Below are 144,179 nucleotides of genomic sequence, written 5' to 3'. Positions count from 1 at the left end.
AAACGATAAAGGGGATATCAAAACTGATTCCATAGAAATACAAACTACCATCAGAGATTACTACAAATGACTCTATGCACACAAACCAGTAAATCTGGAAGAAATGGATAAATTCCTGGACACTTGCACTCTATTATGACTAACCCAGGAAGAAGTTGAAACCCTGAATAGACCAATAACAAGGGCTGAAGCTGAGGCAGCAATTAATATCCTACCAACCAAAAAAAGCCCAAGTCCAGATGGCTTCACAGCTGAATTCTACCAGATCTACAAAGAGGAGCTGGTACCACTCCTTCTGAAACTATACCAAACAATACAAAAAGAGGGAATCCTCTCTAACTCATTTTATGAGAACAACATCATTCTGATACCAAAACCAGGCAGAGACTCAACTAAAAAAGAAAACTTCAGGCCAATATCCATGATGAATACAGATGCAAAAATCTTCAATAAAATACTGGCAAACTGAATGTAACAGCACATCAAAAAGATTATTAATCACAATCAAGTAGGCTTCATCCCAGGAATGCAAGGCTGGTTCAACATACACAATTCCATAAACATAATCCATCATATAAACAGAACCAAAGACAAAAACCACATGATGATCTCAATTGATGCAGAGAAGGCCTTCAACAAAGTTCAACAGCCCTCCGTGCTAAAAACTCTTAATAAACTAGGTATTGATGGAAGGTATCATAAAATAATAAAAGATATTTATGATAAACCCACAGCCAATATCATACTGAATGGGAAAAGCTGGAAGTATTCCCTTTGAAATCAGGCACTAGATAAGAATGCCTTCCGTCACCACTCCTATTCAATATAGTATTGGAAGTTCTAGCCAAAGCAATCAGGTAAGAAAAAGAAATAAAGCATATTAAATTAGTAAAGGATGAAGTCAAACTGTCTCTATTTGCAGGCAACATGATTGTATATTTAGAAGACCCCATTGTCTCAGCCCAAAATCTTGTTAAACTGATAAGCAACTTCAGCAAAATCAGGATACAAAATCAATGTGCAGAAATCACAAGCATTCCTATATACCAATAAGAAACAAATAGAGAACCAAATCAAGACCGAACTCCCATTCACAATTGCTACAAGAAGAATAAAATACCTAATGCCAGTTAAAAAGGATGTGAAGGACCTCTTCAAGGAGAACTACAAACCACTGCTCAACGAAATAAGAGAGGACACAAACAGATGGAAAAACATTCCACGCTCATGGTTAGGAAGAAACAATTTCATGAAAATAACCATACTGCCAAAAGTAATTTATAGATTCAACGCTATCCCCATCAAGCTACCAATGACCTTCTTCACAGAACTGGAAAAAACCACTTTAAACTTCATATGGAACCACAAGAGAGCCTGCATAGCCAAGACAATCCTAAGCAAAAATAACAGAGCTGGAGGCATCACACTGTGAGACTTCAAACTATACTACAAGGCTACAGTAATCAAAACAGTATGGCACTGGAACCAAAACAGAAATGTAGACCAATGGAACAGGACAGAGGCCTCAGAGGAAATGCCACACATCTACAACCATCTGATCTTTGACAAACCAGACAGAAACAAGCAATGGGGAAAGGACTCCATGTTTAATAAATGATGTCAGGAAAACTGGCTAGCAACGTGCAGAAAGCAGGAACTGGATCCCCCCTTCCTGTCACCTTACACTAAAATTAACTCCAGATAAATTAAAGATTTAAACATAAAACCTAACACCATAAAAACTCTAGAAGAAAACGTAGGCAAAACCATCCAGGACATAGGCATAGGCAAGGACTTCATGACTAAAACACCAAAAGCAATGGCAACATAGGCCAAGATAGACAAATGGGATCTAATTAAATTTCAGAGCTTCTGTACAGCAAAAGAAACAATCATTAGAGTGAACCGGCAACCAACGGAATGGGAAAAATTTTTTGCAATCTACCCATCTAACAAAGGGCTAATATCCAGAATCTACAAAGAACTAAAAAAGATTTACAAGAGGAAAAAAAAACCAATTCAAAAGTGGGTGAAGGATATGAACAGACACTTCTCAAAAGAAGACCTATATAAGGCCAACATACACATAAAAAAATGGTCATCATCACTGGTCATTAGAGAAATGCAAATCAAAACTACATTGAGATACCACCTCACCCCAGTTAGAATGGCTATCATTAAAAAAATCTGGAGGTAACTTTTGCTGGAGAGAATGTGGAGAAATAGGAACACTCTTACACAGTTGGTGGAAGTATAAATTAGTTCAACCATTGTGGAAGATAGTGTGGCGATTTCTCAAGGATCTAGAAGTAGAAATTCCATTTGAACCAGCAATCCCATTACTGGGTATATACCCAAAGGACTATAAATCGTTCTATTATAAAGACACATGCACACGTATGTTCATTGCAGCCCTGTGTACAATAGCAAAGACGTGGAACCAACCCAAATGCCCATCAATGATAGACTGGATGAAGAGAATGTGGCACACATACACCATGGAATACTACACAGCCATAAAAAATGATGAGTTTGTGTCCTTTGTAGGGACTTGGATGAATCTGGAAACTATCATTCTCAGCAAACTGAAACAAGAACATAAAACCAAACACCGCAGGTTCTCACTCATAGGCAGGTGTTGAACAGTGAGAATACGTGGACTCAGGGAAAGGAGCATCACATACTGGAGGAAGTTGGGGGGTGCTGGGGAGAGACAGCAGGGGGTGGGGAGTTGGGGAGGCACAACATGGGGAGAAATGCCAGATATAGCGAAGGGGGAATAGAGGCAGCAAACCACCTGGTTATGTATGTACCTATGTAGCAACCCTACATGACCTGCACATGTACCCCAAAACCTAAAGTTAAAAAAAGGAAAAAATTTTTAAAAGATTTTTAAAAAGAAAGGGTTATCTTTTCCTTTTGGTATTTCAAACGTGTTGCTCCATTGCCTTCTGTGTTGCAATGTTTCCAACACGAAATTAGCAATAATTCTTTGTTCTATACAGTGATGTATCTTTTTTTCCTAGTTGCTTTTAAGATTTTCTCTTTATGTGTTTTAATTAATTTCACTAGGATGAGACTTGTGCTGTAGTGTAGTTTTCTTCATGTTTCTTAGGTTTGGGATTTGAACTTGTTGGATCTGTAGACTTAAATTTTTCATTATATTTAGAAATTTTTCACCCATTATCTTTCTTTTCTTTCCTTTTTTTTCATTGAGACAAAGTCTTACTCTGTCACACAGGCTGGAGTGCAGTGGCTCAATCTAGGCTAACTGCAACCTGCAACCTCTGCCTCCCTAATTCAAGCAGTCCTTGTGCCTCAGCCCCCTAAGTAGCTGGGACTGCAGGTGCACATCACCACACCCATGTAATTTTAATATTTTTAATAGAGATGGGGTTTTGCCATTTGGCCAGGCTGGTCTTGAACTCCTGCCTCAGCCTCCCAAAGTGCTGGGATTACAGGCGTGAGCCACCATGCATGGCCATTATTTCTTAAATATTTTTTTCTGCTGCCCACCCACTCCTTCTTTCAGGAGTTCTGATTACATATGTATTTTACTGCTTGAAGTTTTTCCATAGCTCATGGATGCTCTGGGGTTTTTGTTTGTTTGTTTGTTTGTTTTTTAGTCTTTTGTTATGTTTATTCTTGGATAGTTTCTATTGCCATGTCTAAATATTTTCTTCTGCAATGTTTAATTTGGTGTTAATCGGATTTAGTGAATTTCTCATCTCAGACGTTGTCACTGTTATAATAATTGTTTTAATAACCTGGTCTGCTAATTCCATCATTTCTGTCATTTCTGAGTTTATTTCATTTAATTAATTTTTTTCTATTACAAGTCATGTTTTCCTGCTCCTGTGTATGTTGGGTAAGTTTTGACTGTATGTTAGATGTTGTATATTTTACTTTATTTGGTTCTGAACATTTTTATATTCCAATAAATATTCTGGGCTTTGTTCTAGAATTCAGCTAAATTGCTTATGAACATTCTGGTCCGTTCAAGTCTTGCTTTTACATTTAATTTGATGACATCAATTTTCTCCAGTATTGAAAGCAAACTCCTGAACATTCTGTCCGATGTTTCATGAATGATGAAATTTTACACTCTGGAAGATGAGAATAGGAGCTATTGTCAGCCTTGTGTGAGCTCCAGACATTGTTCCTTCTAATTCTTTAATGTGATTCATTTCCTCTCCTTGGGTAACTTCCTCACATGCATTTGCTAATCTTTTCCCTGGTGAGGACTTAAGAGTGATCCTTTGTAGATCTTCAGATCTCTTTCACTCCATTCAGCTCGCTCTTCTTGGTCCTTTGCTGTACAAACTTGAATTTATCATCTTCTCCCTACACCTCTATCTTTGACTCCTCAACTTAGGGATGTCACCAAATACTGACTGGCTTTCCCCTCCCTTAACCCAGTGAGAGTTCCCTGGAATCTCTCTTTAGACCATAAGTTGGTGCAATCATAGGGGCCCCTCATTTGTTTCTCATCTCTCAGGGAATACCTCTCATCTCTCATCTCTTTACCAGATTTTCATTGTTTTAAACCATTGTTTCTTATGTCCTGTTTTATTTTTTAGATATTTTAAGTGAGAGGGTAAATCTGCTGCTATTCCATCTTGACCATGCATCAATGTCCTTGTTATCTGACTTTGATCCTTGATTGATACATATGTCAACCTTGCTTCTGTTGGATAAATTCTGCTACTTGACCTTTGCTACCATAATCATCTCTCAATCAGAGAGATGATTTCAATGATAACATCTTCCACATGCATCCCCAGTCTATAGAAAACATCCATTATAATACCACACTAATCCATTGGTGCTCCCTTCACTAATGTTACATCTTAGGGCTTTAAAAATGGAGTATATTTTGGGCTGCCTCAAGGACACATTTATTGTTTGTGTGAATGGATCACATATTAAATTTACTCCAACATTCCTTTTCTTTCTAAAGTTTTGGGATTTCTTCATCTCTACATTTTCTCTAACACTGTCTAGCATCTTAATTTCCATTTGGTATAGATCTCTGCTGAGACTAAGTTTTAGCCAACCAAGTAAGGAATCATCAGAATTGCCCCCAACTTTTTGAGCTAGCACACTGAATTCAAAATCTCCACAAAGTGAACTCATAATAATGAATTTGATCCAATCTAAAATTATTTCTATCCTATACCCTCATGTAACCTATCATTTATTAAAATACATGTTTCCAAGTTTTTGCCTATAGAAATTAGCAAAATCTTGTTATTTTTCTTCACTTCCCCAGAATGACATTGTAATTGCTTCTTTGGTGCAGTCTGAATTTCGTTGCAGGTGTGACGCAATGAAAAGTGGCTAACAGTATATGAAGAAAATAGGGCTGGGCACGGTGGCTCACACCTGTAATCCCAGCACTTTGGGAGCCTGAGGTGGGTGGATTAGGAGGTCAGGAGTTCAAGACCAGCCTTGCCAAGATGGTGAAATCCTGTCTCTAGTAAAAATACAAAAATCAGCCAGGCGTGGTGGCGCATGCCTGTAATCCCAGCTACCCGGGAGGCTGAGGCAGAGAATTGCTTGAACCTGAGAGGTGGAGGTTGCAGTGAACTGAGATCATGCCACTGCACTCCAGCTTGGGAGACAGAGCAAGACTCCATCTCAATTAAAAAAAGAAAAGAAGAACTTGGTTTCTGCTCCTAAGATAACATTCTTTAGCAAGGTCATTTCAGATATTAATGAGGGAAGGAACAGCCTCAATAAAGAAGGAAGAGGCCGGGCGCAGTGGCTCACGCCTGTAATCCCAGCACTTTGGGAGGCCAAGGCAGGTGGATCACGAGGTCAAGAGATTGAGACCATCCTGGTCAACATGGTGAAACCCCATCTCTGCTAAAAATACAAAAAATTAGCTGGGCATGGTGGCACGTGCCTGTAATCCCAGCTACTCAGGAGGCTGAGGCAGGAGAATTGCCTGAACCCAGGAGGCAGAGGTTGCGGTGAGCCTAGGTCACACCATTGCACTCCAGCCTGGGTAACAAGAGCAAAACTCCATCTCAATGAAAAAAAAAAGAAAAGAAAGAAAAAGAAGAAGACAGGGTTTCTCCTGCTGAAACTTTGGAAACTGACATGCTCTTGAATGTCCCCATACTGATTCTCCATATGTCACTTTCTCAGTCAGTACCTAAACTTCCACATAAGAATCCTCTTAAGGCTATGAATTCAAGCTATTTCATAATTCAGCAACTAACTGTGAGTTTGATTTTCAGCTACATCAGCCCTATGGCTCTAAGAGATAGCATAGAAACTACCTAATTATAGGATGGTATAATAAACTTAAATTTTTAACGTCTGATTTATCTTTTTCTTTTCTTTAGAATCCTCAACTGAGTTAGAAGCAGCAAGTTCAGTCCATAATACTTGGATTCCTCAGCCCCTCCTGTGTCATGGAGGCCACCAAAGACTTGAGTTGGTAGATCAGGTTATAACGTAAGTAATTATTTCATCACTCTCTGTCGTGGCCTGCCAGAATCCCATTCTTTAATACCAAGTAACTAAACTTTGCCTTGCCTTCAAATCCAACCATGTTGGATAACCAACCAAGTCTCCATTTTCTTGAGGATCTGTTACTAGTAGCCATTCTAAGTACCAATTAGTAGATCTGTCAGGGTCTTTAGAGACAATCAGCAGAACCTATTCTGACAATTTAAGCTAAAAAAGAAAATGATTTAAGAATATTAGGTAACTCTTAGCATCTCCTGGAGGCCAGACAAGCCAAACCCTGAAGGTAAGCAGCCAGAAACAGTGTCCAACTATGTGGTCTCATAACAGTTTTTTGGATGCCAGAAACTCTACCTCTACCACTCCCCAAAATCTGGAGACTTCTGCCACCACACCTGCTTGAAGACTTGAGATCACTCACAAGAAGTTGTTTCTTCATATTGCTTGTTTTCAAATTCAGGTCTCACAAGGGTGTGTCTGATTGCCAAAATTTCGATCACTTGACTGTGCCCAGCTACATGAGGCCTGCAGTTGTGCATTTTCTGGCTTCTACCTTGGGAAGAAGATTTCATAATATGGGAAATTATCAAAATGTAAGGAGAAGTTTAAAGTTGTGGAATTTTTAGCCACTGTTACCCATAGTGCACATTTATAACTTAATACAGTGTGTGTACACACAGAGATGCACAATTTTAGTTGCCCCAAATCTCTGAACTTTGAAAATCAGTAAAAGCCTCCATTTAGATTTACTTTTCTCTGCTTAAATGGAAATGCAAGGGATATGAAAAGAAGTCAAAGTAGCCCACAAATCAGTCTTGCTTGAGACAGGAAGACTAGATGTGGTGCCAGGAATGCCCCTCCCTCCTGGAAATTCCATCACTCCGTCACCATGCAATATACCTGAGTGACCTTTGCTACAATATTGCATACTCATTCCTCTATTTATAAAGCAGAATTTCTGGGTGGGAGAGTCCTGGCGAATGTCAGGCTGCCTCTATGCCAAGATAGGATTAGGGTTCTCTGCATCTTGGTCACACCAATTCCTCCCAGAAAAGACAGAGGCCGGCTGTGGCTAGAATTACAGTAACCAGCCCCACCTGACCCCCAGTAGCCAGCCCATCATGCCCACTTTTGGAATAGCTAATGTTCCCTGCTCCTTCTGGGGATCAGGTGGCTGAGGACTGCAGCCAGGGCTCATCTGTGTGGTGATGTGGACTCCAGGGTTTGTAGCAGAAGCAATATTGCCTGGGATTAAAGGGTTGTTGCCTCTTTAAATATGATCTCTCTCAGAGTTATTAGTAGGCTGTTCTTTGGCCCATTTTTCTGCCATCACTCATTCAGGATTATTATTTTGTCCAGAGAAATATCTCTGGATTCAGAAGTCTTCTCAAGGCAGTAGAGGTATATGAAAAGATCATTATTTTCAAGACACATCCATCAAATCCTTTCTTACCACTTGCTTGATTAGGACTCTGGAAAAAAGAAGCAGGAGGCACAGTCCCTGCATCTGGGGCATATAACTCAACCCAGACATAGGGGCTTGGACAGGTCTGCAAAGGGAAGACATGTGACAAAGGACAGAAGGGAGTAGCTGACTCATAGGCAGACCACAGAATATTATGCTGACACCAAACCCATTGCTGTTCACCTCCACCCAGGTCCTCATTACCTCATTCTGGAGCTATTTGAACAGTCTCATCTCTGGTGTCTCCACCTTCCACAGCACCCTTCCCCAGTCCATCCCAAGGACCCATTCTTCTCCCGCTCAGAAACCTCCAAGGATGTCCTTTGCTTCCAAGAGTGTTTCTCAACCTTTCGGTTAAAAAAATTCAGAGCCTCCCACATAATAGAAATTGTACTTTTATGATCTGCTGAAAATAATCAAAAGCTACTTATAACTCAAGAAATCTTTTATACTAAGTCATATCTTATTAATCCAAGCAGCATCTACATCATTCTAAATAATACATATTTAAGTGGGACATTATTTGTTCTGCCCAAAGACAATGACTGTTGTGTATTAGGATTTCAACAATTCTATTTTTATCTGATCTTCCCCTGGAGGGTCTACTATTCTCAGTACAAGGTTAAAATTTGTCTCAATTTAGCCACCATCTACCTTCCTGACTAGAACCCCCTTGACTCCCTTTTATGAGTTGTTTATCCCAATAAGTTCACCCACCATTCCTAAAGCTTGTTTCTCCATTTCCATTTCTCCATTTTACTCACAATGTTCATGCTCACAGAGCTCATTTTTGCCACTACCTACCCACCATTGTTATCTATCCCAAATCCCCCTGATTGTTTGAAGCATAATTTAAATGCAGCCCACCATCAGAATAATCTGCAGGTGTTTGTTAAAAACAGATTCCCTGGGCTCTAGGGATCTCTCAGTTCCTTAGTTCCAGGATAAGGCCCATCAATCTGTATTTTGATAGCCCTGAATAGTTCTTATGTCCTACAGATCTGGGAGCCACCTTCTAGACTTTTGTATTTTGCAATCAATAAGATTTACATGTGCATGTGCACACACACACACACACACACACACATACACAATTGAGCTCATTGTAGGCTGCCACTTTATTTTTGTTGTTGTTGTTCAATACGGATACTATAAAACATCAGAGGAAAAGAAAATTGCTCTTTTTGTCTCCTGGATAAAGCTGTCACCCTTTAAGTATCACTTTGAGTACTGTGTGGGGGCTCAGATCTGGACCAGGTACTGGAGAGTAGGGAACCCAATAAGGTAGTCCCTGCCTGAGAGTCCAACAGCCTGGGAGGGGTGGGGGAACAGGGTAAGAGTTATCTCTTGAAGAACAATTCAATTCCATTTCTAGGTGTGCTAAGAAGGTGGGAGCAAGAGTTGGCTTTCAGGAACAGGTATCTGTGAGAGAACTTCGCCAGGAAGATGGAACACCAGTTGGGTCTCTGGAATAAAATCCCCAATGAAGGGGAGGAGAAGGAGTCAATTGTGATGGTAGGGGTTGGCTTAGGTGAGTATTAGCAGCCAAACAAGAGTCTGTCTTCTCAAAAGAGAGAAAGAACTTAACCTGATGATGAGGGGGAACTAAAAGTAGAGATCAGCTTTATCAATCAAACTCCAAAAGTGGGCTCTGTAACTCTGCTGTGTAACTATAATTGATCAACCTGTGTGTGGTTTATATATGGTATAAGTGTAGTAGAGCAGAAAGACAGAGGTGGCATCTGGGGAATTGGGAGATGTTCCATGTCTAACTCTGCAAGGATGAGTCACTTGGATTTACTGAGCCTCAGTTTCTTTACATGAATAATGAGAATAACATCTGCCTCCCAGAGATATTGTTGCAATTAGACAAGTGACTGCTCAACCACTACCCTTTCTATAAACCTATTCTGCCCCAGCCTCTGGATCCCCTAGTTAGACATCAGCACTTTGCTCTTCATGCCCTGTTCTACTGTGTAGTCATGTTTAACAATTTTTTTACATGCTTCTATCCTTCTGCCAGACCGAGAGCTCCTTGAGAAAAGAATTATATCTTACTCATGTTAAGTTGCAGTGTCTAATGTATTGTATGGCTGGCACAACTAGAAGTTTAATAAATATCTGCTGAATGACTGAAAGAATTACTGTGCTTCATAATTTAGATGAATTATATATAATGTAGATATGTTATATATTATGATTTATATAAAATATATAATATATCTTAATATGTGTTAATTACATAAACATGTTGTATAATAATACTTCATATTTAAAAATATGCATAGTGAGAACTGAGGGAAGATAGCACTATAGGAGCAACTCAGGATTGCAGCTCCCAGTGAAAGTGCAGAGGGTGAGTGGACACTGCATTTCCAGATGGATCTTTATTGCCCACAGAGCAGGAGATTCCCAGGGGTAGAAGCCCCATGGGCCACCAGCATGGCTGTTTGAGCTGGTGTGGCCATTTCAGCCAGCACCACAGCACAGTGGCACTGCATACAAAATACACTGGTTTCGTTGCCCTGTTAAACCAGCATTTGAGATTTTGGAAGGCAGATTAGCATATTCGTCCGATTAAATGGGACTTAAACAGTAAGCCAGGCCAGGAGATTCCTGGGCAGTGACATTGTTTCAGCTGGCGCAGTGGGTCACTGCACGGGAAATCACACAGTTCCTGGTGCCATTTCAGCAGGCAACTGAAACACCTGGGAGAGAGTCAACCATTCAACTTAAAAAGAAAAAAGAGCTCTGAGGCAGGGAGCCAGGTGATAAGGCTTAGCAGGTCCCACCCCCACAAAAACAAACAAAACAGCAGGGTTGAGAGTTTCATGGCAAGCACAGCTGAACCCAGGATGGTGCAGCTTGGTGGGGGAGGGGCGTCCACCATTACCGAGGCACTCCACCCCTATGGAGGTACTCTGCCACTGCTGACGCAGCCTGCCATTGCCAAGGCAACCTGCCATAGCAGAGAGAGTCTGCCATTACAGAGGCGGGCCACCATCACCACGGCAGTTCTAACCATAAACATATAAACAGGATTATAGGGAATTACAGCAGCAGGGCAGAGCCTACGGCAACAGGGTGGAGCCCACGGCAGCGGGGTGGAGCCTACGGCAACAGGGTGGAGTCTACAGCAGCAGAGCAAAGCCCAGAGAAGCTCAGTATAGCCTCGGCAGGCAGGCAGTGACTAGACTGCCTCCTTGCTGGGCAAGACAGTGCAATGGATACTCATAAATAAAGCCCTAACTCCCCAGGACAGAGCACCTGAGGACAAAAAGGGGCTTTATGAGTTCTGCCTAGTAGCCCTGAATGAACAACGGAGCTCACAGCTCAGCACTTGAGCTTCTATAAAGTACAGACTGTCTCCTCAAGCAGCTCCCTGATGCCCGTATATCCAAAGAGTCATCTCACAAAGGACTGATTAGACTGACATTTGGTGGGCATCATTCTGGGACAAAGATAGCAGAAGAAGAATCTGGTAGCAAACCTCACTGTTCTGCAGCTGCTACAGGTGTTTCCCAGGCAAGCAGGGCCTGGAGTGGACCTCAGCAGTCTTACAGCAGAGGGGCTAGACTGTTAGAAGGAAAACTAAAAAACAGAAATACTTCATCATCAACAATCTGGACGTCCACTCAGAGACAAAATCAAAAAGTCAGCAACTACCCAGATGACAGGTGGACAAATCCACAAAGATGGGAAGAAACCAGCACAAAAAGGAGGAAAACACCCGAAACTGAAACACCTCACCTCCTATAAGAAACCACAATCCCTCACCAGCAAGGGAACAAAGCTGGATGGAAAATGAGTGTGATGAAATGACAGAATCAGACATCAGAAGGTGGGTAATGAGGAACTTCTGTGAGCTAAAAGAACATGCTCTAACACAATGCAAAGAAACTAAGAACCTTGAAAAAAGATTTGAGGAACTGATAAGAATGGACAATTTAGAGAGGAATATGAGTGAATTGATGGAGCTGAAAACCACAACACAAGAACTTCATGAAGCATGCACAAGTCTCAACAGCCGAACTGACCAAGCAAAAGAAACAATATCAGAGGTCGAAGATCAACTCAATGAAATAAAATGAGAAGGCAAGATTAGAGAAAAAAGTGCAAAAAAGAATGAACGAAGTCTACAAGAAGTGTGGGACTATGTGAATAGACCTAATCTACGTTTGATAGGTGTACCTGAATGTGATGAAGAGAATGAATCCAAGCTGGAAAATACTCTTCAAAATATTATCCAGGAAAATTTTCCCAACCTAGCAAGGCAGGCCAATATTCAAGTCCAGGAAATACAGAGAACACCACAAAGATATTCCGCAAGAAGAGCAACCCCAAGGCACATAATCATCAGATTCACCAGGGTTGAAATGAAGGAGAAAATGCTAAGGGCAGCCAGAGAGAAAGGTCGGGCCACCCACAAAGGGAAGCCCATCAGACTCACAGCAGATCTCTTGGCAGAAACCCTACAAGCCAGAAGAGAGTGGGGGCCTATATTCAACATCCTTAAAGAAAAAACTTTCTACTCTAGAGAAGATGGCACGATAGGCATGACTCAGGATTGCAGCTCTCAGTGAAGATGCAGAGGATGAGTGCAGGCCACATTTCCAGACAGATCTTTGTTGCCCACAGAATGGGGAAATTCCCAGGTGTAGGAGAGACACAGGACACCAGCACAGCTGTTTCAGCTAGCGCGGCCGTTTCAGCCGGTGCCACAGTGCAGCGGCACTCCACACAAAGCACAAAACTCACTGGTCTGGTTGCCCTTTTAAACCGGCAATCTGAAATTTGGGAGGGCAGATTAGCATATCCATCTGATTAAACAGGACTTGGACAGTGAGCCAGACCAGGAGATTCCCAGAAGCAACCTTTGAGCCAGCGCAGTGGGTCACTGCCTGGGAAATCACACAGATCCCGGTGCCTTATCAGCAGGCGACTGAAACACCTGAGAGTGAGTCAAACGTTCAACTTGAAAAGAAAAAAAAGGGCTCTGAGGCAGGGAGCCAGGTGATCAGGCTTGGTGGGTCCCACCCCCACAGGGACAAAGAAAATGGTGATTCAAAATGTTCAGGGTTGAGAGTTTCACTGCGGGCATGGCTGAACCCAGGATGACGCAGCTTGGTGGGGGAGGGGATGTCCATCATTACCAAGGCATTCCTGCCCCTACTGAGGTACACTCCCATTGCTGATGCAGCCTGCTGTTGCCAAGGCAACCCGCCATAACAGAGAGACTCTGCCAACAGGGCAGAGCCCATGACACCAGGGTGGAGCCCATGACAGTAGGGTGGAGCCCACAGCAGCAGGGCGGAGCACATGGCAGCAGGGCGGAGCCCACAGCAACAGGGCAGACCCCATGGCAGCAGGGCAGAGCCTCAGCAGGCAAATAGTGACTAGATTGCCTCCTAGCTGGGCAGGACAGTGCAACGGATACTAATAAAGAAAGCCCTAACTCCCCGTGACAGAGCATCTGAGGAAAAAAGGGGTTTTATGAGTTCTACTGCAGCAGACTTAAACGCACCTGCCTAACAGCCCTGAATGATCAACGGAGCTCACAGCTCAGCACTTGAGCTCCTATTAAGTACAGACCACCTCCTCAAGAAGCTCCCTGACCCCTGTATATCCAAAGAGGCACCTCAAATGGACTGATCAGACTGACATTTGTCAAGCATCATTCTGGGACAAAGATAGCAGAAAAAGAAACTGGTAGCATCCCTCACTGTTCCGCAGCTGCTACAGGTGTACTCCAGACAAGCAGGGCCTGGAGAGGACCTCAGCAGCCATACATCAGAGGGGCTAGACTGTTAGAAGGAAAACTAAGTAACAGAAATACTTCATCATCAACATCTGGGTGTCTACTCAGAGACCCAATCAAAAAGTCAGCAACTACTCAGATGACAGGTGGATAAACCCACAAATATGGGAAGAAACCAGAGCAAAAAAAAGGAAAACACACGAAACCAAAGCACCCCACCTCCTACAAAGGACCAAAACTCCTCACCAGCAAGGGAACAAAGTTGGATGGAGAATGAGTGTGATGAAATGACGAATTCAGACTTCAGAAGGTGGGTAATGAGAAACTTCCATGAGCTAAAAGAACATGTTCTAAATAAATACAAAGAATCGAAGGACCTCGAAAAAAGATTCGAGGAAATGATAACAAGAATGAACAACTTAGAGAGGAATATGAATGAACTGAAAAAGCTGAAAAACACCACACGAGAACTTTGCAAAGCATGCACAAGTTTCAACAGCCGAATTGACCAAGAAGAAGAAAGAATATCAGAAGTCGAAGATCAACTCAATGAAATAAAACGAGAAACCAAAATTAGAGAAAAAAGCGCAAAAAGGAATGAACAAAGTCTAGAAGAAATGTGGGACTATGTGAAGAGACCTAATCTACGTTTGATAGGTGTACCAGAATGTGACAAAGAGAATGAATCCAAGCTGGAAAATACTCTTCAGGATATTATCCAGGAAAATTCCCCCAACTAAGCAAGGCAGGCCAATATTCAAGTCCAGGAAACACAGAGAACACCACAAAGATATTCTGCAAGAAGGGCAACCCCAAGAAACATAATGGGTTGTAATGAAGAAAAAAATACTAAGGGCAGCCAGAGAGAAAGGTCAGGTCACCCACATAGAGAAGCCCATCAGACCCACAGCAGGTCTCTCGGCAGAAACTACAAGCAAAAAGAGAGTGGAAGCCAATATTCAACATCCTTAAAGAAAAGAACTTTCAACCCAGAATTTCATATCCAGCCGAACTGAGCTTCATAAGTGAAGGCAAAATAAAATCCTTTGCAAACAAGCAAGTACTCAAAGATTTTGTCACCACCAGGCCTGCTTTCCAAGAGCTCCTGAAAGAGGCACTACACATAGAAAGGAACAACCAGGAAAGAGGACTCAAGATGGCGCTGTGAGAACAACCAAGGATTGAAGCTTGCAGCCAATGCATGAAGGGGGTGAGTCAGGGCCGCATTTCCAGATGGATCTTTGTTGCCCACAGAACGGGGAAATTCCTAGGTATAGAGGAGACACAGGATGCCAGGCAGAGGTTTTGGCTGGTGCAGCTGGCGGCCGGTGCAGTGGCGGCCCACGCTGTGGCAGCACTACACAGTGCTCTGCACAAAGCGTGCTCATCCGGGTGCCCTGTTGGGCCGGCAACCTGAGACTTGACAGGGCTGAACTTGAGACTGAACAAGACTTGGACAGTGAGCCAGCCCAGAAGATTCCAGGGTCACAGCGTTTGGGGTAGTGTAGTGGGACAAACAAAACAGCAATTCCAAACACTCCCCATGGAGGGGTTCCCTGAGGCAGCAGCTCCATGGGGGAGGGGCATCTGCCATTACCGTGGCAAACCGCCCCTACTGAGGTACATGCCCATTGCTGATGCAGCCTGCCGTTGCCGAGGCAACCCGCTACAACAGAGAGACTCTGCCCAGGGCGTAGCCCGTGGCAGCAGGGTGGAGACCACAGCAGAAGGGCAGAGCCTGCAGCAACAGGGCGAACCTCACACCAGCAAGGCGGAGCCTCGGCAGGCAAATAGTGACTAGACTGCCTCCTAGCTGGGCAGGAAAGCACAGCGAACACTCACAAGGAAAGCCCCAACCCGCCCAGACAGAGCATCTGAGAAATAAAGGGTTTTTTTTATGAGTTATGTTGCAGCAGAATTAAACATAGCAGCCTAACAGCCCTGAATGAACCACAGAGCTCACAGCTTAGCACTTGAGTGCCAATAAAGTACAGACTGTCTCCTCAAGCAGCTCCCTGACCCCTCTATATCCAAAAGACTGACATTTGGCAGGCATCATTCTGGGACAAAGATAGCAGAAAAAGAAACTGGTAGCAACCCTCACTGTTCCGCAGCTGCTATAGGTGCACCCCAGACGAGCAGGGCCTGGAGTGGACCTCAGCAGTCGTACAGTGAAGGGGCTAGACTGGTAGAAGAAAAACTAAGTAACAGAAATATTTTATCATCAACAATCTGGGTGTCCACTCAGAGACCCAATCGAAAAGTCAGCAACAACACAGACGACAGGTGGATAAATCCACAAAGATGGGAAGAAACCAGCGCAAAAAGGAGGAAAACACCCGAAACCAGAACAGCTTACCTCCTAGGAACAACCAAAACTCCTCACCAGCAAGGGAACAAAGCTGGATGGAGAATGACTGTGAAGAAATGACGGAATTAGACTTCAGAAGGTGGATAATGAGAGACTTATGTGACCTAAAAGAACATGTTTTAAATCAATGCAAAGAAACTAAGAACCTTGAAAAAAGATATGAAAAAAGATTCGAGGAAGTGATAACAAAAATGGATAACTTAGAGAGGAATATGAATGAATTAAAGGAGCTGAAAAACACAATACGAGAACTTCACGAAGCATGCACAAGTTTCATTAGCCGAACTGACCAAGCAGAAGAAAGAATATCTGAAGTCGAAGATCAACTCAATGAAATAAAACGAGAAGCCAAGATCAGAGAAAAAAGCGCAAAAAGGAATGAACAAAGTCTTCAAGAAACGTGGGACTATGTGAAGAGACCTAACCTACGTTTGTTAGGTGTACCAAAATGTGACGAAGAGAATGAATCCAAGCTGGAAAATACTCTTCAGGACATCATCCAGGAAAATTTCCCCCACCTAGCAAGACAGGCCAACACTCAATTGCAGGAAATACAGAGAACGCCACAAAAATATTCCGCAAGAAGAGCAACCCCAAGGCACATAATCGTCAGATTCAACACGGTTGAAATAAAGGAGAAACTACTAAGGGCAGCCAGAGAGAAAGGTCGGGTCACCCACAAAGGGAAGCCCATCAGACTCACAGCAGATCTCTCGGCAGAAACTCTACAAGTCAGAAGAGAGTGGGGGCCAATATTCAACATCCTTAAAGAAAAGAAATTTCAACCCAAAATTTCATATCCAGCCAAACTGAGCTTCAGAAGTGAAGGAAAAATAAAATCCTTTGCGAACAAGCAAGTACTCAGAGATTTTGTCACCACCAGGCCTGCTTTACAAGACTCCTGAAAGAGGCACTACACATAGAAAGGAACAACCAGTACCAGCCATTCCAAAATCACACTAATTGCTAAAGAGCATCAACATAATGAAGAATCTACAACAACTAATGGGCAAAACAGCCAGCTAGCATCAAAATGGCAGTATCAAATTCACACATAACAATATTAACCCTAAATGTAAATAAACTAAATGCACCAATCAAAAGGCACAGACTGGCAATTTGGATAAAAATCCAAAACCCATCAGTGTGCTATATCCAGGAAACCCATCTCACATGCAAGGATACACAAAGGATCAAAATAAATGGATGGAGGAAGATTTACCAAGCAAATGGAGAGCAAAAAAAAAGCAGGAGTTGCAATTCTCATCTCTGATAAAATAGACTTTAAAGCAACAAAGATCAAAAGAGACAAAGAAGGCCATTACATAATGGTAAAAGGATCGATACAACAAGAAGAGCTAATGATCCTAAACATATATGGACCCAATGCAGGAGCACCCAGATACGTAAGGCAAGTTCTTAACGACTTACAAAGAGACTTAGACTCCCACACAATAATAGTGGGAGACTTTAACACCCCACTGTCAATATTAGACAGATCAACCAGACAGAAAATCAACAAGGATATCCAGGGCTTGAACTCAGACCTGGAGCAAGCAAACCTCATAGACATTTACAGAACTCTCCACCCCAAATACACAGAATATACATTTTTCTCAGCACCACATCACACCTACTCTAATATTGACCACATAATTGGAAGTAAAGCACTGCTCAGCAAATGCAAAACAACTGAAATCATAACAAACAGCCTCTCAGACCATAGTGCAATCAACTTAGAACTCAGAATTCAGAAACCGACCCAGAACTGCACAGCTTCATGGAAACTGAACAACTGGCTCTTGAATGTTGACTGGATAGACAATGAAATGAAGGCAGAAATAAAGAAGTTCTTCGAAACCAATGAGAACGAAGACACAACATGCCAGAATATCTGGGACACATTTAAAGCAGTCTCTAGAGGAAAGTATATAGCAATAAGTGCCCGTATGAGGAGAATGGAGAGATCCAAAATTGACACCGTATCATCAAAACTGAAAGAGCTAGAGGAGCAAGATCAAAAAAACTCAAAACCCAGCAGAAGACAAAAAATAACTAAGATCAGAGCTGAACTGAAGGAGATTGAGACACGAAAAACCCTCCAAAAAAATCAATAAATCCAAGAGCTGGTTTTTTAAAAGATCAACAAAATAGACCACTAGCCAGACTGATTAAAAAGAAAAGAGAGAACAACCAAATAGATGCAACAAAAAATGATAAAGGGGAAATCACCACAGATTCCACAGAAATTCAAACCATCATCAGAGAATATTACAACCAACTCTATGCACATAATCTAATAAACCTGGAAGAAATGGATATATTCCTGGACTCCTGTGTTCTCCCAAGCCTAAACCAGGGGGAAACTGAAACTATGAATAGACCAATAATAAGGGCAGAAATCGAGGCAGCAATTAAGAGCCTACCACACAAAAAAAGCACAGGTCCAGAAGGGTTCACAACTGAATTCTACCAGACACACAAAGAGGAGCTGGTACCATTCCTTCTGAAACTATTCCAAATAATTCAAAAAGAAGGAATCCTTCCCATATCATTCTATGAGACCAATATCATCCTGATACCAAAACGCTGCAGAGACCCAACAAGAAAAGAAAACTTCAGGCCAATATCCATGATGAACATAGATGCAAAAATCTTCAATAAAATATTGGCAAGCCGATTGCAACAGCAAGTCAAAGAACTTATTCATCATGATCAAGTAAAATTCATCCCAGGGATGCAAGGCTGGTTCAACATACACAAGTCTATAAACGTAATTCACCACATAAACAGAACCAAAAACGAAAACCACATGATTATCTCAATTAATGCAGAGAAGGCATTTGACAAAATTCAACAGCCCTTTATGCTAAAAACCCTCAATAAACTTGGTATCGATGGAACGTATCTCAAAGTAATAAAAGCTACTTATGACAAACCAACAGCCAATATCATACTTAATGGGCAAAAAGTGGAAGCATTCCCTTTGAAATCTGGCACTAGACAAGGATGCCCTCTTTCACCACTCCTATTCAATATAGCACTGGAAGTTCTAGCCACAGCAATCAGGCAAGAAAAAGAAATAAAGGGTATTCAAATAGGAAAGGTGGAAGCCAAATTGTCTCTATTTACCGACGACATGATAGTATACCTAGAAGACCCCATCGCCTCAGCCCAGAAAATCTTGAAACTGATAAGCAATTTCAGCAAAGTCTCAGGATATAAAATCAATGTGCAAAAATCACAAGCCTTCCTCTACACCAATAACAGACTTAAAGAGAGCCAAATCAAGAACGAACGGCCATTCACAATTGCTACAAAAAGAATAAAATACCTTGGAACACAACTCACAAGGAACGTAAGGGACCTCTTCAAGGAAAACTACAAACCACTGCTCAACGAAATCAGAGAGGACACAAACAGATGGAGAAACATTCCATGTTCATGGTAAGGAAGAATTACTATCATAAAAATGGCTATACTGCCCAAAGTAATTTACAGAATCAATGCTATCCCCATCAAGCTACCATTGACTTTCTTCACAGAACTGGTAAAAACCACCATGAACTTCACATGGAACCAAAAGAGAGCCCGCATAGCCAAGTCAATTCTAGGCAAAAAGAACACAGCGGGGGCATCACACTACCGAATTTCAAACTATACTACAAGGCTACAGTAATCAAAACAGCATGGTACTGGTACCAAAACAGAGATATAGACCAATGGAACAGAACAGAGGCCTCAAAGGCAACACAACATATCTACAACCATAAAATCTTTGATAAACGTGACAAAAACAAGCAATGAAAAAAGGATTCCCTGTTCAACAAATGGTGTTGGGAAGACTGGCTAGCCAAGTGCAGAAAGCAGAAACTGGACCCCTTCCTGACACCTTAAACCAAAACTAACTCCAGATGAATTAAAGACTTAAACATAAAACCTGGCACCATTAAAACCCTAGAGGAAAACGTAGGCAAAACCATCCAAGACATAGAAGTAGGCAAGGACTTCATGAACAAAACACCAAAAGCATTGGCAACAAAGGCCAAAATAGACAAATGGGACCTAATCAAACTCCACAGCTTCTGCACGGCAAAAGAAACAGTCACTAGAGTGAATCGGCAACCAACAGAATGGGAAAAAATTTTTGCAGTTTACCCATCTGACAAAGGGCTGATATCCAGAATTCACAGAGAACTCAAACAGATTTACAAGAAAAAAACAAACAAGCCCGTTCAAAATTAGGCATAGGATGTGAACAGACACTTTACAAAAGAAGACATATATGAGGCCAACAATCATATAAAAAAAATGCTCATCATCACTGGTCATCAGAAAGATGCAAATCAAAACCACATTGAGATATCATCTCACGCCAGTTAGAATGGCGATCATTAAAAAATCTGGAGACATCAGATGCTGGAGAGGATGTGGAGAAAAAGGAACACTTTTACACTGTTGGTGGGAGTGTAAATTAGTTCAACCATTGTGGAAGACAGTGTGGCGATTCCTCAAGGCCTTAGAAATAGAAATTCCACTTGACCCAGCAATCCCATTACTGGGTATATAGCCAAAGGACTATAAATCGTACTACTATAAGGACACATGCACACAAATGTTCATTGCAGCCCTGTTTACAACAGCACAGACCTGGAACCAACCCAGATGCCCATTGATGATAGACTGGACTGGGAAAATGTGGCACATATACACTATGGAATATTATGCAGCATTCAGAAATGATGAGTTTGTGTCATTTGTAGGGACATGGATGAATCTGGAGAACATCATTCTCAGCAAACTGACACAAGAACAGAAAATAAAACACCGCATATTCTCACTCATAGATGGGTGATGAAAAATGAGAACACATGGACACAGGGAGGGGAGTACTAAACACTGGGGTCTATTGGAAGGAAAAGGTGAGGGCCAGTGGGAGGGAGAGGTGGGGAGGGATAGCCTGGGGAGAAATGCCAAATGTGGGTGAAGGGGAGAAAGGAAGCAAAACACACTGCCATGTGTGTAGCTATGCAACTGTCTTGCATGTTCTGCACATGTACCCCCAAACCTAAAATGCAATAAAAGATTTAAAAAAAATAAAAGAAAGGAACAACCAGTACCAGCCATTCCAAAAACATACCAAATGCTAAAGAGCATTAACAAAATCAAGAATCTACATCAACTGATGGGAAAAAAAGCTAGCTAGCATCAAAATGGCAGTAGCAAATTTACACATAACAATATTACCCCTAAATGTAAATGGGCTAAATGCACCAATCAAAAGACACAGAGTGGCAAATTGTATAAAAAGCCATAACCCATCAGTGTGTTGTATCCAGGAAACCCATCTCACATGCAAGGATACACAAAGGCTCAAAATAAACGGATGGAGGAAGTTTTATCAAGCAAATGGAGAGAAAAAAAAAAAACAAAAACAGGAGTTGTAATTCTCCTCTCTGATAAAATAGACTTTAAAGCAACAAAGTTCAAAAGAGACAAAGAAGGTCATTACATAATGGTAAAAGTATCGATACAACAAGAGCTAACAATCCTAAATATATATGGACCCAATACAGGAGCACCCAGATATATAAGGCATGTTCTTAATGACTTACAAAAAGTCTTAGACTCCCACAAAATAATAGTGGGAGACTTTAACACTCCACTGTCAACATTCGACAGATCAATCAGACAGAAAATTAACAAAAATATCCAGGGCTTGAACTCAGACCGGGAACAAGCAAACCTGATAGACATTGACAGAACTCTCCACCCCAAATACACAGAATACACATTCTTCTCAGCACCACATCACACCTACTCTAAAATTGACCACATAATTGGAAGTAAAGCACTCCTCAGCAAATGCAAAGCAACTGAAATCATAACAAACAGTCTCTCAGATCATAGTGCAATCAAGTTAGAACTCAGAATTCAGAAACTAACTCAGAACTGCACAGCTTCATGGAAACTGAACAACTGGCTCTTGAATGTTGACTGGATAAAGAATGAAATGAAGGAAGAAATAAAGAAGTTCTTCAAAACCAATAAGGACAAAGACAAAACATACCAGAATCTCTGGGACACATTTAAAGCAGTCTCTGGAGAAAAATATATAGCAATAAGTGCCCACAGGAGAAGAATGGAGAGATCCAAAATTGACACCCTACCATCAAAATTGAAAGAGCTAGAGGAGCAAGATCAAAAAAACTCAAAACCTAGCAGAAGACAAGAAATAACTGAGATCAGAGCAGAACTGAAGGAGATAGAGACACAAAAAACAAATCAAAAAATCAATAAATCCAAGATCTGGTCTTTTGAAAAGATCAACAAAATAGACCACTAGCCAGACTGATAAAAAAGAAAAGAGAGAACAACCAAATAGATGCAATAAAAAATGATAAAGCGAAAATCACCACAGATTTCACAGAAATTCAAACCATCATCAGAGAATATTACAAACAACTCTATGCACATAAACTAGTAAACCTGGAAGAAATGGATAAATTCCTGGACTCCTGTGTCCTCCCAAGCCTAAACCAGGAGGAAGCTGAAACTATGAATAGACCAATAACAAGGACTGAAGTCGAGGCAGCAATTAAGAGCCTACCACACAAAAAAAGCCCAGGTCCAGATGGGTTCTCAGCCAAATTCTACCAGACACACAAAGCAGAGCTGGTACCATTCCTTCTGAAACTATTCCAAATAATCCAAAAAGAGGGAATCCTTCCCAAATCATTTTATGAGACCAACATCATCCTGATACCAAAACCCGGCAGAGACTCAACAAGAAAAGAAAACTTCAGGCCAATATCCATGATGAACATGGATGCAAAAATCTTCAATAAAATACTGGCAAGCCAATTACAACAGCACACCAAAAAGCTTATCCACCATGATCAGGTAGGATTCATCCCGGGGATGCAAGGCTGGTTCAACATATGCAAGTCTATCAACGTAATTCACCACATAAACAGAACCAAAAACAAAAACCACATGATTATCTCATTTGACGCAGAGAAGGCCTTCCACAAAATTCAACAGGCCTTTATGCTGAAAACCCTCCATAAATTCGGTATTGATGGAACGTATCTCAAAATAATAAATGCTCTTTATGACAAACCAACAGCCAATATCATACTGAATGGGCAAAAACTGGAAGCATTCCCTCTGAAATCTGGCACAAGAGTAGGATGCCCTCTTTGACCACTCCTATTACATACAGTGCTGGAAGTTCTAGCCAGAGCAATCAGGCGAGAAAAAGAAATAAAGGGTATTCAAATAGGAAAGGAGGAAATCAAATTGTCTCTATTTGCAGATGACATGATAGTATATCTAGAAGACCCCATCGCCTCAGCCCAAAAACTCCTGAAACTGATAAGCAACTTCAGCAAAGTCTCAGGATACAAAATCAATGTGCAAAAATAACAAGCATTCCTATACACCAATAACAGACTTAAAGAGAGCAAAATCAAGAATGAACTGCCATTTGTCTGCATTCAAACAGCTCACCAAATGTTTGTTATTGCCTCTGATCACAGTAAGAACCTAATTAATTAACTAATTGACCTCATGAATAGAAGGTCTTAAGAATAAAACTAATAGATTCAACAAAGTTGCAGGATACAAAATTAATGCAAAAAAGCAAGTAGAGTTTCCGTATGCTAACAATAAACTATCTGAAAAAGAAATCAAGAAATTAATCCCATTTACAATAGCATCCAAAGACACACCAAAATACTTGTGAATAAGTTCATGGAAGTGAAAGACCTGTACACTGAAAATATAAAACATTGATTTAGAAAATGGAAGATGACAAAAATACATGGAAAGATATCCCATGTTCATGGATTAGAAGAATATTGTAAGAATATCCATACCACCCAAAGCTATCTGCAGATTCATGCAATCTCTATCAAAATTCCCATGACATTTTACACAGAAATTTAAAAATCCTAAATCCATATGGAATCACAAAATACCCCAAATAGCCAAAGTAATCTTGAGCGAAAAGAACAAAGCTGGAAGCACCACACTATGTGATTTCACCACATACTACAGAAATACTTTATCAAAACAGTATGGAACTGATGTAAAAACAGGCATCTACACCAATGGAATAGATCAGAGGGCCTATAAGTAAATCCACATGTTTATGGTCAAATGATCTTTGACAAAGGCATCAAGAACACACAATGGGAAAAAGACAATTTCTTCAATAAGTGGTGTAGGAAAACTGCACATCCACATGCAGAAATATGAAAGTGAAGCTTTTCTCACACCACATAAACAATACAATGGATTAAAGCCTTAAATATAAGACCTGTGAAACTGCAAAACTACTAGAAGAGAACATAAGGGAAAAGCTTCTTGACATTGGTTTGGGCTATGATTTTTTTTTTAATATGGACCCAAAAGCACAGACAACAAAAGCAAAAATAGATAAATGGGATTGTATGAAACTTAAAACTTGTACACAGCAAAAGAAACAATAAATAGAGTGAGCAGACAACCTATAGAATGGTAAAAATATTGGCAAACCATACATCTGGCAAGAGGTTAATACCCAAACTACATAAGAAACTCAACTCAATAGCAATAAAACAAATAATACTATTAAATAGTAGGCAAATGAACTGAATAGACATTTTTCTAAAGAAGACATACAAATGGCTAACAGGCATATGAAAAAAAATGTGAACATCATGAATCAGGGAAAGGCCAATTAAACCACAGTGAGATACCTGTTAAGATGTCTATTACCAGAAGGAGGAAAGAAAGTATTGTTGAGGATGGGGGAAAAAGGGGAACACTTGCACACTGTTAGTGGGAATGCAAACTAATACAGTGATTATGGAAAATAGCATGGAGGTTCCTCAAAAACTTAAAAATAGAATTACCATATGACCCAGCAATCCCACTTTTGGGTATCGATATCCAAAGGAAATGTAATCAGTATGTCAAAGAGATATCTGAACTCCCATGTTCATTGCAGCATTGCTCATAAGAGCCACGATATGAAATCAACCTAAGTGTCTATCAAATGATAAATGGCTAAACAAAATGTGGTAAATATGCATACACTGGAATGCAATTCAGCTTTTAAAATAAAAGAAATTCTGTAATTTACAACATGAGTGAATTTGAAGGCTATTATGCTACATGAAATAAGCCAGGCACAGAGACACATGTGATGCATATTCTCATTTATATATGGAATCTAAAAAGTTGAACTCACAGAAGCAGAGGGTAGAACAGTAGTTGCCAAGGGCTGGGAGGTGTGAGCAGGGAGATTAAGAGATGTTGGTCAAAGGTACAAAGTGTCAGTTAAGATGAATAAGTTCTGGATATGTATTGTACAATATGTTGACTATGGTTAATAATTAAAATACTTGAAAACTGCTAACATAAGGGAACACAAGGGAATGACAGTTGTAGATCTTTAATGTTCTCACTACAAAAAAATGCTAAAGTATGTGAGGTATGTGAGGTGGTGGATATGTTAATTAGCTTGATTTAATTATTTCACTATATATATAATATATATCTTAAAACATCAAGTTGTACACTGTAAATAAATACAATTTTTATTTATCAATTATACCTTAATAAAGCTAAGGGAAAATAAAGTTAATGCAGTAAAAACTCTATTAAAAAAAGAATATGCTGGGTGCAGCGGCTCACACCTGTAATCCACGCACTCCAGGAGGCTGAGGTGGGAGGGTTGCTTAAGCCCAGGGGTTCAACATGGTGAGATCTTCAGCAACATGGCAAGACCCTGGTTTCTACAAAAAATAAATGAAATGAGTCAGGCAGGCATGGAGGTACACTCCTTGTAGTCCCAGCTTCTCAGGAGACTGAGGTGGGAGGCTTGCTTGAGCTGTGGAGGTCAACACTGCAATGAGTACTGTACGCCAGAGGGGGCAGCAGACCAACACCTGTATTTTTTTTAATAAAGGGTAAACAGGATCAATATCTATGAACATGTTAATTATCTTTTCTCCATGTGGGTATTAGTTGACTTTTAGTCTTCCCTGATAATGAAGCTGGAAGGGAACCCAAAGATAATTTAGCCTTTCTACCCAGTGCAGGATGGATACCAAATGGGCAGTTGTTAGGCCCTGAGACATTTCAGTGACAGCATGCTCTCATTTTCAGATAGCTACAATTGTTAAGAAAGCATCCTTGGTTTGGCAGAGAGTGGCTAACTGCTCAGCAAAGCTATTTCCTCATTGTGCACACAGCTAGACGACATTTCCTGTGTTTCCATCAGTTAGATGTGGCACGTGACTAAGTTCTAGAATGTATCCCATTTGTAGGCCTGGACACTAAACTCCCCTCAACATATCCTCCATTGCGTCCTCTGCCTTCACCTGCCAGCTGTACGCCAAGCATTTAGAGATGATTGGGATGGCAGAGCTTGGGGAAAAAACACATGGAAAGCTGCCTGACTATGAATATACCGAATGGTCTATTACACGAGCAAGATACAGATTCACTGTGTTAAGTGACAGGAATTTGAAGGTTGTATCTTGGAGCAGTTAGCATGCTTTGACATGCACAAAACTTGGTGCCTTGAAATAGAGTACCACCATCTCAAAAAAAAAGAAAAAAGACTAAAGTATGTGACATTGGCTTAGCAATAAGATGATGGGCAGCAAAAATACTACTGGAAAAGGCATTTGCAATGGCAAAATATTTGGTAAAAATATTGCCTATGATAATGCAGAAGGCAGGCCCCATGGACACTGAGTGTGTAACTTTAGGGCAAGAGTTGGAAATAATTCAAGTTTCAGTGTGTATTGGCTACTATTGGCTGCACTGGGTATGTATGCAAGAAGGAGATGAGCTCAGGAAAAAAAACCAAAAAGCCCTCTCAGTAAAGATGGGATTAGGAGTGTGGCCTTCCCACCCAACCTATAAGCTTGGCTAGCCAAAGGAACAATAAGCTTAGGGAGGAAGCAAAGAAACATTTCAAATTTGAGAATTATGCTTGGGAAAGAAATTTAGGTATAGTTACTTGTACATGGAACTAACTGGAAGCAAACAGATTAGAATCCCAGTACAATTTTAAGACTGTTGTATTACCAAAAAAAACCCACAACTCCATGCTAAAACATTTTTAACTGTTCAAGCATAAAAGTAATCCTTGGACCCCAAAACTTACATAAGCACAAATTCCCTGCTAAGGTTATTTGGCCCCCAAAGAGGCATACTCAGAAATACTCACTTCGGATATAGTCAAGTAGAGATGGAAGAACCTTTCAGTGAGTGAATTCAAGGAATATAGAGAATAGAATCAAAGTAGAATCAAAGTAGAATCAAAGTCTAATTGAAGAACTATTCTCCCACCTTCTTCCCCTGCCCTGCCTTACTACGGGGATTTTGTAATGTCTGCCCAACATGCTTTTACAAATATAGATGAATGATGGCTATGTGTCCGCTGTTCTTCTGTTTGTAAATAGGATGACTTACTGAGGTTATCCAGGCACCACTCCATCACAGACTGTTAGGCGTGTGTGTGTGTGTGTGTGTGTGTGTGTGTGTGTGTGTGTGTGAATGTTGGGGTATTGGGAGTGGGCAGACAACTTGTCTTTTTATTTCATCAGTTTTCACACCCCAAGAAGCATCAACTGAGTCTGACAGAGAGGTCTATGCAATATTCAGAAACACTGGATTTGAGCTAGACACAATCTAGTAAGTCTGGGTCAAACTTGTGACTATTTTCCTCAGAAACCAGGAAGTATATTCTATGTGTGGGAAGAAGAACAAAACAGTATTTGGTACCTGTAAGGGCAGTTCATGGCAGAGATTGGGTAAAAACAGAATGAATAGATTTCCTCCCATTCCTTGGCACACAGCTAAACTATCTTTTTTACAATTGGGCGTGGCCTCACAATTGTGTTCTAGCTCATAGAATGTGGTTAGAACCGATACACATCACTTCCAAACCTGGTCCATTAAACCTGTTATCCTCCACATCTACAGTTCTTCCTAGAGGACTCAAGCCCCTCAGGGATACAGCCTACTAGAGGGAAGGAGCCTAGATCCCTACAACTTCATGGGAGGACAGCTGCAGCAGCAGCAGCCTGGCCAGGAACACCCCACTGAACTATTGCCATAACAAGAAATAAAACATATATTTATCATAAGGATACTGAAATTAAAAGGTTTGTTATGCAAGTAGACCTACCCTAATTCACTTCCTCACAAAATGAATTCACTAATTCACAAGCATCCATTTCCCTTCCACGTATCAAGCCTAGATTTGCTCTCTAGAAATACACAGACAACGTTCAGTTTTTTTTTAACCGGACAGCTGTTCAGACATTGGAAGACAACTGTCATGCTCCCACTCACTTTTTTTTTCAAGCTAAATATCCTAAATTTCCTCATCATATTTTTCATTCCTTATATTTTAAAACTGCCATCTTTCTATGAATATGGATGGGGAGGGGACAGGTTCCTTGGGACTGGTTAGAATTTTTTAAAATGAATATTGTGGTTAGGTAAAATGTCTTGAAAAATCACTTTCTGATTTGATGCCCTCCATTTTCATTTGGAAAAAGACGCATGGGTTGACTGACACCCTCACAGCAAAATCAAAGCAAAAATAGATTCACTGGGCAAAACAGTATACAAGCTTTTGGCAAACAGAATTACGTTAATTCTCTAAGATGTTCTGCAGAAGCTTGAACAACTATGTCAGGTCAACCAACCAACCAATACACACAGTTCCTAGGTTATTCAATGCTCCATATAGTCAAGAAACTGTAATATGTAAATGTGAAGAGCAAAGTCTTTGGTGTCAGGAAGATAAGAGTGATAGTTTTCTTTCAAAATTCCTTCTACAGCCTACCTTACAGCTAGTTATGGCCACGTGGCTAAGTTCGCACCAGTCAAATGTAAGTGGAAGTAACGTGTACAACTTCTTTGACATTTGGATAGAAGAAATTTGCCTTCCATTGGCTTTCTTTCCTTTCCCCAGTCTCAGGCCTTCATAAAATTTGAGTACTGGATTTCTGGATTGTGATGGTCCAGAGCAGAGGCCCTAGGAATGAGAGGCAGAACAGACAAGACTGAAAACAGCCCAGATACCCGCTATCGAAAGAATGGATAGAAGATAATAGTATATTCACATGTAGCAGTGAAAAAACTGAATTACAGTTAAGCACTACAAAATATTTAGATCTTAGAAAAAATACGTTGAATGAAAAGGCAAGTCCCTTTTCATTTGACCTATAGAGAATATGATATAATTTTAATAAAGCTCAAAAAGGCAAAATGTAATTATATGCTTAGGCATATATGTTTATGCATTTTTTGAGGAAAAGGAATGATAAACATAAGATTCAGGAAGAGGATAGGGAGGAGGAAGAGAAATTGGAATGGGGAGGAACACAAAATGGACGCAATCTACTTAGGCTATGTGGTGAATTCATGGGTATTTATTTTATAGTTTACACATTACATTTTATATTACTTTATGCACATAGCTTGCTTAGTAATATTTGGTTAAGGACACACTATCATCATTGGCCCACACAATTCATTATTTAAGAAGGAAAAGGAGGTCTTGTGTCAAGGTACATACTGCAGTGAAAGACAGACTCTAGAATACTCACTCTGGTATTTTCCCCCATGCATATTAATGAATTTGTGTAGCTTTTCTCCTATTAAGGAAAAATATACTGGAAGCAAAGCAACCACTAAGGAGGCCAAGTGAGTGAGGAGAGGGCCAGAAGCAGAGCAGAGGCTCTGGGAATGAGAACATTGGAGAGCTTGAGAGACATTGAGTCAGGGTTCAGAAGACTTGTACACAATGTTTACACTTGGTAATCAGCTCACACTAGCAAATTCTGAGGCCTATGTTGTGGCTATAGAATGGTTAAAGAAATCCAAATCAGAGTTGATTCTATACCTCTACAAACCTAGAACACTGTTCTTGAACATGAATTGCTCAATTAATTTAGCTAATATTAACGACAGACCAAAACACTACAATTACTTCCTTATAAACCTCAAAAAACTTCTGTAGTACATGGAACAGCTATTTCTACTTCAGATGCAATAACATAAGGCCATTTCAAAAGTAAATATTATAATAAATCAATAATATTTAAAATACAATTATAGACACTCTCATCTTGAAAATATTTATGCTCAAAATTTAAAACTGATTTGAAGCACAACCATAGACCACATCTCTACAATTCCAGGCCCAAGGAAATAGCAGCTTTGTTCTACAGTCTGTAAAAGTCCAATATTTTCTCACTTTACTATAATTGTGTTTTATTGAATGGTTTCAACTTAAAATTCTCTCCTTGAATAAAAAATAAAGCCTGTTTCTCCTTGGAAAACTTCCTAAGTTAGTTTCAGGACCTAAGAAATATTGAGGTTAAAAGAAAAGCCACTGAATAATGGATATTGTTAAAACCATGTTATTTTTTTTAAATGTGCTTGCTGAAATTGTTCTATAGAATTGAAGGAGTTTGGTAATCACTAAAAGAGTAAAAAGAATTCATTCAGAACATCCACGCCAGTAATGGGAGGACACCAAAATTAAATAAAATTGGATCAATTTAACAGAGCTCAGAAAAAGGGAAGAGGGAAAGAAGCAAATGCATAGAAAATACGACAAAAATGTGAGAAACACCTTAAAATATATTTGTAATCACAATAAATGTAAAAGGGTTAAATTTGTATTAATGGACAAATTTTCTATTATATATATATATATATATATATATATATATATATATGCATATAAAGCCTATAGGCATATATGCTTATACATACATATATGTTATGAAGAATATATATATATACCCTTTTACATTTATTGTAATTACAAATATATCTATAAGAACATATATATATTCTTGATAATGAACTCACCTGAACTATAAAGCCAGAAGACTAACTTTAAAGTTGACTGAAAAATATATGCTCATTTAAATGTAGATTTTTGTCAGTTTGAATTTTTACAATTAAACATATAAATATATGAGAACAGATAATTTCAAAAATCCAAATATATATTTGTATATACTTATATATTATATGTATTTATATACTTGTATATATATTATATATATGAACACATCAGAATCATAAGGATACAAACATTAACATTTGGCTGATAAATATTAGGTAAATACTAAAATGATAGGCTTGTATAAATATACTACTATTTATTTTACAAATATATAGTAATATATGTAGGCATATAAAGCCCATAGGCTTTATACATTTATAAACCTATTTAAAAATTTGTTGTTTTTAAGTTTCCACAGGCCCTGGTGTGTGATGTTCTCTTCCCTGTGTCCATGTGTTCTCATTCTTCAGCTCCCACTTATGAGTCAGAACATGTAGTGTTTGGTTTTCTGTTTCTGTGTTAGTTTGTTGAGAATGATGGTTTCATGTATATATTGAAGTGACAGATACTCTAGACACTAGTAAGTTAAATAGACAAAAAGTTAGAAATGATGCAATGGACAGTGCACACACAGGAATATACAAGAGAGAAAAAAAGAAATTATAGTAAAGGTCAGAGCAGAAATTGATGCTATAAAAATTTAAATATATAAGCAATATCAGGATTTAAATGTTAAAAAATAAAATAAACATTTAAAAACTTTTAGATATAGGGTGTGGAAACTTTAAACCTATAAATTTTAAAAAGTTTATAAATTTATAAAAAGCCTATAGGCTTTACATGTCTATATATTACTATATATTTGTAAATATATATATATATAAAACTTTATATAGTAATATATTTTTACAAATATATATTACAAATAAATGGACTTTCTGTAAAAAAAAAAATAGTAAGGGATGAAGAGGTAAGGCCTTAAGAACATAAAGGCAGTCAGACATGGTGGCTCACACCTGTAATCTCAGCACTTTTGGAGGATGAGGCAGGCAGATCATGAGGTTGAGAGATCGAGACCATCCTGGCCAATATGGTGAAACCCGCATCTCCACTAAAAATACAAAAATATCCAGTTGTGGTGGCACGCACCTGTAGTCCCAGCTACTTGGGAGGTTGAGGCAGGAGAACTGCTTGAACCCAGGATGCAGAGGTTGCAGTGAGCCAAGATCATGTCTCTGCACTCCAGCCTGGTGACAGAGAGAGAGACTCTTTCTCAAAACAAACAAACAAAAAAACAAAAAAAGCTGTTCAGAAATAAACTCTAACAATTCTGAGCTTCTATGGGTCTGACAATATGTGTATATTAGTTTTCTAGGGCTTCCATAACAAAGTATTGCAGACTGGGAGGTTTAAACAACAAGAATTTCTTTTCTCACAGTTCTTGAAGTTAGAAGTCTGAGATCAAGGTACAGCAGGTTTGGTTTCATTCAGACCTCTTTCCTTGGCTTGTAGATGGCTATGTTTTCCCTGTGTATTCACATGGTCTTTCCTCTATGTTTATGTCTGCATACCAATTTCCTCCTGTGAAAACAACAGTCATATTAAATTAAGGCTCACCCTAATGACCTTATTTTATTTACCTAATATCTGTTTTCATCCAAATGTAATTAACCTTATTTTAAGTTAATTACCTCTTTAAAGGTTATTTTCCCCAATACAGTCACATTCTGAGGTACTGGGGATTAGGATTTCAAATTTTCAATTTGAATTTGGGGAGAATACAACTTGGCTCATCACAATGTGGTTCCAATGCATTTGAAAATTGACAGAATTATAAGGGGTAATAGAGATATTCCCAGACACAGTGAGATTTTAACATAGCTGTACTCAGATAAAGTAGAAAAAAATTTATACAACTTGAGAAGTTTAGGATAACAAAATTAGCAGGTTGGACACGTAAGAAATAGGCCATAGCAATTAGACAAATACCTTCTTATTAATTACACATAAAATATTTCTAAAAATTGATCAATCCTGTAGTATAGAGCAAATGTCAACAAGTATCCAAATAACTGATGTCATGAAAATCTTATCTGATCAGTGTGTCATTGAAACTGATAACATAACTAGAAGTATTTGTTTAACATTTAAAACACAGTACTGAATAATTAATGTCAAAGGTGAAATAAAAATTGAAATTATAAAATATTTAAAACTAAATAATAAAAACTAGCCTATTTTAAAACTTCTAGGCTGCTGATAGAAGGAAATTCATAGCCCAACATGTGTATGTATATATACATATACATATACATATATATATATATATTTCTTAGTACTTTTTTTCAAATTATACCTTAAGTTCTGGAATACATATGCAGAACGTGCAGGTTTGTTACATAGGTATACATGTGCCATGGTGGTTTGCTGCACCCATCAACCTGTCATCTACATTAGGTATTTCTCCTAATGCTATCCCTCCCCTAGTCCCCCAGCCCCTGACAGGCCCCAGTGTGTGATGTTCTTCTCCCTGTGTCCATGTGTTCTCATTCTTCAACTCCCACTTATGAGTGAGAACATGCGATGTTTGTTTTTCTGTTCCTGTGTTAGTTTGTTGAGAATGATAATTTCATGTATATATTTAAGTGAAAGATATTCTAGACACTAATAAGCTAAAGAGACAAAAAGTTAGAAATAATGCAAAGCGTGGTGCACACACAGGGACATACAGGAGAGAAAAAAATTATAGTAAAAGAGCAGAAATTGATGCTATAAAAATTTATATATGAACAATATCAGGATTTAAATCTAAAAAAAACCAAACATTTAAAAAATTTTTAGGAATATGCTGTGGAAACTTTAAACCAACAAACTAAAAAAACAATATTAGCCAAATTAGAAAATTTTCTAGGGAATTAGGATGATAAAAACATCTCAAGAAAATCCAGAGAATATGAATCAACCTATAGTTGTCAAAATGGTTTCAGTAATTGGATTTTATGGACAAAAGTTTTCCAAATATTCTAGAAATAATCTCTATCTTACATAAAAATTTCTGGAGAGGAGGAAAAGTGGGAAGGAGATATAACTGTTTTTTGAGGCTAATACAACCTTGATTCCAAAAAATAGTAATAATTTTATAAGATGTGTAAGCTCAGCTGGGTGCTGTGGCTCACACCTGAAATCCCAGCACTGTGGGAGCCTGAGGCAGGTGGATCACTTGAGGCCAGGAGTTTGAGACCAGCATGGCCAACATGATAAAACCCTATCCATACTAAAAATACAAAAGATTAGCTGAGTGTAGTACACACCTGTAATCTCAGCTACTCAGGAAGCTGAGGCAAGGGAATCACTTGAACTGAGTCAGACAAAGGTTACAGTGAGCTGAGACTGAACCATTGCACTCCAGCCTGGGAGACAGAGCAAGACTGTCTCAAAATGACAACAGCAACAACAACAACAACAACAACGATATGTAAGCTCATGTTACTCATAAACATAAATGCAAAATTCCAAATAAAACATTATCAAATCCATCAATGTATGTAAAAATAAATCATATCAAGTAGGTTAATTTCTGGAATACAAGAATCGTTTAATATTAGAAAATCTATTAATCTAATTTACCACTTTAACAGATGAAAGGGGAAAAGTCATAAAGTTGTATGATCACACTCAGAAGTATTTGATAAAATACAGAATCCATGCCTGGTTACAAAAACTATAAATTCTTAGCAAGTAAGAATAGAATACAACCTTTCAATCTGCTAAAGCACACATGCCAAAAACCTACAAACACCAGCATACTTAATGCTTAAAAGTTGAAAATATTCTCTTTAAAGTCAGGAATAAAGCAAAAATTCCTGGTGTCACTACTTTAATACCATATTGCACTGAGATCTTACTCTTTTCACTAATACAAAAGAAAGAAGAAAGGGGCTGGGGGCAATGGCGCATGCTTGTAATCCCAGCACTTTGGGAGCCTGAGGCGGATGGATCATGACATCAGGAGTTCGAGACCCACCTGGCCAATATGGTGAAACCCCGTCTCTACTAAAAACACAAAAATTAGGCAGCCATGGTGGTGCATGCCTGTAATCCCAGCTACTCAGGAGGCTGAGGCAGGATAATTGCTTGAACCCAGGAGGCAAAGGTTGCAGTGAGCTGAGATCATGCCACTGCACTCCAGACTGGGCAACAGAGCAAGACTCTGTCTCAAAAAAAAGGGAAGGAAAGAAGAAAAGAGGAAATTAGAGCATAAAACAAAATTGTCATTATTAACAGAGGACATAATTGTAATTGCCCACCCAAAATGCCTGAGATTATCTACAATTCCAACGAGACAACTTAACAAAATTGTATATAAAATCAATATACAAAACTCATCAATGTTCTTTTAGGCCAAAAATTTTAGAAAGGAAAATATAATTTTAAAAAAGTTTTTGCCCTTTTGGATCTCTGAGTAGCACCACGGCAGTTGGCAAGAACAAGCACCTTATGAAAGGCGGCAAAAAGGGAGCCAAGAAGAAAGTGGTTGATCCATTTTCTAAGAAAGATTGGTATGGGCACCATAAAAACCCTAGAAGGAAATCTAGGCAAAACCATCCAGGACATAGGAGTAGGCAAGGACTTCATGAACAAAACACCAAAAGCATTGGCAACAAAAGCCAAAATAGACAAATGGGACCTAATCAAACTCCACAGCTTCTGCACGGCAAAAGAAACAGTCACTAGAGTGAATCAGCAACCAACAGAATGGGAAAAAATTTTTGCAGTCTACCCATCTGACAAAGGGCTGATATCCAGAATTTACAAAGAACTCAAACAGATTTACAGGAAAAAAACAAACAAGCCCATTCAAAAATTGGCAAAGGATATGAACAGACACTTTACGAAAGAAGACATATATGAGGCCAACAATCATATGAAAAAATGCTCATCATCACTGGTCATCAGAGAGATGCAAATCAAAACCACATTGAGATACCATCTCACGCCAGTTAGAATGGCGATCATTAAAAAATCTGGAGACAACAGATGCTGGAGAGGATGTGGAGAAAAAGGAACACTTTTACACTGTTGGTGGGAGTCTTAATTAGTTCAACCATTGTGGAAGACAGAGTGGCGATTCCTCAGGGCCTTAGAAATAGAAATTCCATTTGACCCAGCAATCCCATTACTGGCTATATATCCAAAGGACTATAAATCGTTCTACTATAAGGACACATGCACACCAATGTTCATTGCAGCACTGTTTACAATAGCAAAGACCTGGAATCAACCCAAATGCCCATTGATGATAGACTGGATTGGGAAAATGTGGCACATATACACCATGGAATATTATGCAGCAATCAGAAATGATGAGTTCGTGTCGTTTGTAGGGACATGGATGAATCTGGAGAACATCATTCTCAGCAAACTGACACAAGAACAGAAAATGAAATACCGCATACTCTCACTCATAGGCAGGTGATGAAAAACGAGAACACATGGACCCAGGGAGGGGAGTACTAAACACTGGGGTCTATTGGGGGGAAAAGGGGAGGGCCAGCGGGGGTAGGGGGAGCTGGGGAGGGATAGCCTGGGGAGAAATGCCAAATGGGTGAAGGGGAGAAAGGAAGCAAAACACACTGCCATGTGTGTACCTATGCAACCGTCTTGCATGTTCTGCTCATGTACCCCAAAACCTAAAATGCAATAAAAAATTTAAAAAAAAAAGAAAGATTGGTATGATGTGAAAGCACCCGCTATGTTCAATATAAGAAATATTGGAAAGACGCTAGTCACCAGGACCCAAGGAACCAAAATTGCATCTGATGGCCTCGAGTGTTTGAAGTTAGTCTTGCTGATTTGCAGAATGATGAAGTTGCATTTACAAAATTCAAGCTGATTACTGAAGATATTCAGGGCAAAATCTGCCTGACTAACTTCCATGGCATGGATCTCACCCATGACAAAATGTGTTCCATGGTCAAAAAATGGCAGACAATGATTGAAGCTCATGTTGATGTCAAGACTACCGATGGTTACTTGCTTCATCTGTTCTGTGTCGGTTTTACTAAAAACGCAACAATCAGATACGGAAGACCTCTGATGCTCAGCACCAACAGGTCCGCCAAATCCTGAAGAAGATGATGGAAATCATGACCCGTGAGGTGCAGACAAATAACTTGAAAGAAGTGGTCAATAAATTGATTCCAGACAGCATTGGGAAAGACATAGAAAAGGCTTGCCAATCTATTTATCCTCTCCATGATGTCTTCCTTAGAAAAGTAAAAATGCTGAAGAAGCCCAAGTTTAAATTGGGAAAACTCATGGAGCTTCATGGTGAAGGCAGTAGTTCTGGAAAAGCCACTGGGGATGAGACAGGTGCCAAAGTTGAACGAGCTGATGGATATGAACCACCAGTCCAAGGATCTGTTTAAAGTTCAGACTTATAATAGTGGCAAATAAAATGTGTGGCAAAAAAAAAGTTTTTAAAAACAATATCAACAATAACTATAAGGTTCTTGGGAACAATTCTAACACTGATATACAAGGCATTTGGGGAGAAAATATTTTTAAGTTATTAAAAGGAACTTAAAGAATTTAAAAAGAAGCCTATATTCCCCCAAATTAATGTACAAATTTAATGCAATTTCAATCAAATTACCAACAGGGATTTTTCTCACATAACTTGTTCAGCTAATCTAAATTTCATATTTAAAAATATCCAAAACACTTAGGTAGATGAAGAGACCTAAAGAAAAATTAATCTCACCAGATAGACTCACTAGAGAAGCAGATAATTAAATAAGCATGGTATTTATTCACCAGGATAGACAAAAGACAAATGAAGGGAACAGAGAGCCTACCCACAGCCCCAAATACATACAGAAGCTTGGTATGTGATAGAAGTATCATTACAAATCTGTGAAAAATGGATTTGCTATTTAAGGAATGAAGGATGGCAAAGAAAATGTATCCCTACCTCACATGATACACACAAAAAAGTAGAATTCAGAGATATTAATTTTTCAAAGAAAACATATACAATTTATAGAAGAAGACATAAGGAAGTTTAAAAACACAAAGTGAAAAAGAAACAACACACACTGGAGAAAAGATTTTTGCAACATATTATAACTAAAATAAAATATTAGTATCCATAGTAACTATTCAAATCAGTAAGAAAAATGGACAAAGGGTATTTTCAGACAATTCACAGAGAAATATCTAAACAATGAGTATATAAAAATATGTCTCATCTCACTAATAAATACAGATATGCAAATTAAATAACAAATACTATTTCATATCAATTACATTCCAAAAATTGTTTGACAATGCTCTTATTCACTGCTATCAATTAGGATACTTCAAGAGCAATTTGACAATACCTATTAAGTTGAGGATGTGAATACTAGCAGACACTAGCAGTTCTTCCTTGAGGTGTCTGTTCTAGGGATACTTGTAAACATGCTCAAGATGTGCACAAGCGTCTTCTCTAGATTCTCAGTGTTCTATCTCAACTTCCATGACAATAACCTCAATGTGGGTCTTTTTCCATTCAGGAGCTAGCCATACAATAGACCTTCTTAATCTAGAAATTAATGTCCTTAATTTTTTGGAAATGTTCTTTTATTTCTCTGATCAATTCCTTCACTCCAAACAACTTGCAGATGTGGTTTTTCAATAAAAAGTCCAGATCCATCCTGAAAACCCTACAGTAAAGCCCACCAGTTGGTGGTTCTACCTAGTTTCCAACTTCTCAGGGCATCATTTACATAGGTAATCAAGGGTAGAGTCACAGCAAACAAAAAGAAGAAAAGCAATAAGCTGGGAGATGCAGTGTGGGACTTGGTGTCTATGTTAGAATTCTCCAGAGAAAGAGAACCTTAGGAGATTATAAGTATATTCTTTCTCTGAGAGAGAGAGATTTATTTTTAAAAATTGGCTCACATCAATTAGCTAGCCAGTCCTAAAATAACAACAATTCAAAAAGACATAGGCTCATATCACTCATAAAAATAAATTCAAAATCTCAAATAAAAAGTTATCAAATTAGACCCATCAAGGTATATAAAAATATATAAGTAGGTTAATCTCTCGAATGCAAGTAGGCTTAATATTAGAAAAATCTATTAATCCTCTCCTTCTTCTTCTCCTTTGCTTTTTCTTCCTCTTTTTCTTCTTTTTACTTTCCCTTAAAAACTTTAAACCATTCCTAGCTTGTGGTATGTATAAAATACAAACATCCAAGCCTCCCGCTCCAGTGATTTTAATCTGGACAGTGGAGGTAACTGGTTGTTACACGTGCTTTTACCACAATCCTCAGTGGTAAAAGGAAGTCATTCCTTCCTGCCTTCAATCATTCGACATGCACTATTGAGCTTCTGTTTAAGCACACAAGAGTGAATGAGGCAGACATGGTAGACTAACCAGTGCTTGAAGTTCATAGGGAACTGAAACGCCTCCCCAACTTGGAGCTTCAGAAGATCCCTTTAGAATAATCAGGACAGAGGGAGGCTTAGGCCAAGCCAGTTGCAATCCTAAGGTGTGAGGATGATCTCTAGGCCAATGGGATCTCAATTTTCCATTGACCTTCCAGCTCTCTACTGGCCTCCTGTTGGTTTTGGGTTGTGATTTGAATTTATTATTTTAATACATAGGGCTCTGATTTTTCCTTTCTCCTTTGCTGTTTCATTTGATATCCATTTCAAATCTGCCTTAAGCCTGCAAGTATCATGGTATGATTTGAAAGGAATTCCACAGCGGGGTGGGAGGAAGGAGATAGTGAAATGGCTCTCAGTAAATTCCTAAGAAGCATAAAATTGAAAAGGCCTCATTTCTCGTCCTACAACTGTGTTCACTTCTATGGCTCTTTGATAGTCCGTATAATCTTATCCCTTTTCTTTCAGTTCTGAACAAACCAGGTAGAAAGACATACCATGAAACTTCATGAGGGCCTCATAAAGGTGGTCTCTAAGCCAACGACAGTACCTGGTTAAGTTTCCAAAGTCCTTTCTGTACCCAGTCTACCCTGAGGGTTGGGTCTCCAGAGGCCAGCTTTGAAAGTGACCGACTGCCCCTTTTAAATGTGTCTGTTAGTTATAGTGACCTCTAGTTCGCACCCAACATTAGGACAGAAAGAAACTGCAGAAGATTATTTCATTTGACTTCTTCATTTTAACAGATGTGGAAAGTGAGGTCAGAGAGATAAAGAGTGACCTTACTTTACTAGATATATTTCCTCAAGAGCTGTGTGCAATCAGCTTTTCTCAACTAAGTATTATTTTTCTCTCGACTTTAGAGTGTTAGGGTTATCTTATTCTTTTATATTAGTGTACAACCCATAAGCAGTAACCACACTTATTATGGTGACCCAAGGGTCATGGAAAGTGGCTGTACCTAGTTGCCTTCGTAACATCTGTAGTGCTCTTCTGGCTGTTGATTGGAAAGGACCACCCCGAGAAAAGTAGCCAGTGCGAGTTCAGGACACACATTTGCTGCTTACTGTTCACTTATGGTACATACAGTCAATCAGGGAATGAAGGGAGGAACCTTTTTTTATTCCTCTTTTCAAGTTTGCTATTTCCACAACAAACTGTGGAATTCACAAATCAGGAAATTCTGTGTTTGCTGCTACCTCACTCACTCTCTCTCACCAAGTAGCCTTCCAAAAACAACCGGCTTTTCTTCCATACAGCCTCCTCATTTTAATCCTTTCTCCATCTTCCACATGACTGCCATCACCTCCTTCTCACAAAATCTCAAATTCCTTTATAGGTCTACTTTTAAAGCCATCCTCCCTCACTTCATAACACTTCATAACATGTCTTTCTCTTGTCCCAGCATTCCCTTGCTTTCTGTAGGAACCAAATCAAACATGTATCAATATATGTACATGTTATGCCTCTTCTTCCTCTCCCTTCTAATTTCTTCGCCTTTCCAGAAAGTTCATATCTGAGCCTCATTTATTCCATCCATGTCATTCTGATTCCTAGTTACAGAAAAACAAACTCTTACAGCTGGAAGGGAGCTAAGAGATTAGCTGGCCCAATCCCCTTAGTTGACAAATGAGGGATCTGAGGCCCCAAACTAGTTCGTAACATATCAGGCACAATTATAAGCAGGTGATTGGCGGAAGCAGGACCAACATTCTGGTGTGTGTCTTGACTGTCACTCTGCCCAGGCTTCTTTCTGCCCTACCAGTTAGAATGAATGTCCCATTTATTTATTCACTGTTCATTCAACAAACATTTCCAGGCCCCAAGATAGGCTATTGGAAAACAAATATAATGTTAAAAAATCACTCCTACTCATTCAATACCAGCCTGGCAGCATGGTGAAACCTGTCTCTACTAAAAATACAAAAATTAGCTGGTCATGGTGGTGGACGCCTATAGTCCCAGCTACTCGGGAAGCTGAGGCAGGAGAATTGCTTGAACCTGGCAGGCAGAGGTTGCAGCGAGATGAGATCACACCACTGCACTCCAGCCTGGGCAACAGAGCGAGTCACCACCTCAAAAAAAAAAAAAAAAATCACTCCTACTCTAAAAGAATTCCCAGTCTCAGTGAGCAGTGGGCAGAGGACATAGACATGTAAACAAATAATCAGAAGACATAGTTGAGCCTGGCAGGTATGCAAGGCAGGCCAGGTATCTTAAGGAGAGGAAGCTGGGAAGTAACTTGAGCATAAAACTATGTGGGGTGTTCAGGGAGCTGCAAATGGTTTAGTGTGGCTGGAGCATGGTGGGTTTTTGAGGAGTGGGATGGGCAGGAGGAGTGAGTAATACTGGAAGCAGGAAAGAGACAAACTGTAAGGGCTCTGTGGACCATGCATAGGATTCTAGACCTTATCGACATCTGGCATCATATCAGGAGTCTTCAAAATATTTAAACTCTGGAGTTGCTTGATTATATAGATATTTTAGAAAGATTATTTTTGAGGCAGAGTAAGAATAAGTTGCAAGAAAGTGAGACCAGAGACCAGGAGACAGACTGGCAGGCTATTGTACTCATGAAAGATGATGACAGCCTGGATCAGGTTGGAGGTGACAACCAGCAAATGAAGATATATTTAAAAACAGTGACAGCACTTGGTAGCAATTTGGATGTGGAAGCATAATGAGGAGAGAGGACTTGAGGATAACTCCCAAGATTTTGATATGGATCATTGAATAGATTGTGGTCCTACTCACTGAAAGCACAGAAGGAGGACAGGTTAATCTCAATCTTAAAATACAGGTGGAGATGGTCTCTCAAGATCTCATTGGCAGGTGGAGATGGTCTCTCAAGAGAGTGATCTGAATTGAAAATGCTAATTTGAGAGTCCTTGTAAGAGAGATCATAATTTAAGCTTGGAGAGGCTTAAATCCTCTCCTTCTATAGATGTATGATGTTGGGCATCTTCTCATATACCACTCCTTCTATTGGCACGTGAAGTATTGGCATTCGTTAGGATTCAGCCTCAGTTCCCTGAATCCTAACGAATGCCAGTACTTCACAGGCCAATAGAACGAGAGGATTTAAGGAGGAGACTAAAAAGCTATTGTTAGAGAGTGAAGAGGGGAACTAAGAATGCGTGGGTTGTGGAGGCCATGAGGGGAGAGTTTCAGGAAGGAGGGTGTGGCCAGTGCTGCTGTGAACTGCAGAGAAGCCAAAGCAGAAGAAGAGATTTGAGCAACGGAAAGTCACTCCTAACCTCGGCAAGAATGCCAACTACTGAGGAGTTGGGAACAGAAGAGCAAATGTAGTGAACTTCAGAGTGGAAGGGAAATGTAGACATGGAGTTAATGAGTCTAGATAACACAAGAAACTCAGTCATGGAGGGAATAAATAAGAACAAAAGCTGAAGGAGTGCACAGGCTGGGTCAACAATTACTTCTCATGCTGACTGTGCTGGAGCAATTACCCTGAGACTGGCATTCCCCTAAATCACAGACACTTAACTGTGGCCTCCCAGCACCAATGTAATAGAACAGCATGGTGTCTCTGGAAGGCCACTGGTACTGTCCAATAAACTTCCTGACAGAAAAATACTTTAGATTCATCTTTAAATTTGATCTTTGACTTTTTTTTTTCTACAAAAGCAATTACTCCAATTTGATCTATGGGTTCGATATAATCTTAGTAAAAAGCCCAGCAAGTTATTTTATGGATATTGACAAACTGATTCCAAAATTTATTTGGAAAGGCAAAATACTCAGAATAGCCAATGCAATATTGAAGGGCAAGGACAAAGTTTGAGGGCTAACACTGCCCTATTTTGAGACTTACTAGAAAGCTACTGTAATCAAGACAGTGTGGTGCTGGGGAAAAAATAACAGATCAGTGGAACACAATAGAGAGCCAAGAAATGGAACCACACAAATATTATCAATTGATCTTTAACAAAAAAGCAAAGGCAAAACAATGGAGAAAAGGTAAACTTTTCAGCAAATTGTACTACAACAACTGGGCATCCACATGCAAAAGAAGTGAATCTAGACATAGACCTTTCACCCTTCACGAAAATTAACTCAAAGTGGATCACAGACCTAAATATAAAATGAAAACTATAAAACACCTGGAAGATAACATAGGAGAACACCTAGATGACCTTGGGTTTGCTGATGACATTTTACATACAACACCAAAGGCATGGTCCATTGTATTAGTTCATTTTCATAATACCATGAAGAAATAGATAAGAGTAGGTAATTTACAAAGAAAGAGAGATTTAATGGACTCACACTTCCACATGGCTGGAGAGGCCTCACAATCATGGCAGAAGGCAAAGGAAGATCAAAGTCTTATGTGGCGGCAGACAAGAGAGCATGTGCAGGGGAACTACCCTATATAAAACCATCAGATCTCATGTGGCTTATTCACTATCACAAGAACAGCATGAGAAAACCCACCCCCATAATTCAATTACCTCCCACCAAGTTCCTCCCATGACATGTGGGGATTATGGGAGCTATAATTCAAGATGAGATTTGGGTGGGGACACAGCCAAACCATATCATTCATGAAAGAAATAATAAACTGGATTTTATTAAAATTTAAAACTTCTGCTCTGTAAAAGACACTGTCAAAAGAATAACAAGATAAGCCACAGACTGGGAGAGAATATTTGCAAAAGACATGTCTGATAGTACACTGCTATCTGAAATATACTATAATGAACTCTTACAAATCAACAATAAGAAAACGGACAACCTTACTAAAAAATGGGCAAAAGAACTGAACAGACATATCACCAAAGAAGATCTACAGATTACCAACAGGCATATAAGAAGATGCCCAACATCATACAACTTTAGGGTACTACAATTTAAAATGACAATGAGATTTCACTACACACCTGCTAGAGTGATAAAAACCAAAGACACTGACCAACCATTGCTGATGAGGATGGGGGACAACAGGAATTCTCAGTTGTTCCTGGTGGGAATACAAAATGGTACAGCCACTAAGGAAGACAGTTTGGCAGTCTCTTAAAAAAACTGCAAGAGACTCTACTACTCTTAAAGTCTCATATTCTTAGCATATCATCTAGCAATCATACTCCTTGGTATTTACCCAAAGGAGCTGAACATTTATAGTCACACAAAAGTCTGCATGTGCATGTTTATAGCAGTTTTATTCATAATTGCCAAAAGTTGAAAGCAAGCAAGTTGTCCTTCAATGGGTGAATGGATAAATAAACTCCAATACATCCAACCAGCAAATATTATTTAGCACTAAAAAGAAATATCAAGCTATGATAAGGTGTGGAGAAATCTTGAATGCATATTACTAAGTGAAACAAGTTAATCTTAAAAGGCTTCCTGTTGTATGATTTCAACTACATGACATTTTGAAGAAGGCAAAACTATGGAGACAACAAAAATACCAGTGATTAGGGGAAAGGGGGGATAATTTTAGGACCATGATGCCATTCTGTTTGGTACTACAGTGGTAGACACATGTTATTAAACATTTGTCAAAACTGATAGAATGTACAACACCAACAGTGAAACCTAATGTAGACAATGGAGTATGGATGGTGATGATGTGTCAATGTAAGTTCATCCTTTGTAACAAACGTGCTGCTCTGGTGTGGGATGTTGATAGTGTGGGACACTAGGAGTGGAGAAGGGGAGGGGGTGCATGAGAATTGTCTGAGAATTTTCACACATTATTGCCATGAAACTAAAATGTCTCTTAAAAATAAAGTCTATTTTTTTAAGGTAAACAACTTATAAATAAGTAAATAAGGCAACTACCAAGGGAGTAGATAAAATAGTAGTGATATTTTGTCCTAAATGGTCAGGTCAAATGTTGATTTAACTTCTCTACTTTCCTAAATGTTATTTTATTTTTAAACTACGTGAAAGCAAACAGCCTCTGTGAAAGATAGTAAAATAAGCCTTGTTCATGTAAATTAGCTCCTCTGAGCATTCTCGGGAAATCAGATTTGGTTTGGGATCGATACGTAGTATAGTGACCTGGCAGAGATTGAATTTTTTCTTTTGTTTCCCCTTCTTGGTCCAGAAAAGCTCACATAAAACATCCAGGACCCCCTGATGTTAGATTTCACTGGAGAGGGTGGAGTACCAGGAAATAATTAACATTTGCTACACATAGAAAATTGGCTCCAGAATGAGTGGTCCATTTTTCCTGGGGAAAGGTGTGATAGGACTTCTCTGTCCCCCTTAAAAAGGTAAAACCATCATAGAGTTGCTGAAAGGGTCTCATTTACATGGGTGGGTGAAGGAAAACTGGTTTCATTATCTGAGAAAAGAAGGAGAACCCTTTTATTTCAAACATTTAAAGGGAAAAAAAAGACATATTTGCCCAGAGGACAAACCAAGGAAGGGAAAGAAAAAAGTCTGAGTTTTTGAAGTAAGTACCTGAATGAATTTGGCCTGAGGCTCCAGGACAGCATTTTGAGACCCCAAAGCCCTAGAGTGTGGACCTGAGACTCTTTGCTCTATTCTGGTTCTGACTCTCAGAGCCATCAACCAGTGAACTCCCCACCAGGCTACCTCTGGGACAAAACATCCTAACCCTCTCCTCTCCGTGTAGGTCTGATGAATGCCCTACTTTAGTGCAGCAGATGTGACTGGTCCTACTTAGCTTCTGCAGTTAATGGGGCACAATCTTCTCTAAATAACCACACTCTCCGGTAAGCCCTACATCAGTCTTTCTGATATATTTCTGGAGAAGCTGCCTCTCTAGAATAATTTTTTAAGCCAACTTACTCAGAGAGAATTTAGATACCACTTAAAATCTTCTATGTTGAGATGTAATACATGCACAATTACAATAAAACATGTTTAATTTTGCGTTTTTCATTCTGTGTTCACTTTGATGATCCTGGGTGTCACTTGTAGTGAGTAGTGCTACGTGATGTCGGTAGTCACATTTGTGTTTGTATTTACTTTTGGGAAGCTCCATGGTGCCTAATTAATTGCCTTTCATCCCCCTGTTGGTTATAACCAATTTTGGAAATAAGCTACAAGGAGTAGATTGGAATTTAAAAATGGCACCAGCTTTAAACAGCATTGAATAGAGTACTCAAGTTTCAGACACCCTGCCCATAATGGGTACCACAGTGGGAGCTGGGTACCTTCGTTCCATAGTGGGAGGTGAGTGGTTCTGCACTTCCTGGTATGACTGATACTTGGCCAGGTGGGCGGCCTGAGCATCCACATTCTGGGAACAGATGGAGGTCCTTAGTTCCATGCTGCACTGTGGTCACATTTGGGGAGACTTTCTGGGGTCTTTACAACTTGGGAAATTGTGCAATCTAGTTGGTCATAATAACATTAATTTTCAGACTGGAACTAGAGCCGTAGTTACCATTGGCTCTCATTATTACAGATAGATAAGCTCACATTACGAACTTCTTATTCATTTATGGCTTTACCTAACAGAACATTAAGAGCCCACTATATGTCAGGGACTGTTCTAAGTGTTGAGGCTACAATGTCAAGCAAAAACAGGTATGATTTACATCATCAGTCACATACAGTCTAATGGGAGACAGATTAAGCAGATACATAAATTAATATATAGTTGCAAATTATAGTAAGCATTTTGAAGGCAAGATAATCAGAAGACAAAAGAATAAATTGACCTGGTTTAGAGAGCCTCTGCTGGTTTCCCACAGCAAAAGTTTGAGCTAAGATGTGAAACACAAGTAGAGCTTAACAGGGAAGGGGAAAGAGAGAAAGTATTTCAAGCAGAAGGCACAGTATCAATAAGGGCCCAGTGAAAGAAGGGGAAACAATCCTTTCAAGAAACTGAGGCCAGTGTGTTTAGGGTGCAGAGCAGAAAGAGGGAAAGTGATGGTAGTGGGAGCTGGAAGGGAGGGCCAAGCCAGACAATGCCAGACTCTGTAGGCCATGGTAAGTTCTCCTAAGAACAACTGGAAGCCACTGAAGGGTTTTAAACTAGATAGTAGCATAATTACTTGGGCTACAGTTTGGATAGTAGATTGCAAAATTAAAAAAAAAAAAGGACATGTAGGGTGCCCAGTTATACAGCTACACAGAAATGTAGGTGAGAGAAAATGGTGGTTTGAAATAAAGTGCTGGCATAATGTTAATATACTAGATAAGGAGCATGATGGGGTAGAAAGGGACATGAATGCTTTTTGGGATTCTGGCCTGTATAACTGGAGGAATGATAATGCCATTCACAGAGACACAGCATGATTTACCTTTATGACCTTTTTTTTCAAGAAGGCAAAAAGATCACGTTTGAGAAAATACTGTGTTTAATTTTTAATATGTCGTGTTATGATGCATTTTTCAGCAACTAAGTACTGTTGAGTAAACAGCTGGATTGTATTGGAAGCTGTGGATGTGTATGAGCTAGGCCACAGAGTAGATATAGAGCTCATGGAGAACCTAAAGAAATGTTAGAATGCAATGGCCTGATAGGTGAGGATGAGTCTGCAAAAAAAAAAAAAAGTCAAAGAGGGAGGGAGGAAGCATATGATGTCATCACAGAGACAGGACTCAAGAATGAAAGAGTGGTCAAATGTGAAGAACAGTCAAGATGAGAACTAAAAATTGCCCTCTGGCTGAAGAGATATAAAAGGACAGTGTTACCCTCAATACAAACTGCTTCAGTAAAGTGATGAGATAGGAGCCAGGTGAGAGTCAACTGGGGAGTGAGTGGGAAGTAAGGAAATGGAAACTATAATAGACAGCTGTCCCTAGGAAATGTGGCTGAGAAAGGGAGATGCTCAATAGGTAGAGGAAAAGGTATATTCAAGAAGGATATTTTTTTCTTAAAATGGGGGTGTTGATATTTAAATATTTATGAGATAGATTTCTTCTTCTGCCTAAGATAGAGTAACATGAATGAAATTTGCCCTCCTGCCTGAAACTACAGCAACAATCAGACAAAGTATAGGGAGTGGTAATCTTCTAGACACTGGCCATCAGGAAACAAAGGACGGAGAGCCCTGAGAGATGGAAATAAATGAGGTGAGCCATTGATTGCCCCAGACTTGCTGTGAGAGAGTTGCCAGGCTGTGGAGCACTGGGGGAGAAGCCAAGCAACACCTGGTAGGCCCCCTGAGTTGAAGAGACAGAGCCAAGAGTCTGGGGAAACCAAGGCAGCTGAATATACAGAATAGAGCATCAATAAGGACAAAAGGTGCCCAGAGGGTGAGCCCCCAAAAGTTGCAAATGCCCTCATGAGTATTCAGCAGAATACTGATTAGTTACAAAAGTAAAATAGTTAAATACTTAGGAATAAATCTGACAAGAGATATGGAAACCCTGGGCACTAAAAACTACAGAACATTCCTGAGGAATTAAAGAAGACCTCAACAAATGGAAACTATATCTTGGTCATGGGTGGGAAGACTCAATATTAAGATGTCAGTTCTACCCAAATTGGTCTATAAATTAGATGCAATTCCAATTTGAATCTTAGCAGGCTTTTCCATGAAAATTAACAAGGTTGATTGATATGGTTTGGCTGTGTCCCCACCCAAATCTCACCTTGAATTATAATGATATCCATGTGTCAAGGGCAGGGCCAGGTGGAGTTAATTGAATCATTCGGGAAGTTTCCCCCATACTGTTCTCATGGTGGTGAATAAGTCTCATGAGATTTGACGGTTTTATAAACGGGAGTTCCTCTGCACAAGCTCTCTTGCATGCTGCCATGTAAAATGTAACTTTGCTTCTCTTTTGCCTTCCACCACGATTGTGAGGCCTCCTATGTGGAACTGTGAGTCAATTAAACCTCTTTTCTTTACACATTACCAAGTCGTGGGTATGCATTCATTAGCAGTGTGAGAACAGACTAATACAGTGACTCTAAAATTTATATGGAAATGCAAAGGACTTCACATTTTACAATAAATTTTGCTAAAGAAGAACAAAACTGGAGGACAAATGCTGTCTGATTTCAAGACTTGCTATAAAGCTATAGCAATTAAAACTGTAGTATTGGTGTATAATAGAAAATAAATTAATGAAACAGAATAGTGAGTCCAAAAATAGAAAGTCTTGACCTATATGAACCACTGATTTTTCACAAAATTGTATAGTCTCTTCAGTGGATTAAGAATGATCTGTTCATCAAATGGTTATGGAACAATTAAATATTCATATACAAAAAAAGAGAGAAAGAGCTAAAGACAAAGTACAAAGTACTTTGATCCATTTCTTATACTTTATATAGAAATTAACTCAAAAACTGATCAGAGACCTAAAGGTAAAATCTAAACTATGAAACTTCTAGAAGAAAACAGAAAATTTTGTGATTCTGAGTGAGGCAAAAAATTTTTTGGATATGACATGAAAAGTATGATCCATAAAAGAATAAAACTTCCACTTAGCAAAAGACACTCTTAAGAGAAAGAAAAGACAAGTCACAGACTGGGAAAAAAAATTGCAAAGTATATATCTGATAACGGATTTGTACAAGAATATAAAAAGAACTCAAGAAACTCAATAATAAGAAAAAAATTCAATTAAGCGAGCAAAAAGTTTGAATAGACATTTCACAAAAGAAGATATATAAATAGCAAATAAATGCATGAAAACCTGCTAAACATAATTAATCATTAATGAAATGCATACTAATACCACAGTGAAAAGTCACTACACACCTACTGGAATAATTGTAAGTAAAAAGAGTAACTATCTTAAGTGTTGGTGAGGATGTGGAGGACCTAGAACTCTCACACACTGCTGGTAGGAATGTGAAATGATGCAATCACTTTGGAAAACAGTTTTGCAGTTTCTTAAAAGATTGAATATGAACCTATTCTATCAGTAAGCTATTCTTGAGTATTTATCCATCAGAAAAGAAAGCAGACATCCACACAAAAACTTGTACATTAATATTCTTTGTTTAATCTGCAACAGCATAAAACTGTAAACAATATCAATGTTCACCAACTGGCAAATGGATAAACCAATCTTGGTTTTTACACACATTAGAATACTATTCGGCAATTTGAAAAATAGTTATTTATATACACAATATAGATGAATCTCAAATAATCATACTGAGTGAAAGAAGCCAGACAAAAACAGAGTATCTACTGTATGATTCATTCATGAAAAACTTAACAAAACACAAACTAATCTATAGTGAGAGAAGGCAGGTCAGTGGTTGCCTGGGGTGGAGGGGCAGAAAGAGAAGCATTAGAAAGGGCATAAGAAGACTTTTTGGGTTGGAGGATATGTTTACTCCCTTGATTGTGGTAAGTTTTACATGTATATAGTTATGTCAAAACTTGCCCAATTACAGTCATGTGTTGCTTAATGATGAGGATATGTTCTAAGAAATACATCATCAGGCGATTTCATCATGTGAACATCCTAGAATGTACTTACACAAATCTAGGTGGGATAGCCTACTACACATCTAGGCTACAGGTATAGCCTATTACTCCTCAGGTACAAACCTACACAGCGTGTTTCTATACTGGATGTTGTGGGCAACTGTAACACAATGGTATGCATTTGTGTATCTAAATATATCTAAACATAGAAAAGGTACAGTAAAATTATGGAATTATAATTTTAAGGGACCACTGTGATATATGTGGCCTGTCATTGAAAGAAATATTATGTGGCACACATATATGGGGTTTGAAATATATGGGGTTTGTTGTATATGTCAGTTATATCTCAATAAAGCTATATAAAAATAATACTTATGAGATAGATGCAGAGATTGAAAAGAAAGGAGTGAGGAGGTATAATCCATATGGTAAATTTCCAAAAGTTGGCAGTGGAACATGCAAAACACATATCAAAGAAGTAGTTCTGGCCATGTGCAGTGGCTCACATCTGTAATCCCAACACTTTGGGAGGCTGAGGCAGATAGATCACCTGAGGTCAGGAGTTCAAGACCATCCTGACCAACATGGTGAAACCCTGTCTCTACTAAAATACAAAATTGGCTGGTTGCAGTGGTATGTGCCTATAATTCCAGTTACTCAGCAGGAGAATCTCTTGAACCCGGGAGGCAGAGGTTGCAGTAAGCCAAGATTGCTCCATTGCAATCCAGCCTAAGCAACAGAGCGAGACTCTGTCTTAAAAAAAAAAAAAAACGGTAGGGTAAGGGTACCTCTTCAGCAATAGGAGGGAAAAAAGAAGATGGAAACAGATGGGCAGGGTTTGTAGATTTGGTAGCAGGGAGTTGAAAGGGTTCCCATCTAATGGTTTCTTTTTTAAATGGAAAGTTGAAGGCAAACTCCTCTGCTGAGAATGAGGTGGAGGAGGTTTAAAATAGTCATTGCAGATGGAATGCAGGGTGTCTAGAAAGAGGAAGAATAGCTTCCAGGAAGTGCTGAGGGCACAGCTGAGGTTGCTCAGCATGAGTGGTTAATGGTGCCCCTCTGCCCTCTCATGCTACTTCCTGCGGCAGAAATCAGATGCCCTCATGCAGACACCAAAGAAGTAGACAGTTCAGTTCACACAGGATTGGAGATTTTGCTTGACAGTGATGGCAAAAAAAGGAAGTTTGAGGTATCAATGGAACATGAAATCTAAAGTGAATAAGGAGTGACATGAAGAAAGGAGAAAGCTAATATTTTGTGAGAAAATAAACTTATTTGGAATAAAGGTTTTGATGACCTTTCAGAATAGTTATAGGGGGAAATCATTGAATTATGAATAGAAAGAATTCAAAGTTATGATCAGGGAGTAAAATGTGTAAAATAGTCCTTTTCAAGCTAGATGAGTTTTAGATGCTGACAAGAATCACAGTGTGACTATTGAACCAGAACACTGGGAGAGACTTACCCTGTGGGGACAAAGTTAATAAAGTCCGTATAGACGTGTTATCAGAAAGACTGTGCTGTAGTTGATTGCATCCCTGAGAATTGTTTAGCATGTTCTCTGTCCTTTCATGCTCTATAATTTATATCTAATAGTATATTCAGGTTCAGATTTGATTTTTATTTGATTTTATTTATTTTTTATTATACTTTAAGTTCGGGGATACATGTGCAGAACATGCAAGTTCATTACGTAGATATACATGTGCCGTAGTGGTTTGCTACACCCATCAACCAGTCATCTACATTAGGTATTTCTCCTAATGCTTTCCCTTCCCTTGCCCCCCACCCTCCAACAGGCCCTGAGGTGTGATGTTCCCCTCCCTGTGTCCATGTGTTCTCATTTTTCAGCTCCCACTTATGAGGGAAAAAATGTGGTGTTTAGTTTTCTGTTCCTGTGTTAGTTTGCTGAGGATGGTTTCCAGTTTCATTCATGTCCCTGCAAAGGACATGAACTCACTCATTTTTATGGCTGCATAGTATTGCATGGTGTATATGTGCCACATTTTATTTATCCAGTCCAACATTGATGGGCATTTGGACTGGTTCTAAGTCTTTGACAATGTGAATAGTGCTTCAACAAATATATGTGTGCATCTGTCTTTACAGTAGAAGGATTTATAATCCTTTGGGTATATACCCAGTAATGAGGTTGCTGGGTCAAATGGTACTTCTGGTTCTAGATCCTTGAGGAATCACCATATTTCCACAATGGTTAAACTAATTTACACTTTCACCAACAGTATAAAAGTGTTCCTGTTTCTCCACATCCTCTCCAGCATCTGTTGTCTCCTGACTTTTTAATGATCATCATTCTAACTGGCATGAGTGGTATCTCATTGTGGTTTTAATGTGCATTTCTCTAATGATCAGTGATGATTAGTTCTTTTCTTTTCATGTGTTTGTTGGCTGCATAAGTATCTTCTTTTGAGAAGTGTTTTTTTCATATCCTTTGCCAACTTTTTGATGGGGTTGTTTATTTCTTGTAAATTTGTTTAAGTTCCTTGCAGATTCTGGATATTAGCCTTTTGTCAGATTGATAGATTGCAAAAGTTTTCTCCCATTTTGTAGGTTGCCTGTTCATTCTGATGATAGTTGCTTTTGCTGTGCAGAAGCCCTTTAGTTTAATTAGATCCCATTTGTCAATTTTGGCTTTTGTTGCAATTCCTTTTGGTGTTTTAGTCATAAGGTCTTTGCCTATGCCTATGTCCTGAATGGTATTGCCTAGGTTTTCTTCTAGGGTTTTTATGGTTTTAGGTCTTACATTTAAGTCTTTAATCCACCTAGAGTTAATTTTTGTTTAAGGTGTAAGGAAGGGGTCCAGTTTCTGTTTTCTGCATATGGCTAGCCAGTTTTCCCAACACCATTTATTCAAAAGGAAATCCTTTCCCCATTGCTTGTTTTTGTCAGGTTTGTCAAAGATAATATGGTTGTAGATGTGTAGTATTATTTCTGAGGCTTCTGTTCTGTTCCATTGGTCTATATATCTGTTTTGGTACCAGTACCATGCTGTTTTGGTTACTGCAGCCTTGTAGTATAGTTTGAAGTCAGGTAGTGTGATGCCTCCAGCTTTGTTCTTTTTGCTCAGAATTGTCTTCATTATATGGACTCTTTTTAGGTTCCATATGAAATTTAATGTAGTTTCTTCTAATTCTGTGAAGAAAGTCGATGGTAGCTTGATGGGAGTAGCACTAACTCTATAAGTTACTTTGGGCAATACATTTTCACCATATTGATTCTTTCTATCCATGAGCATGGATTTTTTTTTCAATTCGTTTGTGTCCTCTCGTTTCCTTGAACCATGGTTTGTAGTTCTCCTTGAAGAGGTCCTTCACATCGCTTGTAAGTTGTATTGCTAGGTATTTTAGTCTCTTTGTAGCAATTGTGAATGGGACTTTGCTCATGATTTGGCTTTCTATTACTGGTGTATAAGAATGCTTGTGATATTTGCACATTGATTTTGTATCCTGAGACTTTGCTGAAGCTGTTTATCAGCTTAAGGGGTTTGGGGGCTGAGACAATGGGGTTTTCTAAATATACAATCATGCCATCTGCACAGATAATTTGACATCGTCTCTTCCTATTTGAATCCTCTTTATTTTTTTATCTTACCCGATTGCCCCTGGCCAGAACTTCCAGTACTATGTTGAATAGAAGTGGTGAGAGAGGGCATCCTTGCCTTGTGCCAGTTTTCAAAGGGAATGCTTGCAGCTTTTGCCCATTCAGTATGATATTGGCTGTGGGTTTGTCATAAATAACCCATTATTTTGAGATATAGCTCATCAATACATAGTTTACTAAGTGTTTTTAGCATGAAGGGGTGTTGAACTTTATCAAAGGCCTTTTCTGCATCTATTGAGATAATCATGTGGCTTTTGTCATTGGATTATGTTTATTGTTTTGCAAATATTGAATCAGTCTTGCATTCCAGGGATGAAGCCAAATTGATCATGGTGGATATGCTTTTTAATGTGCTGCTGGATCCAGATTGCCAGTATTTTCTTGAGGATTTTTGCATCAATGTTCATCAAGGATATTAGCCTGGAATTTTATTTTTTTGTGTGTGTGTCTCTGCCAGGTTTTGGAATCAGGATGATGCTGACCTCACCAAATGAGTTAGGGAGGAGTCCCTTTTTCTATATTGTTTAAGAAGGATAGTTTCAGAAGGAATGACACCAGCTTCTCTTTGTACCTCTGGTAAAATTCAGCAGTGAATCTGTCTGCTCCTGGGCTTTTTTGGTTGGTAGGCTATTAATAACTGTCTCAATTTTAGAACTTGTTATTGGTTAATTCAGTGATTTGACTTCTTCCTAGTTTAGTCTTGGGAGGGTGTATGTGACCAGGAATTTATCCATTTCTTCTAGATTTTCTAGTTTATTTGCATAGATGTGTTTCTAGTATTCTCTGATGGTAGTTTCTATTTCTGTGGGATCAGGGGTAATCGCCCTTTATCATTTTTTATAGTGTCTATTTGATTCTTCTCTCTTTTCTTCTTTATTAGTCTGGCTAGCAATCTATTTCATCAATCTTTTTTTTTTTTTAACCAGCTCCTGGATTCATTGATTTTTTTTTTTGAGGGTTTTTCATGTCTCTATCTCATTTAGTTCTGCTCTGATCTTCATTATTTCTTGTCGTCTAGCTTTTGAATTTGTTTGCTCTTGCTTCTCTAGTTATTTTAATTGTGATGTTAGGGCATTGATTTTAGATCTTTCTAGCTTTCTGATGTGGGCATTTAGTGCGATAAATTTTCTTCAAAACGCTGCTTAAGCTATGTCCCAGAGATTCTGGTATGTTTAATCTTTGTTCTCAATGGTTTCAAATAACTTCTTTATTTCTGTCTTAATTTTGAATTTACCCAGTAGTCATTCAGGAGCAGGTTGTTCAGTTTCCATATAGTTGAGGGGTGTTGAGTGAGTTTCTTAATCCTGAGTTCTAATTTGATTGCACTGTGGTCTGAGAGACTGTTATTATTTTTGTTCTTTTACATTTGCTGAGGAATGTTTTACTTCCAATTATGTGGTTGATTATAAAATAAGTGCAACATGGTGCTGAGAAAAATGTATATTATTTGGCATGAAGGGTTTTGTAGATGTTGGTCCAGAGCTGAGTTCAAGTCCTGAATACCCTCGTTAATTTGCTGTCTCACTAATCTGTCTAATATTGACAGCGGGTGTTAAAGTCTCCCACTATTATTGTGTAAGAGTCTAAGTCTCTTTATAGGTCCCTAAAAACTTGCTTTATGAATCTGAGTGCTCCTGTATTGGGTGCATATATATTTAGGATAGTTAACTCTTCTTGTTGCATTGATTCCTTTACCATTATGTAATGCCCTTCTTTGTCTCTTTTGATCTTTGTTGGTTTAAAGTCTGTTTTATCAGAGACTAGAATTGCAATCCCTGCTTTTTTTTGCTCTCCATTTTCTTGAAAAATCTTCTTCCATTCTTTTATTTTGAGCATATGTGTGTCTTTGCACATAAGATGGGTCTCCTGAATAATGCATACTGATGGGTCTTGGCTCTTTATCCAATTTGCCAGTCTGTGCCTTTTAATTGAGGCATTTAGTCCATTTTCATTTAAGTTTAATATTGTTATGTGTGAATTTGATCCCGTCATCATGATACTAGCTGGTTATTTTGCACATTCGTTGATGAAGTTCCTTCGTAGTGTCAATAGTCTTTAAATTCTGGTGTGCTTTTGCAGTGGCTAAGTACAGATTTTTCCTTTCCATATTTAGTGCTTCCTTCAGGAGCTCTTGTAAGGCAGGCCTGGTGGTGTCAAAATCCCTCAGCATTTGCTTTTCTGTAAAAGATTTTATTTCTCTTTCACTTTTGAAGCTTAGTTTGGCTGGATATGAAATTCTAGGTTGAAAATTCTTTTATTTAAGAATGTTTAATATTGGCCCCCACTTTCTTGTGCTTGTAGGGTTTCTTCTGAGAAATCTACAGTTGGGTTGATAGGCTTCCCTTTGTGGGTAACCTGACCTTTCTCTTTGGCTGCCCTTAACATTTTTTTCCTTCATTTCAATCTTGGTGAATCTGATGATTATGTGTCTTGGGCTTGCTCTTCTTGAGGAATATCTTTGTTGTGTTCTCTATATTTCCTGAATTTGAATGTTGGCCTGTCTTGCTAGGTTGGGGAAGTTCTCCTGGATAATATTCTGAAGTGTGTTTTCCAACTTGGTTCCATTCTCCCCATCACTTTCAGGTACACCAATCAAATGTAGGTTTGGTCTTTTCAGATAGTTCCCTATTTTCAAGAGGCTTTGTTTATTCCTTTTTATTCTTTTTTATATAATATTGTCTTCACACTTTATATCATTAAGTTGATCTTCAATCTCTGATATCCTTTTTTCTGCTTGATTGATTTGGCATTTGATACTTGTGTCTGCTTCTTAAAGTTCTCATGCTGTGTTTTGCAGTTCCATCAGGTCATTTATGTTTTTCTCTGAACTGGTTATTCTAGTTAGTAATTCCTCTAACCTTTTATCAAAGTTCTTAGCTTCCTTGCATTGGGTTAGAACATGCTTCTTTAGCTCACAGGAATTTGATATTACTCACCTTCTGAGGTCTACTTCTGTCAATTCATCAAACCCGTTCTCCATCCTGTTCTGTTCCCTTGCTGGCAAGAAGTTATGATCTTTTGGAAGAAAAGAGGCATTCTGGTTTTTGTAATTTTCAGCCTTTTTGCACTTGTTTTTCCTCATCTTTGTGGATTTATTTACCTTTGGTCTTTGCTGTTGGTGAACTTCAGAAGGAGTTTTTGCATGGTCATCCTTTTTGTTGATGTTGATGCTGTTGCTTTCCGTTTGTTAGTTTTCCTTCTAACAGTCATTTCCGTCATTTCCCTCTTCTGCACATCTGATGGAGTTTGCTGGGGGTTCACTCCAGACCTTGTTTGCCTGGGTATCACCAATGGAGTCTGCAGAACAGCAAAGATTGCTGCCTGCTCCTTCCTCTGGAAGCTTTGTCCCAGAGGGGCACCCACCAGCTGCCAGCCAGAACTCTCCTGTATGAGGTGTCTGTCAATCCCTGCTTGAGCGCGCTGCTGGGAAAACCCTCCTTGTCTGGATCCATTACTCTTCTCAGAGCCAGCAAGCAGGAAGGTTTAAGTTTGGTGAAGCTGCATCCACAACTGCCCCTTCCCCTAGGTTCTGTGTCCCAGGGAGATGGGAGTTTTAGCTATCAGCCCCTGACTGGGACTGCTGCCTTTCCTTCAGAGATGTCCTACCCAGAGAGAAGGAATCTAGAGAGGCAGTCTGGCTATAGCAGCTTTGTGGTGCTGTGGTAGGCTCTGCCCACTCCAAACTTCCTGGATGCTTTGTGAAGGGAAAAACACCTACTCAAGCCTCAGTAATGGTGGACACCCCTCCCCCCACCAAGCTCAGGTGTCCCAGATCAACTTCAGACTGCTGTGCTGGCAGCAAGAATTTCAACCCAGTGGATCTTAGTTTGCTGGGCTCCAAGGAGGTGGGATCTGCTGAGCAAGACCATTTGGCTCCCTAGCTTCAGCCCTCTTTCCAGGGGACTGAGCGGTTCTGTCTTGCTGGCATTCCAGGCGCCAATGGGGTACAAAGAAAAAAAAAAAAACTCCTGCAGCTAGCTCGGTGTCTACCCAAATGGCTGACCAGTTTTGTGCTTGAAACCTAGGGCCTTGGTGGTATAGGCACATGAGGGAATCCCCTGGTCTGCAGATTGCAAAAACCGTGGGAAAAACATAGTATCTGGGCCAGATAGCATCATCCTCCATGACATGGTCCCATAGAATTTTTCATACAAGACTGAAAGGAGATGTAAATTTATTAAATTTGGACATCTAAATGCTCTACCTTGGAAATAAAAATAAGGATCCTTGCTTTGATCTAGAGTAAAAAAATAAGATGCGAATGGAGATTCAGTTTTCACTTTGGCTTATGAAATCTATAAGGCTTTACAAAAGTCTTAGATAATATGAAATATTTCCATGTTTTGTATTGTTTCTGCAACACTAATTTAGTGCTGATGTTCTCTTGGGTTTTCCATTGCTAAGCCTTTGCTGTTCTCTTGGGAACTAAATTGTTTCTTTTAGGGTTTTGCACTTGGCTTGCTGTAAGTAACTGACATGTGCCAGAGCAATGATGGATTGGAAACTACTCAAAGTATAAGGCTAATTATCAAATCTTGTTTATATGCTAAAAAGGTTAAAAGCTAGATATTTCCTTTCACACATCTCCTTTCACCAAAAGAGAGCAGGATTCTTTTAGCTACAGGAATATGACCCCAATTAACTTTAAATTAGTGCTTCTCATTTCAGCATATGTAAAATATATAGAAAATTCTAAAAGATTTATTTAATTTTTAAAAAGTCAAAACTGAACGTTGGAAACTCACCTCACAAAAATTCTGGTACATTACATCTGTAAATACTTTTTTTTCACCTTTATGAATAAAGTTAGCTGTCTTTGGAACACTCTGTATTGGCCAGTGCTTTAAACACTCAGATCCTGACACTAAGTCTAGAGTTACCTCAATTCTGGAAAGATTTTACTGCCTCTGAGAGCAGAAGCTTGTAGAAATATGCACCCCTTGAAGTCTCTGATTCCCATGACCACACATTGGTGTTCCAGGGTCCAGCAAGCATAACAGCCTTGATAACAAAAGCAAATATTTGCCATCCTTAGAAAGCAATAAGAAACAACCAGCTCCAACACATCCCAAGATTTTGTATGGGTGAATGAACACCCCTTCTTGCTTCATATTTGCATGTGGAACATCTGTTTTGATTGTTCATTGTATGTGTGTAATTATGCTCTGTTCAGAGTCACTTTTTCATATTATGGACTTTATTTGCATTGAAAACACACTGCAAATAAAAAGAAATGCCAAAAGAGAAACCAGAGAAGAAATGGAGAAGGGGAGAGCAGGAAAAGGAAGAGTAGCTCTAGGCCTTTAAGGAGCAGAAGCCAAGTGATCTGGGGGCCAGTCCCAGGGCTGCAAGGCTGAAGAGACCTCAGAAGGAACTGCAAGAATGGCTGAGAAGGGGCAGCACCTGCATCAGCAGCTTGAACAGAGAATCAGCATTCCAGCAGCATCTACTGCGGTTCACACTTCCACTTGTGCCCTCTTGCTCTCATGTAGGAGGCCATGTCTGCTAGCGAGTTTTGCTGCTCCACAGTGAGGATGCTGTCCTGTTACTGTGTTTCAGTTGGGAGCTCCCCCTCCAAGTTCCTCCAGAGGCTAGCACCCCTTCCAAGGTCCGTGTGCATGCCAACACACCCTCAAATGTTCCTGAGCCCCTGATACACAACCAAAGAGGTGGCAGGGGGCCTGGACTTGTTGTTAGTACAGGTGAGTGGGTGGAGGGCTTGATCACTCACATTCGAGGGGAGGACTGCACCATAAACTGAAAGTAGGCTGTGAGAGATGGCCCCCATTACAGCTGTGTGGGGGCAGGAGTGCCTACCCACAATGTGGGGTGCAGGGTCAGCTTGCCTCGGTGGTGTGCTCTGAGATCAGATTCAGCCAACTTGGACTCCTTAGAAGTAAGCACAGGCCCAACTGGGGGATAAGAGACTTCCCAGTTGTGTTGATAGCTGTGCAAGTTACCTAGACACATCAAGTCTCAGTCTCCCCACCTCTGAAATGGAGACAGTAATAGGATCTACTGCATAAGGCTGCTGAGGTGATGAAATGTGATGATATAAAGACCATCCTTGTTCTGGTGCCTGACATATAGTCTGCATGCATTAAAAAGACACTGGACCAGGCTCTTGCTACTTTTTTGTGTTGGGGGGGCAAGGTTGCCTTGCCCAGGCTGGAGTGCAGTGACATGATCACAGCACACTGCAGCCTCAACCTCCTGGGCTCAAGCAATCCTCCCACCTTAGCCTCCCAAAGTGTGAGATTACAGGCATGAGCCACCACACCTAGCACTCTTGCTAATTTCAACTGAGCAATTTTGTGTTTAAGAGCCCAGGTGCTTGGGAAGAGATGCCACCAAAAGGAGGGAAGCCCTGGCAGAACCAAGAGAGTTTGGATTGAGGAAATTGACTGAGGATCCCAGAAGGGCAGAGATTCAGCCTGACATGCCCAGAGGTTCTTGGGAACCATTTTGAGCAGGTGCACAGCAGCCACTGAGCCCACTGCACACCATCTGCTCTCTGGCAGCCCAGACAAAGAAGAACTCTAGACCTCAGAATCCTGCAGGAGAGATGACACGCGTCTTGATAAACAGGGTAAATTCAGGGCAACCGTGAGGGCCCTTGTTACATTCTTGAGCTACAGGAAAGGCTGCTGCTTGGGTTTCGGTTGTTCTTGGCCTCCTCACTAACCTGGGGCACTATTTCCTCCTCCTCTTCTGTCCTGCATGCCTCCCCCACCCTCTTTTAAAAAAATGTTTAAAGGGTTTTGTCAGTGAATGATCTTATTCATGAAGCAGGCATGATGACAGTTTGCAGAGCTAAATGGGCACTTAACTGTGTGTCTAATAAATCCGCAACAAAAATAAACAGAAGGGAAGAGGGTTTGGGAAAGAAAGGAGGGCAGGCCGGCAGGCATGAAAGGAGCCTGTCACAGTGATTTACACAGCCCCCTTCGGCAAGTGGTTTCTACCCCAGCCCCTCCTGGCCATGGCTGACCTGCAGATGCCAGAGGCTGACAGCACAGAACAGCAGGTGGAGGCCAATGCCAGAGCGCACCTGGGTGAAGCGCAAGCAGTGAGTGGCAAAGGAAGCAGGAAGGCTGCCCCATTCACTGCCCATCTGCTGCCCCTTGGTAAGGCAAAGGCAAAGTACAAGGCAGGCAAGCCAGGCTGGTGGCAGCCACTTTCCTCATGATCTGTGCCCAGATTACAGATGGTATTACCTGGATCTGCCCGCTCTTCTCAAACCATTCTCCACCCAGGATTTGGTGGACAAGCCGGGATTAGAGGCATGTTCAGGTGAGTTTAGCAAACACCTGTTATTCCAGTGTTAATCACCCTTCCAGGGGCACAAGAGGCCTTCCTAAGGCATGAACGCTGTCTTAGTGTCTTAGCCTGGTGAGGACGTGCTTAGGAATGCATCTTCCATGAATCACCTCCCTTGCCCAGAAAGAACACCATCATGCAGCATAAGGGAAGGCGGAAATGTTACAAAAGCCTGGCTGGAGTCCCTAGCCCCACCCCCAAACTCACTAGACTATATGTTCTCCAACAAAGATTTTAGTGTATTTGAGGGCAGGGACAGGTTACTTTGCCCCCTTGGCCCCCTCCCACCCACCTTCTTCCCATAGTATTAGCACAGGGCTAGGCAGAAAATAAGTGTTGAAGAAATACTCATTGGCTTGGAGGGTGGCTGTAGCTGCTTCTGGCGGTGGGAAGTCCCAGGCACTGCTTTCTAAGGGCAGGGCTGCACTGTCTCCGACCCTGGTTGGCCTTGAGGCCCTCTCTCAAGTCACTGCCATCTCTTCCAGTTTATCCCTCTGCAAAATGGAAAGGATGTCTCTGGCTGCTGCTTATTCTGAGATTTTGGCTCAAATCCTGAAAGCTGAGTTCCTGGAGAAGCCTCCAAGGCAGAAGTCAGCGGGAGACCAGGAGAATCCAGATCCTTTAAGTCCCGTCTTCAGGCTTTGGAGACTCCAGTCCAGCAGAAGGAACTCAGAACGTACAAACTGAAAAAAACGCCTTGAGGAATTTACCCTATAATAGGGAAACAAAACTAATCCATGTCCCCTGGAAAGATGGCAGGACCACAGTGATAATTACGAAGGGTGCATTAAGAGGAAGAGGTGAGGCAGGAGTTAACAGAATAGACTGGAGAAAGGGTGAAGTTAATTAAGGAACACTTGCAGGGAAAGGTGACTTCAAACCATTATGCTGAGAAGCCTAAGAGAGAGGAGAGCCAGGTTGGCAGGAGAAAGGACCCACAGGGCACGCTGGGGCAGAGCCTCTCCGAGCAGCACTGGAAGAGTCGAAAAGGAGGAGAGATGTCTCTGTGCCTGGAAGGGACACCGCTCTAGTGAGGCCTCCCAGGAGGAGAGCGGGAGGGGACTGGAAAAGGAGATATTTACACAAAGAGCAACAGCAGCCACTCAAGGTTTTAGGCAAACACTGGCAATTAAGTGCATAGAAATCCTGAGAAACAAGTTTTAGTGCAAAGAACATTTTAATTCTTTAACCCCAACACTACCTGCCCCTCAAAGGGTCCTTTCAAATATAACGCAGGGGAAGATTTACGTAGCACCTATGGAAAACTGCCAGAGGATCTGACTCCCAGCTAGCATTGATCTGAGTGGGAGAGAGAGTGGGGGAAGCCCGTGGGATGGTCTTTCATGCAGACTGTCAGCCAGGTGACTGCTGAGTCCCTGCTCACTTTCGGCTGAGCAGACAACACTAGACCAGGCTAACAAAACAGTATTTCTGAGGAGGACAGAGTTTCATAGCCTCCAGTCTAGTTCTAAGCCAGACCCAGCCCAGGCATGTGGAGAGAGGCTGAGGTAGAATGAAGTTCAAGGGTTGTGAGAAGGGTGGCTGAATTCTCAGCACTCTGGAAGGAAAAGACCCACAGTGCCCTCATACCTGCTCTTCAAGACAATTCTAGAACTGACCAGACTCAGAGAAACTTTCAACCAGCCCCAGTAAGGCCGGTTTTGGATAGATGTGTTTAGATGAGTTTGAGGGCTCATGGCTCATAGCATGAGACCATGTGGTAGCTGGCTGTCAAGATAGGGCTGCTGGGACTGGGCACGGTGGCTCACGCCTGTCATCTTAGCTCTTTGGGAGGCTGAGGCAGGCAGATCACTTGAAGTCATGAGTTTGAGACTGGCCTGGCCAACATGTGGAAACCCCATCTCTACTAAAAATACAAAAATTAGCCAGGTGTAGGGCATGTGGCTGTAAGCCCAGCTACTCAGGAGGCTGAGGCAGGAGAATCGCTTGATCCTGGGAGGCAGAGGTTGCAGTGATTCAAGATCATGCCACTGGACTCCAGCCTGGGCAAGAGTGAGACTCTGTTTCAAAAAAAAGAAAAAAGATAGGGCTGCTGTTGTGTCTTAAGAAACCTTTGCAGACCCTGCGTAAGCAAACCGAGGGCCTCGTGATCCACAACAGAAACTCAGACGTGCAGACTTGGATTCTGGGAGCTGCAGCAGGAATCCTTCTCGTGTTAGCAGTTAAGGAAGCAAAGGACTCTGCGGAAGCAGAGGCAGGAACACCCCACCTCCAAATGCCTGCAGTGGGAAGAAAGCTGAGTACCGGGAGCTTTTCCACCACAGCCCTTTGCAGTGCTAATGGCAAAGACCCACTGCAGGGAGTCTGGCCCAGGGCCTTGGTTCCCAGCAAGGCTCCTGAGTAACCATAAGACCCCAGGAAAGACATTAAGCTCTCTATGATTAATGGGTTTGTATAAAACTGGAGGAACAGCCCATTTTACAGCCCAAGGGGACAGCAGAAGGGCAGTGTGCTTGTGAAAGTGCTCTACAAGCCTCCCAGAGGAAAGACACTTCTAGAAGAGAGGGCTAAAGTCCCTAAGAGGTCAGCTTCTCCAAGTTAGATTCCTGAGGGCTTGCCACGGCTCTCTCGTTTTCCTGGAAAACTTCAAAACAGCAGCAGTTATCAGACCCTTGAGTAACACCCTGAACTTTCAGGGGCCACTCTCCTGGATGCCAGGAAGGGGAGAGGATGCTTTTGTTTGGCAAGACCTGGAAAGGCAAGTGGCCATGGGAAAGCTAAAGTTGAGACACCCGGAGAAAGAAGCTGAGAGAGAAAAGGGCACTCCATGCTGTGTAATCCTGCTCGAGACTCGCACAGAACAGCCTCCAGCGCAACACGCTTCAGAGCAAAACTGAAGCTGGTTCCTGGATGCCAGTCACAAGCTTTGGGAACTGGGGAAAAAAGGGAACGATGAAGTTCGAGGAGCAGGGCTTGGCTCTCGAGCAGGGCACAGACAGCAGGGTCCCTATTCACATTCAAAAGGCCAGCCCTTTCTTCAAAAAATTAAAAATGGAACTACCATATGACCCAGCAATCCCACTCCTGGGTGTACACCAAAGGAAATAAAATCAGCATGTTAGAGATATTTGCACCCTCGTGCTCGCTGCAGCTGCATTCACAACAGCCGAGCTATGGAAATAGCCAAGTGTTCATCACAGGGTGAATGGAGAGAGAAAATGCGGTCTATATACACAGTGGAATACTACTCAGCCTTTAAAGAGAAGGAAATCCTGTCATTTGTGGTGACATGGTAACCTGGAGGATGTTATGTTAAGGGAAATAAGCCAGGCACAGGAAGATAAATATCATATAATGTCACTTTCATGTTTTTTATATTTAACTTTTATTTTAACTTCCGAGTATAAACACAGGTTTGTTACAGAGGTAAACTTGCGTCATGGGGGTCTGTTGTACAGATTATTTCATCACCCAGGTATTAAGCCTAGTACCCATTAGTTGTTCCTCCTGATCCTCTCCCTCCTCTCACCCTCCACCATCTGAAAGGCCCCAGTGCGTGGTGTTCCCTGCCACATGTCCATGTGTTCTCATCACTCAGCTCCCACTTATAAGTGGAACATGTGGTATTTGGTTTTCTGTCCCTGTGTTAGTTTGCTGAGGATAATGGCCTCTAGCTCCATCCATGTCCCTGCAAAGGACATGATCTCGTTCTTTTTATGGCTGCATAGTATTCCGTGGTGTATATGTACTATGTACCACATTTTCTTCATCTAGCCTATCATTGATGGGCATTGAGGTCACTTTCATGTGGAATCTAAAAATGTTGAACTAATAGAAGCAAAGAGTAAAATGGTGATTGCCAACTAGGGATTGGGGGAGACTGGGGAAATGTTTGTCAAAGGAAACAAAATTTCAGTTAGGAGAAATAAGTCCAAAGGTGTATTATACAATATGATGACTATAGTCGATTATGTATTGTTACATGAAAATTGCTGAGAGATTTTCCGTGTTCTCACCATAGATAAACATGTGAGATCATGCATATGATAATTACCTTGATTTAGCCATTCCACCATGCATGCACGTTTCAAAATATCATGTTATACACCATAAATATACAAAGTTTTTATTTGTCAATTAAAAAAATAACTTTTTAAAAGGCACAGCCTAGCCTCTCTGGGCCACCAGGCAAAGCCATGCATAACTGAGGTCAGAAGACAAACCAAGGGCTTGGGCTTGGATCCTCCAAAACACAAGGAAAGCTCATCAGAGGTCTTACGTTCACCAGAGAATTCAACCCCAAGGGGCAAGACACAAAAGCACAGGTCAGGTGCCAAGGAGTGACAGCTGGAGGTCAGAAAGAGCGCCCAGAACCCAGTGCTCAGGAATACGGCTGTGTATGGACATGTATATTGTACGGTGACAGTCACTATTAGGTATCTCAGAAGAGGACACCATGAAAAGACATGGACACACAGAGGGGAAAAATACACACAGAGGCCTACCAGAGAGAGCAGGGTGAGAGTAGGGAGAGGATCAGGAAAAATAACTAGTGGGTACTAGGCTTAAACACCTGAGTGATGAAATAATCTGTGCAACGAAACCCCCATGACATAAACTTACCTATGTAACAAACCTGCATATGTGCCCCTGAACTTAATAAAGAAAAGAACATCATGGGAGCCCAGGGCAAGAGAACAAACACTGTCCTGGGAAGCCAGCATCCAGACAGGAGGCCTCTTTGGGGTACGGTGAACGGGACAGAACACTTCCTTAGGATTAAGACTGAACTAGCACCAACCCACCAGCTTACTTTGGCCATTGTGCACATTCTTTGGCTCATTGTGACACCACCTGGTAGGTAGATCATAAAACTGTACCATGGGGTGGGCTGGAGGTAGAGGAGACAGCGTTCTGCCGGCTTGGTGAAAGCAACCTCAACAGGCAGCTGGGTGTGGTCTGCTCAGACTGGTTCTCAGAAGCCGAATCCTCCCCTCCTTTGTCTATTCACAAGAGTTAAGAAGAAGACTGCTTTCTCTGTGGATCTCAATAGCAAAGGGAATGAGGCACTACCTTGGCAAAGTCAAAATTGCAGTCACTTTCTGATTGTCTCTGTTAATGGAGAAAAGCAGGCTGCCTGCCAGGTGATGGAAAACACGTGGATCTTTCCTGTTTTAACTTTGAAATGAATTATGCGATTGTTTTACAGAACTGGTAACAGGTTTGGCTTCCTTGTTGAGGCCACTGTTAAAAGTCGGTTGGTATTCTCCAAGCCCGCAACTGGGCAGAGTCACTGTGTAATTAATAACTAAGAGTCCTCCAAATGGGCACCTGGCCCTGTAAGGTATCACAGGTGAGCATGCCAGGGCAGTGATCATAAACGTGACCCCTGTGAGATCGTGCTCTGGGTCAGAATACATGAGAATCAGACAAAAAATGGAGGCAGAGTCCTCCTGCTAGGAAGTCTAGATAGAGCCACCCTCTTTTTGGTCTTAAATTAACGTGGAACACCATTTTTAAATTTAACGTCACCCAGCACATCTAGCTAAGTAGTTCTCAAGTCTTCTTTTGATAAAAGTTGCAGAACCCATCATCCAAATGAACCCTTAGTCAAGAAACCCTGGAAAGATGAACAAGAAACCAATAGAAATAAATACGTGCAGGGGATTCGGGGGAAGAGAGGGCAGGGAGGAAGCAAGGCTTCTTTTTTATAATTCTGACTTTTGAAGCGTATACGTTTCTTACCTCTTTAAGAAAGTAAAACAGTTAGACACCCAAATATAAAGCCGCTGAGAGGGGAGCTGCTCTGGCAGAAGGCGGTGGGAGCGGTGGAGGGAACAGCCCAGCTACTCTGCCCTGTCCCACCCTGGAGGCTCGGTGCCACTCCCACAGCTCTCAGCACTTGGACACCAACGGCCTGACCCAATCCTTTGTTTTATAGACAAGGAAAAGGCGACCCCCCGAGTCTGGTTCACTCTCTGGGTCTCTCTTCCCATAGGACACATTTGGGCAGGGTTAGATACACTCCCAAGAAGACACAAAATGCTCGATCCTTTTGAAAGATTTATTTTTAATTAAAAAATAAAAGTTATCTGAACATATCTGCATTGCAGCTTCAGGGATGGCACCTTAACCCATTTATGCTGAAGGTTGTAAATTTTTTTACGAAACATCAGACCTTGGAGATGATCTTGAGCAGTAGGATATAAATAACTCCCACAAGCTTGGTGTTCCAATAATGGAACACTAGGCATAAATGGGCTAATGAAGCAAAAAAAAAAAAAGCTTATCAGTTCTTGGGTCTCATGACCATTTTATAATGGGTACAAAGGCACACGTGTCTGCAAATAAACTTGATTCAGAAACATTTCTAATAACTCAGAACTCCCCCCATGTTTTTGCCCACCCTCACCCCCCAAAACAAAACAACCAAAAACATTAAATTCTTTTTTAAAACTACAGAAATAAATGCTGAGTCAGCAAGGAACCTGGGCATGCTGCTCACATGCCGCCATGTCTCTCTGCTTTGATGACTGACTGCCCAGAGGTCGGGGAGGAGAGAGCTAAGCACCCTCCACTGCATGCCGGGATAGGGCTTGCAACACAGACCCAGCTCCACAGCCGTCACCCCAGCTGGGGCAGGCAGCTCCTAGGTGCTCTCTCCCTTACTTAAGGGCATCCACAGCTAAAGCAGCCTTTCAGGAACAGAAAGGCCCAAGACAAGCAAGTCTTTGTCAAATGCTTGTGATGACAAGGCCACTGGGAACTGTGGGAGGGAGGGAGATGGGTAGAGATCTTCTCCCCCAGTTTACCAGGCTGCTGGAAGGTTTTCTCTCCCTACGCTCCCTGCCTTCTCTCTTTTCCCTTCTCCCCAGTCTCCCTTTTCCCTCAAAAGGGTTTTACTTTAGCTTAATGGTGGGGGTTCTGAAGAGGGTATTGGCAACTCCTGGGGTGGGTCTGGTGGCTCTGCCATCTCTAAAGGGACATCACATGCTTTCGGTTCCTGCACTTCACAGAGCTCCTCCTGTCCCTGGGAGGGCTCCAGTCGCTCCTGACCCTGGGCCTGGCTGTTCATCTTCTCTTCAGCTTCAATCTCTTCTGATGTGGGGATAGAATTCTTCTTAGGACGACCTTTGGGTTTTGTGGGTGCTTCCTGTCCACCTTTAAGAACCTGCATGAGTGAAAAACAGTTATTAAATCTAAGAAATAACTCCTCTCTGCCTTTTTCCTCCCAGTATAACCTCACACTGCCTCTAAACCATCTGTTCTGGCAGTGAAACTGCGGGATTTGGCAAAATATATTCTCAACCCATCACCTCTGGCCTACAAAGACACCTTCATTCCTTAAATGCTCAACGCACTTTTGGTTAATATTACATATTTTGGCATTTAATCCAATAATCATAAGCAGCTACAGAATTCAACTTCAACAATAAGGAAAGAAACCAAAATTAAAATGTTAATGCAACAACTATCAAGTTGACAAGCTAAAAAGACAACAATACACGTAGCAAGGAGGAAAATAAACACACTGTGTGAAAGTGATTGCTACAACCTTTTCAAGACAACCTGAGAGTTCAAATCCAAAGCCTTGAAATGTGCATAGTTTTTTGACACAGAAATCTCTTAGGCTACATTTTAAAAAATTATCTAAGACTGAGACAAAGATTGATCTGCCAAAATATTCATCACAATATTGGCTATAACAGCACAAGTGGGAGGGAGTGATATCTAATTGGGTAGAATTATAGTAAATCCCAAAGAAAGAATACTTGACAACACTTACAATTACCATGGAGGAGAATCTTTAATACTATGGGAAATATTATTAATATATTTTTTGTAAAAAATAGGTTCTTAGCATAATCCAATTTGGAGGCTAGACCACCTATACACCACCTAGACTGCAGTGATCTGTGCACCATCTTGTTTGCACGATCATGGACCATTTTTAATCTTTTCTGTTTTCTAAACTTTCAACAATGATTAAACGTAAGTATTTCTGTAATCAGAAAAAAATATGTTATCAAACATGTAGTCTGGCAGTATACAAAGAAGTACAGCAGAGAGTTTAAAAAGCGTTTTGGCTTTGATAGTAGAAAACTGGTTTAAATTCCAACTGTGCCGCTTATCATCTTTGTCTTTGGGAAAGTCCTTTAAAGGCCCTGAGCATCTGTTTTCTAATCTGTAAAATGGGAATAATATTATCTTGTATTACAGGGTGATAGTGAGGGTGACCAACAGCTAACATGTATGAAGGGACCAGAACTGCCCCTGAATGGTAGGTTTCCTTTGCCTGGAATAAATATGCCGCTCACCCTCCTTCTCTTGGCTAACTGCTCCTGGAAGCCTTCCTGATCCCCGAGGTCTAGGTTAAATGCCTTCTGCTATGTGCCCTAGGAGCAGCCTCTACTCTCCCGACCAGAACACTTTCTAGAAACTGTGGTCACTGCATGTTTACCTGCTGCCCCTCTCACTCAGCCCCTGCATGTAGCAGGTGTTTGACAACTGTCACCAAATGAACTAGGCTTTCTCAACAAACCTTTCCCTAGAATTGAGGAAAGATATAAAGCAAGCCAAATAACTGAACCGTAAATGGCCTTGGCGTACTTCAAAGGCCTGACACCCTTATTACCCCAATTTGTGACTCACACAAGAGTCCCAGGCGGTAGGCAGGGAAAATTTTTAAAATATTTATATTTTACTTTGGAATGTAACAGACACTCCTTCCTCCCTGGCTTGGCATAGTCCTCGATTTTCTGGGCAGCTAGTGAGAAAGGCTTCAAGAGGACCTGGATTAGCACAGATAATTAGGGGTGGGAGATATTCTTGCTATTTATAAATCTTAATCTTATCTCCTATATATAACCTAGCTTAATCTTATCTTCTATATTTGCATATAAGCTCCCTGAAGACAAAACCCGCTTCTCTCTATTTCTCCATGCTCCAAGAATCAAACTTCCAGCTAACTTCTATGCAGTCCCTAAATATTTACTGACTGTTCCTCTTTCCTTCAAGAGCAGCAGAGGACCTCGAGGTGCTGAATTTTAAGAATGAAACCATAACTTATTCTTTATGTGGCTTTAAGATATAATTCACATATCGAATCCATTTAAAGTGCACTATTCAGTGATTGTTACGATAGTCACAGAATTGTACAACTATCACCACAGTGCAATTTTCGAACACTTCTATCATCCCAAAAAGAAAGCCCATAGCATTAGTGGTCAGTCCCTATTCCCCCCCAACCCCTACCTGATCTGCCCACAGCCCTAGGCAACCGCTAGTCTGCTTTCTGTCTCTACAGATGTGCCTATTTTTGGACATGTTATATAAACAGAATCATATAATAGGTGGAGTTTTGTGACTGGTTTCTTTCACTTAGCATAATGTTCTCAATGTTCATGTTGTAGCAAATGCCAGTAAATAATATTCCATTTTATGGATATACTATATTTTGTTCATTTGCTCATCAGTTGAAGAACATGTGGGTTGCTTCCACCTTTGGGCTGCTGTGAATGAAGCTGCTATGAACACAGGCATATAAATTTCTGTTGGAGTCCCTGCTTTCACTTCTTTTGGGTATAGACCCAGAAACTGAATTGCCAGACCATTTGGCAACTCTGTTTCACATTTTGAGGACTGTTTTCCGAAGCAAATGCACTATTTCACATTCCAGCCAGCTGCATATGAGGGTTTCAGTTTTCCACATCTTCTCCAACACTTGTCAAAATCTGACCATAGCCATCCTAGGGGTGGGAAATAGTATCTCATTGTGGTTCTGCTTTCCATTTCCCTGATGACCAATGAAGTTTAGCATCTTTTCATAGTGCTTATTGACTAGCTGTATATCTTCTTTGGAGAAATGTCTATTCAAATCTTTTTCCCATTTCTAAATCTGGTTGTCTTTTTATTATTGAGTTGAAAGAGTTCTTTAAATATTCTGGAAACATGTCCCTTATCAGACGTAAGCTTCTCCCATTCTGTGGGTTTTTTTATTTTTCTAATAATGTCCTTCACAGCACAAAATTTTTAAATTTTGATGAAGCCCAATTTCCAATTTATGTTTTCTTCTGTTGCTTTTGCTTTTGGTGTCATCTAAGAAGGTTTTGTCTAATCCAAGGTCATGAATACTTACTCATATTCTAAGTTTTATAGTTTTCACTCTTACCATTTATATAATGATTCATTTTGAGTTAATTTTTGTGTATGAAGTGAGAAAAACAAGTTCTCAGTAAACACCTCCTTTTTGCTGAAAATCTACTCAACCACTGTCTTTTCCACCCAAACAGCTAACACACAGATATTAAGGGGACATTTAACAAGGTAGAGATGCTGACAGAAACCAACCGTGGGGAGAAGATGTTGCCTGTATTTCTTTTCACGTAAGTCATTATCTGATTTTGATTTCAGTCTGAGTGCAGACTTTCGAAAGCACCCAATTGTGCCAAGATGGAATTCACATGTTGAAAGCAGCTCCACTCAGTATGAAAGAGGTTATACAAAAGTAAGTTGCCTTATGTAGTAATCAAACTAGAAAAGGGCAGGTCTATGGAAGCCACCTAATTGGCAAAAGAAAGTCCAGCCCAGCAATTAGAGAACACCACCCACACGGTTTGGACAGACCCCACCTGGCTGTTTTCCTACTGCATGGAAAAAAAAAAAAAGAAAAAAACAAAACAAAACAATTAGACCATTTTCTAAATGGAATAAAACATTCCAGCACAAGCAATAATTAGGAGATAACTACCCTCTTGGCTGCTTTCTGCACTCAACCTCTGGCCCCCTGCCTTCCAGTGCACTTGAGACATGCAATTATCTCAGAACCACCCTCCATCAGGAGCTGCCCATTCACATGCACCCTGTGGTCCTCATCCTGGGAGCCCTCTCCCCATTTATTCTTAGAGCCAGTTTAGTCCCATTGATCTGGAGAAGCCAGAGAACTCATTGTATGAGAGGTCACATGCCTCCTTCTGCCTCTCAGAAAAACACCTAGCACACCATCCACTTTTATGAGCTATGCCTGCTCACAGCCTTCCTCCAAACTCTGAAATGAGGTATTCAGATGTTCTGTTGCTGAGGGTGTTAAGACCAGGCCTTTTGCTTCCCTCCCCAGCAGCCTGGGTAGGGGGTAGGGAATGTCAGTGCCGGGAGGAACCCTCTCCTTCCCTGCACTTTTCAGATAGGAAACTGAGCTGACAGTTTGTCAGTATCAAAGAGCAAGCCAAGGCAGAGTTGGGATTTGAACACAAACCTCCTGACCATTTTAATCGAACTGTCTTAGCAGTATTGCACTCAGCATAATATGCAAGGGATATGTAAAATGGGCCACTGTTCTACATCTGATATTTATTTGCAATTATCCAACCTCCCAGCAGACTCCAGGCAGTCGACTTATTAGTGGGGGTTATCTTTGCTCCTTTTTCTCTGTCTCTCTCTGCAGCTTTATGGAGCAGCGAGGGCCACATAACTGATGACTGTTTCCATGAAGCTGAGAGACAAGTTTGGATTCCCCAGCATGAATCTCCTCCCAAATGCTGCTCACATTAGCCGAACTTCTCAGCCTGAAGATGGGATTTCCACTGGACCTCAAGCAGGGCCCCAAATGCCAAGGCACTGACTCGGACACAAAGGGGGAGCAGGGACTGAGAAAGGACAAGCACTCAGGGCTGCTCAGAGTCCCTGAAACTTGCAAAATTCACTTTTGGCTTATGTATCCTGGCCTCCAAAAATTTGGATTCTCTGAGGACATGGATTTTGTGGATAGGTAAAAAAAATTAATAATGATAATAATAATGGCAATAACATCTCTTGGCTGTATTCTACATGGCAGGTCTTGTTTATGTGTTTTACAGAGATCAGCTCAGTTAATAATACAACCCTACAAGGTACGTGTTAGGCCTTTTACTGGGGAAGAAACAGGCACAGAGAGGTTAAGTAACCTGCCCAAGATAACACAGAGAGCTACTGGTAACAATTCTTGGAGTTGTTAACTATTCGGGAATTTCCATGAGAAAGACAACGACCGTGGGGCCCTCGCAATTCTGTGACTAGGAGAGAAAGGAGGTATCTGTTTGGATCCTCTCATGGAACAGAATTGCATTTTAGAGCTCAAAGAGACCACTGAATAATGAGGCTCTTTCAGCCTCATTGCAAAACACTGTGGGTCCCGCTGGAACTAAAGCCAACAGACATGAAATAGAGGGTGCGCGTCCCATCTTAATGTGTAAGATTAAATTTACCCAACCCGCTATAGGTTACCAATGCTGACCGGTCAGAACTCGTCAGAGATGCTATCTTGGTTCTGGCAAGGTTGCCCTTGGCAGCCATGTGAATAAGTCTGAGAATCAAGTGCTAATCTTTTTCCAGTTCCAATTAGGTTACTAGCCTTGAGACATCTTTATTACCCAATTATCTTTTTCTTTTCCTCCCCAGTACCTGAAGAGATAGCCTTGAGTTTTACTGGGAAACTAGATGAAGCAATCAGTATCACAACAAAGCCTTGCTATTCCACCCTCTGCGCTGATCCTACAAATCTCCCTGACGGCTCCAGGTAATAATGATACCAGTTTGTGGGGCTGTCTCCCACACTTCACTGAGTACCTTTTTATAATTTTATTTTCTAGTGGACAGGCTCATGTCTTATCTTTGCATCTCCATGACCTGAATGATAAATGCCCAGTGAATTATTGCAAAAGTGAACCCACAGCTTGGCCCTCTTGGCTCTTAAAGGGACCTGAATGTGATTGGCTTGTAGAATGGTCTCTGAGGTTAAATCTGCTAAGTTACTTCCATTTTGGTTTACACAGCACTGATACCTATCAATAACTGGCCCACAACTGTGCCAGCAGCGCAGTTGCTGGTGAAAAACAAGTGACGTCAGAAGCGAAGGCACACGCATTGTCCCACGGGCACTGGGCGGTGCTGGCAGAGGAGGCTGGCTGTCAATTCCTTAATCATCTGAGTCATGAAAAGATTGCTGATAACCAATTTAAACAATACCTCTGCTACTCAGGAGACATTGATTTCAATGCTGATGATTGACGAGGAAGGAGGTGGGTGGTGGATCTTGCACAGAAAGCAGTGAAGGGACTTGCCCAAAATCAGCCAGGGAAGGGCAAGCATGGGAACACGTACTGGTGCTTCTCACTCCCAAGTCTAGTTCTTTAGAGATCAATCCCCCAAAAGGTGTCCATGTGTGCTTAGCACTGTAGAGTTTTTGGAAGACTATCTATTTAACCGAATCCATTCTTCCTTCAATTTCTTTCAGATGGAATCTCGCTCTGTTGCCCAGGCTGGAGTGCAATGGCATGATCTTGGCTCATTGCAACTTCCGCCTCCTGGGTTCAAAGGATTCTCTGGTCTCAGCCTCACCTGTAATCCCTCCCTAGCTGGGATTACAGGCACTCACCACCACGCCCAGCTAATTTTGTATTTTTAGTAGAGGCGGAGTTTCACCATGTTGGTCAGGCTGGTTTCAAACTCATGACCTCAGGTGATCTACCCACCTCAGCCTCCCAAAGTGATAGGATTATAGGCGTGAGCCACTGCACCCAGCTGCTTCCTTCAATTTCAACTTGTCTCAGCAACCTTCTCCACTACCTCTCTTCTGAACTCCAATGCTCTTATAAATCCGTAACAACCAGCACTTAATGATAAGATGCTTGGGCTTTGTTTCTCTGACTAGATCATAAATTCCATGTAGGCAGGGGTGATACTTTATTTCGTTACTTCTTATAGTGCCTAGGACAAGGAATGGGTCATAAGAGACACAAAATATGTATTTGTTGACTCATGCAGTATCTGCGTTTGAACACGTAATTGGCATCTCTGTTCTACTTTGTGAGCACTTCATGAGCCAAGTTGCCTCCATTTGAAAACCCTTTCATTTCATGGTCAGGTCCCCCCAGAGGAAATTTTGAGATTTCCCCAGGAATTCCCTTTTTTGGGAATACAATCATTGCTGCTCGTTGACTCTTTCCTAATTTTTTCCATTGATATTCATTTGTAATTTACTTCTTTTGTTTTGCCCCCCCTCACTGTTAGCAGAAAATAGCAAGGTAGAGCAAGCACTAAAAGTTTAAGAACAAACAATATTGGACAAAACCACAGCACTGAGAAAACATCTATCCACTGACTTTTTTTTTTCCTGAAAACTGGCATGAGGAGAATACCTTAGTTATTTGATTATGATGAAAAATATCACCTTCCAGCCCTGAAACACCAGGAAATAGGGCTTGTTACCAGACAGGTTAGCAAATTAGAATATCATCATGAAGGCATGGAATGGACGAGAGGAGAAAGCCAGTAAGATTCAGTGAGGGGGTAAGAAGCCCATGTCAGGTGACATGGTGGCACCTGGGCTCCAGAGAATAGCAGGACTTCTTTCCTTATTGTCACTCATCCTCTTTTCCTCTTTCTCTGGTCTTTGACCTTGTCTCTGTGGTTTACAAAGCTGAGAAAGGAAACACTTGACTACTTTGGAAAATTTGGATTTAAGTGCTTTTTTTTTTCTGAGACGGAGTCTCGCTCTATTGCCCAAGCTGGAGTTCAGTGGTGCAGTCTTGGCTCACTGCAACCTCCACCTCCTGGGTTCAAGCAATTCTCCTGCCTTATCCTCCTGAGTAGCTGGGATTACAGATGCCTGCCACCAGGCCCAGCTAACTTTTTACATTTTTAGTAGATATGGGATTTCACTATGTTGGCCAGGCTGGTCTTGAACTCCTGACCTTCTGATCCTCCCATCTCGGCCCAAAGTGCTGGGATTACAGGCATGAACCACCGCACCGGCCAATAGTGCTTTCCTTTTTTAATGAAAAGAATAAATGATAATGAAATTGAGTTCCTCAAAATGTAGGAATGTATATATTCTAGTAAGTATACTTAAAAATCAAAGATGGAAATATTCTTTAGCTAGGTGCTAGAGAAGGATTATGGAAACTGGTCACCATACCAGGCACCTCAGAATAATCAAGGTGCTTGTTAACATGCACATTCCCAGCCCTGGGCCAGACTGCTGGGACCAGAATCCTGGGAGGGGACCTAGAGTTCTGCTTTTATTTTTCCTTTGAGATGGAATTTCACTTTTGTTGCCCAGGCTGGAGTGCAATGGTGTAATCTCAGCTCACCATAACCTCCACCTCCTGGATTTGAGCGATTCTTCTGCCTCAGCCTCTCAAGTAGTTGGGATTACAGGCGTGTGCCAGCATGCCTGGCTAATTTTGTATTTTTAGTAGAGACAGGGTTTCTCCATATTGGTCAGGCTGGTCTTCAACTCCTGACCTCAGGTGATTCGCCTGCCTCAGCCTCCCAAAGTGCTGGGATTACAGGCATGAGCCACTGTGCCCGGCCAAGTTCTGCATTTAACCTGCTACCCAGGGGACTCTGATGCCCACCAAAGTTTGAGGATCACTGCATTAGAGGACACACAGCTAAAAGAATAGATGCGTCCTCTACGTCATTATAAACAAAGAGTACTGACTTTTATTTTTAGCTTTTGGTGGGAGGGAGAAGGAAGTTTTTGAAAAGACTCACAGGTAGGGTTAAAACTAGCAAGTAAAAAGCCTGTGAGCATTTTTTCCTTTGATTTCTAAGGAAACTGGAAAAGAATATCCCTCTAGTTAGGAATTCCAGGTCAAGAGAAATAGCTTAACCTACAGTTCCAACAGCTTACCCACAAGCTAGCAGCATGGAAGGCCTTCCAATCTCTGCAGCCCAAACTGCCACATGGTCCTGCCTCCCTCCCACCAGCCCTGGAGTAAAAAGTCCTTCCCATCAGGACGGGCTCATCGTTAGTCACTCCTTTCTTACCATTTTCTTCCATTTCATCCTGCGATTCTGATACCAGGTCTTCACCTGCAGTTGAGTGAGTCCCAGAGACTGAGCCAAGTCCAACCTAGAAGGCATGAGATACAAAGGAAGGGTGAGCAGGATGGGGAGGAGCGGGAGAAACAGGATCCTGCTGACAGGTTCCAGACAGGCTCCAGCACTGGCTACGAAGGCTTGGACCAACCCCATCCAACCAGGTCTTCCCCAAAGCACTTTTCTTTCCTCCCAAGAATCCAACAGAGAAAACTTAGGGACACTGAGAAACAGATGCCCGTGCCTGAGAACACCTGGATCAGTCCCCATCCTGAAATATTCGTGGGACCTGAGAAGGATGCCTGGGCCTTCAACACACAGTCCTTTTCTTGGCTTGACAAGAGTATTCACTCTGACTCTCTGGCCCAATGTCCAAACTGGAAACAAAAGGCAAACCCGGATGCTGCTGATAAGAATCCCACTCACCACTCCAACCCCAGCCCCGGTCCCACCTCCGACAGGTGAGTCTCCTGGCTCCCACAGCCCATCTCCTCTGCACCCTCCCACAGGCCAGCAGCCACTCCGATGTCCCATGTTTCCCACTGTTCTCTAATCACTCCAACTGTGTTATTTCTGCCTCCCTAACTCAGTACTTGTTTTCTACCCATGGACGTGCCCATCATACTGCTAAATCCAGAACTGGTGCTCAAAAAATACTTCTAAATGGATCTATTCAATCATTCTAGCTGCCCTAAATTGTTATAACAATTGAAATGTTATAAATGAATAAATACGATAAAAATTCCTAAAGAGACATTAAATCCACAGCCCTTCATGCTTTTCATTCTGCTGCTAATCATGGTTCTGTACTTCTCTGTAGTGTTCTGAAAAGCCCTAAAAGTCAAAGCCATTTCTGGGGCTAAATCTTACAACACAGCCACCATTTCCTGAGCACCACAGCATTCCAGGCTACATGCTATGGTTCTGACATGCTGTCTTATCAATCCCATTCACAACACAGTGAAGTTAGGTATAGTTATTCCCATTTTACAGATAAGAGATTTGAGGCTTGGAGAGATGAGACTCTCTCAGCAATTGTGGCCAAATCCTGTCTGCTACCTGCTTGTGTAAACAAAGTTTTATTGTAACTATCCAGGCACAGTGGCTCACGCCTATAATCCCAGCACTTTTGGAGGCCAAGGTAGGTGGATCATCTAAGGTCAGGAGTTGGAGACCAGCCTGGCTAACATGGCGAAATCCCATCTCTACTAAAATACAAAAATTAGCTGGGTGTGGTGGCAGGCACCTGTAATCCCAGCTACTCAGGAGGCTGAGGCAAGAGATACTCTTGAACCTGGGAGGTGGAGGTGGCAGTGAGCCGGGGTCACACCCCTGCAATGCAGCCTGAGTGATGGAGGGAGACTCTGTCTCAAAACAAAACAATACAAAAAAAGCAAAACAAAAGCTACTTCTGTGCTACAATATCAGAGTTGGGTAGTTGTCACAGACCACATGGCCCGCAACGTCTAAAGTATTTACTATTTGGCTCCACCTAGAAAACCTTTGCCAACCTCTGGCAGATGGTGGTAGAATTAGGAAGTGGGGTAGGATTCAAACCCACGATGTCTGACGCATACACCAGCTTCTATGTCGGGGCTCACCCCACCCACAGTGTATCTGCACAAGTTGAATCTGTCAAAGGGAATCACAGGGATTCATCCCAGTATGCAGCAAACAGCCAGGTAGGGCAAGTGGAATGAGAAAGGGAAGTCTGTAGTGAGGCTTCCAACGTCAGCCCTTGAGACTACAACCATTGACCAAACAGGAAAATAACCCAGGTCTCCATCCACACCAAATGAATATCTGCCTCCCTAGGCCAACATCAGCTACCTCCCTGCTGCGCCAGCCCTGCTCAGCAAAGCAGCGTGGACTTCAACTGCAGCAACTTGGGACAACCACCCTTGACAGAGCTTGGGGCAGCAACCCCAGTTTTTGCAAGGTTTCTGAGAATTGCCGTCAGTGAATCTCGGGCCCACAGTCTCACCTGCCTGCTGCATGGGGAGGCTCAGGCATGGGTTTTCAGCTGCAGCTCTCTACCTGAGGAGATCGAATCATCAGCAAGGCCTACAGGAGCATCCCCCTGCTCTGACCAGGCTGCACAGTTTCAAACCCCAATAATACAGAGTCTTCCTTCAAGGGACCCTGGAACTGGTCTTAAACCTGCGCTCACATACATCTGGTCGTCTCTGTAGAAGGGCTACTAGAAGCTGGCAGTTTTATTGAAAGTGATTAAGGGCTAAAGCCAATAAATTCCCAGTGCCAACAGCACTTGGCTCTGCCCACAAACGAAGCACTGCTTCCCAAGCAGTCACTCACCGAGAACCAAGAACCCAGAAGGCCACCCCACAGACTTCTGGTCTCCTGGGTCTCCCTGGAGATGGGTCCTCCACAGCTCTCGTGGTGCCTTCCCCAGCCCAGTTCACCTGAGGCCATCAGGTGCATTAGTCAATGGAAGGCTCAGTTCGCAGCTCTGCCACTGCATTAGCAAACAGTATTAGCTCACTTGGGAAAAATGCAGCCCTGACTCACTCTGGCTACAGAAACATGCTTCACTGTCATCAGCTTTCTCTCATTACCTGCCACCGTTACAAATTCTCACTTCCCTGCATATTCACTTAAATGGGGTCACCTAGGGAACTGGAGAAACAAACACAGAGGAGGAGGGCGAGAGCTGTGGCAGGAGGGAGCGCTCATGGCCCTGGTCACGTAGAGAGGCGAGGAGAGGGCGGGTGAAGATCCAGCTTCTATGCCAGCCAGATGGCGTCTTCCCCAGACAAGTGAACCAATCCTGTGTAGGTTACCTGAGAGATGCCTGGGCAGGTATCAGGGAGCCCCACGAGGTTTATGAAGAACTAATGCTTCTGTGAAAAAAATTCTCTCACTCCTAAAAAATCAGCCTAAAGTGTTAGCCACGCGTGCTGAGGCCCATTTGACACATCACCATGCAGCCACAGACAATGGTGCCCACTCCACTGGGTGCACAAGTTCATGAGGCTCTCAATTACATGCTAGGAAAATCAAAACAGCCATATCATACCCGGAGATCCCATCTATTAGCCTCTGGTTCACAGACCTGTCTCCATCATCTGCCCAAAGACACCCCAAATGCACAGGTCTAAAACAGAACTCACCTGTCCCTACCTCAGTCTACCCTGTTCTCTGCCTTTCCAGTTCAGTTCATGGTATCCCTGTCCACCTGGTGGCTCAGTTCAGGAACCACGGAATTCTCAACTCTCTTCTTGCGTTCTCCTGCAATGTTGATTCTGCCAATTCTCTCTTCAAAATTGTCCTCCTCTCACACATGGACACAGGGAGGGGAACATCACACACCAGGGCCTGTCGGGGGGTGGGGGGCTAGGGGAGGGATAACATTAGGAGAAATACCTAATGTAAATGACAGGTTGATGGGTGCAGCAAACCACCATGGCATGTGTATACCTGTGTAACAAACCTGCACTTTCTGCACATGTATCCCAGAACTTAAAGTATACTCATAATTAAAAAACTGTCCTCCTCTCTATTCTTGCCTCTCTGTTCCCACTGCCACCCTTTAATTCATGTCTTCAGTGACGGTCACTGGATTCGCTCCTAACTGGCCCCTGCTCTGTCTCTGGCCTCTCTCATCCATCATTTATGGTGCCACCACAGAGACAATTCTAAAATATAAGTGTAGTCATGTCACTTCCAGCTCCTAAAGGCAGTGCCAACTGCTTAAACAACCAAGTCCACATCTCAGCCAGGCACACGAGGTCCCTCCCACCCTTCGGTTCACCTCTACCATTTCCCTATTCACACCTTAAACTGGAGAAGTCCTGGACACTTGCAGTTTCCTCCATATACCTGGCGAGACATGCTTCTTTGCCTTGTATGTGCCAAGCCCTCACTGTGGGATGCCCCATCCCTCCTGAAATCAAAGCTCTTCTTAAATTTTGCCTCCTCTGAGAAGGCTTCTGTAACCCCAGCTCCCACACTCAGCAGTAGCCTGTGTTCCTACTGCACTCAACACCACACATGCACCAGAGCCTGGCTTGCTGCACCCTGTAGTCATTCCTTCCCAGGATCCCTTTCCTTCACAACAGGACTCTCTTGACCACTTTCTGGACCTATAATTCTGGCCAAAGTGCCCCAGTGGCACCCAGAAGACGCTTGGCAAACAGCTGAAGGTGCCTGGTTAACAGAAGCAGAGGCTAAATTTTCAGTCCGTGTTATACAGACTCCTCTGCCACTTAAATTTGTATCAAAGAGCTACTACATAGCTTAAGAGAATAATTTGAGGTTCTTTCCCTTACTCTTTGATAAGACTGGTGTCCAACCTGATATGGCCAAGGCAGTGGGCAAAAGAAGAGGAAGAAGGACCTGGGAAATCTCCCCAGTAAATAGGATCACACATTATTAGCTCAGCCATCTCCAGAGCCGGTTTGAAATAACAAGATGAGATGCACACTATTTTTTTTTTTTTAAGAGACAGGGTTTCACCTGGAGTGCAGTGACGTAATCTGATGCAATCATACCTCACTGCAGTCTCGAAATCCTGGGTTCAAGCGATCCTCCCATCTTAGCCTCCTGAGTGGCTGGGACAATGGGCCCACACCATCACACCTGGCTCATGTTTTAATTTTGTAGAGACTGGGTCTCACCATGTTGCCCAGGCTGGTCTCAAACTCCTAGCCTCAGACGATCCTACTGCTTCAGTCTCCCAAACTGCTGGGATTACCGGCATGGTGGCATATGTTGCAGTTAAGATAGTAAATTAAAGAAAAGGAGGTGAGGCATTGAGGCCTCCACGAAAGCAAGGGTCACAGCCTCCCCAACATGGATCTCAGAGGGTTTTAAAGAAGGGGCTCTCCACCAGGTCCTCCTGGATCTCAGTCAAAGGGTTCTGACTTGACATCCATCAAATTCACCAACATGTTTGACCTCCTCAACCAAATCAATCCAGCCCTTCTCAAGCAAGAGCCAGGCCAGCAAACTGCGACACTGGGGAATTAGCAGGAGGCTGTGGAGAAGATTGAGAAGATCATGAATCCCAATTCCAGATCTAGTCCTCTGCCTCTCATCCTAAGTGTGAGTGGTTTGAAAGCCAAGCCGGTTTCCCAACTGATCGCCTGAGCAACAATTTGCTAAACTTGACCTTGTTTATTATACTCAAATAGTGAAGTTCAAATATGAAGATAGAGTGCTGAATATAAGTTCAGCCACAGGTAGGCTCCAGGGACCGTGTGGTGGATTCATGTGGGCTGGTTTCTGTTAACCAAGGTCGAGATGACTTGAGCCAAAGAGTGGATTCCTCCATAGCAACCTGCCTCACTGCCACAGTGCTCTGGCTCCATGGCCCACAGTCGGAGCAAGTCTCCCCTTCTCAAGGGCCTTAACTGCGAAGGGTCCCTTCCCTGTGTCCTCACCTGTCTGGGGTAGACAAGTACTTCTGCTTCTGGAATTTCTTCTCCAGGCCCATGAGCTGCAGCTCGGTGAAGATGGTGCGACTCCGGCGGGGCTTCTTCTGTCGGGGTGTGGGCTGTTCCGTCTCTGACTCGCTGCTGGCTAGGGCCTCGCCCCCTGGGGCCTCAGCAGAGACCGCCTCCGTGACCGGGTGGCAGGACAGTGCCTGGGCGATTCCTGGGGTGGCAGGGACCAGGTGGGAGATGACGGTGGGCTGGCGGGTGATCACCGAGAGGAGCGGATATGCCCGCAGGGAAGGAGAACCTGGAAAACAAGCAGGGAGGTAGGTCACCATAGGGAACGGTGCGTGGAAACAGGCTGGGACCTGCGGAGGGCTACTGGCTGAGGTCTGCTGATGGGCAGGGCCCTGCTCATAAGGAGGTACAGATGGAGGGAGAGGAATGAGAAGTAACTCAAGACCTACAGCTGCAGGGCGGGCACGGAGATCTGCTCAGCTTGGTGTGGGAGGATGAAGCCCACAGCCAAGAAGAGGTTCCTGCAAGTCCTCTGGTTTTAAGTGGCTCTTTCCCCTCTCTCTCCCTTCAGAATCCCTAAATTTTTGGTCCATGGAACCAAGAAAATGAAAAGAAGTAGTCAGGAAAAGCTAGAAACACACATTTCAGAAACTGAAATAGATTTGTAATATGCAAACTTCCTGAGAACCACCTGTGGTCTTTATAAAAAGACATGCTTGTGGCTATGAATTCCTCCTGAGAAGTCTGTGTACCTTGAATCATAGCATTTTTCAGAGCTGACAGGATGTTTTGGGATTATTTAATTCAGCTCCCTCATCTCAGAGGGAGTGAATAGCCCCAGAAAGGTTAAGTGAGTTGCCTAAGATAATGTAACTAGGAGGAAGCAGACAGAGGAGTCAAACCAAGTTCTTCTGGCTTGAGGTCCCATGCTATCACCACATCATGAATCACATGGATACATCATTTAGAAGAGGGAGAAAAACAGATTTTAATTCACATGAAAGCTCAGATTGGTATGACTGGTGCCTCCAGCATTGTGTTAAGGAGGATTCTCAGTCTGGTCAGAGCTTGGCTGAGGAAAAGGTGCTGGGGTCGATGATTAGCAATGTCTGCAATGAGCATGTGGCCGGGGCAGGGTATGGTGGCAAACAGACCAGTGATGTGCCACTCCTGCGTTAGGAATTTCAAGGCAAGAGTCCTTTTCTGTCCAGCAATCTGTTAAATCGGTAAACTTCAAGTGAAGCGCTCTTTCCTTTCATTTTTCAACATAGAGCTTAAAAACTGCCTGGATCATTACCTATGTAAATCATTTTATCTCTCAGTTTAGTCATCTGTACAGTGAGTAAGAAAAGTAGCTGCTTCCAAAGAATCCTTCACACTCTAATATACTGATGCCACAAAAGGACCTCTCATCCTCCCCATTTAACATCTGAGGAAAATGGAGACCCAGGGGCTGCCCTCTGGGATTCTGTCCAGCCCTGACAAGTGACTTCAAGGCCACAGCCAGCATCTGAGCCATCCAACATTCATACTGGCTCTGAGTTGAAACCGACTAACCTCGCAGAAGCCCAGGTACTCAGGAACTCAGAAGCCCACAGTCCCCATGTACTACCCCTGCTCTGCTTTCTTCTCTGGTATTGCATTTCTCTTCTTATTCCTTCCCATGCCTTTGTTTGGACCCCAGTCATAGTTATCAAAACAAATAACTTCTCTTGTTCTTTGAGTCCACATCTAGCAAGGCCCAATAGAAACCACAAAGTGGTTAAGTAACAATAAATCACCACTTGCTACAACTTCCATTAACTCTCCAGCCAACTTCAACACTGGAGGTTTTGTGCTGTGGATTCTCTTTAAGAAAAAAAAAAATCACCTGGGAGTGATATTTTGTAGAAAGAAAATGAGGATACGTGGGCTTGCGGTTTGGATCTCACAGCCCACATCCTGAAATGATACTTCTTGAAAAAGAAGCTGGAAGCTTCTTAAAAAGGCGTAAGATGTTTCTCATCTCAAATCACCTTACTCTAATTCTGCCAGTTCTTTCAAAAGAGACTATCTTCCTTTAGCAGGCTAATGTGTAACCTGGAAACTAAGAAGTTTATCATTGTAGGAAATGACTAACAATCCACCCGTAAGTAAGGCTTCGTGTCACCTTTCTCTTTTGTAAGAGAGTTAAACATTTTTTTGCCCAACATTAAAATTTTGAAAGTGTGGTAATGTCTAGCATTGGCAAGCATATGGGGAAATAGGCATTCATGTATTGTTGGTGGGTGTGTAAAACAGTATAATCATTCAGGACAAATTAAGCAGTATCTACAATTTGAGGTCTAGGTGTACAAAGATTTATGTACAAACATATTCACTGCAGCCTTGCTTATCATTGTGAATGGGGGAAATAACCCATATGTGAATACCTCTCAACAGGAAAATGATTAAATAAATTGTGGTGCATCCATAGTATGAACTACAATGTAACCATTAAAAATAACTATCTAGGCCAGGTATGGTGGCTCATGCCTATAATCCTAACACTTTGGCAGGCTGAGGCTGGAGGACTGCTTGAAGCCAGCAGTTCAAGACCAGCCTGGGCAATAGAGTGAGACCCTATCTCTATTTTTTTTAACTTACTTTTTTTTTAAGTAGAGACAGGGTGTCTTGTTTCCCAGGCTGGTTTTGAACTCTTGGCCTCAAACAATCCTCCCATTTCGGTCTCCCAAAATGTTGGGATTATGGGTGTGAGCCCCTGTGCCCAGCCAGAGATTCTGTCTCTTAAAAATATATATATATGTGTGTGTGTGTGTATACTGATGAGAAAGATCAATGAATAGATGGATAAACTATATATAAACTAATATGAGAAAAATACCTAAAATATATTGAGAGAAATATATGATGTATAATCATTTGTATTATCATTCTTTAAAACTATGATTTTTTTTGTCTTCATTTATAAATGCATTTTTAGAAGTCTAGAAAGCTAGTTATCAAACTATTAATGGTGATAACCTCTGGGAAAAGACTTGGAATAAAACAGGATGAAAAGGAATCTACATATCTGCATCTAATCCTGCATTCAGTCCAGACATGAATATTTATGGAGCATCTACTGTGGGCTACACTCTGCTCTGGAAGCTGGGGAGATAGCAATGAATACTATAAAGTCTCACCTTCATGGAGCTTAGATTCATGTGGGGAGGCAGATGGCAAACAAATAAACAAGTAAATACGTAAATAATGCCAGGTAGTGATAAACTATGATGAAAAATACAGCAAAGTGTGAAGATGGGGCAGGTAGGGTGGAGGGCAGGTATTGGGGATGAGGAGTCCGGGAAGGCCATGGTGGGAAGATGACCCTTCTGCTGGTAAGCACTCCCACGCAGAGCAGAGCCTGGAGAAGGCATGGGACAAGCACCCCAGCCCCAGAACCAGCACAGGCAAAACCCGAAAGGTGGAATGAGCATAGGTTCAAAGAACAGCAGAAAGACAGGCTAAGCAAGAAGCCAAGGAGAGAAAATTGTGGAGAGATCTGATGGAGCCAGATTACACAGGGCCTTGTAAGCCAGGACAAATTGCTTGGATTTTATTCAGAATGTGATTTTTTTTTTTAAAGCCATCAGCAAGATGTGAGCTGAGGGAGGACACGATCTGACTGATGTCTTTAACAATCCCTAGGGCTCTGTGTGGAGGTTAGACTGCAGGGGCCAGGGTGGAAGCAAAGAAACTAGTTAAGAGGCCAGGCCCTGTTCTTCTAGACCAGAGGCAGCAGCTACAGCAGTGAGAGAGGGTGTATTTTACAGTTAAGTTTGAGATGACTTGATGAAGGACTGAACGTCAGGTCTGGGAAGATATAGTTGCCAGGAGATGTCTGATGTGTTGGTCTTAGCAACTGGAGGCAGGATGGTGCCCTTTACCAAGATGAGAAAGATTGGGCAAAGAGCAGGATTGAGTGAGAAAACCATGATTTCTGTCTTAGACATCTTGCACATGTTGAAGAGTCAGTTAGATAGAGGTTGGGTAGATAGGAGTCAGTTAGATAGAGGTTGGATTAGAGACACAACTCCTGGGAGTCTGTGTGGTCATGGGATTGCATGAGATCGCCAAGGGAAGGAGTGGAATAAAGAAATGAAGAAATGCAAGCACTGAGCTCTGGGGCACACCAACATCTGAGGACACAGAAAGGAAGAGGAGCTGGCCAGAGACACTAAGGAGGGGACAGAGAGGCAGTAAGAAAGCCAGCGTCTCTTGACACCCCCAAACCTAGATGATACTTCTGCATTATTTACATTTTTGCATAGGCATGTATTTTTTTTAATCTTTAAAAAAGGAAAGTTACATTGAGTTATAAGTTTCATTCTCATTCTGAAGTTTTATTTTATATGTTCAGTTGTCAAAAAGAATAATCATTTGTTGATCCTTGGTCCCAAGGAGTAGTTAAAACTTCATCTGAAAAGCTAGGCAAAGAAAACAAGTCTAGAAATTCCAGAAATTGAGTGTATAATATGTTTAGTTTTATGACACTTCTGGTAAAACAAACATTATGGGTGTTCTCCTGGAAAAGGGGAGCTCTTTAGTCCATTCAGAATCCAAAGGTCTAGAGAATTTTCTCCATTTATGTCAAAAGATGTCTGGGTTCTTGAATCATGTTCATTCTTTTAAAGGAAACATCATTTAATGTAGAGAAATAATAGTCTTTTCAACAAATGAGGCTGGTGTGGTGGCTCACGCCTGTAATCCCAGCACTTGGGGAGGTTGAGGTGGGCAAATCACTTGAGGTCAGGAGTTTGAGACCAGCCTGGCTAACATGGCAAAACTCTGTCTCTACCACAAATACAAAAATTAGCTAGGTGTGGTTGCATGTACCTGTAATCCCAGCTACTTAGAGGGCTGAGACATGAGAATCCTTTGAACCTGGGAGGCAGAGATTGCAGTGAGCCAAGACCATGCCACTGTGCATGATCAGAGTGAGACTCTGTTTCAAAAAATAAATAAATAAAATAAAAATTTTTTAAATAATTACTTTAAGAAATGGTGCTGGAGCAATTGGACATCCACATGCAAAAATAAATAAATAAATGAAACTTGACCTCGTAAATTATTTTTAAAATTCACTCAAAATGGATCATGGACTTTCAGTGGAAACAAAATCTATAAAACTTTTAGAAAGACACATGAGAAAATCTTTGTGATACTGGGTTAGGCCGAAAAGTCTTAGTCATGACACCAAAAGCATGATGCATAAAATAAAAAGGCAAAAAACTGGTCTTCATCAAAATTAACAATTTTTGCTCTGTAAAAGATACTGTTAAGAAAATGACAAAAGTTGCACATTGTGAGACCTGACAAATCTCACATCTGATTAAAAAAATGATTTTTACCCAGAATATATAAAGAACTCTCAAAGTTTGACAATTAAAAAATAATCCCATAACAATGTGCAAAAGGTTTGAAAAGACACTACCAAAGAGGTTCTATATATGGCAAATTAGCACATGGAAAGATGCTTAAGATGATTAGTCATGGGAGAAATGCAAATTAAAAACCACAGAGAGGTACTGTTACACATCTGCTAAAACAATCAAAGTTTTTTAATGAACTGACAGTATCAGGTGCTGGTGAGGAGGTGGAGCAACTGGAACTCTCCTTCACTGCTGGTGGGAATGCAAAATCCTACAGTCTCTTTGGAAAGAGAATTAGCAGTTTCTTATAAAGTTAACCAAATGGTTACCATATGACCTAGCAAAACCCCCACTAGATATTAACCCAAGTGAAAAGAAAACACAAAACCCTGTATACAGATGTTCATAGCGGAATTATTAGTGAATGTCAAAAACTGGAAACAATCCAAATGTCTCTCATTTGGGGATGGAAAAACAAAAACTGTTATAGACATGCAATGAAAATACTATTCAGAAATACAAAGGAATAAAACTATTGATACACACTGCCAGGTGCAGTGGCTCACACCTGTAACACCAGCACTTTGGGAGGCCGACGCGGGCAGATCTCTTGAGGCCAGGAATTTGAGACCAACATGGCCCACATGGTGAAATTCTGTTTCTACTAAAAATACAAAAATCAGCCAGGCATGGTGGTGCATGCTTGTAATCCCAGCTACTCAGGAGGCTGAGGCAAGAGAATTGCTGGAACCCAGGAGGTGGAGGTTGCAGTGAGCTGAGATCATGCCACTGCATTCCAGACTGGGTGACAAAGTGAGATCTGATCTCAAAAAAAAAAACTAAACAAAAAAGTATTGATGAATAGTGGATGAATCTCAAATGACTATGCTTAAGCAAAAAGGCCAGACTCAAAAGGCTATATGATTCTATTATACGACATTAAGGAAAGCCATAATTAAGACTAGAGAATAGACTGCCAGAGGTTAAGTGTCAAGGAAGAGCTTAACCACGAATGGGAAGCACAGGAGAACTGGCTGGGACTGGGGGAGATTCGAGGGGAGGTGCAAAGATTGTTTTTTGTCTTAATTGTGGTGGTGTTTATATAACATTTTGCATTTGTTAAAACTTGTTCTTCTACCAAATTAGTGAATTTTTACTAAATATAAATTAAAGAAAATTTTTAAAAGAAATTAAAATGTTACACACATTTACTACAAAATAAATTTAAAACAATTCAAAACTACATAAAGTAGAAGACTCCCCTCACTGCTTTCAACCCCAAGTCTTAGAGATAAACTTACAGAATTGTTCCTATGTACATATATATGACCTAAATCCAGTAATATGTATGCTAATCTATTGAAATATATAGTTACAAAATGCTTATTTTACAAAACATAAATGTGTTACATTGTTTTTTCTGAATGGATAGCCAAAAACCTTTACACCATATATTGACTAATTCAGTAACTTACAATGGCAGGGTTAAGATATAGTAAATTTCCAAAGAAATGAAGTTGGGAATTTTTGTTCATCAGAATTCTGGAAGTCTGCTGGGGAATTTCCATCAGCAGAATTCCAAGAATCTCCTGCTCTCCAGAAAAGCAGCCAAACTGGGGGGAAAAACTACCCCTCCCAAGGGCTACCCTCTGAGGAGGTGGCCACAAATTGGAAACACAAGGTATTAGGGACAGGGAATGGGTGGGGGGAATAGAAAGTTAGAAAACCGAGAGGACGAGACACATTTATAGAGGCCGCTGTGCATTTGCACCTTGGGGGAGAGTGAAGGCTATTTAGAGAAGATTTCTGGAAAATATTTTAGGGAGTATACTTTGTGAAGTCCATGAATATACTTCTTTAAGAAAAACTAAAATAAAGATCTTCATGTTCAAGGCTTCTTTAGTCAGATTTCTGTTTTACATCCACTCGGCCATATGGGGCCCTAGAAATAGTTGGGTTATATTATGTATACATGGGTCTATTCCCAGATTCTGTTCTGTTCTACTGAACTAATATATGATCCTATTATAGGATCACTCCACTTTAATGATTGTGGGTTTTTAGATCGTTTTCTCATCTGGTAGAACGAGTCCCCATCTTTATTCTTCTTACAGAATTTTCTTGGCTATTGTCATTTATTTTTCCAGTTGAACTTCTTTTTCTCATTAGAGACAGGGTCTCCTTCTGCCACCCATGCTGGAACATAGTGGTGCCATCATAGGTCACTGTAACCTTGAATTCCTAAGCTCAAAGGATCCTCCTGTCTCAGTGTCCCAAGTAGCTGGGACTACAGGCACACACAACCACACCCTGCTAATTTTTTTAGAGGTAGGGTCTCACTATGTTGCCCAGACTGGTCTCAAACCCCTGACCTTAAGTGATGCTTTCACCTCACCCTCCCAAAGTGCTGGGATTTCAAGTGTGAGCCATCATGTTCGGCCTCCAATTGAACTTTAGAAATAAACTTGTTATACTCTGAAGAAAGCAAGTCTCACTAAAAACTTGATTGAGTTACACTAACCTTATAGATTAATTTATAGAAATGATTCTACCGATGATCCTGTCCTTTAGTAGGCTGAAAAGCAATTGCTGGTTATTTTAAAATGACTTTTAGAGATTTGGTTCCATAAAGCTTAAACTAATGAAGGTCTTCATGAAAAAAATAAAAAATACAACTTCTGATGAATAATAGTGACTTGAGGCAACATCCTAATCACCAAAGTCCATTGTTAACCATCTTGAACCAAAATTCAGCTCTAAGAGTGTACTCTCCCCACTGGCTGAGAGTACCTCCCTGAAGTTGGAGGTGCACACACAAGGCTACTGTGATACTTAGAAACATTTCAGGATCTTAGGAGGACCACCATTGTCAATAAATAGAATCGCCATAAGGCACTGTCTTGAGCTCTTGGCATTTGATACGTGTCTAAAGTTCAGAAGAACAGGCACGGCTAGAATGGGAGTTGGTGGGTAATGTGTGTGCTACAAACCACTGGATCTCCTGAAAAGCAAATCCTTGGGGAGCGGAAAAGTGAGACAAAATATACTCGAGCCAGCTGCTTGCTGTCTTTTCTAATTTTAATATATGACTTGATTTCCAACAAAGTAGCATTGACCCAGAGCTTTAATTTCACAAAGCGCTTGCATTCCAACATTTCATACTCTTGAAAACAAGTACTGTGAAACAGTCCCACCATAAATCTATATTTTGACTAAAAATCAAACCCAGGTTTTAAAAACAGTGCAAAATTATACATTAATGCATACATTAGGAGACACTTCGGTTACTGAGAAGACAGATAACTTACAACTCTAAGCATGTCTTTCTCTTTCCTGAGAATTATCACAATGTGAAAATGTTGACTGGAGACAGCTGCCCTGCTACCCTAGATCATTTACATACACTTGTGAAATTCAGGCACATTATCTGCTACTGAGAATGTGATGACTGTAATAAACCAAAGACATTGTTTAAACAAACACAGTTTTAGTTGACAAAAGGAGTGTAAACATGACTCCATTGAACACATTTTCTAATAGATGTTTTTCTTCAACCAATCCCTTTAACCAATGTTTCCCTCTAGGATGGAGATCACATAACTGTGTGTATCATTTACCTAGAAATACTTCCCTGCCAAATGTTTGGCCTTTTTGAGACTGTGTTTTTGAATTCTGGAAAGCCTGAGTACATTAGCGTTTGGTGGATGCTGGGACATCCAGGGAGCTTGGGGAGATATGAAGCATTTGTTAGGCTAAACAGCGTATTTTCAGTCACGCTGGTTCTGAAAGCTGTCAGTAAACTCGTGCATGTGAACATGCCTAGGCCAGGCATGTAGCCACTTCAGGGGTGCTGGTTCCTGGCACATCTCCTCCATCTAAGTCCTTCATGGCAGAAGCCAGATCCGTGCAGCTACAGCCGTACTAGAACCTCAGAGCAAAATCCCCCAAGTATAGTTTCTGGCCTCACACACCTCCTGTGGGCTTCTCCTCCATTCCTCCAACACTCTAGTCTCCAGATTGACTCTCCACACCCACATTTCCGACTTACACAAGCAAGGGCCAAAGGTCTGAGTGGATAAGAATCTCTAAGCTGGCTGCTTGACTGATTTATGTTCCAGGAATGTGTGACCTATATATGCACAGAAAGCTTCAGAGGGACATAAACAACACACATACAAAGACACAGGCCCAGAAGTATGCAGATAACCTGGAAGAGGGATGCCATGGACAATTGGGCAGCAATAGCTGCTTCCTAAAACAAACAAAAAAAACATAAAATCACCCACATCGAAGTATTCCCCTAAGCCCCTATTCCCACCAACTGGCTGGAAATTTGGGGTAGTGGAAAGACTTCTATTCCTGACTCACACGGTGACCCTTAGCAGGTTACCAAAACTTTCTTAGTTTCAATGTCCTATAAAATTCTGCCTCCTAGATTAATGTGAGGATTAAAGGCATTAATGAATCTGAAGTGCCCAGGAGAGACTTGGTTCCCTTTCTTTCCCTTCCTTCACTTGGTTTCATGATGCTCAGTGATTGAGCCAAATTAAAGTAGATTAATTTTCTTATCAAGAAAGCACACCTACTCATGAAGCATACATATGTATCTTCTCATCCTCTGCACATTCACATGCAAAGTGAGATTCAGCAATAGCAGAGTTGGCCAGTTTCTCTTTGCCCAGTGGAAGTCTTCCAATGCCCTTGCAGCCATGTACTGAGACTGACAACAACCAGGGAGCTCAGAGAAGTCAGTCAGCAGAAGGGCACACCTGGCCGGACAGCTTCCTCAAAACTACCAACACTCACACAGAAAAGCTTGAGAGTCCCAAGGCACAGCCCTTCACAAGACTAGTAACAGGCAAGGAAGGATGGAATTGGGGGACACAAAGCAGAACCAAAGTCAATTTCTAAAAACTGCAGGAAGGGGCCAGGCACAGTGGCTCATGCCTGTCCTCCCAGCACTTTGGGAGGCTGAGGCAGGTGGATCACCTGAGGTCAGGAGTTCAAGACCAGCCAGGCCAACCAACATAGCAAAACCCCATCTCTACTAAAAATACAAAAATTAGCCAGTTGTGGCAGTGTGTGTCTGTAATCCCAGCTACTTGTGAGGCTGAGGCAGGTGAATTGCTTCAACCTGGGAGGTGGAGATTGCAATAAGCCGAGATCACGACATGGCACTCCAGCCTAGGAGACAGGGTAAGATTCCATCCAAAAAAAAAAAAACCTACAGGGAAAACAGATACAGGGTGGTTAAAGTTACTTTGCCTTGTCTTATAATAAGAGTGAGCTTTATCAAAGTAGAGCTGAGTGTAGGTAGTCACCAGACGTAAAAGTTCCATGACTGTGTTCCCATGCATATAATCTGCAAGCCTGGGAGAGAGAATAACAGAGGGAGGGAAAAAATACAAAGAGATTCTGAGTAGCCTTTTAACTGTGATTCACCAAGTTTTTAGTCCAGCAAGACTGAATGAAACAGATGCACTCTCTACAGATTCCGGCTTTGTGTGACTGAAGAAAACAGAAAATGTTTTAAGAGGCCAACTCAAAGGCTGACAAAATGTCTTAGCCATTAACTACCTCATTTAGAAAAGAAAAAAGCGGGGCCGGGCACGCTGGCGCATGCTTGTAATCCCAGCACTTTGGGAGGCTGAGGTGGGTGGATCACAAGGTCAGGAGTTCAAGACCAGCCTGGCCAACCTGGTGAAATGCGTCTCTAAAAAATAATAAAAAAAAAGAAAAAGAGGAGGAAGAGCATTTTGTGAGTGAAATGTAAGTGAATTAGAAACACGGAATAAAATAAATTTATTCTAAAATCCACATTAGACTGCCATGATAGAGACTCTGAAATAACCATCTAGTTAAATAAAAACTTAAGAAGGTTACAATGGTTTAAAAATAAAGGGCAGAGAGGTGGAGTGGGGAGAAAAGACTGGGGAGATTTAGAAAAACGAAGCAAAGGACATCCGAGAGACCTTGGAAGGCTGATTGCTTCACACCATCTTTTCAGATTCTTCATTTTGCAGAGTCAAGCCAAGTCTTACACATTATCCTGCAATGCACTAGAACTGAAGACACCCACGAAACCACTCAGCAATGCTGGGAGCTAAGTGAGATCAATTATGCTAATCCAACAGGTGAGTTTCTAGACTTTCTCATGCTGCCTAAAATGGCACACCACCTAATGTGGTCATCATGCAGTCCGCAGCCTCCACCGCCCTTCATCTCTGTTGGCCAATGAGCACGTGGACATGGCATGGTCTTTCTCCTTCCAGCCATGCTGTTTTCTATATACACCCACACCTACTTTCATCCATGCTTCACAAGCACTGCCTGACAGAAAGGTGCCAGGAACAGCTGCCATTTAGTACAAAGACAGAATTAATTATGCCTACCTTTTTGCACCCACACATTTTGTTTGTGTCCTTATTCACTCTTACTTAAATCAAACCTTGAATCAGGAGTTAAGTTGTTTACCCATCTGTTTCTCATGAGATTGAAAACCTCTTCAGGAAAAAAATGTGAAACTCTATCTTCCTGGTGCTTAACTCCAAGCTTTATTGAACTGATTTTTCCTGGAATCAGAATATCAGGGCTCTACAGCCTGTGGTTCTGACACCTTTGGGCTCTGTGACCTTGGTCCAGTCATATTTCAAAGCTTCTGTTTTCTCTTCTATAAAATGGCAATACTACTACTTTTCCACAAGCTTGGTTGAGAATAGCATTGGATAATGAGTATGAAAGACAATGAAGAACTATCCCAAAAAGACACTGATTTTTTTCAAACACCCAACTTAGCAGACCCAAGGAATGTTCCATATTGTAAAAATGCCTCAATTCACTAAGAAGTCACAACATTGCTTTGCTGTGCTAACCTCATCCATCCCTCTGCCTTATCCTGACATTCAAAGAGGCAAAGTCTACACACAGTTTCTTGGGAGAAATTCTCTGGTTCACTGTCATCATCATTAGAGAACTCTATTGAACAGCTACTCAGCTCTGTCCTGACTGGTAGCGACAAGAAGAGAAGCAATTTCTGATCTGTGCCTTCAAAAAACTAATTATTTAAAGGTAAAGAGGGAAATGTGGCAAATGCTGAGTGGCATAGAACTGTAGGAATTCAGGGCAGGCTGCTGGGTCCTAGAGAGTATGGTGCCTGGAGACGGGGTGAGCTGTGAAAAGAGCAGGAGTGGGGTTACAAGAGGGGAAGCGGGGGATGGATTCCAGAAGTACTGCCGAGGAAAACCCAATAGGATCTGGAAATGACCTGCAGGGGTGGGGAGAAGAGGGGTAGACACATAGGAGGAGGAAAACTCAAGACCCTCACGGTGACTGCTGGATTTGGGGCCGTTGAGAGAAATCTGAAGTCTCCAATATGAGAATGTTTTGAGAGAAAAGATGAGGCTCACAGTCTGAGGTGACAGACACCCAAATGTCAGAGACAGTCACAAGCTGAGGCTCCCCAGAAGGACTCTGAGATGAATACATAAATTCACACAAAACCAAAGTTGAAGGATTAAAAACAGAATTCACCTCCCAAGAAGACAGATTTAAGGAACAGAGGATGAAGGACTGGGCCATGGGTACATCTTCATCGACAGGGCTGGAAAAGGACATTGTCAGTAGAAGAGGCAGTCATTACAGCCTAAAAGGTGGTAGCACAGGCCAGAGAGTACAGGGCCAACAAAAATGGCCAAAGAGAATTCCAAGAATGACAGACATTCAACAGGGTTACTCATTAACAAGCCTTTTCACATACATTTGGAAACTTTCTCCCCTTCTCTGACTATGGCCTCTGGAAGTGGACCATAGTCCTGGTTTAGGGATCTCCACCAGGCATGCTGGGGAGATGTGCATAATGTCAGGGCACAGGGCCCAGATTCCAGAAAAAGCTACTGGAGATTACCTCTCTGCACATGGCCCCCTGGGTCCACAGGCAAGTTTCTGATTACCCAGAAGGAGGATACATCTGCCAAACTCAGAATATTTTATGCAAAAATGTAATTTAAAAAACCCAATCTGGGCCAGGTGCAGGGTGGCTCATGCCTGTAATCCCAGCACTTTGGGAGGCTGAGGCAGGTGGATCACGATGTCAGGAGTTCAAGACCAGCCTGGTCAACATTGTGAAACCCCGCCTCTACTAAAAATACAAAAATTAGCCGGGCATTGCGGCAGGTGCCTGCAATCCCAGCTACTTGGGAGACTGAAACAGGAGAATCGCTTCAACCCGGGAGGCAGAGGTTGCAGTGAGCCGAGATCACACCCTGTATTCCAGCCTGGGCGACAGAGCAAGACTCCGTCTCAGAGAAAAGAAAAAAAATTCATTCTTCTCCCTACACATTTTAATCCTGACTTAAATCTCTCTATGGCTTGCCTTAGTTGCAAATAATTAAAAACAAAGGGAGATAAAAGAGGATAAAATCTGGCAGGGCGCGGTGGCTCACACTTGTAATCTCAGCACTGACCTCATCACCTGAGGTCAGTAGTTTGAGACCAGCCTGGCCAACATGGTGAAACATCTCTATTAAAAATACAAAATTAGCCAGATGTGGTGGCATCCACCTGTAATCCCAGCTACTTCGGAGGCTGAGGCGGGAAAATCACTTGAAACTGGGAGGTGGAAATTGAAGTGAGCCAAGATGGCGCCATTGCACTCCAGTCTGGGTGAAAAGAATGAAACTCCATCTCAAAAAAAAAAAAAAAGAGAGAGAGAATAAAATCCAATTTAACTCAGTAAATTGTGGAATCCCTAGTATAAATACAAGAGATCTACACACTAACTGGGGCTAAAACAATACAGGAGAAGACCATGTCCTGGCCTCGTGCAGTGGCCCATGCCTGTAATCCCAGCACTTTGGGAGGCTGAGGCAGGAAGATAATTTGAAGCCGGGAGTTCAGGACCAAAGTAGGCAACATAGTGAGACTCTATCTCTGTGAAAAATTTAAGCATTAGCCAGGTATGGTGGTGTGAGCCTGTAGTCTTAGCTACTTGGGGAGCTAAGGCAAGAGGATCACTTGAACCCAGGAGTTGGAGGTGGCAGTGAGCTATGATTGCACCATTGCACTCAGCCTGGGTGTCAGAGTAAGACTCTATCTCTACAAAAAAAAAAAAAAAAAAAAAAAAAAAGTCAGTGTGGGGTGGGAGAAAAAAAGAAAATTGAAAATTTAATTAAATAAATACATAAAAGACAGACCAGGTCCTTCCCCAGCTTAGGGTCTAGCCAGGATGGTAGATGATTTAAAAAGTAGTAGTTCAGGTGCTATAAAGAGTATTATTTAGGGGCTGGGGACAGTGTCTCATGCCTGTAATCCCAGCACTTGGAGAAAATGAGGCAGGAGATCATTTGAGGCCAGATATTTGAGACCAGCCTGGCCAACACAGCAAGACCCCATCTCTATGGGGAAGAGAAAGAATATTTAGGAAGATCTAATCAAACATAGGCTGTCAGGATTCTCCTGAAAGAGTGGCATTTAACTGAGTTTCTAAGAATGAGGTTAGCTGAGATTCCAATCTGAAATAAATTGAATGATAAAAAGCAACAAGTAAAAGTTTAAGATAAGCCAGCATAAAAGTATACAAGTTTGCCAAATTATAACTGTTTAAAAAAAATAGTAAAACCAAAAACCTCAGGAGTAAAGAAAATAGAGGAAAAGGCATTTGTGCCTCATTTCAACTTGTGATGCTGGAATTGGTTCTGCAGAGTAAGGACAAGCAGGAAGAGCTCTCTGCTGGAACATGAAGGCAAGTCGTTAAACTAGAGCACCTGCAAACAAACCAGTGTCTGGCAAGGTCCCCAAAACATAGTCAGTGATTGGATGATTTCCCATTGCTGTGAGACTGGCATCATACAGGCATTTCCATTGGGACATTTCCATGTCATGCAGACAGTTGTATGACTTCTACGGAATTCCACTGATATTCTCTTTCTGGTATTCTATTTTTTTTTTCTTTTCTTTTTTTTTTTTTTTTTTAAGACAGAATCTCACCCTGTTGCTCAGGCTGAGTGCAGTGGTGCGATATTGGCTCATGTAACCTCCACCTGCTAGGTACAAGTGATTCTCCTGCCTCAGCCTCCCGCGTAGCTGGGACTACAGGCGTGACCACCATGCCCAGATAATTTTCTGTATTTTTAGTAGAGAGAGGAGTTTCACCATGTTGGGCAGGCTAGTCTCGAACTCCTGACCTCATGTGATCCACCCTCCTCGGCCTCCCAAAATGCTGGGATTACAGGTGTGAGCCACTGTGCCTAGCCTGGTATTCTATTATTTTCTAATAGACCTGTATCCTTAGTGGTTATGTAGCTAATACACACAGGGGTCATAAAACTATGTTGCAAAAAGGATTTCAACTTTGAAGGAATCCACCCATCAAAGTAAGAAGGAAGGCGAAACTCTGTGTTTGATGGAAGGATCTTGTTGGACAGAATGAGAGTTCCTTTCTCTTTTACTTATGCTGTTAAGAGCAAATGGCAGCCAGTGTATCCCCAAACAGTTGAAGGACAATGTTTACATGAGATATCAATACTTACTCATGTTTGAGTCTTCCTCTTGAACCCATTACTGTAATAAGGGAAACCATAGGAATAATGGCAATAAGATTTTGCAACACAGCGCACATCAGTTCGCAGACCATGGTATCCAATGGGTTACCAGGACCAAAGACAGTTGCTCCCTACAGCAAGAAGGCCTTTCTCTTCCCCTGCACGGAGCCAAATCCTGTCTATGAAGGTTGAACTCTGGCCTTGACACCCCATTAAACTTGCTTAGCCTCTGGGCCACAGTGAAGTCTTTCCTGCTCTGAATATTCCTCATCTGTAAATGAGGGAGTGAGATGATTTTGAAGGTCCCTCTTTGGTATCAAGGTACCATGATTTTATGAATAATATCACACTAGGAAACAATGCTTCTCTCAATATTTCTCAACTCCATTTAAAGTCTGCCTTTTACCTCCATCTCCCACAGTGTTCTTCCTGTACTTTGCACAGGATATCAACTGAACAAATATTAGCTGAATACGTGTATAAAGAACAAAATATTAATGCATGCATATAAACTTCTCCAGCTGTACTCAATCATCTCAATTCACAAGGAAGTGAAGTAATAAACTATCAACTATTTACTTACTTGGCATTCCCATGGGTGATGCAGACTGTAACTATGAAAGGCAAAAGACTGTATCTGCACTATGCACAACTCAGACTTTGAGGTTAGGTGATTTATAGCTAATAACACACTAAATAACAGAAGAGAGATTATTTTTTCTAGCCCAGTCTTTGACGGATGAGGCAGAGGGCATTAACAAAGTCACACAGAAGAAGGCTGAGGTCTGAACTAGAAACAGAGCTCAGGCCTCCAGAGGAGAGAGCAAGTGTTCTGTTCACATCACTGTATTGCCTTTCTGGGCAAGAGCTACCAAAATACCGAGTGCTCGCATGGCCTCGGGTGCTTATTTTCCTCCTTCATGTGGCCTATTTTTCAGAGAGCTTGAGTGTGTCAGAAATTCACAGCTAATGATCTGATGTATTAACAGCCAATCCAAAAAGCTTCTGCTTGGAAAATTCCTCCAATGTCTGTCTAGGAGGCGAGGAGGAAAGAAAGAATAGACCTTGGATTGCATTACAACCCAAAGGCCCACAGCACTGACACCGATTTGTTCACTAAAAAATAATATTAATAGACCAGGCATGGTGGCTCATGCCTACAATCCCAGCACTTTGGGAGGTCAAGCTCAGTGGAACACCTGAGTTCAGAAGTTTGAGACCAACCTGGGCAACATGGTGAAACCTCATTTTCACTAAAAATTTCAAAAATTAGCCAGGTGTGGTGGCTCATGCCTATAATCTCAGCTACTTGAGAGGGCAAGGCATGAGAATTGCTTTAACCCAGGGGGTGGAGGCTGCAGTGAGCCAAGATCATGCCACTGCACTCCAGCCTGAATGACAGAGCAACACTCCATCTAAAAATAATAGTAGTAATAATAATAATAATATTGATAGTAATGTGGCACCTGTGGTGAGGACCTCAGGAAGGGTCAACCACCCACAAGCAGAGAGGCTCAACAAACTGCTAAATCATCCTGATGTCTCTCAGATTCCCCCCACAAATCTCAAGAGTAAGGACAGAGGGACAAAAGGAAGGAAGGAAAGCTCACTGGACACCACTAGCAGCTGGACTTTGCTCATACATCTTTCACTCCACACAAAAATTATCCAATGATGAGGTCACATATCTGGGATTTGAACAGAAGTCTATTTGATTCATGGCCATCCTTCTTTAAGTATATGTCACGTTTCCTCCCAAAATTCTAAAATAAAGTAAGTCCTCACTTAGTATTATAGAAAGATTCTTGGAAACTGTGGCTTTAAGTGAAACAACATATAAGAAACCAATTTTCCCATAGGTCAATTGATATAAACAAGAGCAAATTTCCTACAGCATGTTTCTAGTGACAAAAATTTCAAACTTCTAAACAAAGACCAAAACATTTCTGTTATTAAACACTGAAATAATATATAAATATTAAGGAATGATTATAAAATCAACTATTCACCCAGTTATTCCAGTCCAGGGGCGCAGGTGGCCAGAGCCTATTTCAGCAGCTCAGCGTGCCAGGCAGGGGTCAGCCCTGGACAGGACACCCCCCCCATTGCAGGGCACACTCACATGTACACCCACACTCACTCACACTGGGACCATGTAGACACGCCCTTTCACATTCCCAAAGCTGTGCACAGCAGCTTTGGTGTGGGAGGAGACTGGAGGACCCAGAGAAAACCCATGCAGATGTGGAGAGAATGTGCTGACTCCACATGGACAGTGGCCAGACCAAGATTCATTTTTTGTCATCAATGTTATAATGAAACAACATTGAATGAAACGATGCTATCTGAGGACTTTCTATACAACCTGCTGGAGACTTTCCTTTCTGACATTCTAGTCTTCCAGGCAGTTGATGTGCATTCCAGTACAGTTAAAACCGTCTGCTACTTGCAGGGTGTGTTAATGAGCTATGCCGGGCATTGGTTATACTACATGAGAATAAGCCCCCATAATTCTCATGACAGGGTGCCCAATTCCCCCCAAAAAGGGAAGCATAAAGGATATGTTTTTATTTCTGCAATAGAGATCACATAAACTTTTTCCCAATAGGAAACAACGTGTTTCAGTGTAAAAAATTTCAACCTGTAGAAATGTATACCTCAGTAAAAGCCATGTACATTCCCCCACACAGAAAAACTAAGCAACTTCTACAAGGCAAAGGAAGCCCTATTTGGAGAGGCTTCGCCCTGTCTGGGAGAAAGAAGGAACTCTGCTTTCAGTGCAGGGAAGAAGAGGGCAAATAGTTGTGTCTCCCAGGGAACTGCATGGGTTGGAATAACACAACATTCTGAAATCCATCGAACACAGAAATAATGACCCCCTTACCAAGTCCAAAGAACTGAGCCCAACCACACCCATGGGCAGAGAACTCAGATTGGCAGCCAGCTCTTCAGGTATTTTCCCATTTTCCATGAGCATTTCCCTATTGACCACATGAGAAGTAGAGAGGCCTTTTTATAGAACTTGCAACCATTATGCCTAGAGATAGACATCAACAGTCTGGGTTTCCCCTAATTCATCAGTTTACTTCCTCAGCTGGTAACAACCTACAAAATGTGGTAGAAAACGAAGTGCAAAAACAAATAAATGCTCCCTCTTCTCACTAGATTCTAAGGTTGGGATTACAGAGCCAAAAATCATCATTCTCTCTACAGAAAGAAAAATAAGGTCAGTAAACTGCAGTGTTGAATTTTACCAAAATTATTTCAAAGCACAGAGTTTTAAAGTATCTACTTTTAAAGTGTAGGATCTCTTTTGCCTGCTTAATAAGATGGATATCAGAACAAGGTTTTGAAATTGTAACAGAAAAGAGAAACTTATGAAAATGACAATGTAGTATTTGACATATTTTATTTTATAGGCACTATTATAAACTGCAAAAGCCATATAAAGGAGGCTGCTGTTGTCTGACAGAGGATCTCCAGACTAGCACAGTCCTTCCCCAAACATCTCCTCTCTTGCTGTCAACATCGGAGAACCCAATTCCCACACCAAGTATAACAATCAACACAGACTCTGATTCCCCTCCAACGTGCTTTCATCTCTGCTCTTCAGGTCTGGCACAGAAAAAAGGATTTTTGACAAAAGCAACTTTTAGGCCCTGAACGAGAATAGTTTAAAGTGCAGTTTGCCCTGCAGGCACGTGTTCCTTTCACTGGACCCCAGCTCTCTTCTAGTGGTCCAAGCTCAACACTCTCCATCCAGCTGCCACCTGATCCTTTCAGGAAAGATCCTGCCATCCTGCCTTCCCTCACTCTCCACACAGCTGAGAGCAAGAGATAAGAAATATTCAGGGGACACAGCCTCGCTTTCCTGAGGAATGGAGTTGAGTCAAGACAGAGCAGCATCCCTTTCCTATCTGGCTGTGTCCATTTTATCATCACTGTATCCCACAACTCAGCAAAGCACTGGCAGAAGACTTTGCAGGAGCACTGCAATGTCTTTTAAAATAAAAATAAAGACACTGGATAGATGTAATCCTGCAACACTCCAAAAGCCTCCAAAAATAGCCTCAAGCAGCAGCTGAATTACACCAGGCCAAATCTCAGTGGAAACCATCCATCCAGTCGGTGACATTTGTAGGCCCATAATGAAGTTATTAGAGTCAGGTTGAAGTTTTCACATCTCTAAGGTAGTATTTAAATATAAACTAAAGGTGACAATACATTAGCCCATTCATTACTCATTAGAGCTTCTAGCTGGTCCGAGTTCAAGGAGGAAATGACCAGCCCCAATGTATCATCCAACTCCAAGCATTTTTTTTTTTTTTTTGAGACAGAGTCTTGCTCTGTCACCCAGGCTGGAGTGCAGTGGTGCAATCTTGGCTCACTGCAACCTCTGCCTCCCAGATTCAAGCGATACTCCTGCCTCAGCCTCCCGAGTAGCTGGGACTATAGGTGCATGACCCCATGCCCAGCTAATTTTTTTTCTTTGTATTTTTAGTAGTGACAGAGTTTCACCATATTGGTCAGGCTGGTCTTGAACTCCTGACCTCATGATCCACCTGCCTTGGCCTCCCAAAGTGCTGAGATTACAGGCATGAGCCACTGTGTCCGGCCAACTTCAAGAACTTTTAAGGGACTCTACTATTTTTTAATATTCTGAACTAGTAAAGAGCTGTAAATCCTTAGTTTCAAGATTCTTTGGGCATCATAGCCAAAGATAATCCATTGGAAACACTGTCAACTCCTTCCTCCTGAGAAATTTCTGGGAAAGTTTCTGTAGGAAGAGGCTGTCTTGCCAAATTTTTCCATGCCCAAACACTGTGCCTCTTACCTCTCAACACACTAACATTTGGTAGTCTTTCTCAACCAACATTCCCGCCTCCACCCCTAACCACACCCTACTCATTCCACAACTACCACTGAGTGTCGAGGCTAGGTAAACAATCTTCGACACAATTCCCAAACACTACAAGATGAAATAGCAAAACTCAAGTCACAGTGCTAAGATTTAAAAAGCACATCCAGACTGCCTCTGTGTACCAGCCCCTGGCCCTGAACACACCTGAAGACCAAGTTCAAAGCCGTTGCCTTTCAAGTGCCCACCCAGAGAGTAGCCAGCCCACCCAATCCAGTCCTTCCTATAAAAGACAAAGATGAAACAGGGGTCTTCTAAAGGAATCCATATCTCTGAACTTGACTGTCATTCTCAGCATGGACTCTGAGGAGCCTAAGAAGGAAGCTATAAGCCTAAGTCATGTCAGATCCAATCAGAAGCCACAGGAAACAGTGTTATTTGGAAGATAGGGGAAAATTAGTGGGACTTAAGTCACTAATTTACTTCTAAAACACTTAGGATTAGGATCATCTAATCAGCTTGAACTTAAAGAGGGATGTTGGCACCTTTACTTCAGGAGGAGGGATACAAAGGAAAGTTGGAGTAAGGGGAGAAAAAAAGGTTTATTAAGTCTTGATAAATATCTAAATGTATTTTGTGCAACCCAGGATACAGTCATTCCTCAGCTGACAACTCTTTGAGCAATCTAGTTTTAAGAAGGGGCCCCAGAGCCCAGGGCCGGGCTCACACCTGTAATCTTTGGGAGGCCAAGACAGGCAGATTGCCTGACCTCAGGAGTTCGAGACCAGCCTGGGCAACATGGTGAAACCCCATCTCTACTAAAATACAAAAATTAGCTGGGTGTGGTGGTGTGTGCCTGTGGTCCCAGGTACTTGGGAGGCTGAGGTAGGAGAATTGCTTGAACCCGGGAGCCGGAGGTTTCGGTGAGCTGAGACCACGCCACTGCATGCCAGCCTGGGCAACAGAGTGAGACTGTCTCAAAAAAGGAAGAAGAAGAAGAAGGAGAAGGAGAAGGAGGAGGAGGAGGAGGAGGAGGAGGAGGAGGAGGAGGAGGAGAAGGAGAAGGAGAAGGAGAAGGAGAAGGAGAAGGAGAAGGAGAAGGAGAAGGAGAAGGAGAAGGAGAAGGAGAAGGAGAAGGAGAAGGAGAAGGAGAAGGAGAAGGAGAAGGAGAAGGAGAAGGAGAAGGAGAAGGAGAAGGAGAAGGAGAAGGAGGAGAAGGAGAAGGAGAAGGAGAAGGAGAAGGAGAAGGAGAAGGAGAAGGAGAAGGAGAAGGAGAAGGAGAAGGAGAAGGAGAAGGAGAAAAGAAGAAGGAGAAGGAGAAGAAGAAGACCCAAAAAGCGTCCAGGGCCCAATGCTCTGTGATTTGGAAAATGGTTTGCAAACACCTGATGTTGCGTGGTGAGAAGGGAGACATACCAAAAGTAATGGGAGATGCATTTAATAGACAAGTTATGATGGATGGGCCCAGCAGAACAACCCTTATTGCTTATCCCAAATCTCTTAACCACTGTATGAAGAAAGCTTGCTGCCTGGAATAGTCCTGTAAGAGTATACCCCATGACATCCTGCAGGCTTTGCTGAAAAAAATAAGGTGAAAGGCTTTTCCTGAAGCTTTTGGAGCTTAAAGGCAGAAAGGGCCATAAGGTGAACTGGCCAGGCTGACCCCCTCCAATGGAGTCACAGAAAACACCAAAGAATCTATATAATTTAGGCAACAAAAACATACCTAAAACTCATCATTATCATCAATAACACCATAAAAACATGTAGTAAAAGCCTTATGTAGGGAGTGAACTGAGATAGTTCCAAAGCACCAAAACCACTTTTGCCGTTAGTTTATAATGGGGAGAAAGGAGAGGGTCATTCCCATTTTTGTATTAAAATAGAAGATTTAAGATTAAATAAAAAGTGAAATAAATTAAAATTAAATTAACAGTACTAAATAAAAGTATAAATGAGCAATACTGCACTGCTTACCATGACTTTAAAAATGAGATGCTTACTGCCTAGAGCCAAAAGGAACAATGAGGCCATTCATTCATTAATTGCTATCTCATTATTTCAGAGTTTTGTTGACAGCACTATTGTTCCCTTTAATTATTTTTGGCCTAAACTCTTTAGTCCTTATGAAAATCATTAGTAATAATGTATATGGACTTCTCACACCTAGCTTAGGTAGTATCATCACATACCTGTGATGCCAGTCACAACGAAGGCACAGTATCTTTCTTAAGCAAACCCATGGCTGCAATTACAACAGAGCCATCAACAGGCTCTGATTCACTCCCTGCTTCTCCCCACTGCTATCATTTGCATGTCATGCTAATATGGAATTTGAGGACATGGGTTATGGAAGCCTAGGGAAAGGATTTATGGAAGTTTCTTATCTAAGACTTGGAAAAGATCTCATCCAATAGAGAAAGGCCTTGAGATCTGCACCCAACCTAGTGCCTATCATTAATACTAAAGGAAAGAAGGCAGGGGAATGGGAAATAAGATTTATTGGCATGCTGAGAACTATTACCAGAGTCCAACATTAGAATGAATGACTGTATTTATGTAATTCCTTTATCTCAATAGCTCTTAGATAAGCCATATAAAACAGCTTAGTCACAGGGCCTAAATTAAATTATATCAAGAACTGAATTGGATCAAAGGTCATGTGATACTTACAAGCCTAGAACTAATGTAGATAGGACTTAAATCATGTCAGAAAAAAAATCACCATTTGCCTTTTTCTTAGAAGTCTCTGAAGAATTTATTAATACATTCTCTACTCTAAAACCTCCCCCTCTTCATTGTAATGTAAATAAGTTCAAACTGATACCAAACCTAAATAACCCCTGAGCTATTACTGTTTATTCTCACACCCCTGCTGTCTCTGGACATAAAGAACATTCTTCTCCAAGATGCCGACACCTTTTCCACCATTTCTCATTCCACCCACCTCTCTCAGGCCCCTGAGCTTCATGCCTTGACCATGAGATATCTTTTGACCTTGTTCCCATGTCTCCAGGCTTTTTGATTTCCCAGGAAATGCTTTCTATCATTGCATTCCCTGCCTCAGAAACCTTCGAGGACTCTACAGTGTCCAGAATATAAAGTTAAATTCCCTGAAGTGGTAGTCAAAACCTCTGACCAATTGAATTGAGCCCCAGTTCACTTTTCCAACCAAGGTGGTTCTACTCAGCATCACCTGTCACTTACTCAGTATTCAAGAAATATGCTTTCCCTGCTCTGGCCTGTCTCTGCTGCTGACCCTGGTCCTACAGATAGTGGTTACAGCCCTGCTTTTGAGTTTAGCTCCACCACTTAATCATTCGTGTGGCCTCTGACAAATTTATTTAACTTTGATAAGCTTTGGCTTTTCTACCTGTAGAACAGAGATAATAATAATGCATAGATCATACTATATTGTGAGAATAAGATAATCCATTTAAATGCTTAGCATGGTACCCGGGAAGTAGCATGTTCGCATTGTTCACTTTTTAAATTACTAAATTAAATGAATTCTTGTAGTTCCTTAAGGCAAAACTCATATTCTACCTACAATTATAAACTTTTTCAAGACATATGCAAGAATTCTTCTTCAAATTTCTATTGCACTTAAATTTCCAAACATAATTTAGCATCAAATAGCTCTCCGTTTTTTTTAAGCTTTATATTTTTGTTTTCCTCTACCCAAAATAGAAGTTTCTTGAGAACATATACTGTGTATTATTCCCCTATGAACCTCTTCAGAACTTATTTTAGGGACAGATAAATAATTGGCGTTCAATTAATAGTCCCTAACTTAGGTAAGAGGTGGGACTCGGACACCAGACCAAAGTAAGAACCAGTTGCAACAGGGCCGAGACAGAAGCAGCTTTCCATAGGACACACTCACCAGTGTGTGCCATGTCAGTTTTCCATTGCCATGGCCACATCCAGAAGTTACCACCCCTTTTCACAGCAATTACTGGACCACCCAGAAGTTACCACCCTTTTCCTAGGCATAAATTGCCCCTTAATTTGCATATAATTAAAAGTGGGTATCAATGTGAATACAGACTGCCTTTAAGCTGCTGCGCTGGGCACACTGCTTGCTCTGCACAAAGCAGTACCTCTGTTGCTGCTGTATACTGCCGTTTCAATAATCATTGCTGTTGAACACTGGTTTGCCCTTGAATTCTTTGCCAGACAAAGCCGAGGACCCTTCCTGGCTAAATCCCAATTTGGGGTCTTGCCTGTCCTGAATTAAACATTCCAAGCCAAAGTAACTCCCTATTTAAAATCATCTACCTGTATTTTATAAACCACTTCATTGGCACTATAAACCTTATATATCACTTAAATTTTGAGTGTTAAATTTCAAGCTCCAACCAAGTCCCTCACAAGAGACCTATTTTATATCTGGGGCCCTTCAAGAGACGCGCTATTCCTATGAGTCTCAATCCCAGCCCCAAATCAAAAAGCCTTGTGAGCTTTCAAAAAATATTAATTATTGGGCTCCACCCCCAGAGATTTTGATATAATTGGCCTATGGTAGGGCCTGGTGATGCAATTATGTAGCCAGAGCTGAGAAGTAACTCAGCACGCAGCACATATTACGAGTCAACAAACTCTTGTTGACTTGCTAATTGGCAAGTTGCGGACTATAATGAAGCCTCTCAGTGCTCCTATCTTTGGGCAGGTAAACCCTTTTTCTCTAAACCTTCCATTCATTACATGGGCTCCATCCCTATTCTTACTATTTTCTTCCTGACGTCATCCAGTTCGTGAGCCCACAATTCAGTTACAGAATTACCGTATAAGCAAAGCTCCCTAAAGAATGAAAGTGCTATTTGCTGAGCATAACTTCTTCATGTCCATATTATTCTCAGTGATATCCACCCTGATATTCTTTAGACTCTCCACTCCACATGGAGTGTCACCATAGCACCAACAGAGAGACTGGGACATCTGTGTATTACAGACCTATTTCAAGCCTGTCTAAGAATGTACTTGGAAAGAATCTTGCTATAATTTGGGCTTGGCTATACTGTGGCTGCACAGTGTATACTGTGAGGAGAATGTGATTTCAATAGTTCAGGATCTGAAGAGGCTCTGGAGCAGGCAGAGCCAGACACAGCAGAGGGCAGAGAATTAAATGGATGGCTGTGTACAGAACAGTGGGGTAAACCCTGCTGCGACTCAGCCCTCTCAATCCCCGAAGCAGACATGTATCTTCACCCCACCTGCTGGCAGAAAACTGGGGGATTCTTTTCCAGTGAAATCAAATGGCCATAGCAAATGACCTACTGGCACTAGTGTTTCTAGGCCCCCAACTAACAGCTTGCTCCATGCCTGGGCCCTACAGAGAGGCCTGCTAGCCCACAGGGTGTGCACATTTCATTCATGTCCACACACAGCCCCACACACCTCTCTCACTCAGTGTCTCAGAGCTTCATTCCTGTAGAAGAAGAGACAGTCCAAGTCACTAAGCATCTGAGAAAAGCCTCAAACATGAAAGACAGGAATCAAACAAACAGGAAAAAAGAAAAGTGGCATAATCAGAGGCAATTCAGGGAACAGAAGAAACTTATAAAGAAAGCTATCATTAACATCTTCAGAGCGGCGAGAAATATATCCAGGAAACAGTATGTGGTTTCAAAAAAGAAACAATTTGAGAACAAGAAAAAACTTTATAAAAATATGATGGCTGAATTTTCAAAATAGAAGACAGTTGGAAGATCAGATTGAGGAAAAACACAAAAAAGTAGATTAAAACACAAGGATATAGAATATGGTATTAAGAGTAGAGCAAAGACAAATGTGTAGAAAGTAATATTAATAACAATACTAGCTGCTGTTCCATAAACATTTTCTATTCATTTGTAAATATACATTTACATTTGATCTTTGTAAAAAGGTACCATCAATAATTCCATTTTATAGTTGAGGCTATTAAGGCCCATATAAGTTAAATCAAATTTCTAAGATAGGACACAGAGTCAGAATACAAAGTAGGGAAATGTGAAGAGAAAGATAAGAAAATGAGTGGATCAACCCAGGACTTGCAATATCCAATTGGTAGAAAATTCCAAGAAAAAAGAATGGAGGAAATTATAAATGAAAGACTATAATAGAGTATTTCTTAACTGAAGATGAATAAGGTGAATCTGCTATCTTAACAATGAATGAAAAAAGACTCACCAAAATCCAGATCATTTTACAATTTCAGAAAACAGGATGGAAATCAAGTCCTAAAAGTTTCCAAAGAGGAGAAAAAAATCAAACCAGGCCACGTGCACTTTTAATATCATAATAAAAGCACAATAAAGGAACAGTTACTGGTAAAAGTTTCTCTAAGGTAGAACTTAGCCTTTACCAGCTCTTCCAAAGTTATCAGTTCTAAAAATGGTGAATGGACAGCAATTATCCCATCAAATATATTCACTTGTCACCACATCATCTAAAAGATGTTTCTGTTTTCATAAAAGAGAAACAAGCCTGTGGTTTAGTCAGCTTAGTTATCAAGCCCCTGGAGGGTGAAGAGAATGTGTATGTGGTTGGGGATGGCAGAGATCCTAGAGCAGACAATTTAAAAATTGTGCTTGAGCTCTTAAAAAAAACAGACTGAAGAAATCACTGAAAGCAAGTGCTTCATTCCTTTACTTTTTAGTAGCATCCTAGACTAACAGATAGAATACACAGACTATCTCTCACATATTTAAACACGAGGCAGAGAACCATGGGTGGAATGGGAAACATGAATCTCTCCCCTGAGAGACCATTAAACTTCAGAGCATGCTGACATTTGAGAGGTGGGAAGGTTATTCCATCATACTTCAGTTTTGAAAAGTAATTAGCAAATGGAGAGAGAGATTGCTCAAAACTTCCATGATTTCTCTGAGAGCTCTTGTATGGGTATCTCCTGACTCCTGAGGAGGGGGTCTAAGTTACTCTGGATTCTGGATGGTGAATCCCACTCCCCTTTGATTAGTCTGAGGACAACAAAAGCCAGAGCCCATCTCTTAGGGTTGAAGTTCAGTCATATTCAATGGGTGTTCGCATGGAAACCGTCTCATGTAATAGTCAAAAATATTTATTGAGAACCTGTGGTAGACAAAAAAAAACACGGTCTGCTCAAGGAGCTTATAGTGTAGAGAGAGAAAAATAAACATAATCCAATAAAGAAGTATATAAACAGATATACAATCATGACTTGGGGTAAATATTCTACCATGAAAGAAACAAACAGGGTTCAGTGACAGAGCATGTCTGGGTGAGGTTGAGGGTGGGGAGGCTGAGATAGTCTCCAAAGAGGAGACCTTTCAGAAGAGATTGGAAGGCTGAAAAGCACCAGCCAGAGAAAGACTGTTCCTGAGAGTGGAACATCATAGGTCAAGAACCAGAAACACAGAAAAGCTTAGTATGTTCTTGGAACAGCAGAGAGGGTGTGGATGAAGCACAGCAAGGGTTTGGAGAGAGTTTGGAGAGACAGGCAGGGCCAGGTCATGCAGGAACAAGACCGACGCACAGTGAGACGACCATCCCTGTGCAAGTTGATTAATGGGCTATCTTCTAGGGCCTGTGGGGGGCTGTGGTCCTTGTTTTATTATTCCTTTTCCAGTATTTTTATCTAAAGTGTGTCTAGAATTTGTATTCTATCAAATCTCATGTCACAAAAAGTAATGCACTACATGACATAATCAAGATTTTTAAAGCTTAAAATGGGCTAACATCAATAGATCCGAATACATCTTCCAGTGGCTTTTGGAATCTAATCTCTTTAGCTTCTTCTTTAATCACCAAACATACTGTTCTAGTCCTACCGTCAGTTCCCCGAATAGCCCTGGCCTTTTCATGCCATGCTCCTGAAAAGGTTGTTCTGTTAACCTGCTTCTCCTCCTTCACCTGGTTAGCTTTCATTTGTGCTCCAGCCTCTAACAGAGGCACCAAATCCTCCAGGATGCTTCTCTGACCCCCTCCACACTCTCTTCCATTGCAAGTGAAGGGTAAGAGCCCTTCCTCCTTGGTTGACAAGCATCTTGCCTTTATTTTTATCACACCCCTACCACACTGTATTGATAATTTCTGTTTATGCATGTCTTCCCTACTGGATTGAACTCGAATCCAAAACTGTATCTTAGTCCAGAACCATATTTTCAAAACAACATTTAGTAGAGCGCTGAATATTTAGTAGGTACTCAAAGTTTACTGAATGAATAAACCCACTAAATCAGCATAATATGAAAAACATCTGATTTCACAGCCGTTTGTGGAGAGGGGTAAAACATGGGATTCAGGCTGATCCTAGCTCAGACCCAACAGAAGTACAAAACACAGACTGTGCATAAAGTATTGGGCCTAATTTTGAAGTCAGGTTTTAAAAGACATGTAATTCTGCAGAAAAGGGTATTGAGAACAGGGAGGGATTTAGAAACAATGTCATCTAAGAAACTGCTACTAGAACTAAATGAGCCTGTAGTGGGGGAAAGCTGTGTCCTCTTCAACTTGTATCCCTAGTAGTAAATAGCATCATACACAAAATAGGTCCTCAACGTAGGTTTCTCGAATGTGTTATATGAAGATGTAGGAGTCTGGTCTAATGTGGGTGAGCAGGGTTATAGGAAGCTGCGCCCTCCACCAGCCACGTTCAAGTAGAGGCTGAGACCGCCATGGAGGCTCTGAAGGCTCTACAGAGTGAAGGAGGTTACACAAGTTGACTTCTGAGGCCCCATCCTGCAAGCTGTAGGACTTAGAGCCTACACTGGAATATACGCAAGAGCAGAGGTGTGTGCCCAACAAATCCTAGAATATCCTTCCTGTAAACCACTGTCAGCTTTGTTAATTAGCTGCCCACTAAGTGCTTCCTTGGGTTCACTCCACGGGTTGGATATTTGAAAACAAAAGAAAGTCATAGCTGCATTTTTAAACCTGATTTTTAAAATATTCCTATAAAACAGGTTCTTTAGTTACTCCAGTGGTTCCTTTGCTCCCATTCTCTCATCATCATCATCGTCATCATCATCATCATGAACTATTTTATGTGAATCCAAAAACTGAGGGTCGATGTCCTAGTTTGCCATGACATGCAGGCTCAACTGAACTAAAGAGGCAGTTATGGACTCAATCATCTTTGAGGATTGTTAGCCCAGGACTGGGGGTCCACCTCCTTCAGGGTCCCTTCTCAGATCGCAGAGTCTCGGGAGGTGCCTTCAGTGTCCTCCCTCCCCTACTTCCCCAAGCACTGTCACAGCAGCCACCCCACCTGCACTAGCTATATCACTGCAATGCAACTGTTGCTTGCACATCTGTCTCCCCACTAGCTGGAGGCTCCTTAGAAGCTGGAAGTGTGCCTTATTCACCTTGTATCTCTACATAGGTCACCCAAGGAAAAATACAGCCCAGGAACATGAGTGTGCACTCTAGCGTCAGACCTGAATTTGCATTTAGACTCTGCTGCTACCAAGTTGGGTAGTCCTGAAGGAATTAGACTCTTTGAGCCATTTTTCTAAACTGTGAAATGAAGACAAAAGTAGTAACTAGGCCGTAGGAAGATTGTAAGAATTAAATGAGATTTGTGTGACTTTTATGAACGAAGATCTCCTTAAACGTTTGTTTAAAATAATAAGCACAAGGAATTTCAGATGAATGTGTGTTTATCATAAGTTAGTACCATCCATTTATTATTTTTTAAATATTGATTTAGAATTACCATAGGCAAGGCACTGTGCTATGCTCGGTAGGTAACAAATACGTTTAAGAAAAAAACCTCTCTGCCCAGGAATTCGTAGTCTAGTAATGAGATAGATAAGTAACATACATAGGTACCCATAAAGCAAGACAATCAGTTAAATGTGGACTGGAGAATATGAACATTATAGAAATTAGCAGACGGAGCAAATACTTCTGCCTGGAGTGGTCAGGGAAGGAGACGGTACATGATCTGGACTCTGAGTAGCAGAGAGAACTTTGATTGGTAGAAGGAAGAACTGTAAGCATTCTAGGCAGAGGGGACATCACTACAGAGGCACAAATACAAAACCATGCATGACAGGTTAGGGAGGAAGAGTCAAGAGGGACATATGGAGACTAGGGTCAGAATGCAAAATAGAATTTCTAAACTTTAAATCATTTTTGCCTATTGAAAGTCATCATTTCTTCTATGTTCTCCCAAGAGCCTAAAGGATATGTCCGCACTCTGTTCTGTCCTCTGTATTCCCCAGTCACATTTTATGTCTTAAAGACTTTATTCTTTACATCTTAAAGAGTAAAGTTATATTATCAGTTATGGAACTGCTACAAGACTAGTGCTGGTAATAATGGCCTGAACTAAGAGTGCCAATGAAGAAACAGAAAAAAAGGAAAAACTATACAGTTTATAAAGACTAATCAGAGGTAAGGAGTAAAAAAGATAAATAAAGGGTACTTGGAGCCCCATGCCTATGTGAGGCACAAATAGGGATCCCATTAAATAAATAGGGACAGATATCAAAAGAAGGGGTTCCCTAGGAGGTAGCGATAGCAGAAAGGTGATGAGTTCCATTTCAGAGCTGCAAACTCTATCATCACTCCTTCCAGAAAAATCAGCCCAAGTCACCTGCCCTCCAGAGTGTGAGTAGCCTACTCTCGGCACATTAAGGAGTATTAGTTTATTGTACTGTAGTTGGGATATCCCAGAATTGAGCCACATCCAGAGGAAAGAAATGCTTCTGCCCAAATGCTCTGAGGCCTTAAATCCCTTGAAACATTAAAAGGGACTGGATTTCATTGCATCAGATGGAAATCTCTCTCAGATCAAGCGGTGGTCACAAGGATGCAAAAGTAGGATCAAGAGGATATACGTATGGATGTATATATAACCCACATATTTTTTGCATACTTCCAAATTGCATTGTTTATGCAGCTGTTCACAAACTCAGCGTCTCTGTTTATTTTTGTCCTTAGACGAAAAAGAGAAGAGAGTTCTGCCTATTAGGCACAGCAAGATCAAAGAGCCCCCAACCAGGCTGAGAGAGTGCTCCATTCAACCCTTCCATCTGAACAAAGATCAAAACAAGACTGATGTCCTCAGAATGGCTCCTCCACTAGGAAGCTTGCAATGGCACCTGTCGGAATCCTCCATTCACTGCTCACACCAAATGGACAGGCTTTGTGTTTTCCTGGGAATGAAACATGAAATAACAGCAAGGCCCTCAGAAGAGAAAAGCATCTCCCACCAGGCTTATTAAGACAACATTACTCCCACAGAACAGGTAACATCACTGTTGTTTTATGAACCAAGTGGGAGGCAGGGAAAGGCCCAGAAAGGTCAACTGACAAACTAAAGGTTATCCAGCAATTTGTAAGTGGACTTAGGAAGTAGGCAGATGGCCAACACTTGCTTTTTCTCTTGGGCAAAAGGGAAAAAACTGACGCCCCTGAGTTTTCTTTCTCCATCTCTGCTATGTGTCACCCTCTTAATTGGTTCTAATCACCCAAAGCAAGGTGATAAGTTTCACATGGAGTGACACTGATTCCCAACATCATTTTGGTTGGCGCATGGGAGAGGCATCCCCTTGTAACCTGTTGTGTTGGTGCACTGTTCACCACATCAGCCTGCAGCCTCCCTTGCTGCCCTCTCCAAGCTGACTGGGGTTTACTTCAGGATGTGGCAATGTCATTCAGAACCATGAGCAAAAAGGGCTGTGCAGCAATATGTGTAGGTATGGGTCTTCACAGTGCTCCTTGATGAAAATTTCAGGGCAACATAGCTACTGGATTATTTTTCATGGAATCTTTGATAGAATCATTCACAGAGTGGGTGTCCAGTGCAGGACCTCAACCCTGTTTGTGGTGCTGTCCTTACACCTACTGACCTTTCTTCGCCTTCAGAAAAGTATTAGTCAGCCTGAGCAACATAGGAAGACCTTGCCTCTGAGAGAAATTTTTAAAATTAGCTGGGCATGGCAGCACACATCTGTAGTCCTCAGGGGGTTAAGGCAGGAGGATCACTTGAGCATGGGAGTTCAAGACTGTAGTAAGTTATGATCACACCACTGTACTCCAGCCTGGGCAACAGAGTGAAATCCTATCTCTAAAAAATATTTTTAAAATGCAGTTTGCCACATGATCCAAACTCCAACAGTAGTAAAAGCAACTGAATATTATTTCAGTAAGAAGCAGGGTGAGGGCTAAGTTACTGTTTTCCCATCTAGACACTGGCAATTCCACGTAAAATCTTTGCTAGGAAATGCCAGCCAGTGGTATGGCAAACATAAAATAGACAGTCATGTGGGGATGCCAGGCACCATCACCTCTGGCTGGGGAAGCCCTCCCAGAGTGGCGCGGGGGGACTGTGGCCTACAGCATGTTGGGAAGTGGTGGTGCAAGAGTGAAGGCTGCCTCTCTTGAAGGCTGAGAAACCAGTCGCAGCCTCCTGGCGAAGCTGAGAATAATATCCAGAGACATACAGATTTCACACAAGCCTTTAAATATGATCCAGTGCAGAACAAACCCATTCTCATAATAAAAATTAAGCTTGTAATACTGCCCTAATATATCTGCTTCAATTTCTTCTACCACCTATTTGTAAGCGAGAAAGGGTGAAATAGAAGAAACAATTTCTAATTAAATGACGGACAGTGACCACCTGACTAGGAAATCCAAAGAGGCTAGAAAAACCCATTTGAGCTGGGAGCTCTGTAAAGCAGCAGAGCTACAGGTGAGGCCGTTGCAACAAAAGGACAGCTGTGCTTTCTTCCAAGGACACCGTTAGCATTCCACCTGGTCTTATTACATGCCGACTTCTCCTAGTATACATTTGCATATAGAATTGATGTGCAAATACCATGCTCCCGCCTCTGAATACTTTCTCCACTGTGTGCTGTTTGTTTGGCTCCTCACTTGGCCTGAATCACCTCCTTCCTGGAATTTCTTATGTTCTGATAAACTTTAAGCTCCTTGAGGACAAGGACTCCTGGGGTTTTTGTTGCTGCTTGTTTGGTTTGGATCTCTCTTTGTGTCTACAATGGCACCTTCTATTGTTTAAGCATTCAATTAGCAGTTGGTGACTGAGCGATTAATTCGCTAATTTCTCCTTTAAAGGATCTTCTGGGAACCTGAGACCAAGAGAGTTAACCAACCAGTCAATCCTCTGACCACTGAAGCCTCCTCCCCAGTATTTACAAAGAAAGTGAATTGATTACTTCAATTTCTGAAACATTAAATTTCGTTAACAGCATTTTCATGAATAGCTCATTTTTCTCTTTATAAAATCCTATAAATGAAAGGGCACCATTATTAGCCCCTTTTTAAGAGATGGGGAAACAGTGACATTTCAATATTAAATGGCCTGCCTAGTCGTGCACTGATTTTTACATTCACTCACTCATTTATGCATTCGAACAGTTATTCAATAACCTGTATGTATAGACCCATACAGGGCTCTATAATTGTATGGTACCCCTGACAGTTTACATGCACATTTTCTCTTTTAATCACCATAACAATCCTGTGTAGTGAGTATGTCTTTTTCTGGAATGAGGAAACAAACACTCAGAGTGTCTAAGTAATGTGCCCAGGCTAACATGCATATTTATCTTTAAAAAAAAAACCACACTGTCAACCACATGTTCTAGAAGTTGGTCATCATTTCTTTAAATGCTTTTTTTTTTTTTTTTAAGACAGATTTTTGCTCTGTCGCCCAGGCTGGAGTGCAATGGTATGATCTCAGATTACTGCAACCTCTGCCTCCTCGGCTCATGTGATTCTGTCACCTCGGCCTCTGAAGTAGCTGAGATTACAAACGCCCACCACCACACCTGGCCTGTTTTTGTATTTTTAGTAAAGATGGGGTTTCACCATGTTGGCCAGGCTGGTCTCCAACTCCTGCCCTCATGTGATCCGCCTGCCTCGGTCTCCCAAAGTGCCGGAATTACAGATGTGAGCTACCATGCCCAGCCTCTTTGCATGCTTGATTATCACAAGTCTTTACCTACAAGGTGCTACAAACAATTTTAGCCAAATGGATGAAACTTGCAGAAACTACTATGTATAAACTGCAGGGTAGAGTTAGCTGCTGTTTCTGATCTTGTCTCTACACATCCTATGTCAATTTATAGTCACTACAACTTCTTTCTGACCACAAAATTGCATGATTAAATTATTGACGTATAAAATTTAAAAAAATAATAATTTAAAGAAATAAAGCCACTTTACCTATTTTCCAACCCCTCTGGTCTCCTCCAGGACCCACTATCATCCATTATTGAACTTCCTCATAAACCTCAAGCTCTCTATACTTTGCTTTAAGCCAAAAAACAGGTGCTCAAGTCTCTGCCAGACTGAAACTATGTCTTAACTTATATCCATCTTGAACAATTTCTCTTTCCTACTTTAGCCATGTTTCTTGCAAGACTATGTAATTTCCATGTTCTCATTAACTCCTAAATTTACTGTAATGTTGATTCTGTTGCACTATTCCAGTGAAGATGCTGATGTTAAGGTCATCAACAACCATTATTATATCCAGACTGTGTTTCTCATTGCAGAGAAAGAGCTTGCACTCCTAACAAGCTCCCAAATATCACTGGTGCTGCTGGCCCATGAACCACATTTTAAGGAGAATGGATCTGACCACTTTTCAGTCTTCATCCAATTGGATCCTTCAGCTGCCTTTAACACAGGAGACCACTTGCTCCTCTGGAAATTCTCCTATCTGTCTTTATCTCTCTGGGAAGGGTTTTGCTTAGACATCCATTACATGCTGGGGGTCCCTCTGCTCCATCCTTGACCCGCTCCTGCCACTGCAGGAGTGGGTCATCTCTTGCCTGGATGATGGCAGGAACTTCCCAACAAGCTCTCCTGCCTTCAGTCTTAGCCCCGTCAAAGTCATCCTCCACAGTGATTCTCCCCAAACTCAAATCCTATTATGCTATTCTCTTGCTTAAACCCATTCAGTGATTCCCCAGAGCCTACAGAATAAAATCTCCATGGCACAAGTTTTCTCAAGTATAGAATGCATACTTCACATTCCATTAATATCGGCTGCCCTTAGCTCCCAGACACACACTCTATGTTTTCAGTCACTTTATCTTTGGTCACAGATTCTCTTCTCAGAATGTCCAAAGCCTCACCCCAGAAGTCTCATTCCCCTGGTTAACTCTCACCCATCCTCTAAGGTTCAGCTTAGGTTTTCTCATCCAGAAAATCTTCCCCAGCCTCCTCCACAGACTGGGCTAAGCCCCTTCCTTCATGTTCCCATGGTGCCACCGTGCTTATTACCTTTTTCACAGCACTGCCCAGGGTATTTAACTTGATATGTTTGTATCCCTTTACTACTCAGTGGCTCTTTGAGAGGATAATGCATTATTATAGCTGCTACCTCAACCTGGCAAAAAGTAGGCACTCAAGGAATGTTTTCAGAGCTGACTTAAACCTCTACTTCGCTCCCAAATGAAGGCCCTCACTAGATGAGCAGTCATAAGCACCCTTCAGCTCTAAAGGTCTGTGGTTCTAATCAAAGACCAAGTCTCAGCTGGACATGGTGATGCATACCCGGAATCCTGAGGTGGAACTTGAGGCCAGAAGCAGGGCTCAGACACCACAAGTGGAAATTGGACACCAAACCAAATTGAGGACTAGCTAAAACAGGTCTGGGTTGGAATGCACCTTCCCATAAGACACACCCACTAGTGTGCCATGTCAGTTTACCATTGGCGTGGCAAGACCCAGAACTTACCACCCCTTTCCATGGCAATGACCCAACAACTTTTAAGTTACCACCTTTTCCCTAGAAATTTCTGTATAAACCACCCCTTAATTTCATATAATTAAAAATGGGCATAAATGAGTGGAGTGCAGAGTTGCCTCTGAGCTGCTATTCTGGGCACACTGCTTATGGGGTAGCCTTGCTCTGCAAGGAGCAGTACCTCTGCTGCTGCTGTACACTGCTGCTTCAATAAAAGGTGCTGTCTAACACCACCAGCTCACCCTTAAATTCTTTCCTGGGAAAAGCCAAGAACGCTCCCAGACTAAGCCCCAGTTCTGGGGCTTACCTGTCCTACATCAATCCCAGCTGCTGGGGAGGCTGAGGCAGGAGGACAGGAGGATTGCTTGGGCCACAGAGTTCAAGACCAGCCTGGTCAACCTAGTGAGCCTCATCTTGTTGAAGAGAGAGAGAGATCTCTAGATTCAAGAGAAGCAGAGAAGCAGCAGCTGGACTAAAGTCAAACTTGCTCTATTGACTTTCCAGACGACTTGTCATCCCACTTTGCCTCTCTGGTCAACCTGAAGGTCTTCCCATGAGAACAGCAATCCAAATAAGAAGCTGTCTAATTAACTGCACTCCCAGAGAGCCTACAATACTGAAGCTCTATATATTTTGAATGCAATATTTCACAGGACAGACTAATCCACTGGGTCAATCTGAGCTGACCCAGGGGACCATCATATAGGTAGTCTGTCACAATGTCCCTTGAACATTGAGAAAAGTGTTTATGCTTTTGCCCTTGCTGAAAATATCCCTGGGTTGAACTGCAATTCCAGAATGGTGCTTACAGAAGTAAAGAGTACATACAGCATGACTCTCTCTGAGCCACTGTATTATAAAGGGACAAAACACAGCTCCCCCCAGGCTTTTGAGGTCACGTAAACTCACAGCCACGTAGATCCCTTCTCTCACTGCCCTGTCTCAGCTAGTTAGTTCTCCTATGGTTCTATTAAGCCAACCTATGGAACCGAAATCAAACTCAGCTCTGACGATGCTGAACTGTGTTCTATGTAAAGTGAACTAACACGTTTCCTGATCTGCCATGCAGAATTTTGATAAACTTAGCTAACCAAATAATGGATGAACCAGAATCAAAAATACTCAAACACAGGGTTCTAAATTTCCGGGAACAGCAATACAACTTTTTTTTTCAGTTCACCTGTTGCAACTATTCCAATGCTTTGCCATGAACTGTGATTGTTTAAACTCTCAATTAGAATTACTTCAGCAAATATTTATTGAGCATGTGCTTGGAATAGGCAAATGTTCATACATAATCATATCTGGTATTTTCCTAAGTGTCTTATTTGATATTTAAGAATCTTCAGGCACTTCACCAATGAGCATAATATCTCTTTCCAAAAAGAGAAAGAAAAGAGTTCAAAAGAAGCAAAACAACTCATCCATGCCACTCCAGGGACACATGACAAAACCAGAAGTAAACCCAGCCTAATCAAGTGAGCTTCTTTTCCTGGTTAAACACGAAGTCCTAACTGATTTCATCAAGAGACATGGATCATACTCTGACCCTCCAAGGCAGCCATGATGAAAAGAAGAAAACAAAACAGCTATAAATTTATGGAGCAACAATAAGTCCAAAACCACATAACTACAAAAACACCCAAGTCACCATCACAGCCTCATTGTGCTTCCATTGCACAAGTATTAGGTTGAGTTTACACAGGTTCATTGTAAAAACACAACTTCTAAAGATGCAGTTGAGATCATGTTATCATTACAGTCTACTACATCTTACACAATGACATCTGCAACACTATATTTCTAGAGACAGGTGATAAAAATAATTACCCTGAAGGTCATGAGATCCTCGACCATCAGAAAATGTTCAACTGTATTCACCATAGCGTTCAGAAAAAGAAACTCATTTTAGAAATGTTTTGCCTCTGCTAATTCATTCCTCTCAGCCTTCTGTTTCATCCCACAGGACTCAATTTAGAGGCTGCCCTCCCTGGACCCTCACTAACTACTCAGCCAAATCTCAGTCTCAGCTAGGTGCCCTTAGCACGCCCATCTTTCCCCATCATGGAATTTGTCATATGATTCTGGTAACCGCGTACTTACTCATATGTGTCTCCCACAAGAACGAAAGCAGGGGCTCTGATGCTCACATCCATCCCCTGTCCAGTCCTCGAATAGCGCCTGGTGGATAAATGCTCCACAATATTTTTTTAAAGAACTCTAGTTGAAACAACAAATGCTGTTAGTTTTCCTTTGTTTTGTTTTGTTTTTTTTTAATTTTTTTAATTTTTTTGAAATGGAGTTTCGCTCTCGTTACCCAGGCTGGAGTGCAATGGTACGATCTCCGCTCACCGCAACCTCCGCCTCCTGAGTTTGGGCAATTCTCCTGCCTCGGCCTCCCAAGTAGCTGGGATTACAGGCACGCACCACCATGCCCAGCTCATTTTTTGTATTTTTAGTAGAGACGGGGTTTCACCATGTTGACCAGGATGGTCTCGATCTCTTGACCTCATGATCCACTCGCCTCGGCCTCCCAAAGTTTTCTTTTGTTTTAATCAGAAAGTTCAGTGCAGATCACTGCATTATTTAAGGGTTAAATTTAATTCACAAAAGCTTTTAAGGTAGATACGATAAGTATTTGATAAACTTGTTCAGAATCCAGTTTTTCATAAAAATAATCACAGCCCACCTATACAATTTCCTGTGCACAAAAAGAGGCAAGTAAGCTCATGAATAATTTTATCTCAAATGGGTCAGTACTGTTAAATGGTGCTCTAAACATTCGTAGGGCCTTTTCCGATATCTTCTAGCAGAAGTGAGTTTCTTTCATGAAAAGATGCTTAATACTTGTTATATGCATTAGATCTACTTCAGCTTCTTAGCACTTTTCAACTCTGAATTTTTTTTTTTTTTTTTTTTTTTTTTTGAGACAGGGTCTCTGTCACCCAAGCTGAGCGCAATGGCATGATCACAGCTCACTGCAGCCTGGGACTCCCAGGCTCAAGAGATCCTCAGATCCTCCCACCTCAGCCTCCCAAGGAGCTGGGATACAGGCACATACCACCACACCTGGCTAACTTTTGTTTTTTTGTGGAGACGAGATCTCATTATGTTGCCCAGACTGGTCTTGAACTCCCAGGCTCAAGCAATCCTCCAGCTTCAGCCTCCCAAAGTGTTAGGATTACAGGTGTGAGCCGCCGTGCCCAGCCTTAAAAGTTTTTAAAGCTTTTCTAATTATTATCATCAGCATTATGGGACACTAAGGTAACAAGAACTACTCTGCCTCTACTTTATGGGAGTTTATTTGTGTGTGAGAATAGATTGGAGGTAAAATCCATGAGCTGGTAATTCCATCAGTCTTTCTTCTGGGGCATCTTGGGGGAAAGAGTTCAGGAGTTCTAGGAGACATAGTCATTGTCTACAACTGCCACATCCTGTATTTCTCAGTGTCCTCATCAAATTCCAGCATATTCTATTACTCCAATTCCTTTTTCGTGTTGAAACTGTTGTGAAGAGTTGCTATGCACTGTTTAACAGCTGCCACCTCACTCCATCCCCCACCCACATGGGTTACACTTCAGTCGTGTAGATTAACTTGAAACAAACCATTATCCCTCATGATGAAGTACAGACAATATGAACTTAGAGAATTTTTTTTTAAGTGGACTGTTTACTACCTACAAACAAAGCCTTTAATTTAAGAATTCCCAAGCTGGAAGAGATCACCCCAGATAACAGAGCTTATTAGCTACGTGTGACAAACTGCATATTATGAGTACTTAGACAAAAAAAAAAAGGTAGGGAGGGAAGGAGTGGCAACACTAGAAAACCACAGGTGTGGGGCCAGGGCAATCCCTACATAGGAGAAAGTTCAATTATGCGGAGAAAGCAGAGAGACATCAAGTAAGAGAAAACATATTACCTACAGGAAGAAAAGTGCTGTAAAGAAACACGAGGCAATTTAGTAAGGTTCAAAACCGCACTATTTTTACCACCTACTAAGTGCAAAAATATATGCTGGTGTGAGGGGCACCAAGATGAAGGCACAGTCCTTGCTAGAAGGAAGCTCAGAGCTCCACGGGAGAGACATCAATCTCGTGCACTAAATAAGCCAGTGCTACCAGAGCACACAGAGAGAGGGCAGATGAGGGATGAATCTGGTCATTATTACACTCTGGCTTCTTACAGGTTGTGTTTCCTGGAGTTCTGCTGTAGAGACAGACAGAAACATCTAGGATTCTGTATTTTTTGAGGTAAAATCTTCTGTCCATACAAGATTCAGAAGACTGAACTCCTTCAATCTCTATAGCAAACCGTGAGCACAGGTGCTGTTGTTATACCCATTTCACCATCAGCAGCCTGCCCAGGTCACCCATGTGAGAAGCAGAACCGGAAGCTGAATCCACACCGTCAGGCTCCAAGTCCTGCTCGTTTCTATTACTTTCCTGAAACAGATTTTGCATGTGCAGAGATTCTCTTTAAGGAGAAGGCAGTCAAAACCCACCCCCAGGCAAATGTAGAGCTGACCAGCACTGAGGGATTAGAGGAGTAGATTTCTTCCATGCTGAACCATGGCCATTTCAGGATAGGTGCAGAGAGAGAGACGGCTGAACGTGGCACTGGAGGGGTGTGACCGGGAGGGCCAGAGGAGATTCCAAGAACATGAAAAGCCTCACACCCAACCCTAAATGCACGGAACTCACTGCGCACTATCCCAGTCTAATCCAAAAGACCTCATTAAAATCGCTCTTGCAAAGCTGCCGCTTCCTTCAGAGGGAAAGCCTCAGGACAGTGTGCGGACAAGCTGTCAGAGAGGCCTGTGCCATTATTTGTTGACACAACAGCAGGATCCTTCAAGTGTAGTGCTGACCCTCGAACATCTCTAGTGACAGCTGAGTGGTAAGACAATGGAAATATTGTCAATGCCAGAAACAAGGCTATGGGAACTAAATAGACTCTCTAGGCTCGGCACAGTCAACAGGGTGGAGAAAAGCATTTTAAAAATCAAATAGCAAACTGTTATTACGGACCTGATTAGTGACTGTTTTTTAAGTTACAAGAAATAAATTAAGATGCACAAAAGCAAAACATGTATTATTATAAAAAGCAACTTGTGGCTTCTAATTTCTAAATGGCACTACAGATTTATGTAGCTATTTTAGAGTCGTATTTCAAAGGCAATGCAAGCCTTGGAGTGATCTTGGTTAAGCAATTTAATTACTCTGGGCTTTGGTTTTGTTTCCAGTCAAAAAAAAAAAAAAAAGGCTGAGTGGACTATAGCTTCTTGCCTGTCCTAAGCCTCAGTGCCTTTGCACAGCTCTGTGGATTATTTCAGAAATAATCACTGTGCAAGAACTTTACTGCTCCAGGAAAAAGAAAAGGATGTCCTGATCTAGAAATACTTTTATATGGCCTACAAAGAAAAAAACTAGATAAGGAAAATCAAAGCCATAATAACAGAAAGAAAATCAGAAAATATTTAAATTAAATATTTAATATTTTTAGAAAGCATTGCTGAGAATTTTTTCTGTACCTAGCACCATACTTTTTGAAATAAGACATTCTTGAGTGTAAGCCATGTTAGATAAGAGAGTTCCCGAAGTGTGATCAGGACTGGATTTGTCTTCTGTTCCTCCATTCTTTTCTTGTCGGGGGGTAGTGCTGTTTTTTGTAGATACAGGGTCTTCCTCTGTTACCTAGGCTGGAATGCAGTGATGCAATCATAGCTCACTGCAGCCTTGAACTCCTGGGTTGCAGTAATTTTATTTGAAATTAAATTTATTAAACTATTTATAAAACCTTTACTGTTAAATTGGGAAGACTTATAAGGATGAGCTAAATTAGCTGAGACCAGCAATCCTCTGGTCTCAGCTAATTTTTTTTTAATTTTCATTTTCAGTGGAGACAAGATCTCCCCATGTTGCCCAGGCTGGTCTCAAATTCCTGGGCTCAAATGCTCCTCCTGTCTTGGCCTCTCAAAGTCCTCAGATTACAGGCATAAGACACCATATCTGGCCTTCTGTTTCTTCACCTGTCAAATGAGAACAATAACAGTATCTCCTCATATGATTGTGGTATACTTAAATAAGTTAGCCAGGCGCAGTAGCTCCCATCTGCAATACCAGCACTTTGGGAAGCTGAGGCAAGTGGATCAATTGAGGCCAGGAGTTCGAGACCAGCCTGGGCAATATGACAAGACCCTGTCTCTACTGAAAAACAAAAAATTAGCTGGGTGTGATGGCACGTGCCTGTAATCCCAGCTACTCAGGAGGCTGAGGCACAAGAATTGCTTGAACCCGGGAAGCAGAGACTGCAGTGGGCTGATATCGTGCCACTGCACTCCAGACTCGGCAACAGAGCGAGACTCTGTCTCAAAAAATAAGAAACAAACAAAAAAATAAGTGAATTCACATAAGGCATTCAGAGTAGTTCCTGGCACATAGTATTATACCAGTGTTTGCTGTTGTGTGTGTGTATTGTTATTATTATTGTTTTTCAACCTCATCTGTGATTTGGAGTAAGAAAATCAAGTGTCACCTGTACTACACATACTTTTCTTGGAGGTGGAATTTTACCTCTCAGCATCAGTAATCTCTTCTGACATTAATCAACCTTGCACTTGTGCACACTCCTCTCCATTTTATGGCAAGGGCCAAATCTCAACGGTCCTCAGCCTATTGGCTGGGAAGCTGGACAGTGCACAGGAAGTTGCAGCAAATCAGGTTACTTTCGCACCTCTCGCTCCCAGTGGGCTTCATTAACTCAAAGGCTACCTTGGAGACACAAAGCCTCACCCTGACCCAAGAGCCTTGAAGTAAATAAGAGAGCAACTAGAGAGTCATGCTTGTCCTTCCTGACAGCTCTGGCAGTTCCTGACCCTGAAGAGCTGAAAAATCCAAAGGCACATAGTCTTGTGCACTTCCCCAGCAGAGTGGATGATCCCAAATAAGTACTCCATCCAGCTGTGCAAGCCCTTCAGGACAAAGCTGTGCTGATGTGATTGTGTAACTTTTGTGATCATCACCATTACTTCTAGGGATGGGCAACAAGTTAAAGTCAATTAAGAAGCATATAAACTGTCACCCATAGCTCAAACTGAAAAATGCCAGTGATGTTGACATGCCCAGCCTCTCCTTAGGGGCCATCCTCAGCTTCCCCCTGGGAAAACCGGTCAGGGCTGCATCAGCAAAGAGAAAGTCTCAAAACTACTTTACTGAATTCTACCCCGTTACTAAAAATATACAAAAAATCCTCATGTTACTTCTAGAAAGGCCTGGAAATTTGTCCTTAGAGCCTAGAGCCTGATCTCACTTTAAGAGATTCCTTGCAAAATTTCCCACTAAACTCCCACTGTCGGGCCTTTCTCAAGTCACAGGATGACAACAGAACCCTGGATCAGAGGAGGTATTTTTGTGCCCTGGAATGACATCACAGGCTGCGGAGCAGTAAAAACCTTATTTCATAACTGAGGAGCTTTGCTTCCAACAGTCTGGTTGAAGAGTTGGCGAACCTTTCTTGTAAAGGGCTGGCAAGTCAATATTTTAGGATTTATGGGCCATGCCGTGTCTGTCACAACCTCTCCCTCTGCTGTGACAGCAGGAAATCTGCCACAGACAACACACAGACCGGTGCACGTGCTGTGTTCCAGTAACGTTTTTATGTACAGACATTGATCTCTGAATTTCACATGATTTTCACAGGTCACAAAATGTTTTTCTTCTGATTTCTTTTTTTTGAGACAGAGTCTTGCTCTGTCGCCCAGGGTAGAGTGCAGTGGCACAGTCTCCGCTCACTGCAACCTCCACTTCCTGGGTTCAAGCAATTCTCTGCCTCAGTCTCCCAAGTAGCTGGGGTTACAGGTGCCCGACACCATGCCCTGACCTTTTTGTATTTTCTTTTTGTATTTTTAGTAGAGATGGGGTTTCACCATCTTGGCCAGGCTGGTCTTGAACTTCTGACCTCGTGATCCACCCACCTTGGCCTCCCAAAGTGCTGGGATTACAGGCATGAGCCACCATGCCCAGCCTCCTTTTAATTTCTTTTCTCCTATTTACATGTGTGAAAAACATCCTTAGCTCGTGGCAGTAAAACAATTCATAGTAGGCCAGATTTGGCCAATCCCTGGTCTAGCTTTCCCTGAAAACACTGTAATACATGTAATTCCCTGGAGACTGCATGGAGTCCCTCCCAAAAAGCACAAATTAATACTCCTTCATCAATCACTGCTCCCCAGCATACTGGGGAGGTAGGATGTGTTTTACCAACAGCAGAAACTGAGGTATTGAAACATCACAGAATGAGGCAGTGGACGGCCCTGGAAGGAAGGTTTTTGACAGGAGTTCCACTTTGAACCCTGCTTCCATGCTGCCTGTACGTCAAGTACACACAATGTCCTATGTGCCACTGCATGAATACTATTATTGTATTATAAAACAATTGTCATGATCTTTTTGGCCCAGGATGATGAAATTTTTGAATGCATCATTAATACATATGATAATTGGCTACCTGTGTGGCTGGGCTGGCCATTGCCCAATCAGAAGTCATTGACTGCTGTCAGTTATGAGGAACGCCCCTGAAAATAAGCACGTACTCACAGGGCCATTTCCAAATGAAATCTTCGCTTTTCAATTTGTTTTTCTCCTGGAGACAACAAATGCTGAGCAAGCACCTAAGGATCCCTGTTCCAGTGGACTAACTTGTTTCCTTATCCCTGACTCTCCCTTCCCTACTGGCCAGCATTCCTCTTCCTCTCCCACCCATTCCTGCCTACGCCCCTCCTACTGGAACACAAACACATGCAATTTGTTTTTCTGAATCCACAGGCTGAACAGAGTATTCTCAACAAGATGCCAACAATCCATGTCTCTGACTGAATCCTATTTCAACAATTCAGAAAACTCAAACTCTATGGTTCTGAGGACCCGAGGAGACAAAGTGAGGGTCCAACTCAGTGGTGATGACACATCCACCTGTCTTATCCTACCTGGCCCCCACCCACCACAGAACCTGGATGAGGCCACTAGAGACTGCTTGTCAGAATCACCATTATATATGGCTGGACAGAGGCACCACCCTGTTCACCAGAGCTTCTTTTGTACCACAGAAGGTGAGAACTCCTCATCAAGAGAATTGGAGGGGATTCACCAATTAAAGTATTTCACCGACAGATGCTAAACTTCATAAGACACCAGTGATCAGCTGAGAAACACAATTGCAGAAAATTCCATGTGGAAACTCTTCCTCTGACAGTTCCTCCACATGGCAGCCATCCATCATTACATTCAGAAGCTAGCCCCACCAGCAATTTAAAAGCTGTCACAAAGGCACTTCATTTGGAACTCACTCTGAATCACAGACCCAATAATAGACTAGGAAAATGATTAGTTGTCAAACTGCTACCTTTTTCTATACTACCTAATAGGAAAACAACATCTCAATGAAGTTTTTTCCTCTCTCAGTGCTCTGAAATAAGAAAAAGAATATTCTCATTTTATTCTTAAAGAAAAGACTATCGTAACTCCACTCTTGAAAGAAGAAAAGAAATTAAATGTGTTGAGAAATTCTGCCACTTTTCTAGGATAGTTCTTGAGAATCTCACAGCTGCATGATGAAACATTTCCTAGAGGCAATTAATCCTAAGCAACTCTTGTAAAAAAAAAAATAAAGTAACAAAGCACATCTTGTGATGTTGTAGCACTGACCTGTTTGTGCCACTCATTTAAGAATGTATAAAATTCTGAATTCATATTACAAAACAGAAATGTGGGAAAAATAAAGCATACTTAATTCATGAAGACTTGAACTCAAACAACTCACAGATCACCCAGGTAGCAAGAAGCCTTAAAAGCAGCTAGGGTAGCTGTAACCCAGAAAAATGCCCTGAAGTAAAGTGGGGTTTTTTTAAGATTTTAATTTTTCTTAAGTTTAATTCACAAATAATGGTAATCTTTCCCTAAGGGGTTGTACTTCAGTGATGAGGTTATGATTGCAAGATGATTATTTTTAATAGAAGCTATCAATTGCTAAGCACTTTGTTGCCACAAACTATACTAGGAGTTTTAAATACATTATCTCATTTAACCTTCACAACTAACCCTATTATGTGATTATTATTATCTTCATTTACAGATGAGGAAATTGAGTGTCAGAGAAGTTAAGTAACTTACCTAAGGTCACACAGCCAATAAAATACTAAGAATTTTATACACATTATCTCATTTAACCTCCACAAATAACCCTATTATGTGGATATTATTATTTTCATTTTACAGATGAGGAAACTGAGTGTCATAGGAGTTAAGTAATTTGCCTAAGGTCACACAGACAATAAAATACAACAAAACCCAGGACCATCTGACTCAAAACCCCAACAGTAGGATTACTCCAGTAAATGGTTTCATACATTTGAGTCATGGGGTGCAAATTACATCAATCCATCTTTAAGCTATTATCCACATTATAGTGGTTCCCAGAGTTGACTTTTCATTGTAATTATACAGAAAGCTTTTTAAAAAAAGAGATTCCCAGAATCCACTCCAGCTCAGTCAGATAGAATGTGAAAACATAGTCTCATTCTTTTAAGTGATGCCAATCAACGGCCAGAAATTTTTCTCACTGAACTTAATGAGTATTCCATGAAAAATATCCTAAGTGTTAACTCTCAAGGCATTTGGTTGGCTTTAGTTGTTCAGCACTTTCTCTCAAGTTGATAATGAATGAATGAGTAGGAATTCCACCCTTGATTCCCCCAGGAAAGCTTTATTCAAAGAATGGCAGCTGATGGAAGCACAGTGACCCAGAGACTGGTAGCGAATGCTACACAGACACAGACGTTGACTCCGGGACAGTGAGATGAGCTGAGAGTCACACAGCCAGGCGGTGACAGGTGTGCAATCTCCTAACCACCTCACTTCCTCCCAAAACCCCACTGCCTCAATCACTACAGGAAATGAAAGACTGATTAGCACACAAGAAATTAGTATAAATACGTGTAAAAGAGTTGGCAGGTTCAAAATAAGTTCCAACAGAGCTGACACATTAATTGGACCTTGACATATATATTTTTTATATCTATACACACACACACACACATAGTATGGTACCTATACATAAAGAGACAGATGTGTTCTAGTTTACAAACTTCCATATAATCATATCCAGTATTGAACTCTATATTGAAAGAGACAGATGCAAGTTCCAATCCCTGCCACTTACTCATGTGACCCCGTTCCCGTTTCTTAACCTCCTTGAGATTCACTTTCCCTGCCTGAAAAGCAGCGGTGATAGTAACTATTTCACTAGAACACATTTATGTATACAAGTGCAGTGCCAGGCACATGGTTACCATTTATTATTATTGTTATTTCTATTTAGCACTCCCTAAGAATGAAACATTCTGTTTAGCAGCTAATTATGCCAACCAGCAAAGGCTCAATCTCCCAGTAGAAAAAAAAAAAAAAAGGCTAGCACTCCAATAGAATGTTCCTTCATGCCTTGCTCTAAACTGACGATTGAAAACATGCTTCCAATAAACACAGCTGTCTAACGTGCTGAGAGCATTAATGGGTTACCGTGATATCCAAGGATAACAAAATTAATAACACTCTTCCAGAATATCTCCTCTGGGGTGACTTACCAATTATTTTAGCAAAATTTTTAGTCATAGAAAACGAAGGTCTTAGATTGGAACCATGTTAAAACATCTTCCCCTCTCTCTCATTCAGTGAAACACATTTAAAATTTACCCTAAATATCCTAAATATTTGCTTGTCTTTTCCCAAGGAGTTCCAGACACGGGATTCAAAAGTGGATCTGACAGATTTGCTGCCAGTGAACAGACTCTCCTGGGTTGCCGCAGAAGTCCTCCGCATTTTTTTCTGACTTATGCAGTCCCGCGGCAGGCAGCTCTTTGGAATATCTTCCTTGATCGTGTTTCCTACGTTCACAGCCCTAAGCCTGGCTAGTTCATTTTACGAGGAATAAGGTTTCACTGGAGAGTTCCAGGAGGTCGAAAGAATGAGGCACAAGCAAAAGTGTCAGTCTGTTTAATTGATCCCAGCCACCGTGTGTGACTACCTGGGTAAAATAAAATGCAGAAGGAGAAGGTACAGACCACGAAAGTCTGTACCCTGGAAACGGATCTGATAGAGCCACCATCCTTTCCGTCATGTATAGCTTGGTCACAGTCTGTTCTTAGCACCAAAGAAAGTGCAGCCACACGGGCCACAGATCGTGTGGGTGGGCGGAAGGCCTCCCAGCGCTTTGATTTGTTTCTTTGTCTATGTATTTATTTAGGCAGACAGGAGTGGTAGCAGGAGGGGAAACGCTTTGGCAAATTAGATGGTACAAACTATTTCCTCCACACTAACACTTTCCCTTTGGAAGGACACAGAAGGACAGAGTCCCAAAAGGCCATGTTTTTCCCAAAATGTCTAAAAGCAACATTTCTAAATTGGGACTATTTTGCAGAGAAAAGAAAAATGTCTTTGGTGTTGGGCTGAAGAAAGCTTCTGCCACTACGGTTGTCTTTCGAGAGTAAAATGTGGTCCAGGTGAACTCCTCCTAACAAGAGGACGACCTTTGATGACTAGAAACAGACGTCTCTCCGAGATCACCATGGTAGCATTCATCCCTTCTAGCAATCCCCAATACCACATATTGAACAAAGTTTTAAAACCAAATCCTGACTACAGACTATAATACGCCAGATAATACACCAATAGCAACATGATTCTTTCCTGCTAAGAATGTTAACATTTTTAAATTATTTGGTTCAATCTCAACTGTCCGTAGATAATTTTTGTCAATGAAATTGTCAATTCCAAAGGACCACTGGTGAAATGCTAAGGGTAGTATAATTGACATATCAGCAAATACTCTTAAAAGCAAGGTGCAATCAAAGGCAGTTTGTTATGATTTTAAATATCATTAAGAAGAAGCAGAAAAACCCTGACAAGTCTCTCTTGCAAAATTATTGATGTATATGGGCAGGGTGTGGGGAACAAATACTTCACTAGTAATCCTTCAAGAGCATGCACCCAACTCAGAGAACTATTTACTTCTAAGCCAAAGCATTACCGGGGAAACAGCAGTTATCTTGGTGATACATAGTAACCCCAACCAACCAGGCAAAGTTAGTAAGATCCAAAAGCCAGTTTCAGAAGCCACAGTGGTTGTTTCGGTGTGAGTTGTACATCTGTTTAGTTATAAAGTGTTGTCATTTTTCCACTGTGAAACTATGTACAACAAGCTCCGTATTTAAAAGCTGCTGTTTCAGGACCGAAAAGCTATTTAAAAAAAGATAGAAATTTCCACGAGATGAAGAGTTCTGTGGACATGTGTGGTCTCTTGTGCTATCAATTTTCCATGTTTATGTTATAAAAAATTTCAGATATATGGAAAAGTACAAAGAATAATGTCAGTAACATCTATGTACCCATGACCCTAGTTTCAACACATCATAATACTTAGCCACATTTGCATTAGGGCTTTCCTCTTAATAAATAAATAAATTACATAGGAGCATAAAAACCTGTGGTTAGCACTCCCTACTCCCATGCCCCTGCCTCACTAAGCAATATGTAATATTAGTTTGTGCCTTTTCAACCATTTAAATAAATGGTATCAGACAGTATGTATCAAACTACAATTTTTTTTCCTCAGCGTTGTATTTTTAAAATTTATCCATATTAATACAAGTGTATCTGGTTCACTTATTTTAACTGCTGCATAGAATTTCATTGCATGGATATAGCATACATTATTATTTTTTATTTTTTTTTATTATACTTTATGTCCTGGGGTACATGTGCAGAACGTGCAGGTTTGTTACATAGATATATACATGCCATGGTGGTTTGCTGCATCCATCCCCCCATCATCTCCATTAGGTATTTCTCCTAATGTTATCCCTCCCCAATCCCTCACTCCCTGCAATCCCTCCCCTAGCCCCCACTCCCCCTGACAGGACCCAGTGTGTGATGTTCCCCTCCCTGTGTCCATGTGTTCTAATTGTTCAACACCCACTTATGAGTGAGAACATGCGATGTTTGCCTTTCTGTTCTTGTGTCCGTTTGCTGAGCATACATTATTTTAAACTTTTTTCCTGCCGGGAGCAGTGGCTCAAGCCTGTAATCCCAGCACTTTGGGAGGCCAAGGTAGGTGGATCACGAGGTCAAGAGATCGAGACCATCCTGGTGAACATGGTGAAACCCCGACTCCACTAAAAATACAAAAAATTAGCTGGGCATGGTGGTGTGTGCCTGTAATCCCAGCTACTCAGGAGGCTGAGGCAGGAGAATTGCCTGAACCCAGGAGGCAGAGGTTGCGGTGAGCCCAGATCGCGCCAATGCACTCCAGCCTGGGTAACAAGAGGGAAACTCCGTCTCAAAAAAAAAAAAAACTTCTTTCCTTCTGAAAGGATGGATAAATTGTTTTTTATTTTTTACTAACATAACACGCAAGTGAACATTTTGACAGGTATCCTTTTGCACTCATACACTGGCTTCTCCAGGCACATAAACGGAAGTCGAACTGCTGAGTTGCAGGGTTTGTGTGTCTGCAGCTTCATCAGGTATTACCAAACTGCTCTCTGCTATCCCATCACCACACTCCCACAAAGTGTGCAGGGCGTCTGCTGCTCCACATCCTTATCATCAATCGATATTGTCCTTTCATTTTGGTCTACCTGGTGAGTGTAAAATGGTATCTCATATTAATTTGAATTTTCCCATTTATCAGTGAGGTTGAGCATTCTTTCACGTTTACTGGCCATCTACATCTTCCTTTCTATGAATTGCCTGATTGTAGCCTTTGCCCATTTTTCTTATGTTTCATAAGAGCTCTCTTTGTATCTTGTGACTTTAGGAAAGTAAAGTCACTTAGCTTCTAGGGTTCTACCATTAACAAAAGAGATGAGCCGGGCACGGTGGCACATCCCTGTAGTCCCAGCTACGGGAGGCTGAGATGGGCGGATTGCTTGAGCCCAGGAGTTTTGGGCTGTAGTGCGCTATGCCGATCGGGTGTCCGCACTAAGTTCGGAATCAATATGGTGGCCTCTCAGGAGCTGGGGACCACCAGGTTGCCTAAGGAGGGGTGAACTGGCCCAGGTCGGAAATGGAGCAGGTCGGAAAACTCCCGTGCTGATCAGTAGCGGATCATGCCTGTGATTAGCCACTGCACTCCAGCCTGGGCAACATAGTGAGACCCGGTCTCTAAAACAAAAAAATAATAAATAAATAAATAATTTTTAAAAAAGAGAGATGATAAACCTATCTCAGAGAGATGTTTTGAAGCGGATCAAAAAGCACTGAGTCTAGTGCCTATTACATGTTAGGTAATTTATAAAAAGTCACTAATTACTATTACTATTATTGCCATGCCTGTGAGTATGGTTTAGGGTATAAGGCATTTCTAGCATTTCTCTCAAGTTTGTGGCTCTCTTTGGCTAAATACTGTAAGACTCAGAAAAAGAAGTCTCAGCAATTCTTCTTTTCCATGAAATTTCCTCAAGATCAGAAGATACAATATCAGCATTCTATTGTCTATAAATTACCAGTAAGGAAATGTACAATGTCAACTCTCCTAGATATTGCTTAAACTAAGCATGGAAGTTACACTTCCTTCAATCCACACAAGACTGTGACCTCTTTTGTGAAATGCCCATCATCCTGAGTCTCAGTGATGTTTAATTCACTGAGGAAAAAAATTCTGGGAAAGAAAGAGCTGATGGAGGCTGGCAGGTTATCAATATTGCCAGTACCAGGTACTTCCCAGGACAGAAATCTAGCCACCATTTCATGAAATTCCGTCAGGCCCAAGACGACTCCATTTCTCCACATAGCAAGTAATGCTTGAATAAGAAAAACAAAAGGATAATCATCATCATATCACTTACCAATGCATACATTGGGTTTTAAAAAACAAAATGATCAGAGGCCGGGCATGGTGGCTCACACCTGTAATCCCAGCACTTTGGGAGGCCAAGGTGGTCAGATCACTTGAGGTCAGGAGTTAAAGACCAGCCTGACCGACATGGTGAAACCCCATATTCAAAAAAAAAAAAAAGATCAGAAGTGCACTGACATCACCTAGGCAACAGCCAACCCTATTCAATGCACATTGTGAAAATACTCATCTATCCCCAATACCCAGGAGAACATGTTCCTAAGAACATGTTGGTAAGCTGGAAAGATGCAATAAAAAGGAATTCTGCAAGTGCGTCTGCTTGCACATGGAACATAGTTAGTTTGATGCCAAGATCCTCCCAGCTTGGCTTCTTTTCAGTCATCTCTTGACCTGTACAGGGAGGAAGGCTGTGTCATCTGTGTGCACTCTGCCAGGAGGAAGCTCACAGAGCTGCCCTCCAGACCTCTCAAGTAGTCCTGAAATCAGCTTCAACTGGTGACTGTCAGGGGCCCTTTTCACATGTACTTAAACATCACCTAATGTTCAGAATTCTCTCCCTCTGTATTCAGTTTCAACTGGCATTCAAGTAACCAGAGGCTCTCCTTAGTGACTATGGACAGAGGCCTCCTCTTCCCTCTTCTTGAGAGCAATCATATGTTAAGATTCAACCCGACAGCAGGGGGCGGTGGCTCACGCCTGAAATCCCAACACTTTGGGAGGCCAAGGTAGGTGGATCACGAGGTCAAGAGATTGAGACCATCCTGGTGAACATGGTGAAACCCAACTCTACTAAAAATACAAAAAATTAGCTGGGCATGGTGGCACGTGCCTGTAATCCCAGCTACTCAGGAGGCTGAGGCAGGAGAATTGCCTGAACCCAGGAGGCAGAGGTTGCAGTGAGCCGAGATCACACCATTGCACTGCAGCCTGGGTAACAAGAGTGAAACTTCGTCTCAAAAAAAAAAAAGATTCAACTCGAGCCCAAATATAATTAGACCAACTTCTGATATCTATCTAGGTGCATGGCTTTCTTCCTTCAACGTGTGCCAACTTTCCACTTTCAAGAAGTTAAATTGCCATATAAAAATGCCCTGGTGATGATGAGTAATTAGACACTGTAATGGAAAATTAACTGTGTTTTTATTTAGAGCATTTATCTTAACAAGACTTTTCTTCTTCTAACTGTTATTAAGCTGTAATAAAAATAAATTAAATCCTGAGGGTTTCCAAAGGTTTTCTGGTTAAAAAAACAAACAAAGCTCCTCTCTTCCTGAAGAGTATTTGTTAATGCCACCAAGTTTGTACAAAGTCCTGATCTGAATCCCGTTACTAATAAATCCTGATGCCAATTCTGATTTTGTCGTCTGTGCTGTGGAGAGAAAAATACCATTCTATCCTCTCTCAGGCAGCTGAAATGGAGGCAGGCACTGACAGACAGGTCCAATGTGCTTCTCCACGCGTGCTGTCTGTGCGCCAATGCCCTCAATCTTTCTCTTCTTCTCATTGTCATGCCGTTTCCAAGAAAAGATACCACCTGCAGCACGTGGTCTTCTGCTCGTCCTTTGAGAACCCGTGGGCTTTAGCAAGTTCTCGGGTAAAAGGTGGCTAATCCAGCTGTGAGTGTAAAACGGAACTGCATCCCCAACAGAGGATGCAAAATGGGGCTTCAATCTATGCATCCCTCCTGAGTCCTTGCAGGCCTCTAACCATTTTTCAGTTGAGAACTCATCAACGGGCTTGGCCATAGACTCACCAACTCTAGTCCAGTGACTACACACATGGACAGGTATGCAGCAAGGAGGACCCTCAGGCTCCACCACATGCACACTCACAAGCTCAGTACAAATGAAGAGGCCTTGGCGGGGCATGGTTGCTCATTACTGTGTAATCCCAGCACTTCAGGAGGCCAAGGCAGGCAGATCACCGGAGGTCAGGAGTTTGCAACCAGCCTGTCCAATATGGTGAAACCCCGTCTCTACTAAAAATACAAAAATTAGGCAGGCATGTTGGTGCACACCTGTAGTCCCAGCTACTAGAGAGGCTGAGGCAGGAGGATCGCTGGAAGCCAGGAGGCGGAGGTTACAGTGAGCTGAGATTGTCTCACTGCACTCCAGCCTGGGTAACAGACCAAGATCCTATCTCAAGAAACAAAAACAAATGAAGAGGCTTTAGCCCATGTGATGTACCTACCTTTGCATCTCTATTGCCTCTCCTACCTGACCTCAAAACACAGAGCAAATAACACCTAAAATTGCTTCTGGTTTAACATTTACTCAGTCTTCCAGAGTGAAGGCTAAATGCTGAAGAGAGCTCAGGCTCTGGATCTCAACCCTAAAGAGGCCCCAGCACGTGTCTAAGTAAAATCAACTTTAACCATTTAGTATCCATAGAGTGACAGAATTTCACAAGCACCTTTGTTTTATCTGTACAGCCTTTCTGAGGAACGCTGTGCTATGAGGCTGAATCTGCATGGCTTCAAGAATTTCAAGGAAACCTACTCTTTCTTCCCTTCTTTCTTTCCTTTTTCCTTTTAATCTCTCTTTGTAATTGAAATAATTTCTTGCAGTCCTTACTCTTTTTCATATTAGATTTTGGGGTTATGTTGCACTTAATCTTTTTACTCTAATTTCTAGGGTATGCTAACACTAACAACTTTATACTGTCTGCATTTCTATCACATATGCAGTCTTGGATCCAGAAATACAACCAACAAAAAGCAAACATATCTGTAGGAAATCAGCCTCATAATAGAGTTTCACGTGAGTTGTATTTAGCAAAGTTCATTTGACAGTTTTGCTGCTGATAACACCCTGTAGGTAGAGTTCAAAGAGAAAATTCCACATGGTAAGCAAAACTATTAAATTTTCAGAATGTTCCCCTATCCCAATTCCAAACAGCCTATCACATACACTAAAAAAAAAAAAGAAGAAGAAGAAGGGCTTAGCAATGGTTCTACCAGTAGTTGAGAAGGATTTTTTTAAACACCCTAACTGCTAGTCAAGAGTTAGAATAAACTTCAAAATAATGGCTCAATAACAACGCATCACCAAGCAAATATAAATATTTGTTGAATTAAATTATTGAATTAAATGATACTGAAGAGTGGACATATGGAGAAGCATTTCAACCCTGAACAAAATGTCTAATCATTTTCTCATTTGCTAGTAGAAAAATCAGAGCTAGAGAAGGCACTGCTAATGAACCATTCGTGAGTTAAAACTGACTCCTAAGGAACCTGTTGGCATCGCTAACAAAAGAGTTATAAAACTTACGGAGCAGTGAGATAACAGCTAAAGATCCCAAAAGACCTAAGTTCCAAGCATATTCTGACCCTGGATGAGTCCCGGATCGTGTGCATCCCTCTATTTATTTACCCCTGCAATGGGAATAGGAGAAGCAGTTATGAGTAATTGCTAATAAAAGCCCATGTGCCTCTGGCAGAAATACAAATGTTTGTTGATAATGATCATTTTCCCAGACCCTGGTTTATGTTTCTCCATTAACATTCCAGTGTCCAAATCTCAGGTTACCAAGATCCTACCGGTTTGGGTCTCTGACTGAAAAAGACCAAGCTGAGATTTGGAGAGTCACCAGAACCAACTCTATGAGCACTAGCCAGCTCCCTAACTCCCAAACCAGACATTATATATGCCTGCACTGCATTTAACTTTTTGCTGGGATGACACCCAGTGTTTGTGATAAAAATGCACCCAAGGACACTACCCCAAAAAACTTGCCTCTCTTGGATCCACCAAAGGATAAAATGTTCTCAATGCCACCGCCTAAGATAAACACCCTTCCCCAAATGTCCCTTCTAATTGGCTGGTTGACTGTCGCCTGGGTGTGGCTGCACGAGTTAGTCCCGAGTGTGTAACCGAGTTGGAAAAGTCTTCCTGATTTCTGAGTACTTGGACAAAGAGGACCATGGCATAAAGAGTGGACTGAAACTATACTGAAGCACTAATGTGACTCTGGCATTTTGCAAAAAAAGACCTTCTGTTTGAGGATACTGATCTATGATCTGACGATCCCCTCCAGCTCTATAGGACTAACCATCAAAGGTCAGAGAGAGGTGAGAGATTCAACAGAACCATTCTGCCAGAAAAGGAGAAAGGAATTAGACTATAGGTTAGTGGAATAATTAAAAGTCTCATCCTGTTCACAGGTTGTAAAATGTCCAAGTATCTACACTCACCTCCCCACAAATGTGCGTGTGTAAATGTAAGGTAATTCTAGGTTCTAAGTATAAAAATTATAATATAAGTAATTAGTATCATAGGTTCATTTATCAGTATCTTCATATGAAAACCCTTAGGGTAAATTGTAATGATCCTTATTTTTGTGAAGGAAGTTGTCCATTTGTTCTCAATATGCCTCAAATTTAGAAATTGCCTGATTCTAAAGATCAGGCTGAAAGGCAGAGCCTTCAAAAATGACCACATCGATGCCTCTGCAAACTATTTGACACTGAGAAGCCAACTTTCTTCAAGTGGCTTTTCCACTAAGAAACACTAATCACAACCAGGAAAAGAAAATAGAGCATCCTAAAGTTAAAGAGTATTTAGGATATCCTACAACCTACTTCTTTTATGGCTTTTGTAATGATGGTGAATGGTCTGAATTTGAGAACTCATTTCTGATTTCTAATTGGCAACACACTTCCTTCTGAATGGGGATTACTGTTTACAGATTTAAAAATAAAACCAACTAGTGATATACTAACTTAATTCTAAACATATTCCACCCCTCACCAGTGCCTGAAAGACACAACTGTTTTCAAATGGAGGTGTTCTTTGGGCTTAGCTGTTTAAATTTTAGTTTAAATGTAATGATACACCTTCCTGCGGTGGGGTTTACAGGGAAAGGAGTCCCTTTTGCAGTGTCTATTGGGGTGATTTACAAGATGTACTAGGAAACCGAAAGAAATTTAGAGACAGCTTTCTAGAACTAAAATTATTGTGTTTATAATAAGAAAGAGCCTATTAAACAATAATTTTTGGAAAGTGAGGATTCCATCAAGACTAGAGTGTCTAACAATAAATTCCTGTCAGGTGATTATCTGCCTGATGAAAACTATTTCCATTTCTCGGTTTGCTTGAATACGTGCTGTTCTGCCTGAGATTTGGTATCATAAATTGACCTTTAGGAGGTTACTAAATCTACACAGCATGAACTGTTTCATTATACAGAGTGTGTGTGTGTGTGTGTGTGTGTGTGTGTGTTTTTAATGCTGTAGTTTTCTTTCCACCCCAATTTTATGCACTTATTGTACATGCTGGTAACTTTTTAATTTTGAGGACTTTTTTCTCTTAGTTCCCCTTATTTTACCTGATAGAGTTCACTTCTGTTACACTTATTTAAACCTTAAATCAGTAAATGAAAGGCTGAGAAAGTTCAGTAACTTTAATTCCAATGTATGCCTTTCACTTGAACTTTTTATGCTTTGCTTCCACCAAAAGTGGTATTTCATTCTATCTAGCAAAAAAATAAAAAAAAAGAAAAGAAAAAAATTACAGTTTAATTAGGGATTCCAGCAACTTATTGTTATTTTTTTAATTAATAAGACAAAAGATTACATTCAACTAATTGAAGATTTTTATCCTGACCTTAACAGTTAAAAACAACAAAAATGCTTTGAAAGTACGGTATTTGCAAAACCCCTGAGAAGTCACTAATGGGATTCCCATGATCTAATACATGTAAGGCTTTAACTGTAATTGTAAACCTACTGAAGGCTTATGATCTGAAAGTATGAACTATTGTAGCCAGTTTTTATGGGTTTAATTCCACCAGCAAATCCCAGTTTCTATATTTTAATCTCAACTAGAGCAAAATCATGACACATTTTCAACTAACAATCTGAAAGAAGAAAACACTGGAATAAAGGGTCCAGAAAACCATGGCCAACACCAACCCTCTGCCACAAATGATCAGTGTACTTTGAAAAGCACAAGACTGAGCAATACTTTAGTCTGTGACCCATGGGCATTTCACTTATAACACTCACAGAACTACATATGGATCATTTTATTTTCCTCTGATTTATTTCTCTCACAAGGTTCAATAAAACACAGCACTTACTTAGCCGCCTCTGACTGAATGACTATTCTCTGCAGCTATTTATTACTCCTCTTCTGCCATGTTTTCTTCTATGATCCAATTCTGTGACTCCTATAAGCCAGGAAAAACTGCCTTCAAGTCAATGCAGAGCACAAAGTCACTGAAAATTCTGCCAGCACTAGGCTCTACCCAGGTGCTTAGAAGGTGTTCTGTGTTGTCCTGGGAATGTCCCATATGCAATGTTAATGACTGAAACAGATCCTCTTTTTCCTCAAGGGAATTGAGTTATTATAGCAAAGGATGATTTGTGCTCAAAACAATATTCAACCTACCACCCCATTCAGTATATATGTATCCAAGGGTCACACACATCACCTACTGACAAATGTAAAAGTATCAATACTCAGGAGATCTACCTTGTTTCTAAAATTTCCTATTTGTTCCTTGTTTCATATATTTCTTGGTTTTAAAAATTCAGTATTACAAGGCTTGTTATGGGATATCAGGCCTAATTCTATCTTACGGACAAATTAACTCTAAAAATGTATAACTGAATACAGTATACATTTTACAACCAAATACATGTAGGAACAATTTGATTTTAAAAGAACTTCACTGTATGTATTATCATATGTTTACTGATTGTCATATAGCGGCTATCAATGGAACCTAGAGAAATAAAGGATTCCACACATTGCGCATTAGCAACTTTTGGCCTGAATGTTCCAAAAAATATTTTCCAAAACTGCTGGCCTTTCATTTTTTTTTTTTTATTGTAAGGGCAATTTAATTTATGTCATGCCTCCCATACAACTAACATAACCTCAAAGATTCTTTTGGTTTGGAAGTACTTTATGCTTACCTTTAATGGAAAAGCACAGTCAATAACATTTTTTCTGATTAAAAGTGTTCCCACTTCTTTATAGTTTTACTATACCCATGTCCCATAACCTAAATCCTAAGAATGCCAAGACACTTTGAAACCTGGTGCTTCTCTTAATGCATTCAAAGTTTAAAAAATATCTTGGATTTATTTTTAATAGAAACCCTACTACGTTTTCAATATATGTATTAAGTTCTCTTTATCTTTCCTGTTGGTCTTGGCTCCTGTGAAGAGAGAAAACCAGGTTTGGTTGACGTTTTTATTGTTGTCATTGTTGGTTTTTTCGTCACTTAAGACAAACAGGGGTGACCTTTTCGGCTTGTGCCACAAAGGCAACGTACTCCGGAACTACTTTCCCAGAGGGCGATCATTTTAAGCAAAGTTCAGTAAATTCGGGATTTTGTTAGGAACCTCAGGATATTGATTTACTTGTAAAATTCACAGTGGAGACAGTAGGAGGTTGGACAAATTACCTCAAGGTGAAATGCAAGGCCGCCAAGCTCAAGTTTGAAATCCACAACACCACGTCCTGAAACAATGATTTAGGCGCTGAACCCGGTCAAGTGTTTGAACTTTCAGCTGCAACAATCAGGCGTTGCGTGAGCAGCCCACTCCTAAGGTCCTGCGCCTTTATTTTATTCCCACTCGTGCGATCGACACCTTGCGTGGCCCTTCCCGGCCGCGTCGCAGATGCCTTTGCAATGCCCACGGCTTTCGGAAGCACAAGAAAAAAATCCCTTAACTTAACCCTTCCTGTCGCCCTCGGGTAGCAAAACACAAGCGACCGACACGGACGTGAAAGCTATCGCACCCCACTAATCCCCCAGCGGAGCGTCTTACCCGTACAGGAATGCAGGGGCTTGGGTCGCACGACCAGCGACGGGCACACGGAGTAGAGGGAAAGTTTCTCAAAGTAGTCGCAGGTCTCCTTGGAGAGGATCTCGTCGATCATGAAAGTCTTGTAGCGCCGCCTGGCTGCTTTGAGCTGGCCGGGTGAGCTCAGCCTCAGCTCGGCGTGGCAGTGCATGGTGAGCCGGGGCGAGCGCCCGCCGGCCGGAGCGCGGCTGCGAGTGCCCGGCCCGCCCGGACCCCGGGGCTGGCGCGACGGCGGAGCCTTGGCCCCACTAGTGGCAGCCGGTGAGGCGACGGGGCTCGGGAGGCGCGCGGAAGAGAGTGAGTAGCGGGCGCGCCTGCCGCGCGTCTAGACCCACCCGCAGATCAGCATCTTCACCGAGCCTTTTTGGGACAACGCAGCTGTCAATCAGCGCGCGCTTCCTGCGGGGCCGGGTGCGGAGTGTGTGCTGAGGGGCGTACGCGCCCACCCCACCCCCGCCTGCCCGTGCCACTCCGGCGCTGACCTGCGCGCCTAGTGCCCGGCGGCTCTCGCTCGCCGCCTCCCGCTCTGGTGTCTCGCACTACTCTGCCTGGCTCTCTATTTTAAGACGCTCGCTGTGGCTCTCCTCCCCCTCCCCCCTCCCACGGGACGCGCTCCAGGTGTGTGTGCAGGAGTGTTCGCGCGGTGAGGGGAGCGCGCGCCATCCCGGCCGGCGGCCAAGACCCCGGCCGGTCGCTCCCAGGGCCAGTGTCCCTCATGCGCACCTTAGTGCTTGTCCTGCCACCCGCCCGCCCGGCTCTCAATGCTCGAAACCCAGCCGGAGGGCACGTTCAGGTCTCTTACTAGAAAGAAGTCTAGTCCTCACTAGGCTCCAGTGACTTCAGGCCACAGCGCCAGTGCTCCCGAGGACCGACGGTGCCTTTCTCCTTCCCCGAGTGGACGGTTTCCCAAAGACCGCAGCTTCCCAAGCCTTCCATTCGCAGCCTGGCTGCCCGCGCTAAGCCTGCGCGCTCGGAGCGTAGGACTTTTGCGCTGAAGTTGCACACCTGACTGCCCCAAGATCCAAAACCATAGATGACCCTGGTCCCGTCTGTTACCCTGAG

At 41.6% G+C, this 144,179-nt stretch overlaps 1 protein-coding gene and 1 pseudogene across 1 annotated transcript; one reads left to right on the top strand and one right to left on the bottom strand.

Moving 5' to 3' along the window:
* The first annotated feature begins 36,686 nt into the window (after positions 1-36,686).
* LOC100410007 (40S ribosomal protein S3a pseudogene) lies at positions 36,687-37,407 on the top strand (annotated as a pseudogene).
* A 30,271-nt stretch (positions 37,408-67,678) lies between these two features.
* On the bottom strand, positions 67,679-143,653 carry BARX2 (BARX homeobox 2). Its single transcript, XM_002807286.6, has 4 exons — positions 143,082-143,653; positions 82,892-83,192; positions 77,439-77,523; positions 67,679-68,799 (listed from the first exon to the last, which is right to left on the bottom strand). The coding sequence occupies exons 1-4, from the start codon at positions 143,266-143,268 to the stop codon at positions 68,533-68,535; spliced, it is 840 nt and encodes a 279-aa protein (XP_002807332.4). The 5' UTR covers positions 143,269-143,653; the 3' UTR covers positions 67,679-68,532.
* Positions 143,654-144,179: the final 526 nt, after the last annotated feature.

The sequence above is a fragment of the Callithrix jacchus genome, chromosome 10, assembly GCF_049354715.1.
Source record: "Callithrix jacchus isolate 240 chromosome 10, calJac240_pri, whole genome shotgun sequence".
Taxonomy (NCBI): Eukaryota; Metazoa; Chordata; class Mammalia; order Primates; family Cebidae; genus Callithrix; species Callithrix jacchus.
This window is presented reverse-complemented; position numbering and strand designations above follow the sequence as displayed.

Coding starts and splice junctions, on each gene's coding strand:
- BARX2 (XM_002807286.6), bottom strand. CDS start 143,268: ATGCACTGCCACGCCGAGCTGAGGCTGAGCTCACCCGGCCAGCTCAAA. Junction 77,524..82,891: donor TACTTGTCTACCCCAGACAG/GTGAGGACACAG, acceptor CATGCCTTCTAG/GTTGGACTTGGCTCAGTCTC. Junction 68,800..77,438: donor GGATGAAATGGAAGAAAATG/GTAAGAAAGGAG, acceptor TCACTCATGCAG/GTTCTTAAAGGTGGACAGGA.